Source organism: Pseudophryne corroboree, assembly GCF_028390025.1.
Source record: "Pseudophryne corroboree isolate aPseCor3 chromosome 3 unlocalized genomic scaffold, aPseCor3.hap2 SUPER_3_unloc_18, whole genome shotgun sequence".
Lineage (NCBI taxonomy): Eukaryota > Metazoa > Chordata > Amphibia > Anura > Myobatrachidae > Pseudophryne > Pseudophryne corroboree.
In genome coordinates, this window is record NW_026967506.1 from 810,594 (window position 1) to 954,772 (window position 144,179).

At 49.2% G+C, this 144,179-nt stretch overlaps 1 protein-coding gene across 1 annotated transcript; it reads right to left on the reverse strand.

Moving 5' to 3' along the window:
- Positions 1 to 11,651: 11,651 nt before the first annotated feature.
- On the reverse strand, positions 11,652 to 103,564 carry LOC134983550 (lactase/phlorizin hydrolase-like). Its single transcript, XM_063949198.1, has 13 exons — positions 103,551 to 103,564; positions 98,298 to 98,967; positions 81,288 to 81,933; positions 79,646 to 81,199; positions 66,231 to 66,499; positions 65,320 to 65,610; positions 63,244 to 63,442; positions 62,223 to 62,422; positions 54,707 to 54,816; positions 48,592 to 48,726; positions 45,940 to 46,160; positions 45,557 to 45,793; positions 11,652 to 11,932 (listed from the first exon to the last, which is right to left on the reverse strand). Exons 1-13 carry the CDS (start codon positions 103,562 to 103,564, stop codon positions 11,709 to 11,711), a joined length of 4,770 nt encoding a protein of 1,589 aa, XP_063805268.1. The 3' UTR covers positions 11,652 to 11,708.
- Positions 103,565 to 144,179: the final 40,615 nt, after the last annotated feature.

Consider the following 144,179-nt stretch of genomic DNA (forward strand, 5'->3'; position numbering starts at 1 on the left):
GGTGGAAGTCTTGAGACAGGAGCTGGAACCTGGAAGACAATCATAGAAGAGAGACAAACAGGAACTAGGTTTGACAACCAAAGCACTGACGTCTTCCTTGCTCAGGTACAGCTTACTTATACCTGCAGCAAGGAAGGGGTTGGCTAGGCAATTATGCAAATCAAACAACACAGACAGCAGATTGGTGGAAATGATCAGATGACAGAATCCAAGATGGCTGCGCCCATGCAGACACTTGGAGGGAAGTTTGGTTTGTAATCCATGTGGTCTGGGAAACAGTAATGGCGGTGCCGGCCACCGGAGACAGGAGACGCCAGGCTGATAGATGCACATTTAACCACGCGGGCACAGCGGAGGCCGCGGCTGATGAAAAGACCACTCTGCATGTGGAAACTCAGGAACAGCGGAATCCGGTCCTGGAACGCTGAGCCCGCCTTAGGAGGCATCTGAAGGGTAAGTAATGGCGACCAGATACCCGGATCGTGACAGCACCCCCCCCTTTAGGAGTGGCCCCAGGACACTTCTTAGGCTTTAAAGGAAACTTTGCGTGGAAATTTCGGACCAAGGCAGGAGCATGGACGTCAGAGGCATTGGTCCAAGAGCGTTCTTCAGGACCATAGCCCTTCCAGTCAATGAGATACTGAAGTTGACCGTAACGGTGACGTGAGTCCAGGATCTTGGCCACTTCATACTCAACGCCTCGTTGAGTTTGGACTTTCGGAGTTGGTGGAAGTGAGGAATGAAACCGATTCAAGATTAGCGGTTTCAACAGGGAAACATGGAATGTCCTGGGTATTTTTAAGAAGGGAGGTAACTGGAGTCTGTAAGCAACAGGATTGATGACTTGATCAATTTTAAAAGGACCGATGTAGCGAGGTGCAAACTTCATACTGGGAACTCTTAACCTCAAGTTCTTCGTGGATAACCATACCCGATCACCCACCTTGAGAGCAGGAACTGCTCGACGCTTCTTATCCGCAAACTTCTTGTACCTGAACGATGCTTTGAGCAGAGCTGATCGTACGCTCTTCCAGATATTGGCAAACTGATGCAAGGTGATATCCACTGCGGGAACAGAAGTTGCTGGAAGCGGTTGGAACTCAGGGACTTTAGGGTGGAATCCAAAGTTGGTGAAGAATGGTGTTGAGGAAGATGAAGAATGATACTGGTTGTTATGACAGAACTCGGCCCAGGGAAGTAATTGAACCCAGTCATCTTGAGAGGAGGACACATAGATGCGGAGGAAGGCCTCCAAGTCCTGATTCACCCTCTCAGTTTGACCATTGGTCTGAGGATGGTAAGCCGTGGAAAACTTTAACTTGACTTGGAGGACTTGACATAAACTTCGCCAGAATTTGGCTGTGAATTGAACTCCTCGATCTGAGATAATTTCTTCTGGAAGACCGTGGAGTCGGAAGATCTCTTGTATGAATACTTGAGCCAACTTGGAAGCTGACGGAAGACCGGTGAGAGGAATGAAGTGTGCCATCTTGGTGAACCGGTCAACTACCACCCAGATGGTATTGAACTTGTTGCACATGGGCAAATCTGTAATAAAATCCATCGACAAATGGGTCCATGGTCGACGGGGAACAGATAGTGGAACCAGTTGCCCCGCAGGCGACTGGCGGGATACTTTATGTTGAGCACACTTTGGGCAAGATGCAATAAACTCCAAAACGTCCTTTTTCAGAGTTGGCCACCAATAGGACCTAGAGATAAACTCCAGGGTTTTTTGGATACCTGTATGTCCGGCAAAACGGGAAGCATGGGCCCAATGCATGAGCTTCTTCCTTAGTGTCGGCTTCACAAAACTTTTCCCTGATGGGGGCGTAGAGTCCATCCCTACCGTGGAGAATGCCAACGGATTTATAATAGGATGCTTGTCTGAAGACTCTGACTCATTTTCTTGCTCCCATGAGCGGGAAAGGGCATCGGCCTTGCGATTCTGAGAGCCCGGACAGAACTGGAGTTTAAAGTCGAACCTGGAAAAGAAAAGTGCCCATCTGGCCTGACGAGGGTTGAGACATTGTGCGCCTTTTAGATATAGAAGGTTCTTGTGGTCTGTAAGGATGGTGATTGAATGAGAAGCTCCCTCCAACAGATATCTCCACTCCTCTAGAGCGAGCTTGATGGCTAGCAACTCCTGGTCGCCAATGGCATAGTTGCGCTCCGCTGGGGAGAACTTCCGTGAGAAGAAACTGCAAGGATGTAAATGACCATCTTTAGCCCTCTGAGATAACACCGCTCCTACTCCAACGGAGGAGGCATCCACCTCTAAGATGAAAGGAGAGTCGATGTCAGGCTGTTTCAGGACAGGTGCAGAGATGAACCTCTGTTTTAAAAGATGAAAAGCTTGCATGGCTTCTTCAGACCACTTGGACGGGTTAGCACCCTTCTTGGTGAAAGCAGTAATAGGCGCCACAATGGTGGAAAAGTCTCGTATAAACTTTCGGTAATAATTGGCGAACCCTAAGAACCTCTGGACCCCTTTGAGGGTTAAGGGTACCGGCCAATTCTGGATTGCTTGTAGTTTCTCAGGATCCATCTCTAGTCCGGAACCGGACACAATGTACCCTAGAAACGGAATGGACTTGACTTCAAAGACGCATTTCTCTAATTTGCAGTAGAGATGATTGACACGGAGACGGGACAGAACCTCCTTTACCCAGAAACGATGTTCCTCTAAATCGTTGGCAAAAATGAGGATATCATCTAGATAGACCACGACATGACGGTATAGAATGTCTCTGAAGATCTCATTGACGAAATGCTGGAAGACAGCTGGAGCATTGCTCAATCCGAAGGGCATGACGAGGTACTCATAATGTCCGTCACGGGTGTTAAATGCGGTCTTCCACTCGTCACCCTCACGGATCCGGATGAGATTGTATGCACCTCTCAGGTCCAGCTTTGTAAAGATGGTAGCTCCGCTAACTCTGTCAAAGAGCTCAGTAATCAGGGGTAAAGGATAGCGGTTCTTGATGGTAATGTCGTTCAAACCTCTGTAGTCGATGCACGGCCGCAGACCACCATCTTTCTTCTTTACAAAAAAGAAGCCTGCGCCGGCTGGAGAAGAAGAAGGTCGAATGAACCCCTTTGCTAGGTTCTCTTTAATGTATTCCTCCATAGAATGTGTCTCGGGGAGAGACAACGGATAAGTTCGGCCTCGAGGTGGAACCTTCCCTGGAACGAGATCAATCGGGCAGTCCCATTCTCTATGAGGAGGAAGGATATCAGCAGAAGCTTTACTGAACACATCCGTGAAATCTTGATATGGAGGAGGTGGAACATCAGACGACCTGGGGGAGGAAGAACAGACAGGCAACACTTTAAACAAACATGTCTTAGTACAGGAGGAACCCCATGCCAGGATTTGCGTAGTCGTCCAATCAATTGTAGGATTGTGAAGACGGAGCCATGGAAGGCCCAGGACCACAGGATGTGTGGCTCTTGGAATCACTAAAAATGAAATAAGTTCGGAATGAAGAACTCCCACTCTCAGACGAACTGGTAGAGTCCTTAGAGAAATAACTGTATCAAAAATTTTACTGCCATCCACAGCAGTTAAGGAAAAGGACGAAGGAAGTCTCTCGGTGGGTAGGGACCACCGTTTAACATAGGCTTCAGTAATAAAGTTCCCAGCTGCTCCGGAATCCAGGAGGGCAATGACGTTCTGATAACGTTGAGCAACTTGAAGCGAGACTGGGAGGTTACAATCTTGAGGAGATGGAGAGGAGATCATTACTCCTAGCCGGCCCTCTCCTTGGCGAGCTAGGATTTGGAGTTTCCCGGACGTTTGGGACAGGCATTAATGGTGTGAGACGGAGCTGCACAATACAGACAGAGAAACTCGGAGAGACGTCTTCGGCGCTCAGCAGGAGTTAAACGGGAACGGCCAATTTGCATGGGTTCATCTGTAGTTGGTGACAGTTGGCGAGGAGGAGGAGTAGAAGATTTTGGAGCAGATGATCTTCCACGCTCAGTTGCTCTCTCTCTGAAACGTAAGTCCACTTTCGTACAAAGTGAGATTAGCTCATCTAACTTGGAGGGTAAGTCTCTGGTAGCTAACTCATCTTTAATACGCTCGGATAAACCATGCCAGAATGCAGCATACAGGGCCTCGTCGTTCCATGCCAGTTCGGATGCCAGGATCTGGAACTGTATAAGATATTGTCCTACAGTACGTGATTCCTGGCGTAAACGGAGAATCTCAGACGAAGCTGAAGTTACCCGGCCTGGCTCGTCGAAGATGCGCCTGAATGTTGACACAAATGCAGTGTAAGAAGATAGCAGGGTGTCGGACCTCTCCCATAACGGTGATGCCCAATCAAGGGCTGAGCCACTGAGAAGAGAAATAATGTAGGCAATTTTTGTACGGTCACTGGGAAAATTGCCAGGTTGTAGCTCAAACTGAATCTCACACTGGTTGAGAAATCCCCTGCAGAATCTTGGAGATCCGTCAAATTTTGCTGGCGTTGGAAGATGAAGACGTGGAGCAGAAATGGGTAAGGTGGGTGGGGTTATAGCTGGAGTCACTGTGGTTGACGCACCAGACGCGCCTGATCCACGGAGAGTTGTCTGAATCCCATCCAGCCGAGTAGAGAGATCCTGGAGACAGCGGATGATGTGGCCCTGTGCAGCCTCCTGATGTTCTAGTCGGGCTGCCAGTTCTTGCATCGGCCTGGCCGCTTGATCCTGGTCTCCGGCTGGATTCATTAGGTCAGTGCTTACTGTCACAACTGAGGGCCTGAGCTGACGGGAGGCAGCCTCAGTTGTAGGGGCTGAGATGTACCGGAACCTGGGAGGTTGTATCAGACCCCTGGACATGTAAGTAACATGAATAATAACTGCCCGAAGGCGTGACCACGACAACTTAGATAAAAGTCAATGATGTTTATTATGACAACTCCGCATCACAGCAGCAATAAAAGAAAACGTAAAAGTCAGCAAAGAATAAATACAGTTCCTGAGTACTACAGCATGGCAGGAGCCACAGGGCACTGGTAGTGTGAGATAGTTCTTATGATCTTCTAGATGGAAAGTCCTTACCAGGCCCGGCTGTAGCAATGGAGATAACCCAGGATTGTACCAGCTGGTGTTCCAGGAAGAGCTGGGTTGCTGAAGGTAAAACAGCTGCTGTGGATACTGGCTGGAACCAGACTGTTGTTAGCACGGAGTGGATACTGGCTGGAACCAGTTAAATAATAAATGAACTTTGGGAGCGATGAAATGTGAACTGAAATGTAGAACTTGAGAGCGGAGAAATAATAATTCCGGTGGAGAGTGGTAAAGTGTAGAAAGGACACCGGCCCTTTAAGGGAAGCTGTACTCTGCTGGAAGCTGAGGCTGGAAGCAGGTAGTGTTGTAGCTGGAAACAGATGAATCCACAATGGATTGGAGAGTCAGGCTACACCGCAGGTGGAATGCTGGTGCGGGTCTCTATGGTGGAAGTCTTGAGACAGGAGCTGGAACCTGGAAGACAATCATAGAAGAGAGACAAACAGGAACTAGGTTTGACAACCAAAGCACTGACGTCTTCCTTGCTCAGGTACAGCTTACTTATACCTGCAGCAAGGAAGGGGTTGGCTAGGCAATTATGCAAATCAAACAACACAGACAGCAGATTGGTGGAAATGATCAGATGACAGAATCCAAGATGGCTGCGCCCATGCAGACACTTGGAGGGAAGTTTGGTTTGTAATCCATGTGGTCTGGGAAACAGTAATGGCGGCGCCGGCCACCGGAGACAGGAGACGCCAGGCTGATAGATGCACATTTAACCACGCGGGCACAGCGGAGGCCGCGGCTGATGAAAAGACCACTCTGCATGTGGAAACTCAGGAACAGCGGAATCCGGTCCTGGAACGCTGAGCCCGCCTTAGGAGGCATCTGAAGGGTAAGTAATGGCGACCAGATACCCGGATCGTGACACTATTAAATGGGCTTTCGAGGAGTGGAGGCATTGGCTTGAAGGAGCCACTCATACCATTTCAGTTTTGACTGATCACAAAAATCTTCAATACATTGAATCAGCTAAACGGCTGAATGCCCGGCAAGCTCGTTGGGCTTTATTTTTTACTCGTTTCAAATTCATTATCACCTTCAGGCCAGGTTCCAAGAATACCAAGGCAGATGCCCTGTCACGCAGTTTTCTTCCAGTTCAAGACAACAGTCCTGTTACTCCCATACTTCCATCTTCAGTCATTCGGGCAGGCCTCACACAAGACTTATTTACCCAGTTAAAGCAGCTTCAACATCAAGCTCCTGGAAATACTCCTGCTGGTCGTCTTTTTGTCCCCGAGTTTTTGAGAGAAACAGTTTTGACGGAGTTTCACGATAGCAAAGTTGCCGGGCATCCGGGGATCGCTAAAACCTTTGAATTAGTCTCCCGCTCGGTATGGTGGCCTGGTCTTTCCAAAGACATTAAGGAGTTTGTTTTTTCTTGTCAGGTCTGTGCACAGCATAAGGTTCCCCGTTCCTTGCCTATCGGTCAACTTATGCCCTTGAATGTCCCTCTTAGGCCATGGTCTCATATTTCCATGGATTTTGTGGTGGACCTCCCTCTGTCAGCCGGATGCCGAGTCATATGGGTGGTGGTGGACCGTTTTAGCAAAATGGCCCATTTCATTGCTCTTCCCCGATTGCCATCTGCCCAAGGATTGGCAGTCTTGTTCCTCCGCCATGTTTTCAGACTCCATGGGTTACCCACTGATATTGTTTCTGATCGGGGTCCACAATTCATTGCACAATTTTAGAAGTCTTTTTGTGCCTCATTAAAGATGAAATTATCTTTAACGTCTGGCTACCATCCCCAATCCAACGGGCAGACTGAGCGAGTTAATCAATCATTAAAACAATATTTGCGTTTGTACTCGGCCAAACTCCAAAATGACTGGTCTGAGTTTCTTCCTTTAGCAGAGTTTGCTTACAACAATGCCTGTCATTCCTCCACCAATGTATCTCCATTTTTTACAGTTTTTGGTTTTCACCCCAGAGCTAATTCCTTTTTTCAACATTCCTCTGTCTCCTCGCTGACCTTGACCTCTCATCTCAAACTCATTTGGAGAAAAGTGCACCTTGCTCTCAGAAAAGCGGCATTTCGGGAGAAAAAATTTTCTGACAGGCTCCGGCGGCCGTGCACTTTTAAAGTTGGAGATAGGGTATGGTTGTCGACTCGCAACATTAAACTTCGACAAACCTCAGCCAGATTGGGTCCTAAATTTATTGGACCATTTCTTATTATCAAAAAAGTCAACCCAGTTGCTTTCCGGTTACGTTTACCAAAAACTTTACGGATTGGGAATACCTTCCATTGCTCCTTGTTTAAACCATATGTTTCGTCCAGTAGATTTCCTCGCAAGATCCCTCAGGGGAAATCACCAATAGATGTACAGGGTCAGCAGGAGTTCTTGGTGGAGAAGGTTCTCGATTCCAAGTTGTCCCGGGGTCGGATTTATTTTTTGGTACATTGGAGAGGTTATGGTCCAGAAGAAAGGTCTTGGGTCCTGGATGAGGATCTCCATGCTCCAAGGCTTAAAAAGGCATTTTTTAAAGAATTTCCTCAGAAACCTGGCTTTAGGGGTTCCTTGACCCCTCCTCAAGGGGGGGGGTACTGTTAGGCGCCGAGGGTCCGCCCGTCAGTGCGGCCCGGCGCCTAGCAACTAGGGACGCCGCAGGCACACAGCCGCCGGCTCCCTAGCAACGCTAGACGCCGGGCGCACGGAGCCGCTCAGACCATAGCAACGGGGACGCCACTGTCGGACCGCGTTCCCCGTTGCTAGGTCTAGATAATGAGTTCATTTGTATCCTGGCCGTGCAGCATGCAGCTGCACGGCATGATGTTTATTACCTTGTCTTGATCCTGATTGGAGGGTTCCCAAATAAAGGCACTCTCAGGACTTCTCACAGACGCCGGTGATAGCTTCCTGTTTGCTGAGTCTGTTACAGAGAGTTTCCAGTCCTGCTCAATCCGGTTGTTCCTGTCCTCAGTGATCCTGTACTCGGAATTTGTCATCTATTCCTGGAGTCCGACCGAGCACCTTTAACATCCTGTGGTGTTCGTGAGTCGCGGCGTAGCCGTGTGTTGCGGCCTGTCCGCTTACTATTTATTATTTAGTTTCTTTGTGTTCCGGAGTTTTGCGGAGGATTCCGCTCCCACAGATCCACTCTGGTATCCAGCGGTGTTGGATAGGAGTAACGGATCAGTGGATCTTTGGTTGTCCTTTTCCCTGGCGGTTTGTCCGCACATACTTTTGGTTCAGTTAGATAGCTTGTAACTCCTGGCCTGGTTGCTTAGTCAGAGGGCCCCTTGTTATCACCCTGTCTCGGATTTCCCTTTGTCTCCCATTAAGACCTGAGGGGGCATCGGGGTTGGGCAGACATAATCCGCCCTTCGAACGCGGCTGCCATGGGCTCAAGCAACCATAGTCTCGCAGGGGATTTCTGACAACACGGGCGAGACAACGGAGTTAGGGCGCCAGGGGTTACTAGGCCTTCTTGCTCCCGTTACCAGCATTCCCTTCCAGTACTCTGACCTCTGTCATAAGATCTCCTCTGGTCAGACGTACTGGTATCATAACACTCCCTCTCTCTCATGCACACTCCCTCTCTCTCATGCACGCACGCTCTCTCTCATGCTTGCTCCCCCTCTCTCTCATGCACACTCCCTCTCTCTCATGCACACTCTCCCTGTCTCTCATGCACACTCTCCCTCTCTCTCATGCACACTCCCTCTCTCTCATGCACACTCTCCCTCTCTCTCATGCACGCACCCTCTCTCTCATGCACACTCCCTCTCTCTCATGCACGCTCCCTCTCTCTCATGCACGCACCCTCTCTCTCATGCACGCTCCCCCTCTCTCTCATGCACACTCCTTCTCTCTCATGCACGCACCCTCTCTCTCATGCACGCTCCCCCTCTCTCTCATGCTTGCTCCCCCTCTCTCTCATGCACACTCCCTCTCTCTCATGCACACTCTCCCTCTCTCTCATGCACGCACCCTCTCTCTCATGCACACTCCCTCTCTCTCATGCACACTCCCTCTCTCTCATGCACACTCCCTCTCTCTCATGCACACTCCCTCTCTCTCATGCACACTCTCCCTCTCTCTCATGCACACTCCCTCTCTCTATCATGCATGCTCCCTCTCTCATGCACACTCCCCCTCACTGTCATGCATGCTCCCTCTCTCTCATGCACACTCCTTCTCTCTCATGCACGCACCCTCTCTCTCATGCACGCTCCCCCTCTCTCTCATGCTTGCTCCCCCTCTCTCTCATGCACACTCCCTCTCTCTCATGCACACTCTCCCTCTCTCTCATGCACACTCCCTCTCTCTATCATGCATGCTCCCTCTCTCATGCACACTCCCCCTCACTGTCATGCATGCTCCCTCTCTCTCATGCACACTCCTTCTCTCTCATGCACGCACCCTCTCTCTCATGCACGCACCCTCTCTCTCATGCACGCTCCCCCTCTCTCTCATGCTTGCTCCCCCTCTCTCTCATGCACACTCCTTCTCTCTCATGCACACTCTCCCTCTCTCTCATGCACGCTCCCCCTCTCTCTCATGCACACTCCCTCTCTCTCATGCACACCCTCCCTCTCTCTCATGCACGCTCGCTCTCTCTCGTGCAAGCACTCTCTCTCTCATGCACACTCTCCCTCTCTCTCGTGCAAGCACCCTCTCTCTCATGCACACTCCCTCTCTCTCATGCACACTCCTTCTCTCTCATGCACGCACCCTCTCTCTCATGCACGCTCACCCTCTCTCTCATGCACGCTCCCCCTCTCTCTCATGCTTGCTCCCCCTCTCTCTCATGCACACTCCTTCTCTCTCATGCACACTCTCCCTCTCTCTCATGCACGCTCCCCCTCTCTCTCATGCACGCTCCCTCTCTCTCATGCACGCTCCCCCTCTCTCTCATGCACACTCCCTCTCTCTCATGCACACTCTCCCTCTCTCTCATGCATGCTCCCTCTCTCTCATGCACGCTCCCCCTCTCTCTCATGCACACTCCCTCTCTCTCATGCACGTTCCCCCTCTCTCTCATGCACACTCCCTCTCTCTCATGCACACTCTCCCTCTCTCTCATGCACGCACCCTCTCTCTCATGCACACTCCTTCTCTCTCATGCACACTTTCCCTCTCTCTCATGCACACTCCCTCTCTCTTATGCACGCTCCCCCTCTCTCTCATGCACACTCCCTCTCTCTCATGCACACTCTCCCTCTCTCTCATGCATGCTCCCTCTCTCTCATGCACGCTCCCCCTCTCTCTCATGCACGCACCCTCTCTCTCATGCACACTCTCCCTCTCTCTCATGCATGCTCCCTTTCTCTCATGCACGCTCCCCCTCTCTCTCATGCACGCACCCTCTCTCTCATGCACGCTCCCCCTCTCTCTCATGCACACTCCCTCTCTCTCGTGCACACTCTCCCTCTCTCTCATGCACGCACCCTCTCTCTCATGCACGCTCCCCCTCTCTCTCATGCACACTCCCTCTCTCTCATGCACACTCTCCCTCTCTCTCATGCACGCACCCTCTCTCTCATGCACGCTCCCCCTCTCTCTCATGCACACTCCCTCTCTCTCATGCACACTCCCCCTCTCTCTCATGCACGCTCCCCCTCTCTCTCATGCACACTCCCTCTCTCTCATGCACACTCTCCCTCTCTCTCATGCACGCACCCTCTCTCTCATGCACACTCCCTCTCTTTCATGCACACTCCCCCTCTCTCTCATGCACGCTCCCCCTCTCTCTCATGCACACTCCCTCTCTCTCATGCACACTCCCCCTCTCTCTCATGCACGCACCCTCTCTCTCATGCACACTCCCTCTCTCTCATGCACACTCCCCCTCTCTCTCATGCACGCTCCCCCTCTCTCTCATGCACCCTCTCTCTCATGCACGCTCCCCCTCTCTCTCATGCATGCACCCTCTCTCTCATGCACGCTCCCCCTCTCTCTCATGCATGCACCCTCTCTCTCATGCACGCTCCCCCTCTCTCTCATGCACGCACCCTCTCTCTCATGCACACCCTCTCTCTCTCATGCTTGCTCCCCCTCTCTCTCATGCACACTCCTTCTCTCTCATGCACACTCTCCCTCTCTCTCATGCACGCTCCCCCTCTCTCTCATGCACGCTCCCTCTCTCTCATGCACGCTCCCCCTCTCTCTCATGCACACTCCCTCTCTCTCATGCACACTCTCCCTCTCTCTCATGCATGCTCCCTCTCTCTCATGCACGCTCCCCCTCTCTCTCATGCACACTCCCTCTCTCTCATGCACGCTCCCCCTCTCTCTCATGCACACTCCCTCTCTCTCATGCACACTCTCCCTCTCTCTCATGCACGCACCCTCTCTCTCATGCACACTCCTTCTCTCTCATGCACACTCCCCCTCTCTCTCATGCACGCTCCCTCCCTCTCATGCACGCTCCCTCTCTCTCATGCACACTCCCTCTCTCCCATCTCTCACGATTAGTCCCCCAGTGTAACCAGTACAGAAACAGTGTGGGAGCTCACTGACAGCAAGCACGCTCACAGCTGTGTGTGGTATATAGAGTATACAAGAGAAGGGAATGTGCACAGTACAGCCGGTACTATATACTGGGGGAAATGCCATGTTATAGACAGACTTCAGGCGTACAAGTTACAGGTATTATTTTATTATAGGCAATGATACAGTCACACACGGCAACAGCTAAAACAATTGGGATATCTTCAATTTCTTGCGCAATTTACTGTACATAACGGAAAACAAGATGATGCCCAAAACAGCCGCAAGTAAGAGCGCAAATTCCACATATAGCGCAATGGCTGCATCGGCTGTAGAGACGTCCAGTCCCAGGAAGAGAACGGTGTCAGATCTCAGATCCTCTGAGGGTTCCGTGTGGCCGCTGCTGGTCTTGGTAGTGGTGGTTGTACCTGTAGTAAAGGACATTTCTCTGTTAGTGACTCTTCCAACACTTACATGGGACATGACGGAGGATGACACGAGTCAGAGGGACACTAACCACAAAATACACTGTGATACATAAAAGCTGTAATGAAAATGTGACAGTATTCCCACCGTTCCCTGCACCTTACACCAAACATTGGAAAGAAATACAGATGAGGTATTTATACAGTGTCTACAAATGGACCATTGTACCTCATACTCTGCATAGGGAAAACCATCTGCCAAAGACGAAGGACAAGTCCCACGTCTGCGTCTGTCTGCAGTCACCGGTCTGTGTACAGATGCCACTACAAGGCCCATCCCTGGTATACATCTGTGCGTCCACACATCAGCATCCGTAGAGGATGCAATACAGCCCGACGTTTCTTTAAATGCCACCATGGGTCACACAAGCTCTATGGCAGGTGTCACCATAATAATCCCAAATGACGAACCAACTCCATGCGTCCACTAACTACTCCCTGTCACCGCCCATAATATAGACCATCTCCATGCGTGGACTAACCACATCCTTCTCACCGCCTAGGAACGCCCATAATAAAGACCATCTCCATGAGTACAGCATCGTGGCATATGTATGACTGATACTAAATGAGAGTGGAGTACGGATGACTGGGAGTAGAGCAGAGTGGAATATGGATGACTGGGAGTAGAGAAGAGTGGAGTAAGGATGACTGGGAGTAGAGCAGAGTGGAGTATGGATGACTGGGGGTAGAGCAGAGTGGAGTATGGATGACTGGGAGTAGAGCAGAGTGGGGTATGGATGACTGGGAGTAGAGCAGAGTGGGGTCTGGATGACTGGGAGTAGAGCAGAGTGAAGTATGGATGACTGGGAGTAGAACAAAGGGGAGTATGGATGACTGGGAGTAGAGAAGAGTGGAGTATGGATGACTGGGAGTAGAGCAGAGTGGAGTATGGATGACTGGGGGTAGAGCAGAGTGGAGTATGGATGACTGGGAGTAGAGCAGAGTGGGGTATGGATGACTGGGAGTAGAGCAGAGTGGAGTATGGATGACTGGGAGTAGAGCAGAGTGGAGTATGGATGACTGGGAGTAGAGAAGAGTGGAGTATGGATGACTGGGAGTAGAGCAGAGTGGAGTATGGATGACTGGGAGTAGAGAAGAGTGGAGTATGGATGACTGGGAGTAGAGAAGAGTGGAGTATGGATGACTGGGAGTAGAGCAGAGTGGAGTATGGATGACTGGGAGTAGAGAAGAGTGGAGTATGGATGACTGGGAGTAGAGCAGAGTGGAGTATGGATGACTGGGGGTAGAGCAGAGTGGAGTATGGATGACTGGGAGTAGAGCAGAGTGGGGTATGGATGACTGGGAGTAGAGCAGAGTGGAGTATGGATGACTGGGAGTAGAGCAGAGTGGAGTATGGATGACTGGGAGTAGAGCAGAGTGGGGTATGGATGACTGGGAGTAGAGCAGAGTGGAGTATGGATGCCTGGGAGTAGAGCAGAGTGGGGTATGGATGACTGGGAGTTGAGCAGAGTGGAGTATGGAAGACTGGGAGTAGAGCAGAGTGGAGTATGGATGACTGGGAGTAGAGCAGAGTGGGGTATGGATGACTGGGAGTAGAGCAGAGTGGAGTATGGATGGCCGGGAGTAGAGCAGAGTGGAGTTTGGATGACTAGGAGTAGAGCAGAGTGGAGTATGGATGACTGGGAGTAGAGCAGAGTGGAGTATGGATGACTGGGAGTAGAGCAGAGTGGAGTATGGATGACTGGGAGTAGAGCACAGTGGAGTATGGATGACTGGGAGTAGAGCAGATTGGAGTATGGTTTACTGGGAGTAGAGCAGAGTGGAGTATGGATGACTGGGAGTAGAGCACAGTGGAGTATGGATGACTGGGAGTAGAGCAGATTGGAGTATGGATTACTGGTGTAGAGCAGAGTGGAGTATGAATGACTGGGAGTAGAGCAGATTGGAGTATGGATTACTGGTGTAGAGCAGAGTGGAGTATGGATGACTGGGAGTAGAGCAGAGTGGAGTATGAATGGCCGGGAGTAGAGCAGAGTGGAGTATGGATGACTAGGAGTAGAGCAGAGTGGAGTATGGATGACTGGGAGTAGAGCAGAGTGGAGTATGGATGACTGGGAGTAGAGCAGAGTGGAGTATGGATGACTGGGAGTAGAGCACAGTGGAGTATGGATGACTGGGAGTAGAGCAGATTGGAGTATGGTTTACTGGGAGTAGAGCAGAGTGGAGTATGGATGACTGGGAGTAGAGCACAGTGGAGTATGGATGACTGGGAGTAGAGCAGATTGGAGTATGGATTACTGGTGTAGAGCAGAGTGGAGTATGAATGACTGGGAGTAGAGCAGATTGGAGTATGGATTACTGGTGTAGAGCAGAGTGGAGTATGGATGACTGGGAGTAGAGCAGAGTGGAGTATGAATGACTGGGAGTAGAGCAGAGTGGAGTATGGATGACTGGGAGTAGAGCAGAGTGGGGTATGGATGACTGGGAGTAGAGCACAGTGGAGTATGGATGACTGGGAGTAGAGCAGATTGGAGTATGGATTACTGGGAGTAGAGCAGAGTGGAGTATGGATGAATGGGAGTAGAGCAGAGTGGAGTATGGATGACTGGGAGTAGAGCAGAGTGGAGTATGGATGACTGGGAGTAGAGCAGAGTGGAGTATGGATTACTGGGAGTAGAGCAGAGTGGGGTATGGATGACTGGGAGTAGAGCAGAGTGGAGTATGGATGACTGGGAGTAGAGCAGAGTGTAGTATGGATGACCGGGAGTAGAGCAGAGTGTAGTATGGATGACTGTGAGTAGAGCAGAGTGGAGTATGGATGACTGGGAGTAGAGCAGAGTGGAGTATTAATGACTGGGAGTAGAGCAGAGTGGAGTATGAATGACTGGGAGTAGAGCAGAGTGGGGTATGGATGACTGGGAGTAGAGAAGAGTGGAGTATGAATGACTGGGAGTAGAGCAGAGTGGAGTATGGATAACCAGGAGTAGAGCAGAGTGGAGTATGGATGACTGGGAGTAGAGCAGAGTGGGGTATGGATGACTGGGAGTAGAGCAGAGTGGAGTATGGATGACTGGGAGTAGAGCAGAGTGTAGTATGGATGAATGGGAGTAGAGCAGAGTGGAGTATGGATGACTGGGAGTAGAGCAGAGTGGAGTATGGATGACTGGGAGTAGAGCAGAGTGGAGTATGGATTACTGGGAGTAGAGCAGAGTGGGGTATGGATGACTGGGAGTAGAGCAGAGTGGAGTATGGATGACTGGGAGTAGAGCAGAGTGTAGTATGGATGACCGGGAGTAGAGCAGAGTGTAGTATGGATGACTGTGAGTAGAGCAGAGTGGAGTATGGATGACTGGGAGTAGAGAAGAGTGGAGTATGGATGACTGGGAGTAGAGCAGAGTGGAGTATGAATGACTGGGAGTAGAGCAGAGTGGGGTATGGATGACTGGGAGTAGAGAACAGTGGAGTATGAATGACTGGGAGTAGAGCAGAGTGGAGTATGGATTACTGGGAGTAGAGCAGAGTGGGGTATGGATGACTGGGAGTAGAGCAGAGTGGAGTATGGATGACTGGGAGTAGAGCAGAGTGTAGTATGGATGACCGGGAGTAGAGCAGAGTGTAGTATGGATGACTGTGAGTAGAGCAGAGTGGAGTATGGATGACTGGGAGTAGAGCAGAGTGGAGTATGAATGACTGGGAGTGGAGCAGAGTGGAGTATGGATGACTGTGAGTAGAGCAGAGTGGAGTATGGATGACTGGGAGTAGAGAAGAGTGGAGTATGAATGACTGGGAGTAGAGCAGAGTGGAGTATGGATAACCAGGAGTAGAGCAGAGTGGAGTATGGATGACTGGGAGTAGAGAAGAGTGGAGTATGGATGACTGGGAGTAGAGCAGAGTGGAGTATGGATGACTGTGAGTAGAGCAGAGTGGGGTATGGATGACTGGGAGTAGAGCAGAGTGGGGTATGGATGACTAGGAGTAGAGCAGAGTGGAGTATGGATGACTGGGAGTAGAGCAGAGTGGAGTATGGATGACTGGGAGTAGTGCAGAGTGGAGTATGGATGACTGGGAGTAGAGCAGAGTGGAGTATGGATGATGGAGTAGAGCAGAGTGGAGTATGGATGACTGGGAGTAGAGCAGAGTGGAGTATGGATGACTGGGAGTAGAGCAGAGTGGGGTATGGATGACTGGGAGTAGAGCAGAGTGGGGTATGGATGACTGGGAGTTGAGCAGAGTGTAGTATGGATGACTGGGAGAAGAGCAGAGTGGAGTATGGATGACTGGGAGTAGAGCAGAGTGGAGTATGGATGACTGGGAGTAGAGCAGAGTGGAGTATGGATGACTGGGAGTAGAGCAGAGTGGAGTATGGATGACTGGGAGTAGAGCAGAGTGGGGTATAGATGACTGTGAGTAGAGCAGAGTGGAGTATGGATGACTGTGAGTAGAGCAGAGTGGAGTATGGATGCCTGGGAGTAGAGAAGAGTGGAGTATGGATGACTGGGAGTAGAGCAGAGTGGAGTATGAATGACTGGGAGTAGAGCAGAGTGGAGTATGGATGACTGTGAGTAGAGCAGAGTGGAGTATGGATGACTGGGAGTAGAGAAGAGTGGAGTATGGATGACTGGGAGTAGAGCAGAGTGGAGTATGGATGACTGGGAGTAGAGCAGAGTGGAGTATGGATGACTGGGAGTAGAGCAGAGTGGAGAATGGATGACTGGGAGTAGAGCAGACTGGAGTATGGATGACTGGGAGTAGAGCAGAGTGGGGTATGGATGACTGGGAGTAGAGCAGACTGGAGTATGGATGACTGGGAGTAGAGCAGAGTGGGGTATGGATGACTGGGAGTAGAGCAGAGTGGGGTATGGATGACTGGGAGTTGAGCAGAGTGGAGTATGGATGACTGGGAGTAGAACAGAGTGGAGTATGGATGACTGGGAGTAGAGCAGAGTGGAGTATGGATGACTGGGAGTAGCGCAGAGTGGAGTATGGATGACTGGGAGTAGAGCAGAGTGGAGTATGGATGACTGGGAGTAGAGCAGAGTGGAGTATGTAAGACTGGGAGTAGAGGAGAGTGGAGTATGGATGACTGGGAGTAGAACAGAGTGGGGTATAGATGAATGGGAGTAGAGCAGAGTGGAGTATGGATGACTGGGAGTAGAGCAGAGTGGAGTATGGATGATTGGGAGTAGAGCAGAGTGGAGTATGAATGACTGGGAGTAGAGCAGAGTGGGGTATGGATGACTGGGAGTAGCGCAGAGTGGAGTATGGATGACTGGGAGTAGAGCAGAGTGGAGTATGACTGACTGGGAGTAGAGCAGAGTGGAGTATGGATTACTGGGAGTAGAGCAGAGTGGAGTATGGATGACTGGGAGTAGAGCAGAGTGGAGTAAGGATGACTGGGAGTTGAGCAGAGTGGAGTATGGATGACTGGGAGTAGAGCAGAGTGGAGTATGGATTACTGGGAGTAGAGCAGAGTGGGGTATGGATGACCGGGAGTAGAGCAGAGTGGAGTATGGATGACTGTGAGTAGAGCAGAGTGGAGTATGGATGACTGGGAGTAGAGCAGAGTGGAGTATGGATGACTGGGAGTAGAGCAGAGTGGGGTATGGATGACCGGGAGTAGAGCAGAGTGGAGTATGGATGACTGGGAGTAGAGCAGAGTGGGGTATGGATGACTGGGAGTAGTGCAGAGTAGAGTATGAATGACTGGGAGTAGAGCAGAGTGGAGTATGGATGCCTGGGAGTAGAGCAGAGTGGAGTATGGATGCCTGGGAGTAGAGCAGAGTGGAGTATGGATGACTGGGAGTAGAGCAGAGTGGAGTATGGATGACTGTGAGTAGAGTAGAGAGGGGTATGGATGACTGGGAGTAGAGAAGAGTGGAGTATGGATGACTGGGAGTAGAGCAGAGTGGAGTATGGATGACTGGGAGTAGAGCAGAGTGGAGTATGGATGACTGGGAGTAGAGCAGAGTGGAGTATGGATGCCTGGGAGTAGAGCAGAGTGGAGTATGGATGACTGGGAGTAGAGCAGAGTGGAGTATGGATGACTGGGAGTAGAGCAGAGTGGAGTATGTAAGACTGGGAGTAGAGGAGAGTGGAGTATGGATGACTGGGAGTAGAACAGAGTGGGGTATAGATGAATGGGAGTAGAGCAGAGTGGAGTATGGATGACTGGGAGTAGAGCAGAGTGGGGTATGGATGACTGGGAGTAGAGTAGAGTGGGGTAAGGATGACTGGGAGTTGAGCAGAGTGGAGTATGGATGACTGGGAGTAGAGCAGAGTGGAGTATGGATTACTGGGAGTAGAGCAGAGTGGGGTATGGATGACCGGGAGTAGAGCAGAGTGGAGTATGGATGACTGGGAGTAGAGCAGAGTGGAGTATGGATGACTGGGAGTAGAGCAGAGTGGAGTATGGATGACTGGGAGTAGAGCAGAGTGGGGTATGGATGACCGGGAGTAGAGCAGAGTGGAGTATGGATGACTGGGAGTAGAGCAGAGTGGGGTATGAATGACTGGGAGTAGAGCAGAGTGGAGTATGGATGCCTGGGAGTAGAGCAGAGTGGAGTATGGTTGCCTGGGAGTAGAGCAGAGTGGAGTATGGTTGCCTGGGAGTAGAGCAGAGTGGAGTATGGATGCCTGGGAGTAGAGCAGAGTGGAGTATGGATGCCTGGGAGTAGAGCAGAGTGGAGTATGGATGACTGGGAGTAGAGCAGAGTGGAGTATGGATGACTGTGAGTAGAGTAGAGAGGGGTATGGATGACTGGGAGTAGAGAAGAGTGGAGTATGGATGACTGGGAGTAGAGCAGAGTGGAGTATGGATGACTGGGAGTAGAGCAGAGTGGAGTATGGATGACTGGGAGTAGAGCAGAGTGGAGTATGGATGCCTGGGAGTAGAGCAGAGTGGAGTATGGATGACTGGGAGTAGAGCAGAGTGGAGTATGGATGACTGGGAGTAGAGCAGAGTGGAGTATGTAAGACTGGGAGTAGAGGAGAGTGGAGTATGGATGACTGGGAGTAGAACAGAGTGGGGTATAGATGAATGGGAGTAGAGCAGAGTGGAGTATGGATGACTGGGAGTAGAGCAGAGTGGGGTATGGATGACTGGGAGTAGAGTAGAGTGGGGTAAGGATGACTGGGAGTTGAGCAGAGTGGAGTATGGATGACTGGGAGTAGAGCAGAGTGGAGTATGGATTACTGGGAGTAGAGCAGAGTGGGGTATGGATGACCGGGAGTAGAGCAGAGTGGAGTATGGATGACTGGGAGTAGAGCAGAGTGGAGTATGGATGACTGGGAGTAGAGCAGAGTGGAGTATGGATGACTGGGAGTAGAGCAGAGTGGGGTATGGATGACCGGGAGTAGAGCAGAGTGGAGTATGGATGACTGGGAGTAGAGCAGAGTGGGGTATGAATGACTGGGAGTAGAGCAGAGTGGAGTATGGATGCCTGGGAGTAGAGCAGAGTGGAGTATGGTTGCCTGGGAGTAGAGCAGAGTCGAGTATGGTTGCCTGGGAGTAGAGCAGAGTGGAGTATGGATGACTGGGAGTAGAGAAGAGTGGAGTATGGATGACTGGGAGTAGAGCAGAGTGGAGTATGGATGACTGGGAGTAGAGAAGAGTGGAGTATGGATGACTGGGAGTAGAGCAGAGTGGGGTATGGATGACTGGGAGTAGAGAAGAGTGGAGTATGGATGACTGGGAGTAGAGCAGAGTGGAGTATGGATGACTGGGAGTAGAGCAGAGTGGAGTATGGATGACTGGGAGTAGAGCAGAGTGGAGTATGGATGCCTGGGAGTAGAGCAGAGTGGAGTATGGATGACTGGGAGTAGAGCAGAGTGGAGTATGGATGACTGGGAGTAGAGCAGAGTGGAGTATGTAAGACTGGGAGTAGAGGAGAGTGGAGTATGGATGACTGGGAGTAGAACAGAGTGGGGTATAGATGAATGGGAGTAGAGCAGAGTGGAGTATGGATGACTGGGAGTAGAGCAGAGTGGGGTATGGATGACTGGGAGTAGAGTAGAGTGGAGTATGAATGACTGGGAGTAGAGCAGAGTGGAGTATGGATGACTGGGGGTAGATCAGAGTGGAGTAAGGATGACTGGGAGTAGAGCAGAGTGGAGTATGGATGACTGGGAGTAGAGCAGAGTGGAGTACGGATGACTGGGAGTAGAGCAGAGTGGAGTATGGATGACTGGGAGTAGAGCAGCGTGGAGTATGGATGACTGGGAGTAGAGTAGAGTAGAGTGGAGTATGGATGCCTGGGAGTAGAGCAGAGTGGGTATGGATGCCTGGGAGTAGAGCAGAGTGGGGTATGGATGACTGGGAGTAGTGGAGAGTGGAGTATGAATGACTGGGAGTAGAACAGAGTGGGGTATGGATGACTGGGAGTAGTGGAGAGTGGAGTATGAATGACTGGGAGTAGAGCAGAATGGGGTATGGATGGCTGGGAGTAGAGCAGAGTGGAGTATGGATGACTGGGAGTAGAGGAGAGTGGGGTATGGATGACTGGGAGTAGAACAGAGTGGAGTATGGATGACTGGGAGTAGAGCAGAGTGGGGTATGGATGACTGGGAGTAGAGCAGAGTGGGGTATGGATGACTGGGAGTAGAGCAGAGTGGAGTATGGATGACTAGGAGTAGAATACAGTGGAGTATGGATGACTGGGAGTAGAGCAGAGTGGAGTATGGATGACTGGGAGTAGAGCAGAGTGGAGTATGTAAGACTGGGAGTAGAGGAGAGTGGAGTATGGATGACTGGGAGTAGAACAGAGTGGGGTATAGATGAATGGGAGTAGAGCAGAGTGGAGTATGGATGACTGGGAGTAGAGCAGAGTGGGGTATGGATGACTGGGAGTAGAGTAGAGTGGAGTAAGGATGACTGGGAGTTGAGCAGAGTGGAGTATGGATGACTGGGAGTAGAGCAGAGTGGAGTATGGATTACTGGGAGTAGAGCAGAGTGGGGTATGGATGACCGGGAGTAGAGCAGAGTGGAGTATGGATGACTGGGAGTAGAGCAGAGTGGAGTATGGATGACTGGGAGTAGAGCAGAGTGGAGTATGGATGACTGGGAGTAGAGCAGAGTGGGGTATGGATGACCGGGAGTAGAGCAGAGTGGAGTATGGATGACTGGGAGTAGAGCAGAGTGGGGTATGGATGACTGGGAGTAGTGCAGAGTAGAGTATGAATGACTGGGAGTAGAGCAGAGTGGAGTATGGATGCCTGGGAGTAGAGCAGAGTGGAGTATGGATGCCTGGGAGTAGAGCAGAGTGGAGTATGGATGACTGGGAGTAGAGAAGAGTGGAGTATGGATGACTGGGAGTAGAGCAGAGTGGGGTATGGATGACTGGGAGTAGAGAAGAGTGGAGTATGGATGACTGGGAGTAGAGCAGAGTGGAGTATGGATGACTGGGAGTAGAGCAGAGTGGAGTATGGATGACTGGGAGTAGAGCAGAGTGGAGTATGGATGACTGGGAGTAGAGCAGAGTGGAGTATGGATGACTGGGAGTAGAGCAGAGTGGAGTATGTAAGACTGGGAGTAGAGGAGAGTGGAGTATGGATGACTGGGAGTAGAGCAGAGTGGAGTATGGATGCCTGGGAGTAGAGCAGAGTGGAGTATGGATGCCTGGGAGTAGAGCAGAGTGGAGTATGGATGACTGGGAGTAGAGAAGAGTGGAGTATGGATGACTGGGAGTAGAGTAGAGTGGAGTATGAATGACTGGGAGTAGAGCAGAGTGGAGTATGGATGACTGAAGGTAGATCAGAGTGAGTAAGGATGACTGGGAGTAGAGCAGAGTGGAGTATGGATGACTGGGAGTAGAGCAGAGTGGAGTACGGATGACTGGGAGTAGAGCAGAGTGGAGTATGGATGACTGGGAGTAGAGCAGCGAGGAGTATGGATGACTGGGAGTAGAGTAGAGTGGAGTATGGATGCCTGGGAGTAGAGCAGAGTGGGGTATGGATGCCTGGGAGTAGAGCAGAGTGGGGTATGGATGACTGGGAGTAGTGGAGAGTGGGGTATGAATGACTGGGAGTAGAGCAGAGTGGGGTATGGATGACTGGGAGTAGAGCAGAGTGGAGTATGGATGACTGGGAGTAGAGCAGAGTGGAGTATGAATGACTGGGAGTAGAGCAGAGTGGAGTATGGATGACTGGGAGTAGAGCAGAGTGGAGTATGGATGACTGGGAGTAGAGCAGAGTGGAGTAAGGATGACTGGGAGTTGAGCAGAGTGGAGTATGGATGACTGGGAGTAGAGCAGAGTGGAGTATGGATGACTGGGAGTAGAGCAGAGTGGAGTATGGATGACTGGGAGTAGAGCAGAGTGGGGTATGGATGACCGGGAGTAGAGCAGAGTGGAGTATGGATGACTGTGAGTAGAGCAGAGTGGAGTATGGATGACTGGGAGTAGAGCAGAGTGGAGTATGGATGACTGGGAGTAGAGCAGAGTGGGGTATGGATGACCGGGAGTAGAGCAGAGTGGAGTATGGATGACTGGGAGTAGAGCAGAGTGGGGTATGGATGACTGGGAGTAGTGCAGAGTAGAGTATGAATGACTGGGAGTAGAGCAGAGTGGAGTATGGATGCCTGGGAGTAGAGCAGAGTAGAGTATGAATGACTGGGAGTAGAGCAGAGTGGAGTATGGATGCCTGGGAGTAGAGCAGAGTGGAGTATGGATGCCTGGGAGTAGAGCAGAGTGGAGTATGGATGACTGTGAGTAGAGTAGAGTGGGGTATGGATGACTGGGAGTAGAGCAGAGTGGAGTATGGATGACTGGGAGTAGAGCAGAGTGGAGTATGGATGCCTGGGAGTAGAGCAGAGTGGAGTATGGATGACTGGGAGTAGAGCAGAGTGGAGTAAGGATGACTGGGAGTTGAGCAGAGTGGAGTATGGATGACTGGGAGTAGAGCAGAGTGGAGTATGGATGACTGGGAGTAGAGCAGAGTGGAGTATGGATGACTGGGAGTAGAGCAGAGTGGAGTATGGATGACCGGGAGTAGAGCAGAGTGAAGTATGGATGACTGTGAGTAGAGCAGAGTGGAGTATGGATGACTGGGAGTAGAGCAGAGTAGAGTATGGATGACTGGGAGTAGAGCAGAGTGGGGTATGGATGACCGGGAGTAGAGCAGAGTGGAGTATGGATGACTGGGAGTAGAGCAGAGTGGGGTATGGATGACTGGGAGTAGTGCAGAGTAGAGTATGAATGACTGGGAGTAGAGCAGAGTGGAGTATGGATGCCTGGGAGTAGAGCAGAGTGGAGTATGGATGCCTGGGAGTAGAGCAGAGTGGAGTATGGATGACTGGGAGTAGAGCAGAGTGGAGTATGGATGACTGTGAGTAGAGTAGAGTGGGGTATGGATGACTGGGAGTAGAGAAGAGTGGAGTATGGATGACTGGGAGTAGAGCAGAGTGGAGTATGGATGACTGGGAGTAGAGCAGAGTGGAGTATGGATGACTGGGAGTAGAGCAGAGTGGAGTATGGATGCCTGGGAGTAGAGCAGAGTGTAGTATGGATGACTGGGAGTAGAGCAGAGTGGAGTATGGATGACTGGGAGTAGAGCAGAGTGGAGTATGTAAGACTGGGAGTAGAGGAGAGTGGAGTATGGATGACTGGGAGTAGAACAGAGTGGGGTATAGATGAATGGGAGTAGAGCAGAGTGGAGTATGGATGACTGGGAGTAGAGCAGAGTGGGGTATGGATGACTGGGAGTAGAGTAGAGTGGAGTAAGGATGACTGGGAGTTGAGCAGAGTGGAGTATGGATGACTGGGAGTAGAGCAGAGTGGAGTATGGATTACTGGGAGTAGAGCAGAGTGGGGTATGGATGACCGGGAGTAGAGCAGAGTGGAGTATGGATGACTGGGAGTAGAGCAGAGTGGAGTATGGATGACTGGGAGTAGAGCAGAGTGGAGTATGGATGACTGGGAGTAGAGCAGAGTGGGGTATGGATGACCGGGAGTAGAGCAGAGTGGAGTATGGATGACTGGGAGTAGAGCAGAGTGGGGTATGGATGACTGGGAGTAGAGCAGAGTGGGGTATGGATGACTGGGAGTAGAGCAGAGTGGGGTATGGATGACTGGGAGTAGAGCAGAGTGGAGTATGGATGACTAGGAGTAGAATACAGTGGAGTATGGATGACTGGGAGTAGAGCAGAGTGGAGTATGGATGACTGGGAGTAGAGCAGAGTGGAGTATGTAAGACTGGGAGTAGAGGAGAGTGGAGTATGGATGACTGGGAGTAGAACAGAGTGGGGTATAGATGAATGGGAGTAGAGCAGAGTGGAGTATGGATGACTGGGAGTAGAGCAGAGTGGGGTATGGATGACTGGGAGTAGAGTAGAGTGGAGTAAGGATGACTGGGAGTTGAGCAGAGTGGAGTATGGATGACTGGGAGTAGAGCAGAGTGGAGTATGGATTACTGGGAGTAGAGCAGAGTGGGGTATGGATGACCGGGAGTAGAGCAGAGTGGAGTATGGATGACTGGGAGTAGAGCAGAGTGGAGTATGGATGACTGGGGGTAGAGCAGAGTGGAGTATGGATGACTGGGAGTAGAGCAGAGTGGGGTATGGATGACCGGGAGTAGAGCAGAGTGGAGTATGGATGACTGGGAGTAGAGCAGAGTGGGGTATGGATGACTGGGAGTAGTGCAGAGTAGAGTATGAATGGCTGGGAGTAGAGCAGAGTGGAGTATGGATGCCTGGGAGTAGAGCAGAGTGGAGTATGGATGCCTGGGAGTAGAGCAGAGTGGAGTATGGATGACAGGGAGTAGAGAAGAGTGGAGTATGGATGACTGGGAGTAGAGCAGAGTGGGGTATGGATGACTGGGAGTAGAGAAGAGTGGAGTATGGATGACTGGGAGTAGAGCAGAGTGGAGTATGGATGACTGGGAGTAGAGCAGAGTGGAGTATGGATGACTGGGAGTAGAGCAGAGTGGAGTATGGATGCCTGGGAGTAGAGCAGAGTGGAGTATGGATGACTGCGAGTAGAGCAGAGTGGAGTATGGATGACTGGGAGTAGAGCAGAGTGGAGTATGTAAGACTGGGAGTAGAGGAGAGTGGAGTATGGATGATTGGGAGTAGAACAGAGTGGGGTATAGATGAATGGGAGTAGAGCAGAGTGGAGTATGGATGACTGGGAGTAGAGCAGAGTGGGGTATGGATGACTGGGAGTAGAGTAGAGTGGAGTATGAATGACTGGGAGTAGAGCAGAGTGGAGTATGGATGACTGGGGGTAGATCAGAGTGGAGTAAGGATGACTGGGAGTAGAGCAGAGTGGAGTATGGATGACTGGGAGTAGAGCAGAGTGGAGTACGGATGACTGGGAGTAGAGCAGAGTGGAGTATGGATGACTGGGAGTAGAGCAGCGTGGAGTATGGATGACTGGGAGTAGAGTAGAGTGGAGTATGGATGCCTGGGAGTAGAGCAGAGTGGGGTATGGATGCCTGGGAGTAGAGCAGAGTGGGGTATGGATGACTGGGAGTAGTGGAGAGTGGAGTATGAATGACTGGGAGTAGAACAGAGTGGGGTATGGATGACTGGGAGTAGTGGAGAGTGGAGTATGAATGACTGGGAGTAGAGCAGAATGTGGTATGGATGGCTGGGAGTAGAGCAGAGTGGAGTATGGATGACTGGGAGTAGAGGAGAGTGGGGTATGGATGACTGGGAGTAGAACAGAGTGGAGTATGGATGACTGGGAGTAGAGCAGAGTGGGGTATGGATGACTGGGAGTAGAGCAGAGTGGGGTATGGATGACTGGGAGTAGAGCAGAGTGGGGTATGGATGACTGGGAGTAGAGCAGAGTGGAGTATGGATGACTAGGAGTAGAATACAGTGGAGTATGGATGACTGGGAGTAGAGCAGAGTGGAGTATGGATGACTGGGAGTAGAGCAGAGTGGAGTATGTAAGACTGGGAGTAGAGGAGAGTGGAGTATGGATGACTGGGAGTAGAACAGAGTGGGGTATAGATGAATGGGAGTAGAGCAGAGTGGAGTATGGATGACTGGGAGTAGAGCAGAGTGGGGTATGGATGACTGGGAGTAGAGTAGAGTGGAGTAAGGATGACTGGGAGTTGAGCAGAGTGGAGTATGGATGACTGGGAGTAGAGCAGAGTGGAGTATGGATTACTGGGAGTAGAGCAGAGTGGGGTATGGATGACCGGGAGTAGAGCAGAGTGGAGTATGGATGACTGGGAGTAGAGCAGAGTGGAGTATGGATGACTGGGAGTAGAGCAGAGTGGAGTATGGATGACTGGGAGTAGAGCAGAGTGGGGTATGGATGACCGGGAGTAGAGCAGAGTGGAGTATGGATGACTGGGAGTAGAGCAGAGTGGGGTATGGATGACTGGGAGTAGTGCAGAGTAGAGTATGAATGACTGGGAGTAGAGCAGAGTGGAGTATGGATGCCTGGGAGTAGAGCAGAGTGGAGTATGGATGCCTTGGAGTAGAGCAGAGTGGAGTATGGATGACTGGGAGTAGAGAAGAGTGGAGTATGGATGACTGGGAGTAGAGCAGAGTGGGGTATGGATGACTGGGAGTAGAGAAGAGTGGAGTATGGATGACTGGGAGTAGAGCAGAGTGGAGTATGGATGACTGGGAGTAGAGCAGAGTGGAGTATGGATGACTGGGAGTAGAGCAGAGTGGAGTATGGATGCCTGGGAGTAGAGCAGAGTGGAGTATGGATGACTGGGAGTAGAGCAGAGTGGAGTATGGATGACTGGGAGTAGAGCAGAGTGGAGTATGTAAGACTGGGAGTAGAGGAGAGTGGAGTATGGATGACTGGGAGTAGAACAGAGTGGGGTATAGATGAATGGGAGTAGAGCAGAGTGGAGTATGGATGACTGGGAGTAGAGCAGAGTGGGGTATGGATGACTGGGAGTAGAGTAGAGTGGAGTATGAATGACTGGGAGTAGAGCAGAGTGGAGTATGGATGACTGGGGGTAGATCAGAGTGGAGTAAGGATGACTGGGAGTAGAGCAGAGTGGAGTATGGATGACTGGGAGTAGAGCAGAGAGGAGTACGGATGACTGGGAGTAGAGCAGAGTGGAGTATGGATGACTGGGAGTAGAGCAGCGTGGAGTATGGATGACTGGGAGTAGAGTAGAGTGGAGTATGGATGCCTGGGAGTAGAGCAGAGTGGGGTATGGATGCCTGGGAGTAGAGCAGAGTGGGGTATGGATGACTGGGAGTAGTGGAGAGTGGAGTATGAATGACTGGGAGTAGAACAGAGTGGGGTATGGATGACTGGGAGTAGTGGAGAGTGGAGTATGAATGACTGGGAGTAGAGCAGAATGGGGTATGGATGGCTGGGAGTAGAGCAGAGTGGAGTATGGATGACTGAGAGTAGAGCAGAGTGGAGTATGGATGACTTGGAGTAGAGAAGAGTGGAGTATGGATGACTGGGAGTAGAGCAGAGTGGAGTATGGATGACTGGGAGTAGAGCAGAGTGGAGTATGGATGACTTGGAGTAGAGAAGAGTGGAGTATGGATGACTGCGAGTAGAGGAGAGTGGGGTATGGATGACTGGGAGTAGAACAGAGTGGAGTATGGATGACTGGGAGTAGAGCAGAGAGGGGTATGGATGACTGGGAGTAGAGCAGAGTGGGGTATGGATGACTGGGAGTAGAGCAGAGTGGAGTATGGATGACTAGGAGTAGAATACAGTGGAGTATGGATGACTGGGAGTAGAGCAGAGTGGAGTATGGATGACTGGGAGTAGAGCAGAGTGGAGTACGGATGACTGGGATTAGAGCAGAGTGGGGTATGGATGACTGGGAGTAGAGCAGAGTGGAGTATGAATGACTGGGAGTAGAGCAGAGTGGAGTATGAATGACTGGGAGTAGAGCAGAGTGGAGTATGAATGACTGGGAGTAGAGCAGAGTGGAGTATGAATGACTGGGAGTAGAGCAGAGTGGAGTATGAATGACTGGGAGTAGAGCAGAGTGGAGTATGGATAACTGGGAGTAGAGCAGAGTGGAGTATGAATGACTGGGAGTAGAGCAGAGTGGAGTATGGATGACTGGGAGTAGAGCAGAGTGGAGTATGGATGACTGGGAGTAGAGCAGAGTGGGGTATGGATGACTGGGAGTAGAGCAGAGTGGGGTATGGATGACTGTGAGTAGAGTAGAGCAGAGTGGAGTATGGATGACTGGGAGTAGAGCAGAGTGGAGTATGGATGACTGGGAGTAGAGCAGAGTGGAGTATGGATTACTGGGAGTTGAGCAGAGTGGAGTATGGATGACTGTGAGTAGAGCAGAGTGGAGTATGGATGACTGTGAGTAGAGCAGAGTGGAGTATGAATGACTGGGAGTAGAGCAGAGTGGAGTATGGATGACTGGGAGTTGAGCAGAGTGGAGTATGGATGACTGGGGGTAGATGAGAGTGGAGTATGGATGACTGGGAGTAGAGAAGAGTGGGGTATAGATGAATGGTAGTTGAGCAGAGTGGAGTATAGATGACTGGGAGTAGAGCAGAGTGGAGTATGGATGACTGGGAGTAGAGCAGAGTGGAGTATGGATGCCTGGGAGTTGAGCAGAGTGGAGTATAGATGACTGTGAGTAGAGCAGAGTGGAGTATGGATGCCTGGGAGTTGAGCAGAGTGGAGTATAGATGACTGGGAGTAGAGCAGAGTGGAGTATGGATGACTGGGAGTAGAACAGAGTGGAGTATGGATGACTGGGAGTAGAGCAGAGTGGAGTATGTATGACTGGGAGTAGAGGAGAGTGGAGTATGGATGACTGGGAGTTGAGCAGAGTGGAGTATGGATGACTGGGTGTAGAGCAGAGTGGAGTATGGATGACTGGGAGTAGAGCAGAGTGGAGTATGAATGACTGGGAGTAGAGAAGAGTGGGGTATGGATGACTGTGAGTAGAGTAGAGAAGAGTGGAGTATGGATGACTGGGAGTAGAGCAGAGTGGGGTATGGATGACTGGGAGTAGAGCAGAGTGGAGTATGGATGACTGGGAGTAGAGCAGAGTGGAGTATGAATGACTGGGAGTAGAGCAGAGTGGAGTATGAATGACTGGGAGTAGAGCAGAGTGGAGTATGGATGACTGGGAGTAGAGCAGAGTGGGGTATGGATGATCGGGAGTAGAGCAGAGTGGGGTATGGATGACTGGGGGTAGAGTAGATTGGAGTATGGATGACTGGGAGTAGAGCAGAGTGGGGTATGGATGACTGGGAGTAGAGCAGAGTGGAGTACGGATGACTGGGAGTAGAGCAGAGTGGGGTATGGATGACTGGGAGTAGAGCAGAGTGGGGTATGGATGACTGTGAGTAGAGTAGAGCAGAGTGGAGTTTGGATGACTGGGAGTAGAGCAGAGTGGAGTATGGATGACTGGGAGTAGAGGAGAGTGGAGTATGGATGACTGGGAGTTGAGCAGAGTGGAGTATGGATGACTGGGAGTAGAGGAGAGTGGAGTATGGATAACTGGGAGTTGAGCAGAGTGGAGTATGGATGACTGGGGGTAGAGCAGGGTGGAGTATGAATGACTGGGAGTAGAGCAGAGTGGGGTATGGATGACTGGGAGTAAAGCAGAGTGGAGTACGGATGACTGGGAGTAGAGCAGAGTGGGGTATGGATGACTGGGAGTAGAGCAGAGTGGGGTATGGATGACTGGGAGTAGAGCAGAGTGGAGTATGGATGACTTTGAGTAGAGCAGAGTGGAGTATGAATGACTGGGAGTAGAGCAGAGTGGAGTATGGATGACTGGGAGTTGAGCAGAGTGGAGTATGGATGACTGGGGGTAGGTGAGAGTGGAGTATGGATGACTGGGAGTAGAGAAGAGTGGGGTATAGATGAATGGGAGTTGAGCAGAGTGGAGTATAGATGACTGGGAGTAGAGCAGAGTGGAGTATGGATGACTGGGAGTAGAGCAGAGTGGAGTATGGATGCCTGGGAGTTGAGCAGAGTGGAGTATAGATGACTGTGAGTAGAGCAGAGTGGGGTATGGATGCCTGGGAGTTGAGCAGAGTGGAGTATAGATGACTGGGAGTAGAGCAGAGTGGAGTATGGATGACTGGGAGTAGAACAGAGTGGAGTATGGATGACTGGGAGTAGAGCAGAGTGGAGTATGGATGACTGGGAGTAGAGGAGAGTGGAGTATGGATGACTGGGAGTTGAGCAGAGTGGAGTATGGATGACTGGGTGTAGAGCAGAGTGGAGTATGGATGACTGGGAGTAGAGCAGAGTGGAGTATGAATGACTGGGAGTAGAGAAGAGTGGGGTATGGATGACTGTGAGTAGAGTAGAGCAGAGTGGAGTATGGATGACTGGGAGTAGAGCAGAGTGGGGTATGGATGACTGGGAGTAGAGCAGAGTGGAGTATGAATGACTGGGAGTAGAGCAGAGTGGAGTATGAATGACTGGGAGTAGAGCAGAGTGGAGTATGAATGACTGGGAGTAGAGCAGAGTGGAGTATGGATGACTGGGAGTAGAGCAGAGTGGGGTATGGATGATCGGGAGTAGAGCAGAGTGGAGTATGGATGACTGGGGGTAGAGTAGAGTGGAGTATGGATGACTGGGAGTAGAGCAGAGTGGGGTATGGATGACTGGGAGTAGAGCAGAGTGGAGTACGGATGACTGGGAGTAGAGCAGAGTGGGGTATGGATGACTGGGAGTAGAGCAGAGTGGGGTATGGATGACTGTGAGTAGAGTAGAGCAGAGTGGAGTATGGATGACTGGGAGTAGAGCAGAGTGGAGTATGGATGACTGGGAGTAGAGGAGAGTGGAGTATGGATGACTGGGAGTTGAGCAGAGTGGAGTATGGATGACTGGGAGTAGAGGATAGTGGAGTATGGATGACTGGGAGTTGAGCAGAGTGAAGTATGGATGACTGGGGGTAGAGCAGAGTGGAGTATGGATGACTGGGAGTAGAGCAGAGTGGGGTATGGATGACTGGGAGTAGAGCAGAGTGGAGTACGGATGACTGGGAGTAGAGCAGAGTGGGGTATGGATGACTGGGAGTAGAGCAGAGTGGGGTATGGATGACTGTGAGTAGAGTAGAGCAGAGTGGAGTATGGATGACTGGGAGTAGAGCAGAGTGGAGTATGGATGACTGGGAGTAGAGCAGAGTGGAGTATGGATGCCTGGGAGTTGAGCAGAGTGGAGTATAGATGACTGGGAGTAGAGCAGAGTGGAGTATGGATGACTGGGAGTAGAGCAGAGTGGGGTATGGATGACTGGGAGTAGAGCAGAGTGGAGTATGGATGACTGGGAGTAGAGCAGAGTGGAGTATGGATGACTGGGAGTATAGCAGAGTGGAGTATGAATGACTGGGAGTAGAGCAGAGTGGAGTATGGATGACTGGGAGTAGAGCAGAGTGGAGTATGAATGACTGGGAGTAGAGCAGAGTGGAGTATGGATGACTGGGAGTAGAGCAGAGTGGGGTATGGATGACTGGGAGTAGAGCAGAGTGGGGTATGGATGACTGGGAGTAGAGCAGAGTGGGGTATGGATGACTGGGAGTAGAGCAGAGTGGAGTATGGATTACTGGGAGTAGAGCAGAGTGGAGTATGGATGCCTGGGAGTTGAGCAGAGTGGAGTATGGATGACTGTGAGTAGAGCAGAGTGGAGTATGGATGACTGGGAGTAGAGCAGAGTGGAGTATGGATGACTGGGAGTAGAGCAGAGTGGAGTATGGATGACTGTGAGTAGAGTAGAGCAGAGTGGAGTATGGATGCCTGGGAGTTGAGCAGAGTGGAGTATAGATGACTGGGAGTAGAGCAGAGTGGAGTATGGATGACTGGGAGTAGAGCAGAGTGGGGTATGGATGACTGGGAGTAGAACAGAGTGGAGTATGGATGACTCGGAGTAGAGCAGAGTGGGGTATGGATGACTGTGAGTAGAGTAGAGCAGAATGGAGTATGGATGCCTGGGAGTTGAGCAGAGTGGAGTATAGATGACTGGGAGTAGAGCAGAGTGGAGTATGGATGACTGGGAGTAGAGCAGAGTGGGGTATGGATGACTGGGAGTAGAACAGAGTGGAGTATGGATGACTGGGAGTAGAGCAGAGTGGGGTATGGATGACTGTGAGTAGAGTAGAGCAGAGTGGAGTATTGATGCCTGGGAGTTGAGCAGAGTGGAGTATAGATGACTGGGAGTAGAGCAGAGTGGAGTATGGATGACTGGGAGTAGAGTAGAGTGGAGTATGGATGACTGGGAGTAGAGCAGAGTGGAGTATGGATGACTGGGAGTAGAGCAGAGTGGAGTATGGATTACTGGGAGTAGAGCAGAGTGGAGTATGGATGACTGGGAGTAGAGCAGAGTGGAGTATGGATGACTGGGAGTAGAGCAGAGTGGGGTATGGATGACTGGGAGTAGAGCAGAGTGGAGTATGGATGACTGGGAGTAGAGCAGAGTGGGGTATGGATGACTGGGAGTAGAGCAGAGTGGAGTATGGATGACTGGGAGTAGAGCAGAGTGGGGTATGGATGGCCGGGAGTACAGCAGAGTGGGGTATGGATGACTGGGAGTAGAGCAGAGTGGGGTATGGATGACTGGGAGTAGAGCAGAGTGGGGTATGGATGACTGTGAGTAGAGTAGAGCAGAGTGGAGTATGGATGCCTGGGAGTTGAGCAGAGTGGAGTATAGATGACTGGGAGTAGAGCAGAGTGGAGTATGGATGACCGGGAGTAGAGCCGAGTGGAGTATGGATGACTGGGAGTAGAGCAGAGTGGAGTATGGATGCCTGGGAGTTGAGCAGAGTGGAGTATGGATGACTGGGAGTAGAGCAGAGTGGAGTATGGATGACTGGGAGTAGAGCAGAGTGGAGTATGGATGACTGGGAGTAGAGCAGAGTGGGGTATGGATGACTGGGAGTAGAGCAGAGTGGAGTATGGATGACTGGGAGTAGAGCAGAGTGGGGTATGGATGACTGGGAGTAGAGCAGAGTGGGGTATGAATGACTGGGAGTAGAGCAGAGTGGAGTAGGGATGACTGGGAGTAGAGCAGAGTGGAGTATGAATGACTGGGAGTAGAGCAGAGTGGAGTATGGATGACTGGGAGTAGAGCAGAGTGGGGTATGGATGACTGGGAGTAGAGCAGAGTGGGGTATGGATGACTGGGAGTAGAGCAGAGTGGGGTATGGATGACTGGGAGTAGAGCAGAGTGGAGTATGGATTACTGGGAGTAGAGCAGAGTGGAGTATGGATTACTGGGAGTAGAGCAGAGTGGAGTATGGATGCCTGGGAGTTGAGCAGAGTGGAGTATGGATGACTGTGAGTAGAGCAGAGTGGAGTATGGATGACTGGGAGTAGAGCAGAGTGGAGTATGGATGACTGGGAGTAGAGCAGAGTGGAGTATGGATGACTGTGAGTAGAGTAGAGCAGAGTGGAGTATGGATGCCTGGGAGTTGAGCAGAGTGGAGTATAGATGACTGGGAGTAGAGCAGAGTGGAGTATGGATGACTGGGAGTAGAGCAGAGTGGGGTATGGATGACTGGGAGTAGAACAGAGTGGAGTATGGATGACTGGGAGTAGAGCAGAGTGGGGTATGGATGACTGTGAGTAGAGTAGAGCAGAGTGGAGTATGGATGCCTGGGAGTTGAGCAGAGTGGAGTATAGATGACTGGGAGTAGAGCAGAGTGGAGTATGGATGACTGGGAGTAGAGCAGAGTGGAGTATGAATGACTGGGAGTAGAGCAGAGTGAAGTATGGATGACTGGGAGTAGAGCAGAGTGGGGTATGGATGACTGGGAGTAGAGCAGAGTGGGGTATGGATGACTGGGAGTAGAGCAGAGTGGGGTATGGATGACTGGGAGTAGAGCAGAGTGGAGTATGGATTACTGGGAGTAGAGCAGAGTGGAGTATGGATGCCTGGGAGTTGAGCAGAGTGGAGTATGGATGACTGTGAGTAGTGCAGAGTGGAGTATGGATGACTGGGAGTAGAGCAGAGTGGAGTATGGATGACTGGGAGTAGAGCAGAGTGGAGTATGGATGACTGTGAGTAGAGTAGAGCAGAGTGGAGTATGGATGCCTGGGAGTTGAGCAGAGTGGAGTATAGATGACTGGGAGTAGAGCAGAGTGGAGTATGGATGACTGGGAGTAGAGCAGAGTGGGGTATGGATGACTGGGAGTAGAACAGAGTGGAGTATGGATGACTGGGAGTAGAGCAGAGTGGGGTATGGATGACTGTGAGTAGAGTAGAGCAGAGTGGAGTATGGATGCCTGGGAGTTGAGCAGAGTGGAGTATAGATGACTGGGAGTAGAGCAGAGTGGAGTATGGATGACTGGGAGTAGAGCAGAGTGGGGTATGGATGACTGGGAGTAGAACAGAGTGGAGTATGGATGACTGGGAGTAGAGCAGAGTGGGGTATGGATGACTGTGAGTAGAGTAGAGCAGAGTGGAGCATGGATGCCTGGGAGTTGAGCAGAGTGGAGTATAGATGACTGGGAGTAGAGCAGAGTGGAGTATGGATGACTGGGAGTAGAGTAGAGTGGAGTATGGATGACTGGGAGTAGAGCAGAGTGGAGTATGGATGACTGGGAGTAGAGCAGAGTGGAGTATGGATTACTGGGAGTAGAGCAGAGTTGAGTATGGATGACTGGGAGTAGAGCAGAGTGGAGTATGGATGACTGGGAGTAGAGCAGAGTGGGGTATGGATGACTGGGAGTAGAGCAGAGTGGAGTATGGATGACTGGGAGTAGAGCAGAGTGGGGTATGGATGACTGGGAGTAGAGCAGAGTGGAGTATGGATGACTGGGAGTAGAGCAGAGTGGGGTATGGATGGCCGGGAGTACAGCAGAGTGGGGTATGGATGACTGGGAGTAGAGCAGAGTGGGGTATGGATGACTGGGAGTAGAGCAGAGTGGGGTATGGATGACTGTGAGTAGAGTAGAGCAGAGTGGAGTATGGATGCCTGGGAGTTGAGCAGAGTGGAGTATAGATGACTGGGAGTAGAGCAGAGTGGAGTATGGATGACCGGGAGTAGAGCAGAGTGGAGTATGGATGACTGGGAGTAGAGCAGAGTGGAGTATGGATGCCTGGGAGTTGAGCAGAGTGGAGTATGGATGACTGGGAGTAGAGCAGAGTGGAGTATGGATGACTGGGAGTAGAGCAGAGTGGAGTATGGATGACTGGGAGTAGAGCAGAGTGGGGTATGGATGACTGGGAGTAGAGCAGAGTGGAGTATGGATGACTGGGAGTAGAGCAGAGTGGAGTATGGATGACTGTGAGTAGAGCAGAGTGGGGTATGGATGACTGGGAGTAGAACAGAGTGGAGTATGGATGACTGGGAGTAGAGCAGAGTGGGGTATGGATGACTGGGAGTAGAGCAGAGTGGAGTATGGATGACTGGGAGTAGAGCAGAGTGGGGTATGGATGACTGGGAGTAGAGCAGAGTGGGGTATGGATGACTGTGAGTAGAGTAGAGCAGAGTGGAGTATGGATGACTGGGAGTAGAGCAGAGTGGAGTATACATGACTGGGAGTAGAGCAGAGTGGAGTATGGATGACTGGGAGTAGAGCAGAGTGGAGTATGAATGACTGGGAGTAGAGCAGAGTGGAGTATGGATTACTGGGAGTAGAGCAGAGTGGAGTATGGATGCCTGGGAGTTGAGCAGAGTGGAGTATGGATGACTGTGAGTAGAGTAGAGTGGAGTATGGATGACTGGGAGTAGAGCAGAGTGGAGTATGGATGACTGGGAGTAGAGCAGAGTGGAGTATGGATGACTGTGAGTAGAGTAGAGCAGAGTGGAGTATGGATGCCTGTGAGTTGAGCAGAGTGGAGTATAGATGACTGGGAGTAGAGCAGAGTGGAGTATGGATGACTGGGAGTAGAGCAGAGTGGGGTATGGATGACTGGGAGTAGAACAGAGTGGAGTATGGATGACTGGGAGTAGAGCAGAGTGGGGTATGGATGACTGTGAGTAGAGTAGAGCAGAGTGGAGTATGGATGCCTGGGAGTTGAGCAGAGTGGAGTATAGATGACTGGGAGTAGAGCAGAGTGGAGTATGGATGACTGGGAGTAGAGCAGAGTGGAGTATGAATGACTGGGAGTAGAGCAGAGTGAAGTATGGATGACTGGGAGTAGAGCAGAGTGGGGTATGGATGACTGGGAATAGAGCAGAGTGGGGTATGGATGACTGGGAGTAGAGCAGAGTGGGGTATGGATGACTGGGAGTAGAGCAGAGTGGAGTATGGATTACTGGGAGTAGAGCAGAGTGGAGTATGGATGCCTGGGAGTTGAGCAGAGTGGAGTATGGATGACTGTGAGTAGTGCAGAGTGGAGTATGGATGACTGGGAGTAGAGCAGAGTGGAGTATGGATGACTGGGAGTAGAGCAGAGTGGAGTATGGATGACTGTGAGTAGAGTAGAGCAGAGTGGAGTATGGATGCCTGGGAGTTGAGCAGAGTGGAGTATAGATGACTGGGAGTAGAGCAGAGTGGAGTATGGATGACTGGGAGTAGAGCAGAGTGGGGTATGGATGACTGGGAGTAGAACAGAGTGGAGTATGGATGACTGGGAGTAGAGCAGAGTGGGGTATGGATGACTGTGAGTAGAGTAGAGCAGAGTGGAGTATGGATGCCTGGGAGTTGAGCAGAGTGGAGTATAGATGACTGGGAGTAGAGCAGAGTGGAGTATGGATGACTGGGAGTAGAGCAGAGTGGGGTATGGATGACTGGGAGTAGAACAGAGTGGAGTATGGATGACTGGGAGTAGAGCAGAGTGGGGTATGGATGACTGTGAGTAGAGTAGAGCAGAGTGGAGCATGGATGCCTGGGAGTTGAGCAGAGTGGAGTATAGATGACTGGGAGTAGAGCAGAGTGGAGTATGGATGACTGGGAGTAGAGTAGAGTGGAGTATGGATGACTGGGAGTAGAGCAGAGTGGAGTATGGATGACTGGGAGTAGAGCAGAGTGGAGTATGGATTACTGGGAGTAGAGCAGAGTTGAGTATGGATGACTGGGAGTAGAGCAGAGTGGAGTATGGATGACTGGGAGTAGAGCAGAGTGGGGTATGGATGACTGGGAGTAGAGCAGAGTGGAGTATGGATGACTGGGAGTAGAGCAGAGTGGGGTATGGATGACTGGGAGTAGAGCAGAGTGGAGTATGGATGACTGGGAGTAGAGCAGAGTGGGGTATGGATGGCCGGGAGTACAGCAGAGTGGGGTATGGATGACTGGGAGTAGAGCAGAGTGGGGTATGGATGACTGGGAGTAGAGCAGAGTGGGGTATGGATGACTGTGAGTAGAGTAGAGCAGAGTGGAGTATGGATGCCTGGGAGTTGAGCAGAGTGGAGTATAGATGACTGGGAGTAGAGCAGAGTGGAGTATGGATGACCGGGAGTAGAGCAGAGTGGAGTATGGATGACTGGGAGTAGAGCAGAGTGGAGTATGGATGCCTGGGAGTTGAGCAGAGTGGAGTATGGATGACTGGGAGTAGAGCAGAGTGGAGTATGGATGACTGGGAGTAGAGCAGAGTGGAGTATGGATGACTGGGAGTAGAGCAGAGTGGGGTATGGATGACTGGGAGTAGAGCAGAGTGGAGTATGGATGACTGGGAGTAGAGCAGAGTGGAGTATGGATGACTGTGAGTAGAGCAGAGTGGGGTATGGATGACTGGGAGTAGAACAGAGTGGAGTATGGATGACTGGGAGTAGAGCAGAGTGGGGTATGGATGACTGGGAGTAGAGCAGAGTGGAGTATGGATGACTGGGAGTAGAGCAGAGTGGGGTATGGATGACTGGGAGTAGAGCAGAGTGGGGTATGGATGACTGTGAGTAGAGTAGAGCAGAGTGGAGTATGGATGACTGGGAGTAGAGCAGAGTGGAGTATACATGACTGGGAGTAGAGCAGAGTGGAGTATGGATGACTGGGAGTAGAGCAGAGTGGAGTATGAATGACTGGGAGTAGAGCAGAGTGGAGTATGGATTACTGGGAGTAGAGCAGAGTGGAGTATGGATGCCTGGGAGTTGAGCAGAGTGGAGTATGGATGACTGTGAGTAGAGTAGAGTGGAGTATGGATGACTGGGAGTAGAGCAGAGTGGAGTATGGATGACTGGGAGTAGAGCAGAGTGGAGTATGGATGACTGTGAGTAGAGTAGAGCAGAGTGGAGTATGGATGCCTGTGAGTTGAGCAGAGTGGAGTATAGATGACTGGGAGTAGAGCAGAGTGGAGTATGGATGACTGGGAGTAGAGCAGAGTGGGGTATGGATGACTGGGAGTAGAACAGAGTGGAGTATGGATGACTGGGAGTAGAGCAGAGTGGGGTATGGATGACTGTGAGTAGAGTAGAGCAGAATGGAGTATGGATGCCTGGGAGTTGAGCAGAGTGGAGTATAGATGACTGGGAGTAGAGCAGAGTGGAGTATGGATGACTGGGAGTAGAGCAGAGTGGGGTATGGATGACTGGGAGTAGAACAGAGTGGAGTATGGATGACTGGGAGTAGAGCAGAGTGGGGTATGGATGACTGTGAGTAGAGTAGAGCAGAGTGGAGTATTGATGCCTGGGAGTTGAGCAGAGTGGAGTATAGATGACTGGGAGTAGAGCAGAGTGGAGTATGGATGACTGGGAGTAGAGTAGAGTGGAGTATGGATGACTGAGAGTAGAGCAGAGTGGAGTATGGATGACTGGGAGTAGAGCAGAGTGGAGTATGGATTACTGGGAGTAGAGCAGAGTGGAGTATGGATGACTGGGAGTAGAGCAGAGTGGAGTATGGATGACTGGGAGTAGAGCAGAGTGGGGTATGGATGACTGGGAGTAGAGCAGAGTGGAGTATGGATGACTGGGAGTAGAGCAGAGTGGGGTATGGATGACTGGGAGTAGAGCAGAGTGGAGTATGGATGACTGGGAGTAGAGCAGAGTGGGGTATGGATGGCCGGGAGTACAGCAGAGTGGGGTATGGATGACTGGGAGTAGAGCAGAGTGGGGTATGGATGACTGGGAGTAGAGCAGAGTGGGGTATGGATGACTGTGAGTAGAGTAGAGCAGAGTGGAGTATGGATGCCTGGGAGTTGAGCAGAGTGGAGTATAGATGACTGGGAGTAGAGCAGAGTGGAGTATGGATGACCGGGAGTAGAGCAGAGTGGAGTATGGATGACTGGGAGTAGAGCAGAGTGGAGTATGGATGCCTGGGAGTTGAGCAGAGTGGAGTATGGATGACTGGGAGTAGAGCAGAGTGGAGTATGGATGACTGGGAGTAGAGCAGAGTGGAGTATGGATGACTGGGAGTAGAGCAGAGTGGGGTATGGATGACTGGGAGTAGAGCAGAGTGGAGTATGGATGACTGGGAGTAGAGCAGAGTGGGGTATGGATGACTGGGAGTAGAGCAGAGTGGGGTATGAATGACTGGGAGTAGAGCAGAGTGGAGTATGGATGACTGGGAGTAGAGCAGAGTGGAGTATGAATGACTGGGAGTAGAGCAGAGTGGAGTATGGATGACTGGGAGTAGAGCAGAGTGGGGTATGGATGACTGGGAGTAGAGCAGAGTGGGGTATGGATGACTGGGAGTAGAGCAGAGTGGGGTATGGATGACTGGGAGTAGAGCAGAGTGGAGTATGGATTACTGGGAGTAGAGCAGAGTGGAGTATGGATGCCTGGGAGTTGAGCAGAGTGGAGTATGGATGACTGTGAGTAGAGCAGAGTGGAGTATGGATGACTGGGAGTAGAGCAGAGTGGAGTATGGATGACTGGGAGTAGAGCAGAGTGGAGTATGGATGACTGTGAGTAGAGTAGAGCAGAGTGGAGTATGGATGCCTGGGAGTTGAGCAGAGTGGAGTATAGATGACTGGGAGTAGAGCAGTGTGGAGAATGGATGACTGGGAGTAGAGCAGAGTGGGGTATGGATGACTGGGAGTAGAACAGAGTGGAGTATGGATGACTGGGAGTAGAGCAGAGTGGGGTATGGATGACTGTGAGTAGAGTAGAGCAGAGTGGAGTATGGATGCCTGGGAGTTGAGCAGAGTGGAGTATAGATGACTGGGAGTAGAGCAGAGTGGAGTATGGATGACTGGGAGTAGAGCAGAGTGGAGTATGAATGACTGGGAGTAGAGCAGAGTGAAGTATGGATGACTGGGAGTAGAGCAGAGTGGGGTATGGATGACTGGGAGTAGAGCAGAGTGGGGTATGGATGACTGGGAGTAGAGCAGAGTGGGGTATGGATGACTGGGAGTAGAGCAGAGTGGAGTATGGATTACTGGGAGTAGAGCAGAGTGGAGTATGGATGCCTGGGAGTTGAGCAGAGTGGAGTATGGATGACTGTGAGTAGAGCAGAGTGGAGTATGAATGACTGGGAGTAGAGCAGAGTGGAGTATGGATGACTGGGAGTAGAGCAGAGTGGAGTATGGATGACTGTGAGTAGAGTAGAGCAGAGTGGAGTATGGATGCCTGGGAGTTGAGCAGAGTGGAGTATAGATGACTGGGAGTAGAGCAGAGTGGAGTATGGATGACTGGGAGTAGAGCAGAGTGGGGTATGGATGACTGGGAGTAGAACAGAGTGGAGTATGGATGACTGGGAGTAGAGCAGAGTGGGGTATGGATGACTGTGAGTAGAGTAGAGCAGAGTGGAGTATGGATGCCTGGGAGTTGAGCAGAGTGGAGTATAGATGACTGGGAGTAGAGCAGAGTGGAGTATGGATGACTGGGAGTAGAGCAGAGTGGGGTATGGATGACTGGGAGTAGAACAGAGTGGAGTATGGATGACTGGGAGTAGAGCAGAGTGGGGTATGGATGACTGTGAGTAGAGTAGAGCAGAGTGGAGTATGGATGCCTGGGAGTTGAGCAGAGTGGAGTATAGATGACTGGGAGTAGAGCAGAGTGGAGTATGGATGACTGGGAGTAGAGTAGAGTGGAGTATGGATGACTGGGAGTAGAGCAGAGTGGAGTATGGATGACTGGGAGTAGAGCAGAGTGGAGTATGGATTACTGGGAGTAGAGCAGAGTGGGGTATGGATGACTGGGAGTAGAACAGAGTGGAGTATGGATGACTGGGAGTAGAGCAGAGTGGGGTATGGATGACTGGGAGTAGAACAGAGTGGAGTATGGATGACTGGGAGTAGAGCAGAGTGGGGTATGGATGACTGTGAGTAGAGTAGAGCAGAGTGGAGTATTGATGCCTGGGAGTTGAGCAGAGTGGAGTATAGATGACTGGGAGTAGAGCAGAGTGGAGTATGGATGACTGGGAGTAGAGTAGAGTGGAGTATGGATGACTGAGAGTAGAGCAGAGTGGAGTATGGATGACTGGGAGTAGAGCAGAGTGGAGTATGGATTACTGGGAGTAGAGCAGAGTGGAGTATGGATGACTGGGAGTAGAGCAGAGTGGAGTATGGATGACTGGGAGTAGAGCAGAGTGGGGTATGGATGACTGGGAGTAGAGCAGAGTGGAGTATGGATGACTGGGAGTAGAGCAGAGTGGGGTATGGATGACTGGGAGTAGAGCAGAGTGGAGTATGGATGACTGGGAGTAGAGCAGAGTGGGGTATGGATGGCCGGGAGTACAGCAGAGTGGGGTATGGATGACTGGGAGTAGAGCAGAGTGGGGTATGGATGACTGGGAGTAGAGCAGAGTGGGATATGGATGACTGTGAGTAGAGTAGAGCAGAGTGGAGTATGGATGCCTGGGAGTTGAGCAGAGTGGAGTATAGATGACTTAGAGTAGAGCAGAGTGGAGTATGGATGACCGGGAGTAGAGCAGAGTGGAGTATGGATGACTGGGAGTAGAGCAGAGTGGAGTATGGATGCCTGGGAGTTGAGCAGAGTGGAGTATGGATGACTGGGAGTAGAGCAGAGTGGAGTATGGATGACTGGGAGTAGAGCAGAGTGGAGTATGGATGACTGGGAGTAGAGCAGAGTGGGGTATGGATGACTGGGAGTAGAGCAGAGTGGAGTATGGATGACTGGGAGTAGAGCAGAGTGGGGTATGGATGACTGGGAGTAGAGCAGAGTGGGGTATGAATGACTGGGAGTAGAGCAGAGTGGAGTATGGATGACTGGGAGTAGAGCAGAGTGGAGTATGAATGACTGGGAGTAGAGCAGAGTGGAGTATGGATGACTGGGAGTAGAGCAGAGTGGGGTATGGATGACTGGGAGTAGAGCAGAGTGGGGTATGGATGACTGGGAGTAGAGCAGAGTGGGGTATGGATGACTGGGAGTAGAGCAGAGTGGAGTATGGATTACTGGGAGTAGAGCAGAGTGGAGTATGGATGCCTGGGAGTTGAGCAGAGTGGAGTATGGATGACTGTGAGTAGAGCAGAGTGGAGTATGGATGACTGGGAGTAGAGCAGAGTGGAGTATGGATGACTGGGAGTAGAGCAGAGTGGAGTATGGATGACTGTGAGTAGAGTAGAGCAGAGTGGAGTATGGATGCCTGGGAGTTGAGCAGAGTGGAGTATAGATGACTGGGAGTAGAGCAGTGTGGAGAATGGATGACTGGGAGTAGAGCAGAGTGGGGTATGGATGACTGGGAGTAGAACAGAGTGGAGTATGGATGACTGGGAGTAGAGCAGAGTGGGGTATGGATGACTGTGAGTAGAGTAGAGCAGAGTGGAGTATGGATGCCTGGGAGTTGAGCAGAGTGGAGTATGGATGACTGGGAGTAGAGCAGAGTGGAGTATGGATGACTGGGAGTAGAGCAGAGTGGAGTATGAATGACTGGGAGTAGAGCAGAGTGAAGTATGGATGACTGGGAGTAGAGCAGAGTGGGGTATGGATGACTGGGAGTAGAGCAGAGTGGGGTATGGATGACTGGGAGTAGAGCAGAGTGGGGTATGGATGACTGGGAGTAGAGCAGAGTGGAGTATGGATTACTGGGAGTAGAGCAGAGTGGAGTATGGATGCCTGGGAGTTGAGCAGAGTGGAGTATGGATGACTGTGAGTAGAGCAGAGTGGAGTATGGATGACTGGGAGTAGAGCAGAGTGGAGTATGGATGACTGGGAGTAGAGCAGAGTGGAGTATGGATGACTGTGAGTAGAGTAGAGCAGAGTGGAGTATGGATGCCTGGGAGTTGAGCAGAGTGGAGTATAGATGACTGGGAGTAGAGCAGAGTGGAGTATGGATGACTGGGAGTAGAGCAGAGTGGGGTATGGATGACTGGGAGTAGAACAGAGTGGAGTATGGATGACTGGGAGTAGAGCAGAGTGGGGTATGGATGACTGTGAGTAGAGTAGAGCAGAGTGGAGTATGGATGCCTGGGAGTTGAGCAGAGTGGAGTATAGATGACTGGGAGTAGAGCAGAGTGGAGTATGGATGACTGGGAGTAGAGCAGAGTGGGGTATGGATGACTGGGAGTAGAACAGAGTGGAGTATGGATGACTGGGAGTAGAGCAGAGTGGGGTATGGATGACTGTGAGTAGAGTAGAGCAGAGTGGAGTATGGATGCCTGGGAGTTGAGCAGAGTGGAGTATAGATGACTGGGAGTAGAGCAGAGTGGTGTATGGATGACTGGGAGTAGAGTAGAGTGGAGTATGGATGACTGGGAGTAGAGCAGAGTGGAGTATGGATGACTGGGAGTAGAGCAGAGTGGAGTATGGATTACTGGGAGTAGAGCAGAGTTGAGTATGGATGACTGGGAGTAGAGCAGAGTGGAGTATGGATGACTGGGAGTAGAGCAGAGTGGGGTATGGATGACTGGGAGTAGAGCAGAGTGGAGTATGGATGACTGGGAGTAGAGCAGAGTGGGGTATGGATGACTGGGAGTAGAGCAGAGTGGAGTATGGATGACTGGGAGTAGAGCAGAGTGGGGTATGGATGGCCGGGAGTACAGCAGAGTGGGGTATGGATGACTGGGAGTAGAGCAGAGTGGGGTATGGATGACTGGGAGTAGAGCAGAGTGGGGTATGGATGACTGTGAGTAGAGTAGAGCAGAGTGGAGTATGGATGCCTGGGAGTTGAGCAGAGTGGAGTATAGATGACTGGGAGTAGAGCAGAGTGGAGTATGGATGACCGGGAGTAGAGCAGAGTGGAGTATGGATGACTGGGAGTAGAGCAGAGTGGAGTATGGATGCCTGGGAGTTGAGCAGAGTGGAGTATGGATGACTGGGAGTAGAGCAGAGTGGAGTATGGATGACTGGGAGTAGAGCAGAGTGGAGTATGGATGACTGGGAGTAGAGCAGAGTGGGGTATGGATGACTGGGAGTAGAGCAGAGTGGAGTATGGATGACTGGGAGTAGAGCAGAGTGGAGTATGGATGACTGTGAGTAGAGCAGAGTGGGGTATGGATGACTGGGAGTAGAACAGAGTGGAGTATGGATGACTGGGAGTAGAGCAGAGTGGGGTATGGATGACTGGGAGTAGAGCAGAGTGGAGTATGGATGACTGGGAGTAGAGCAGAGTGGGGTATGGATGACTGGGAGTAGAGCAGAGTGGGGTATGGATGACTGTGAGTAGAGTAGAGCAGAGTGGAGTATGGATGACTGGGAGTAGAGCAGAGTGGAGTATACATGACTGGGAGTAGAGCAGAGTGGAGTATGGATGACTGGGAGTAGAGCAGAGTGGAGTATGAATGACTGGGAGTAGAGCAGAGTGGGGTATGGATGACTGGGAGTAGCGCAGAGTGGAGTATGGATGCCTGGGAGTTGAGCAGAGTGGAGTATAGATGACTGGGAGTAGAGCAGAGTGGAGTATGGATGACTGGGAGTAGAGCAGAGTGGAGTATGGATGACTGGGAGTAGAGCAGAGTGGGGTATGGATGACTGGGAGTAGAGCAGAGTGGAGTATGGATGACTGGGAGTAGAGCAGAGTGGGGTATGGATGACTGGGAGTAGAGCAGAGTGGGGTATGGATGACTGTGAGTAGAGTAGAGCAGAGTGGAGTATGGATGACTGGGAGTAGAGCAGAGTGGAGTATACATGACTGGGAGTAGAGCAGAGTGGAGTATGGATGACTGGGAGTAGAGCAGAGTGGAGTATGGATGACTGGGAGTAGAGCAGAGTGGAGTATGGATGACTGGGAGTAGAGCAGAGTGGAGTATGGATGACTGGGAGTAGAGCAGAGTGGAGTATGGATGACTGGGAGTAGAGCAGAGTGGGCGATGGATGACCAGGTGTAGAGCAGAGGTGAGTATGGATAATAAGGTGGAGTAACTCAGGATATGTGCTTTGGGTAGATCTGGGTGGGTAGGTACCATGGGATACAAGAGAATGAAGGTAGATTTCTCTCTTTATTGTTCTTTTGGTATGAATGGAAGTTGGGCCAAAGTAGCTAAAGTACAGAAGGAGAAGTATGGACTGTCAATGTCTACTGCAATACAGTGTGATGATTGGTTAGATCTTGGTTGTATCTGTTCTGACATTGGAGCCTTGCAGAATGAGGCACCTAGAGTCCATGTTACCCCTCCCAGCACTGGAGATGGCCGCTGAAGTGGCAATGGACAGTTATAGGCTGAAGCCCAGCAGAGACGGCCACAGAACAACGTACTGTATGTAAATTGGTGATAAAAGCTAGTCAGGAATTACACATTGTTTCCCATAGATATCACCATGTGTAGATCACACCTGATAAGCTCATGCAGAGGCCTCCCATGAGAGAAAGCTACAACACCTGCATGGAGTGTGACATTTCATTCATCCCATAAAAATATACCCAGTAATTGTTTATTTCTTCCAAAATTTACAGTATTGAAAAATTGGGATCTTCCTGTAAAAAAGGAGTCATGGATGTCTCGTCACAGATTCCCACATCTGACTCACCTTCCGGCTCCAGATCCAGGCAGGGGTGAGACACATTATGCGGGTCTGGGAATCCATTGCATTGGACAACAGTCCTGTAGTATTTGGCAGAATCTTTAGGGGTACGAGGCAGAGCTGGGTCAGTGAAATTCACATAGTACAATCCGAACCTTTCCGTGTACCCTTCGGCCCACTCAAAGTTATCCATCAGAGACCATGCCGAGTACCCCCGGAGGTCCACACCATCATACCTGATAGCTGTGTAGTACAAAAATAGAGTACGGTTATTTGGAAAACCACTTCTTTTGTTTGGCCGAAAATTCTAATTTTAGATAAAGAAGACATTGTGTTTTACGCAAGGAATAAAGAGATATCAGCTTTGAGCAAATATTAAATTCCCTTACCTTTTAGGGCCTTGTTGATATAATGTTTGTAGTAATGTTCTCTCCATATGTCGTTCAAGTTTGTCCCCCGTTCAGATATACCGTTCTCCGTTATGTAAATAGGGGGGTTGTTAAATTCTTCCTTTATCCAGTTTAATAATCTCCGAAGGCCAAACGGTGTTATTCTTAACCAAGAGCTACCAGATCCGAGCCAGGATCGGTCACTCATGACATAAACCCCTCTGGAATGATGTACAGGACACAAGTTATGTTTATTGGAGAATATGTACATTTAAGGCTTTATTTAACATTTGATGCATTTAGGGTGCGTCAGATGCACCAATATCTATAGCTACGCACAACCATACACAAGCTGCTGTAGTGTTCGGGAAGTCACAATATAATGCAATGATGTGTCCTATATATCAGAGAGAATAGTGCGCTGACAGTGTTATTAATAAATGGAAAATCATATTTTCCTTATATGTATAACAATGCATCGAACATATGTCCATGACTTGACATAATACAACCTAATGTGTGAGGAACAACTTGCTGGAGAAGTCACTACACAAGCAGTAATATGAAAGAGATAAATAGGGATGCTAATGACATGATTGTCATCATTCTCACCCATCATTCATCATCCATCATGCATAAACAATCATTTCTCATGCATCATCTCCATCTATCATTTCTCATCCATCATTCATCATCATCTATCATGCATACATCATCTTTCATTAGTCTTCATCCATCATTTCTCATTCATTATTTATCATCCATCATTCATCATGTATCAATCATCCTTCATTACACATCATTCATCATCTCCATCCATCATTCATTTATCTTTCATCATGCATAGATCATTAATTATTCATCATTTATTGTTTATCATTCATCATCATCATCATCATCACTCATCAGCCACCATTTCTCATCCATCATTTATCATTCTCATCCATCATTCTTCATGCATACCCCATAATTTCTCATTCATCATCTCCATCTATCATTTCTCATCTATAATTCTCATCCATCATTCATCATCCATCATTCTCATCCATCATGCATAAACCATCATTTCTCATTCATCATCTCCATCTATCTTTTTTCATCCATAATTCTCATCCATCATTCTCATCCATCATGCATCATGCATAGATCATTTAACATTCATCATCATCATCATCATCAACAATCGTCAGCCACCATTTCTCATCCATCATGCTCATCCATCATTCATCATGCATAAACCACCATTTCTCATTCATCATTCATCATGCATACACCATAATTTCTCATTCATCATCTCCATCAACTATTTTTCATCCATCATTCATCACCATCTATCATACTTATATCATCTTTCATCATGCTTATTCATCTTTCATCATCTATCATTTCTAATTCAATATCTCAGTCCATCATTGTTTATCATTCATCATTAGTCATCATCATCATTCATTGTCATCATCCAACATTTCTCATTCATTATCTCTCATTCATCCATCCATCATGTATCAATCATCATTCATCATCATCTCATTGCACATTCATCATCTCCATCCATCATTTGTTTATCTTCCAACATTCATCATGCATAGATCATTAGTTATTCATCATTTACAGTTCATCATCATCATTTTCAGGTGTCATCCACCATTGCTCATCCATCACTCTTCATTCATCATCCATCATCCCTTCGGCAACTTCATTATCCTCATCCAAGATTCATCATCCATTGTCAGCCATCAATCAATTATTATTAAAATAATCCACCATTCATAAGCCATCATTCACCAGTGTCATTAAACTCTTCCATTTTCCATCATTGATCATCTTCATGATCCTCATCCAACATTTATCATCATCATTATCCTCATCCCTCATCCATCGCACATCACCAATTGTTCATCATCCATCATATATCTTTATATCTTTATACCAGGCCACCAGAAACTCCTAAATAGTTATCTTTATGACACTTGTCCATGTTTCGTTCTAATGTCTTTCTATCATCTTTGCGCTGCACAGTAATCCCCTGGTCTTGTGCTGTTTATTTATTGCTGTGTTGTTCCCTGTGTTGTACCCTGTTTTTAGCTGGTTCCATTTCTCTGTTGTGTGCCCTGAAGGATGTGACCCAGCAGGAGAAACACAGGGCAGACTGAGAAGTACGTCTGACCAGGAGACTCATTACTTTCATTTATATTGATTCTTATGGGAACTCAGTTTTCATTTACTGTTATTTTGTGTTTTCAGGAACCAATTAGGGTGTAAGGATAAATAAACACGTCATAAATGAAAGTAAAGTGTAGCTGGAGACTCTACTTAGGCTTTGCCTACATTTGCCCTCAGCTAGCCTACATACCTAACTGACCAAGTCATGTTCTCCAGGAGACATGGCTGACATCACAGGGCACCTTCCCAAATGTTGCTATGGGGGCCCGGAATGGTACCGTTCCACCACTTGGTACATGCAGTTGAGCTCATTTTTACAACCCAACTAACCTCATATTATAGTGCATTATCCATACCCTCCACTGGCTAGGTAACCAGATGCACAATGATAATCAGAAACCAGCCAGATGGTCACTGTATGGTCTTCTAAGTGGGTTCTTCTGCACACTGGGTATCTTGTCTTGTATGTGTCTCTATGGTAAGCCTTACCTGTCTCCTTCATAGCCTATGATGTCTACGGGGTGGTCAGCGTATCCAACTAATACAGAGGTATAGTGATTGAGGCCAAAGAAGTCATATGTCCCTTTAATCCTCAGCTTCTCACTTTCTGTGAACTCTGGGAGTCTGCGGAGAGAGAAGGAATTATTGTTTGTGTTATCTGTGTGACGGCATTACAATTTTCATGTGTGATATGTTACACAATGACACAATGAATAGGAAGTGATATCTTATCATTGATCTCTATGAAGAACAGCCAGTGGTGCAAGTAGAAAAAATGTCTTATGGGTACTGTGCGCGCGCGCCAAAGGCGCGCGCGCAAAAAAATGGGTGTGGCCAAATGCCACATGGGGCGTGGCCAATGAAAATGGGGGCGTGATACACATATGGGGGAGGGGCAGATACACGTATGACCCCAATAGTGCCAGATACACGTTGCCCCACAGTGCCAGATATACATTGCCCCACAGTGCCAGATACACATTGACTAACAGTGCCAGATACACATTGCCCCACAGTGCCAGATACAAAAATGCCCCCAGAGTGCCAGATATACATTGCCCCACAGTGCCAGATACACATTGCCCCACAGTGCCAGATACACATTGCCCCACAGTGCCAGATACACAAATGCCCCCACTGTGTCAGAAATACATTGCCCCCCGTGCCAGATACAGAAATGCCCCTACAGTGCCAGATATGCCCCCAGTGCCAGATATCCCCCAGTGCCAGGTATACATGCCCCCTGTGCCAGATATCCCCCAGTGCCAGGTATATATGCCCCCCAGTGCCAGATATCCCCCAGTGCCATATAGAAATGCCCCCCCAGTGCCAGATATCCCCCAGTGCCATATAGAAATGCCCCCCCCCCCGTGCCAGATATCCCCCAGTGCAAGGTATATATGCCCCCCAGTGCCAGATATCCCCCAGTGCCAGATAGAAATGCATCCCCAGTGCCAGATATCCCCCAGTGCCAGGTATATATGCCCCACTGTGCCAGATATGCCCCCAGTGCCAGGTATACATGCCCCCCTGTGCCAGATATGCCCCCAGTGTCAGGTATACATGCCTCCCTGTGCCAGATATCCCCCAGTGCCAGGTATACATGCCTCCCTGTGCCAGATATCTCCCAGTGCCAGGTATATATACCCCCCCTGTGCCAGATATGCCCCCAGTGCCAGGTATACATGCCTCCCTGTGCCAGATAGCCCCCAGTGCCAGGTATACATGCCCCCCAGTGCCAGATATCCCCCAGTGCCAGATAGAAATGCCCCCCCAGTGCCAGATATCCCCCAGTGCCAGGTATATATGCCCCACTGTGCCAGATATGCCCCCAGTGCCAGGTATACATGCCCCCCCAGTGCCAGATATCCCCCAGTGCCAGGTATACATGCCCCCCTGTGCCAGATATCCCCCAGTGGCAGGTATACATGCCTCCCTGTGCCAGATATCCCCCAGTGCCAGGTATACATGCCCCCCTGTGCCAGATATCCCCCAGTGCCAGATAGAAATGCCCCCCCCAGTGCCAGATATCCCCCAGTGCCAGGTATATATGCCCCCCTGTGCCAGATATCCCCCAGTGCCATATAGAAATGCCCCCCCCAGTGCCAGATATCCCCCAGTGCCAGGTATATATGCCCACCAGTGCCAGATATCCCCCAGTGCCAGGTATACATGCCCCCCAGTGCCAGATATCCCCCAGTGCCAGGTATATATGCCCCACTGTGCCAGATATCCCCCAGTGCCAGGTATACATGCCCCCCTGTGCCAGATATCCCCCAGTGCCAGGTATATATGCCAACCAGTGCCAGATATCCCCCAGTGCCATATAGAAATGCCCCCCCCAGTGCCAGATATCCCCCAGTGCCATATAGAAATGCCCCCCCCAGTGCCAGATATCCCCCAGTGCCATATAGAAATGCCCCCCCCAGTGCCAGATATCCCCCAGTGCCAGATAGAAATGCCCCCCCCAGTGCCAGATATCCCCCAGTGCCATATAGAAATGCCCCCCCAGTGCCAGATATCCCCCAGTGCCATATAGAAATGCCCCCCCCAGTGCCAGATATCCCCCAGTGCCATATAGAAATGCCCCCCCCAGTGCCAGATATCCCCCAGTGCCAGATAGAAATGCCCCCCCCAGTGCCAGATATCCCCCAGTGCCAGATAGAAATGCCCCCCCCAGTGCCAGATATCCCCCAGTGCCATATAGAAATGCCCCCCCAGTGCCAGATATCCCCCAGTAAGGTATAACATCCCCCCCTCCCCTGCTCACCGCTGCCGCTGGCGTCCAGTGTGAGGGAAGGAGAGCGCAGCCTGTGCCTCTCCTTCCCCTCAGTCTCCGGCGGGTGTCTCACAGTTTAATTGAGCGCCGATCCGTCAGCCAATCAGAGCTCGCAGCGCGAGCTCTGATTGGCTCACGGATCGGCGCTCAATTAAACTGTGAGACACCCGCCGGAGACTGAGGGGAAGGAGAGGCACAGGCTGCGCTCTCCTTCCCTCACATCAGCGGCGGTGCGAGGAGCGGCGGCCCGTCGGTGTGGGTACGGCGTACCCACGGCTAAATTCTTACGGGTACGCCGTACCCACCCGTACCCGCCCACTTGCACCACTGAGAACAGCATTTGTCTAAATAGTCCAGCTAATCTCCACTAAATCACCAGGAGCACTTGTGCCTACTGTGGATCAAATCTTCATAGGGATCAATGATCACTATTCAAAGTGCCATGTATGCTAGGTTCATCAGGTAATGAGCGCAGAACAGACAACCTCAATTCCAATCTGTGATTTGTATTGCTCTTCTCATTTGAGATTTCATGGCCTTGGATAATGTCGCTGCTTTAAAAAAAAATGTTTTAAACACTATATAAATAATATTTTTTAATAAGATTAACCAGTCCGGCCCAGCATTCTGGTTCCAGTCCGGCCCAGCATTCAGGTTCCAGTCAGGCCCAGCATTCAGGTTCCAGTCAGGCCCAGCATTCAGGTTCCAGTCTGGCCCAGCATTCAGGTTCCAGTCAGGCCCAGCATTCAGGTTCCAGTCCAGTCCAGCATTCAGGTTCCAGTCCGGCTCAGCATTCAGGATCCAGTCTGGCCCAGCAGTCAGGTTCCAGTCCGGCCCAGCATTCAGGTTCCAGTCCGGCTCAGCATTCTGGTTCCAGTCCGGCTCATCATTCTGGATCCAGTCCGGCTCAGCATTCAGGTTCCAGTCCGGCTCAGCATTCTGGTTCCAGTCCGGCTCAACATTCAGGTTCCAGTCCGGCACAGCATTCTGGTTCAGGTCCGGCCCAGCATTCAGGTTCTGGTCCAGCCCAGCATTCAGGTTCCAGTCCGGCTCAGCATTCTGATTTCAGCCTGGCCCAGCATTCAGGTTCAAGCCTGGCCCATCATTCAGGTTCAAGTCCGGCTCAGCATTATGGTTCCAGTCTGGCTCAGAATTCTGGTTCCAGTCTGGCTCAGCATTCAGGGTCCAGTCCGGGCCAGCATTCAGGTTTCAGTCCGGCTCAGTATTTAGGTTCCAGTCTGGCTCAGCATTCTGGTTCCAGCCTGTCCCATCATTCAAGTTCCAGTCCAGCCAAGCATTCAGGTTCCAGTCCGGCCCATCATTCAGGTTCAAGTCCGGCTTAGAATTCTGGTTCCAGTCTGGCTCAGCATTCAGGTTCCAGTCCGGCCCAGCATTCAGGGTCCAGTCTGGCCCAGCATTTAGGTTCCAGTCCGGCTCAGCATTCTGGTTCCAGCCTGGCCCAGCATTCAAGTTCCAGTCAGGCCCAGCATTCAGATTCCAGTCCGGCCCATCATTCAGGATCAAGTCCGGCTCAGCATTCAGATTCCAGTCTGGCCCAGCATTCAGGTTCCAGTCCGGTTCAGCATTCAGGTTCCAGTCCGGCCCAGCATTAATGTTCCAGTCCGGCTCAGCATTCAGGTTCCAGTCCGGTTCAGCATTCAGGTTCCAGTCTGGTTCAGCATTCAGGTTCCAGTCTGGTCCCCAGCATTGTCGATCCCAATCCAGCATTTCTGCATAGTGGTCCTAGATCATCTTATCAGATCTCAGTTGTAAAACTGATATTTTCGCAAATGGACAAATATGGCGGGGTGCGCCTGCATACCCTGCAGGGGTCTATCACTAAGTGGCAATTTTAATTGAATTACGATCGCATCACTGGGTGGTGATTAAAATTCTGGGCAGCTTTGCACTATGCTGGGCGGCCTTGCACTATGCTGGGCAGACTTGCACTATGCTGAGCGGCCTTGCACTATGCTGGGCAGACTTGCACTAGGCTGGGTGGGCTTGCACTATGCTGGGCAGCCTTGCAACATAGTGATTAAAATGCTGGGCTGCTTTGCACTATGCTGGGCGGCCTTGCACTATGCTAGGTGGTTTTGCAGTATGATGGGCAGCCTTGCACTATGCTGGGTGGTCTTGCACTATGCTGGGCAGACTTGCACTATGCTGGGCGGCCTTGCACTATGCTGGCTGGTTTTGCAGTATGCTGGGTAGCCTTGCACTATGCTGGGTGGCTTTGCACTATGCTGGGTAGCCTTGCACTATACTTGCACTATGCTGGGTGGCCTTGCATTATGCTGGGTAGCCTTGCACTATACTTGCACTATGCTGGGTGGCCTTGCATTATGCTGGGTGGCCTTGCACTATGCTGGGTGGTCTTGCACTATACTGGGTGGCCTTGCACTAGGTTGGGTGGCCATGCACTAGGCGGGGTAGTCTGTCACTATGCTGGGTGGCCTTGCACTATACTGGGTGATTTTGGAATATGCTGGGCGGCCTTGCACTATGCTGGCCGGTCTTGCACTATGCTGGGTGGTCTGTCACTATGCTGGGTGGCCTTGCACTATGCTGGGCAGTCTGTCACTATGCTGGGCGGTCTTGCACTATGTTGGGTGGCGTTGCTCTTTGCTGGGTTGTCACCTCCCCTCTCCTACAAGCCCCTCACTGGTTCCCCTTCCCTTTCAGAATCCAATTCATACTTCTCACACTCACTTACAAAGCCCTCACCCACTCCTCTCCCATCTACATCTCTGACCTTATCTCCCTTTACTCTCCCACCCGTCCTCTTCGCTCTGCTAATGCACGCCGACTCTCCTGCCCACTGATTGAGTCCTTTCCTGCTTCTAAAATGTATGCCCTGGTTCTCCCTACCTCTGGAATTCTCTACCTCTTCCCCTCAGACTTTCCACCTCTCTACAAAACTTCAAACGGGCTCTCAAGACCCACTTCTTCACCAAACACAGCCAAATCTCATCCTAACCCTCTGCCCCACGCTCTCTATGTACCCCATCTGTGTCACCCCTGTCTGTGTGTCTCTCCCCTTCAGAATGTAAGCTCTCACGAGCAGGGCCCTCTTCCCTCATGTGCTTTTCTCTCTCTTACTTAGACTATCTACTACTCCACACTCCTACAATGGCACCTAGCTCTCGGTTTCTGCCACCCGGACGCTTATCTGTGCCCTGTTCCCTGATGCAGCGATGTGTATATACCATGTACTTGTCCTACACTGTCTTGTACTGTAAGTCGCTGTTTTCTTTATTTGCTCATGTGTCTATGTACTGTGTTAGGCGCTGCAGAACCCTTGTGGTGCCATATAAATAAAGAATAATAATAGACAACTATACAGTAAAAGGATTAAATGCCAACTCAATTGTATTGATGGTTTTGTATTTGAAGGGTCAACATCTACCCAATTCTATAACATCTGGGTCCAACCATCCCAGTGCACTGCGGTCTTTCTTACATGGCACTGCGGTCACCAGCTCGCCCCACTGTTCCTGTCCCATAGTGATGACACTGGGAGGATAATAAACCCACGCCCCTTTTCAGGTCCTTGGAAGACCTCACTCTCCCCTTCCTTAGCTTTGCCCATAACAGCCCTGGTGAGATTGTCTTCTCGCTTCCACTCCACGTGGACTGTGCTGTGATCCTGAACTAGGTGCCACCACAAGGATGAGCTTTGTGGATGTGTGTCATTGATGACGTTATGTCTTTGTGTATCGCATACATGTGTTACTGTTATGTGACTGCACTTTGTGTTGGCGGCTACTGGACAAGTCTCGGTGGTGCTGGGATGGTGCGTGTTGGCGCTACCCAGGTGCTCACCGACTTTTAGGCAGCCCCACCGCCAGGCTCCTCTCCAGCACTCGGCTCTTCATGATCTCAGGGTAGTCCCCAGTCTTGAAAATAGGGTATCCAAACCATCCGGCGAAGAACTAGGAAACATGAGGAAGAAATACATAACAGTGAGAGCTTTTATTAATAGGAAACGTCTTATGCACTAATATAATATACTGTATGGGTTATACATTATTATTACCTCTTATTTATAGGGCGCCACATGTGTTTGTCAGCGCCGAACATACGGCAGACATTAGAACAATACAGGGTGCACAGAACGTAACATTACAGCAACAGAAATACTAAATCAGAGCACAGGTAACAATCAGCAGCACAGTCCTCAGTACACACGGGCGGTCTGGCACAATGGCCGAGGTGTCAGGAAGCAAAGGAGTAATCAGCAAGCCGGCGGGCAGCCACTGGAAGAGATAGACAGTAACGAGCGAGAGGAGATGCGGGTATAGACATTTGCTACATAGGAGAAAGCTGTAATTGTAGCGTGAGAGAAGAGGTCTGTGAGAACAGGAGGGAATCTAGGGGGCGAGGGGAAGACAGACAGGTGACCTGAGGTGCAAGCAAGGTGGCCTACTGGTAGGAAGTAAGCGAGGCAGAGATGGCCAAGACATGAGGATGGGAGAGCGTCCTCAAGACTGGGATATTGATGAATAGGTGGGTTTTCAGTGCCCGTTTGAAGCTTTACAAGGTCGGGAGAGTCTAATGGAGCGTGGGAGTGCGTTCCACTGAAGGGGGGCAGCACGGGCATAATCTTGAACACGAGCATGGGAAGCAGAGACCAGGGAAGAGGAAAGGCGATGGTCATAGGCCAACTGTAGGAGGCAGGAGGGAGTATGAAGGAGAGGAGGTTGGAGATGTAGGGAGCAGTGGAATTAGAGATGGCCTTGTATGTGAGGGTGAGGAGTTTGAGGAGGATTCTGTAGGGGAATGGGAGCCAGTGCAGGTATTGGGGAAGGGGAGTGGTAGATGTGGAGCGGCGGGAGAGGAAGATAAGCCTAGCTGCGGAGTTGAGGACAGATTGGAGGGGAGCGAGGTGGGAGCAAGTGAGGCCAGTGAGGAGAACGTTGCAATAGGAGAGCAGTAAGATGACCAGTGAGTGGATGATAAGTTTAGTTGCACTCTGGGAGAGATATGGCCTGATGCGAGCAATGCTGCGTAGCTGGAAACGACAGGATTGTGCCAGAGCTTGGATGTGCGAAGTGAAAAAAAGAGAAGAGTCTAAAGTGACGCCCAAACAGCAGAATGGGGGAACAGGGAAGATAATGGTCTTGTCAACAGTGACAGAGATCTTGGAGGGGGAAGGGTGACTCTGGATGGGTGAATATGATGAGATTGGTTTTGTCCATGTTGAGCTTCAGAGAGCGCTCAGACATCCAGGAGGAGATGGTGGAGAGGCAGCTGGAGAGAGGACCGATGGTGAGAGGTCAGGAGGGGAGAGGTATAGTTTCGTATCATCGGCATAGATGTGGTATTGAATGCTGAAGGAGCTTATGAGCGCACCCAGGGAAGAGGTGTACAGGGAGAAGAGAAGGGGGCCAAGGCTAGAGCCCTGGAGGACACTGACGGGGAGGATGTGTTTCAGATATTGTGGCATAATTATTGTTCATGTTCTGCAACAGTAAGACATAAGGAAAGGGAGAAGATCCTGTAGGACATGGATAATGGAAGACAAGAAGAAAATAACACAGTTTAGTACATGCATTAGCTTGTATTTGTGCATGTGAGATGTGTTCTGGTTTCTTCTTCCTCCTCATGTGTCCTCACCTACATTGTTCCTTCTGGTCCTGGCTGATGATCTTCCAATTCCTGAAACCAGTAAAGTCCTCATACTACACGTATTGTACCATGACAACACATTTACCATTATGGGACCATTTAAGTTTACCTTGTCCTGCTCTCCCACAGCAACCCCCATAGTGGTCCAGTTTCCTGCTGTGGACTTCCTGCTCTCCCACAGCAACCCCCATAGTGGTCCAGTTTCCTGCTGTGGACTTCCTGCTCTCTGTCAACAACCCCCATAGTTGTCCAGTTTCCTGTTATGGACTTCCTGCTCTCTCACTGCAACCCCCATAGTTGTTAAGTTTCCTGTTATGGACTTCCTGCTCTCTCACTGCAACCCACATAGTTGTCTGGTTTCCTGTTATGGACTTCCTGCTCTCTGTCAACAACCCCCATAGTTGTCCAGTTTCCTGTTATGGACTTCCTGCTCTCTCACTGCAACCCCCATAGTTGTCCAGTTTCCTGTTATGGACTTCCTGCTCTCTCACTGCAACCCCCATAGTTGTCTGGTTTCCTGTTATGGACTTCCTGCTCTCTCACTGCAACCTCCATAGTTGTCTGGTTTCCTGTTATAGACTTCCTGCTCTCTCACTGCAACCCCCATAGTTGTCCAGTTTCCTGTTAGGGACTTCCTGCTCTCTTACTGCAACCCCCATAGTTGTCCAGTTTCCTGTTATGGACTTCCTGCTCTCTCACTGCAACCCCCATAGTTGTCTGGTTTCCTGTTATGGACTTCCTGCTCTCTCACTGCAACCTCCATAGTTGTCTGGTTTCCTGTTATGGACTTCCTGCTCTCTCACTGCAACCCCCATAGTTGTCCAGTTTCCTGTTAGGGACTTCCTGCTCTCTCACTGCAACCCCCATAGTTGTCCAGTTTCCTGTTATGGACTTCCTGCTCTCTCACTGCAACCCCCATAGTTGTCTGGTTTCCTGTTATGGACTTCCTGCTCTCTCACTGCAACCCCCATAGTTGTCTGGTTTCCTGTTATGGACTTCCTGCTCTCTAACAGCAACCCCCATAGTTGTCCAGTTTCCTGTTATGGACTTCCTGCTCTCTAACAGCAACCCGCATAGTTGTCCAGTTTCCTGTTATGGACTCCCTGCTCTCTCACTGCAACCCCCATAGTTGTCCAGTTTCCTGTTATGGACTTCCTGCTCTCTCACTGCAACCCCCATAGTTGTCCAGTTTCCTGTTATGGCCTTCCTGCTCTCTCACTGCAACCCCCATAGTTGTCCAGTTTACTGTTATGGACTTCCTGCTCTATAACAGCAACCCCCATAGTTGTCCAGTTTCCTGTTATGGACTTCCTGCTCTCTCACTGCAACCCCCATAGTTGTCCAGTTTCCTGTTGTGGACTTCCTGCTCTCTAACAGCAACCCCCATAGACGTCCAGTTTCCTGTTATGGACTTCCTGCTCTCTGACATCAAGCCCCATAGTTGTCCAGTTTCCTGTGGTGGACTTCCTGCTCTCTAACAGCAACCCCTATAGTTGTCTGGTTTCCTGTTATGGACTTCCTGCTCTCTGACAACAACCCCCATAGTTGTCCAGTTTCCTGTGGTGGACTTCCTGCTCTCTAACAGCAACCCCCATAGTTGTCCAGTTTCCTGTTGTGGACTTCCTGCTCTCTAACAGCAACCCCCACAGTTGTCTGGTTTCCTGTTATGGACTTCCTGCTCTCTAACAGCAACCCCCATAGACATCCAGTTTCCTGTTATGGACTTCCTGCTCTCTGACAACAACCCCCATAGTTGTCCAGTTTCCTGTTATGGACTTCCTGCTCTCTCACTGCAACCCCCATAGTTGTCCAGTTTCCTGTTATGGACTTCCTGCTCTCTCACTGCAACCCCCATAGTTGTCCAGTTTCCTGTTATGGACTTCCTGCTCTCTCACTGCAACCCCCATAGTTGTCCAGTTTACTGTTATGGACTTCCTGCTCTCTAACAGCAACCCCCATAGTTGTCCAGTTTCCTGTTATGGACTTCCTGCTCTCTCACTGCAACCCCCATAGACGTCCAGTTTCCTGTTGTGGACTTCCTGCTCTCTCACTGCAACCCCCATAGTTGTCCAGTTTCCTGTTATGGACTTCCTGCTCTCTCACTGCAACCCCCATAGTTGTCTGGTTTCCTGTTATGGACTTCCTGCTCTCTCACTGCAACCCCCATAGTTGTCCAGTTTCCTGTTATGGACTTCCTGCTCTCTCACTGCAACCCCCATAGTTGTCTGGTTTCCTGTTATGGACTTCCTGCTCTCTCACTGCAATCCCCATAGTTGTCTGGTTTCCTGTTATGGACTTCCTGCTCTCTCACAGCAACCCCAATTGTTGTCTGGTTTCCTATTATGGACTTCCTGCTCTCTAACAGCAACCCCCATAGTTGTCCAGTTTCCTGTTATGGACTTCCTGCTCTCTAACAGCAACCCGCATAGTTTTCCAGTTTCCTGTTATGGACTCCCTGCTCTCTCACTGCAACCCCCATAGTTGTCCAGTTTCCTGTTATGGACTTCCTGCTCTCTCACTGCAACCCCTATAGTTGTCCAGTTTCCTGTTATGGACTTCCTGCTCTCTCACTGCAACCCCCATAGTTGTCCAGTTTACTGTTATGGACTTCCTGCTCTCTAACAGCAACCCCCATAGTTGTCCAGTTTCCTGTTATGGACTTCCTGCTCTCTCACTGCAACCCCCATAGTTGTCCAGTTTCCTGTTGTGGACTTCCTGCTCTCTAACAGCAACCCCCATAGACGTCCAGTTTCCTGTTATGGACTTCCTGCTCTCTGACAACAAGCCCCATAGTTGTCCAGTTTCCTGTGGTGGACTTCCTGCTCTCTAACAGCAACCCCTATAGTTGTCTGGTTTCCTGTTATGGACTTCCTGCTCTCTGACAACAACCCCCATAGTTGTCCAGTTTCCTGTGGTGGACTTCCTGCTCTCTAACAGCAACCCCCATAGTTGTCCAGTTTCCTGTTGTGGACTTCCTGCTCTCTAACAGCAACCCCCACAGTTGTCTGGTTTCCTGTTATGGACTTCCTGCTCTCTAACAGCAACCCCCATAGACATCCAGTTTCCTGTTATGGACTTCCTGCTCTCTGACAACAACCCCCATAGTTGTCTGGTTTCCTGTTATGGACTTCCTGCTCTCTAACAACAACCCCCATAGTTGTCCAGTTTCCTGTTATTGACTTCCTGCTCTCTAAAAGCAACCCCCATAGACGTCCAGTTTCCTGTTGTGGACTTCCTGCTCTCTAACAGCAACCCCCATAGTTGTCTGGTTTCCTGTTATGGACTTCCTGCTCTCTAACAGCAACCCCCATAGACGTCCAGTTTCCTGTTATGGACTTTCTGCTCTCTAACAGCAACCCCTATAGACGTCCAGTTTCCTGTTATGGACTTCCTGCTCTCTGACAACAAGCCCCATAGTTGTCCAGTTTCCTGTGGTGGACTTCCTGCTCTCTAACAGCAACCCCTATAGTTGTCTGGTTTCCTGTTATGGACTTCCTGCTCTCTGACAACAACCCCCATAGTTGTCCAGTTTCCTGTGGTGGACTTCCTGCTCTCTAACAGCAACCCCCATAGTTGTCCAGTTTCCTGTTGTGGACTTCCTGCTCTCTAACAGCAACCCCCATAGTTGTCCAGTTTCCTGTTATGGACTTCCTGCTCTCTCACTGCAACCCCCATAGTTGTCTGGTTTCCTGTTATGGACTTCCTGCTCTCTCACTGCAACCCCCATAGTTGTCCAGTTTCCTGTTATGGACTTCCTGCTCTCTCACTGCAACCCCCATAGTTGTCCAGTTTCCTGTTATGGACTTCCTGCTCTCTCACTGCAACCCCCATAGTTGTCCAGTTTCCTGTTATGGACTTCCTGCTCTCTCACTGCAACCCCCATAGTTGTCCAGTTTCCTATTATGGACTTCCTGCTCTCTAACAGCAACCCCCATAGACAGCCAGTTTCCTGTTATGGACTTCCTGCTCTCTGACAACAAGCCCCATAGTTGTCCAGTTTCCTGTGGTGGACTTCCTGCTCTCTAACAGCAACCCCTATAGTTGTCCAGTTTCCTGTTATGGACTTCCTGCTATCTAACAGCAACCCCCATAGTTGTCCAGTTTCCTGTTGTGGACTTCCTGCTCTCTAACAGCAACCCCCATAGTTGTCCTGTTATGGACTTCCCGCTCTCTCACAGCAACCCCCATAGTTGTCCAGTTTCCTGTTGTGGACTTCCTGCTCTCTAACAGCAACCCCCACAGTTGTCTGGTTTCCTGTTATGGACTTCCTACTCTCTAACAGCAACCCCCATAGACGTCCAGTTTCCTGTTATGGACTTCCTGCTCTCTGACAACAACCCCCATAGTTGTCTGGTTTCCTGTTATGGACTTCCTGCTCTCTAACAACAACCCCCACAGTTGTCCGGTTTTCTGTTATGGACTTCCTGCTCTCTAACAGCAACCCCCATAGTTGTCCAGTTTCCTGTTATTGACTTCCTGCTCTCTAAAAGCAACCCCCATAGACATCCAGTTTCCTGTTATGGACTTCCTGCTCTCTGACAACAACCCCAATAGTTGTCTGGTTTCCTGTTATGGACTTCCTGCTCTCTAACAACAACCCCCATAGTTGTCCGGTTTCCTGTTATGGACTTCCTGCTCTCTAACAGCAACCCCCATAGTTGTCCAGTTTCCTGTTATTGACTTCCTGCTCTCTAAAAGCAACCCCCATAGACGTCCAGTTTCCTGTTATGGACTTCCTGCTCTCTAACAGCAACCCCCATAGTTGTCTGGTTTCCTGTTATGGACTTCCTGCTCTCTAACAACAACCCCCACAGTTGTCCGGTTTCCTGTTATGGACTTCCTGCTCTCTAACAGCAACCCCCATAGTTGTCCAGTTTCCTGTTATTGACTTCCTGCTCTCTAAAAGCAACCCCCATAGACGTCCAGTTTCCTGTTATGGACTTCCTGCTCTCTAACAGCAACCCCCATAGTTGTCTGGTTTCCTGTTATGGACTTCCTGCTCTCTAACAGCAACCCCCATAGACGTCCAGTTTCCTGCTATGGAGTTCCTGCTCTCTAACAGCAACCCCCATAGACGTCAAGTTTCCTGTAATGGACTTCCTGCTCTCTGACAACAACCCCCATAGTGGTCCAGTTTCCTGTGGTGGACTTCCTGCTCTCTAACAGCAACCCCCATAGTTGTCTGGTTTCCTGTTATGGACTTCCTGCTCTCTAACAGCAACCCCCATAGTTGTCCAGTTTCCTGTTGTGGACTTCCTGCTCTCTAACAGCAACCCCCATAGTTGTCTGGTTTCCTGTTATGGACTTCCTACTCTCTAACAGCAACCCCCATAGTTGTCTGGTTCCCTGTTATGGACTTCCTGCTCTCTAACAGCAACCCCCATAGTTGTCTGGTTTCCTGTTATGGACTTCCTACTCTCTAACAGCAACCCCCATAGTTGTCTGGTTTCCTGTTATGGACTTCCTGCTCTCTAACAGCAACCCCCATAGTTGTCCAGTTTCCTGTTATGGACTTCCTGCTCTCTCACAGCAACCCCCATAGTTGACCAGTTTCTTGTCATGTATGTCCTACTCTCTAACAGCAACCACCATAGTTGTCCAGTTTCCTGTTATGGACTTCCTGCTCTCTCACAGCAACCCCCATAGTTGTCCAGTTTCTTGTCATGTATGCCCTGCTCTCTGACATAGTCTTCACACAGATATTACATACCATCATATATCTCAACGCTGCATCTACATCCTCTTGTTTGTACGGATTGACGGGTAGACCCCAGTCAGAGTTGAGCGTGATGGAGATGAGTCCTCTCTGTGTAGCCCGGTATTTATCATTGTATAGGTGCCATACTTCAGCGTGAGCCTTAATCATGTTATGTCCAACCACGTAAACCCCTTCACCAGGTGAGAAGGATCCTGGTAGGAACAGAAGATAATAAAAGCAATAACTTTAGGTCTGCCGATGAAAGGGGGCCAGGGCAGCACTGCTCAGGGGTAAAGGATGAAGCTCAGTCTACTCTGGCTCTTGTTTTGGTTGGGTGGGTGGGTGGATGAGGCAAAGACCCAATACATGGTGACATCTCCCAAGGTTAATGCATTGTCCAAATAATGGCCTACTCATAAGACACCAATATTATGAACTGGTATGGGCAGAACAGGATGGGGGCATTCTGCCATGTGTTTGCAAACACATGCCAAGCTGAAAATACACCAGGAAAAGCTGGTCAGAGGTAGCTGAAAGTACAGGACGTTGATGGTCACTGACACTGATTTGTGGCCCTCACATTGCTGGGGGCAGAATACGCTTGTGTGTGATTTATGTATGCAAGATGTGGTCTTTCTGCCTTATTCATGTGGTTCTAGCAGTTCCAATTATTGTGAATACAAACTATGCTTGTAGCATGTAAGCAGTTTAAGCCATGGAGACAGCTCCAGCATAAGGATCTATGCTGTCTTTGAGTCACGAAGCGGGCACATATACAGCAGTTGCACAGTGGAAGGCAGTGTAACTTACACCCACTCATTATCATGCATCAGCCCCTCTTCTTCGCAAGTCTCTCAGACTGGGCTGCCCAACACAGCAGTTTGTGGAGTGTCCTCTAAATGTGTCATCTGGACAAATCTGGCATCGGTTAGATAGGCTGAGTGACCTGCCACCATCTGACCTGAGCCTGTTATAGAAGCTTCACAGTAATAGCAGCTGTCATAGGAAAATAATCTGGAGATATAATACTTGCCTGGTGCAAATGCGCCTACTCCATACCCAAGATAGGCAATGATGAATGGCTCATTGAGCGTGATCCAGAACTTTACTTTGTCTCCCAATCTCTCGAAGAGCACATCAGCATAGTCCTTAAACCATTCCACAATGGTCTCATTCTCCCAACCACCGAAGTTCTCTAAGGCTTGTGGTAGATCCCAGTGATAAAGAGTCACCTGTACAGCAGTTAAATATCTATATATTAATAGCGGAAGGACGACTTTTAGGAGTGACATACTTCTATGAGGCTGCTGTGTGAGCAGGGCACATCATATACCAAATCAAAGTTCTTGGTCCATAGATGTGCAGAATTCTATTGGCATTGTAACTGGTTGCTTCGTTTTGGAGTTATGTGGCAAAATGTCCGCCTTCCATTTACAGTGCTTCACCATTGTGCTCTGGAAAATGTGACAGTTGGTGACCTCTCCCTGTGCACCTGCTGGGTGACCTGGAACTTGTAACCTGCTGGGTGGTCTGGAAACTGTGACAGTTATTTGCAGCCACCCACTAAGCAGGGATTTTGTCACCTACGGGCGTCAAAAGGGGTAAACTGTTCCGCCCAGCAACTTTTGCCCGGCTGAAACCAGGCACATCAACTAGTATAATTTATTACAAAATGACTGATTACTAATGTTCTACTCTTCCATGGACAGCAAGGATGGCGTAGTGGTTAGCATTATTGCCTCACAGCACTGAGGTCTTATGTTCGATTGCCACCAAGGTCTTAATTGTGTGAAGTTTGTATGTTCTCCCTTTATTATGGTTGGATACTCGGCAAGAGAATGCATCCCTGTCATTGTGCAAGCCTTGGCACCTTTGCCATACTGTTGCCTGACATTGTATGTATCCATAAACCTTAAGTAACGCCGCGTCCAGACGATAGATCGACAGTGTCTAGGTCAATAGGTCGACACCATACGGTCAACATGCATTAGGGTCGGCAAGTACAAAAAGTTGACGGATGAAAAGTCAACAGTGCTTAAGGTGGACAGGTTGCAAAAGGTCTATGTGACAATGATCGACGCACAAATGGTAGACACATTTTTATTTTTTTTAAATGTTTTCCCAATATTTGCTAGATTTACTGTCCACGTGGACTACGACAGGGAATAGCAACCTGCCCGAAGTGTAGCAAGCGTATACGTTTCTACTGATGGTGGTGACATATTATGGAACATATAAGATTTGGCAAAAAAAAAAATTAAAAAAATTGCGTCGACCATTGTCATGTCAACCTTTTGTACCTGTCAACCTCAATCACTGTCGACCTAAACACTGTAGATCGTGTTCATGCTTAGATATTCTATCTCACCAGAACCTACTCCATGATAAAACATTCTACCTCACCAGAACCTCTGTCCCTGCTCAAACATTCTACCGCCTGCAAACATTAGCCCCTTACCAAATATACTTCTGGTTAACCTGGGCTTTAGATATAATGGTAACCCCATCTTTTCACTATGGGTAGAGCCAACAGGTCAAGTCTCCAGGCAGGACTTGCTAGGACGCTACCTAAGGCCATAACTGATAACTGAGGTAAGGAAAATGACAGAATGGATAAATGGTTTGGAGGTAGATATAGGAGTAGCATATACCTGGGTGAGCATGTGTATGGAGACATGTTACAGATAGGCCCTCGGCAGCTGAATTCAGGTTGGTAACAACTTCCTTCAATGCTCAAACATAGCCCCATACAGTGAGCCTCAGGGATCTGCCATAAACAGGTAATATGTAACTTACTTAGCTAGTGACATCACAGGTTCTGTCATCACTCTACATTGTGCTCTGGTCATTAATAATGGTCTAAACAGCTGACCTGGAAAAAGTGCGTTGGGCGTTATTGCATTGCCCAGCAGATACTGACTTCGCCCTTTAGGATGGATTTCTAATCACATAAAACTTAAAAGTCTTTTTGGTTCCTAGAATATACAATTAAGGTAAACTGTGGGTGGGGGAGAATGGATAAGCTGCAATCCTGTTGGATGTTCCTGTCCCTCATCCAATACTTTCCTACTCCCCACTGACAAGGTGACCAAGGTCATTTCCTCGTTACCTGTGGTGTAATACCAGCAGCCAGAAGACCATCAATCAGACGAATGTAGTAATTGAGGCCGGGTTCATTCACGTAGTTTCGGGTCCCATCTGGGAGAACACGAGACCAGGAGATGGAGAACCGGTAGCTTGAAACCTTGAGACTCTTGATCATCTCTATATCTTCCTCAACACGGTAGTAGCTGTTACATGCCACATCTCCATTGCTGTCATCATTGATTTTGGATGGTGTATGTGTGAACTGATCCCAGATGCTGAGTCCTTTCCCGTCTGCCCTCCAAGCGCCCTCAATCTTGAAGGGAGAAAGAACATGGAGTTAGGCCTGAACATTCTTCTATGTAATGCGCTTCTTCTAGTTTTAGAGAAAGACCTTAATGTCCAGGGAATTTTATACATGTCCATCCACTTGCGGTTATTGCTGGAGGTAATGATTTCTTTCTCAATGGCTGGTCTAGCACTCAGGAAAGTGGCAATAGAATTCTTATGTAACTTACTACACAATCTATTATCTTGTTCTGTATGAGCAATGTTATTACCAATGGTCAGGTCCATCCATGAGTCTATATCAGAGGTTCTCAAACATGGTTCTTCAGGCACCCAACGGTCCTGGTTTTAGGTGTATCCATGCCTTAGCACAGATGGTTAATACTAATTGACTGAGGTGCTAATTAAGTCACCTGTGGCCAAGCATGTATATAGTTAAGACCTTGACCATTAGCCTTGAGGAGCGTGTTTGAGAACCTCTGGTCTATATGGTAGCTCTGCATTATAATGGATGGTTCTGTTGGCATCATTTCCTTACAGCTGCCTCTAGTACAGCACCAAGTACACCTTATAGCACCTTTGTCTATCTCTAGTACAGCACCATGTACACCTTATAGCTTGGTTCCACCTCTCCACCAATGGTCTCACCTGATACGCAGATGAGGCCACGCTCCATACAAAGTCATCAGGGAATTCACCGTATAGAAACTCCTCTTCCTCCTGTAGCGTGATCCCATTGTTGCGTATAACTTCCGCGTAATAGATCGCTGTCCGCTTCGCAGTCCTAGGACGGTTGGGATCATTGAAATCCACATGGTGCAACCCAAACCTGAATCGGTGACCTTGGTCCCATTCAAACGTGTCCATGAGGGCCCAGACGTTGTAGCCTCTTAGATTTACCCCATCTAGACTGTAAGCTTTGGTAGAGAGAATGGGAAACATATTATACTATCTAATGGTGGACCATGTACTCACGTCATCTGCTGGCATACAGAGGGTGATGTACGGCCTCCAGCCAATCTACTTACTCCAGCCGAAACTAAACTGTCCCCCTCACCAACCACTAGACTAACACAACGTCTAAGGCCTAGTGTCTGGGAACATTGGTGATGTACCCCTGTGCACCAGGTAGATCGGTGGTGAGGTCACAGGTGAGCTTTACATTTATATAATGACAGCTACTGTGTCGGTAGTTCTGATTGGACAGCTGCAGCAACCGTTCTCTGTTCTCCACACAGATGGGCCCTCATTCCGAGTTGTTCGCTCGCAAGCTGCTTTTAGCAGCTTTGCACACGCTAAGCCGCCGCCTACTGGGAGTGAATCTTAGCATATCAAAATTGCGAACGAAAGATTCTCGGAATTGCGAATACACACCTCATAGCAGTTTCTGAGTAGCTCCAGACTTACTCGACATCTGCGATCAGTTCAGTCAGTTTCGTTCCTGGTTTGACGTCACAAACACACCCAGCGTTCGCCCAGACACTCCTCCGTTTCTCCAGCCACTCCCGCGTTTTTCCCAGAAACGGTAGCGTTTTTTCACACACACCCATACAACGGCCTGTTTCCGCCCAGAAACACCCACTTCCTGTCAATCACATTACGATCACCAGAACGAAGAAAAAACCTCGTAATGCCGTGAGTAAAATACCTAACTGCATAGCAAATTTACTTGGCGCAGTCGCACTGCGGACATTGCGCATGCGCATTAGCGACTAATCGCTCCGTTGCGAGAGAAAAATACAGAGCAAACAACTCGGAATGAGGGCCATGGTCTGTATTTCTAATGGGAGCTTCTTTTTACCTCTGAATAACAGAGCACCATGGGGTGAGAATCTTACTGATGGCGGAGGATGGTGATTCCTGATATTGGAGCCCTGACACTTTTGTAGAAGGAGAGGGGTGTTTAGCATAATGTCACCTCTGGTTGGGGGCATTGGTTCTAAGTAACATCTATCTCTAGCTTTAGGTTCTGTGACTGTGAGTGCAGATGTGAGTGGTAATATGTGCGTCTGTGAGTGCAGATGTGAGTGGTAATATGTGCGTCTGTGAGTGCAGATGTGAGTGGTAATATGTGCTGCTGTCAGTGCTGCTGTGAGTGGTAATATGTGCTGCTGTGAGTGCAGCTTTGAGTGGTGCTATGTGCAGCTGTGAGTGTTGCTATGTGCTGCTGTGAGTGCAGCTGTGAGTGGTGCTATGTGCTTCTGTGAGTGGTAATATGTGCTGCTGTCAGTGCTTCTGTGAGTGGTGCTATGTGCTGCTGTCAGTGCTGCTGTGAGTGGTGCTATGTGCTTCTGTGAGTGGTGCTATGTGCTGCTGTCAGTGCTGCTGTGAGTGGTGCTATGTGCTGCTGTCAGTGCTTCTGTGAGTGGTGCTATGTGCTGCTGTCAGTGCTGCTGTGAGTGGTGCTATGTGCTGCTGTCAGTGCTGCTGTGAGTGGTGCTATGTGCAGCTGTGAGTGGTGCTGTGAGTAGTGCTATGTGCTTCTGTGAGTGGTAATATGTGCTGCTGTCAGTGCTTCTGTGAGTGGTGCTATGTGCTTCTGTGAGTGGTGCTATGTGCTGATGTCAGTGCTGCTGTGAGTGGTGCTATGTGCTGCTGTGAGTGGTGCTATGTGCTTCTGTGAGTGGTGCTATGTGCTGATGTCAGTGCTGCTGTGAGTGGTGCTATGTGCTGCTGTCAGTGCTGCTGTGAGTGGTGCTATGTGCTGCTGTCAGTGCTGCTGTGAGTGGTGCTATGTGCTGCTGTCAGTGCTTCTGTGAGTGGTGCTATGTGCTGCTGTCAGTGCTGCTGTGAGTGGTGCTATGTGCTGCTGTCAGTGCTGCTGTGAGTGGTGCTATGTGCTGCTGTCAGTGCTGCTGTGAGTGGTGCTATGTGCTGCTGTGAGTGGTGCTATGTGCTTCTGTGAGTGGTGCTATGTGCTGCTGTCAGTGCTGCTGTGAGTGGTGCTATGTGCTGCTGTCAGTGCTGCTGTGAGTGGTGCTATGTGCTGCTGTCAGTGCTTCTGTGAGTGGTGCTATGTGCTTCTGTCAGTGCTTCTGTGAGTGGTGCTATGTGCTGCTGTCAGTGCTTCTGTGAGTGGTGCTATGTGCTGCTGTCAGTGCTGCTGTGAGTGGTGCTATGTGCTGCTGTCAGTGCTTCTGTGAGTGGTGCTATGTGCTGCTGTCAGTGCTTCTGTGAGTGGTGCTATGTGCTTCTGTCAGTGCTTCTGTGAGTGGTGCTATGTGCTGCTGTCAGTGCTTCTGTGAGTGGTGCTATGTGCTGCTGTCAGTGCAGCTGTGAGTGTTGCCATGTGCATCTGTGAGTGCAGCTTTGAGTGGTGCTATGTGCAGCTGTGAGTGGTGCTATGTGCTACTGTGAGTGCAGCTGTGAGTGGTAATATGTGCTGCTGTCAGTGCTTCTGTGAGTGGTGCTATGAGCTGATGTCAGTGCTGCTGTGAGTGGTGCTATGTGCTGCTGTCAGTGCTGCTGTGAGTGGTGCTATGTGCAGCTGTGAGTGGTGCTATGTGCTGCTGTCAGTGCTGCTGTGAGTGGTGCTATGTGCTGCTGTCAGTGCTTCTGTGAGTGGTGCTATGTGCTGCTGTCAGTGCTGCTGTGAGTGGTGCTATGTGCTGCTGTGAGTGGTGCTATGGGCTGCTGTGAGTGCAGCTGTGAGTGGTGCCATGTGCTGCTGTGAGTGGTGCTATGTGCTGCTGTGAGTGGTGCTATGTGCTGCTGTGAGTGCAGCTGTGAGTGGTGCCATGTGCTGCTGTGAGTGGTGCTATGTGCTTCTGTGAGTGGTGCTATGTGCTGCTGTCAGTGCTGCTGTGAGTGGTGCTATGTGCTGCTGTGAGTGGTGCTATGGGCTGCTGTGAGTGCAGCTGTGAGTGGTGCCATGTGCTGCTGTGAGTGGTGCTATGTGCTGCTGTGAGTGGTGCTATGTGCTGCTGTGAGTGGTGCTATGGGCTGCTGTGAGTGCAGCTGTGAGTGGTGCCATGTGCTGCTGTGAGTGGTGCTATGTGCTTCTGTGAGTGGTGCTATGTGCTGCTGTCAGTGCTGCTGTGAGTGGTGCTATGTGCTGCTGTCAGTGCTGCTGTGAGTGGTGCTATGTGCCGCTGTGAGTGGTGCTATGGGCTGCTGTCAGTGCTGCTGTGAGTGGTGCTATGGGCTGCTGTGAGTGGTGCCATGTGCTGCTGTGAGTGGTGCTATGTGCTTCTGTGAGTGGTGCTATGTGCTGCTGTCAGTGCTGCTGTGAGTGGTGCTATGTGCTGCTGTCAGTGCTGCTGTGAGTGGTGCTATGTGCTGCTGTGAGTGGTGCTATGTGCTGCTGTGAGTGGTGCTATGGGCTGCTGTGAGTGCAGCTGTGAGTGGTGTCATGTGCTGCTGTGAGTGGTGCTATGTGCTGCTGTGAGTGGTGCTATGTGCTGCTGTGAGTGGTGATATGTGCTGCTGTGAGTGGTGCTATGGGCTGCTGTGAGTGCAGCTGTGAGTGGTGCCATGTGCTGCTGTGAGTGGTGCTATGTGCTTCTGTGAGTGGTAATATGTGCTGCTGTCAGTGCTGCTGTGAGTGGTGCTATGTGCTGCTGTCAGTGCTGCTGTGAGTGGTGCTATGTGCTGCTGTCAGTGCTTCTGTGAGTGGTGCTATGTGCTGCTGTCAGTGCTGCTGTGAGTGGTGCTATGTGCTGCTGTCAGTGCTGCTGTGAGTGGTGCTATGTGCTGCTGTGAGTGCAGCTGTGAGTGGTGCCATGTGCTGCTGTAAGTGGTGCTATGTGCTTCTGTGAGTGGTGCTATGTGCTGCTGTCAGTGCTTCTGTGAGTGGTGCTATGTGCTGCTGTCAGTGCTGCTGTGAGTGGTGCTATGTGCTTCTGTGAGTGGTGCTATGTGCTGCTGTCAGTGCTGCTGTGAGTGGTGCTATGTGCTGCTGTCAGTGCTGCTGTGAGTGGTGCCATGTGCTGCTGTCAGTGGTGCTATGTGCTTCTGTGAGTGGTGCTTTGTGCTGCTGTGAGTGGTGCTATGTGCTGCTGTCAGTGCTGCTGTGAGTGGTGCTATGTGCTGCTGTCAGTGCTTCTGTGAGTGGTGCTATGTGCTTCTGTCAGTGCTTCTGTGAGTGGTGCTATGTGCTGCTGTCAGTGCTTCTGTAAGTGGTGCTATGTGCTGCTGTCAGTGCTGCTGTGAGTGGTGCTATGTGCTGCTGTCAGTGCTTCTGTGAGTGGTGCTATGTGCTGCTGTCAGTGCAGCTGTGAGTGTTGCTATGTGCGTCTGTGAGTGCAGCTTTGAGTGGTGCTATGTGCAGCTGTGAGTGGTGCTATGTGCTTCTGTGAGTGCAGCTGTGAGTGGTGCTATGTGCTGCTGTCAGTGCTTCTGTGAGTGGTGCTATGTGCTGCTGTCAGTGCTGCTGAGAGTGGTGCTATGTGCAGCTGTGAGTGGTGCTATGTGCTGCTGTCAGTGCTGCTGTGAGTGGTGCTATGTGCTGATGTCAGTGCTGCTGTGAGTGGTGCTATGTGCTGCTGTCAGTGCTTCTGTCAGTGGTGCTATGTGCTGATGTCAGTGCTGCTGTGAGTGGTGCTATGTGCTGCTGTCAGTGCTGCTGTGAGTGGTGCCATGTGCTGCTGTGAGTGGTGCTATGTGCTTCTGTGAGTGGTGCTATGTGCTGCTGTCAGTGCTGCTGTGAGTGGTGCTATGTGCTGCTGTGAGTGGTGCTATGGGCTGCTGTGAGTGCAGCTGTGAGTGGTGCCATGTGCTGCTGTGAGTGGTGCTATGTGCTGCTGTGAGTGGTGCTATGTGCTGCTGTGAGTGGTGCTATGGGCTGCTGTGAGTGCAGCTGTGAGTGGTGCCATGTGCTGCTGTGAGTGGTGCTATGTGCTTCTGTGAGTGGTGCTATGTGCTGCTGTCAGTGCTGCTGTGAGTGGTGCTATGTGCTGCTGTGAGTGGTGCTATGTGCTGCTGTGAGTGGTGCTATGGGCTGCTGTCAGTGCTGCTGTGAGTGGTGCTATGGGCTGCTGTGAGTGGTGCCATGTGCTGCTGGGAGTGGTGCTATGTGCTTCTGTGAGTGGTGCTATGTGCTGCTGTCAGTGCTGCTGTGAGTGGTGCTATGTGCTGCTGTGAGTGGTGCTATGTGCTGCTGTGAGTGGTGCTATGGGCTGCTGTGAGTGCAGCTGTGAGTGGTGTCATGTGCTGCTGTGAGTGGTGCTATGTGCTGCTGTGAGTGGTGCTATGTGCTGCTGTGAGTGGTGCTATGTGCTGCTGTGAGTGGTGCTATGGGCTGCTGTGAGTGCAGCTGTGAGTGGTGCCATGTGCTGCTGTGAGTGGTGCTATGTGCTTCTGTGAGTGGTAATATGTGCTGCTGTCAGTGCTGCTGTGAGTGGTGCTATGTGCTGCTGTCAGTGCTGCTGTGAGTGGTGCTATGTGCTGCTGTCAGTGCTTTTGTAAGTGGTGCTATGTGCTGCTGTCAGTGCTGCTGTGAGTGGTGCTATGTGCTGCTGTCAGTGCTGCTGTGAGTGGTGCTATGTGCTGCTGTGAGTGCAGCTGTGAGTGGTGCCATGTGCTGCTGTAAGTGGTGCTATGTGCTTCTGTGAGTGGTGCTATGTGCTGCTGTCAGTGCTTCTGTGAGTGGTGCTATGTGCTGCTGTCAGTGCTGCTGTGAGTGGTGCTATGTGCTTCTGTGAGTGGTGCTATGTGCTGATGTCAGTGCTGCTGTGAGTGGTGCTATGTGCTGCTGTCAGTGCATCTGTGAGTGGTGCTATGTGCTGCTGTCAGTGCTGCTGTGAGTGGTGCAATGTGCTGCTGTCAGTGCTTCTGTGAGTGGTGCTATGTGCTGCTGTCAGTGCTGCTGTGAGTGGTGCTATGTGCTGCTGTCAGTGCTGCTGTGAGTGGTGCTATGTGCTGCTGTCAGTGGTGCTATGTGCTTCTGTGAGTGGTGCTTTGTGCTGCTGTGAGTGGTGCTATGTGCTGCTGTCAGTGCTGCTGTGAGTGGTGCTATGTGCTGCTGTCAGTGCTTCTGTGAGTGGTGCTATGTGCTTCTGTCAGTGCTTCTGTGAGTGGTGCTATGTGCTGCTGTCAGTGCTTCTGTGAGTGGTGCTATGTGCTGCTGTCAGTGCTGCTGTGAGTGGTGCTATGTGCTGCTGTCAGTGCTTCTGTGAGTGGTGCTATGTGCTGCTGTCAGTGCAGCTGTGAGTGTTGCTATGTGCGTCTGTGAGTGCAGCTTTGAGTGGTGCTATGTGCAGCTGTGAGTGGTGCTATGTGCTTCTGTGAGTGCAGCTGTGAGTGGTGCTATGTGCTGCTGTCAGTGCTTCTGTGAGTGGTGCTATGTGCTGCTGTCAGTGCTGCTGTGAGTGGTGCTATGTGCAGCTGTGAGTGGTGCTATGTGCTGCTGTCAGTGCTGCTGTGAGTGGTGCTATGTGCTGATGTCAGTGCTGCTGTGAGTGGTGCTATGTGCTGCTGTCAGTGCTTCTGTGAGTGGTGCTATGTGCTGATGTCAGTGCTGCTGTGAGTGGTGCTATGTGCTGCTGTCAGTGCTGCTGTGAGTGGTGCCATGTGCTGCTGTGAGTGCTGCTGTGAGTGGTGCTATGTGCTTCTGTGAGTGGTGCTATGTGCTGCTGTGAGTGGTGCTATGTGCTGCTGTGAGTGGTGCTATGGGCTGCTGTGAGTGCAGCTGTGAGTGGTGCCATGTGCTGCTGTGAGTGGTGCTATGTGCTGCTGTGAGTGGTGCTATGTGCTGCTGTGAGTGGTGCTATGGGCTGCTGTGAGTGCAGCTGTGAGTGGTGCCATGTGCTGCTGTGAGTGGTGCTATGTGCTTCTGTGAGTGGTGCTATGTGCTGCTGTCAGTGCTGCTGTGAGTGGTGCTATGTGCTGCTGTGAGTGGTGCTATGTGCTGCTGTGAGTGGTGCTATGGGCTGCTGTCAGTGCTGCTGTGAGTGGTGCTATGGGCTGCTGTGAGTGGTGCCATGTGCTGCTGGGAGTGGTGCTATGTGCTTCTGTGAGTGGTGCTATGTGCTGCTGTCAGTGCTGCTGTGAGTGGTGCTATGTGCTGCTGTCAGTGCTGCTGTGAGTGGTGCTATGTGCTGCTGTGAGTGGTGCTATGGGCTGCTGTGAGTGCAGCTGTGAGTGGTGCCATGTGCTGCTGTGAGTGGTGCTATGTGCTGCTGTGAGTGGTGCTATGTGCTGCTGTGAGTGGTGCTATGGGCTGCTGTGAGTGCAGCTGTGAGTGGTGCCATGTGCTGCTGTGAGTGGTGCTATGTGCTTCTGTGAGTGGTAATATGTGCTGCTGTCAGTGCTGCTGTGAGTGGTGCTATGTGCTGCTGTCAGTGCTGCTGTGAGTGGTGCTATGTGCTGCTGTCAGTGCTGCTGTGAGTGGTGCTATGTGCTGCTGTGAGTGCAGCTGTGAGTGGTGCCATGTGCTGCTGTGAGTGGTGCTATGTGCTTCTGTGAGTTGTGCTATGTGCTGCTGTCAGTGCTGCTGTGAGTGGTGCTATGTGCTGATATCAGTGCTGCTGTGAGTGGTGCTATGTGCTGCTGTCAGTGCTGCTGTGAGTGGTGCTATGTGCTGCTGTGAGTGGTGCTATGTGCTGCTGTCAGTGCTGCTGTGAGTGGTGCTATGTGCTGCTGTCAGTGCTGCTGTGAGTGGTGCCATGTGCTGCTGTGAGTGGTGCTATGTGCTTCTGTCAGTGCTTCTGTGAGTGGTGCTATGTGCTGCTGTCAGTGCTGCTGTGAGTGGTGCCATGTGCTTCTGTCAGTGCTTCTGTGAGTGGTGCTATGTGTTGCTGTGAGTGGTGCTATGTGCTTCTGTGAGTGGTGCTATGTGCTGCTGTGAGTGGTGCTATGGGCTGCTGTGAGTGCAGCTATGAGTGGTGCCATGTGCTGCTGTGAGTGGTGCTATGTGCTTCTGTGAGTGGTGCTATGTGCTGCTGTCAGTGCTGCTGTGAGTGGTGCTATGTGCTGCTGTCAGTGCTGCTGTGAGTGGTGCTATGTGCTGCTGTGAGTGGTGCTATGTGCTTCTGTGAGTGGTGCTATGTGCTGCTGTAAGTGCTGCTGTGAGTGATGCTATGTGCTGCTGTCAGTGCTGCTGTGAGTGGTGCTATGTGCTGCTGTGAGTGGTGCTATGGGCTGCTGTGAGTGCAGCTGTGAGTGGTGCCATGTGCTGCTGTGAGTGGTGCTATGTGCTGCTGTGAGTGGTGCTATGTGCTGCTGTGAGTGGTGCTATGGGCTGCTGTGAGTGGTGCTATGTGCTGCTGTGAGTGGTGCTATGGGCTGCTGTGAGTGGTGCTATGTGCTTCTGTGAGTGGTGCTATGTGCTGCTGTCAGTGCTTCTGTGAGTGGTGCTATGTGCTGCTGTCAGTGCTGCTGTGAGTGGTGCTATGTGCTGCTGTCAGTGCTTCTGTGAGTGGTGCTATGTGCTGATGTCAGTGCTGCTGTGAGTGGTGCTATGTGCTGCTGTCAGTGCTGCTGTGAGTGGTGCTATGTTCTGCTGTCAGTGCTGCTGTGAGTGGTGCTATGTGCTGCTGTCAGTGCTGCTGTGAGTGGTGCTATGTGCTTCTGTCAGTGCTTCTGTGAGTGGTGCTATGTGCTGCTGTCAGTGCTGCTGTGAGTGGTGCCATGTGCTTCTGTCAGTGCTTCTGTGAGTGGTGCTATGTGTTGCTGTGAGTGGTGCTATGTGCTGCTGTGAGTGGTGCTATGGGCTGCTGTGAGTGCAGCTGTGAGTGGTGCCATGTGCTGCTGTGAGTGGTGCTATGTGCTTCTGTGAGTGGTGCTATGTGCTGCTGTCAGTGCTGCTGTGAGTTGTGCTATGTGCTGCTGTCAGTGCTGCTGTGAGTGGTGCTATGGGCTGCTGTGAGTGGTGCTATGTGATTCTGTGAGTGGTGCTATGTGCTGCTGTAAGTGCTGCTGTGAGTGATGCTATGTGCTGCTGTCAGTGCTGCTGTGAGTGGTGCTATGTGCTGCTGTGAGTGGTGCTATGGGCTGCTGTGAGTGCAGCTGTGAGTGGTGCCATGTGCTGCTGTGAGTGGTGCTATGTGCTGCTGTGAGTGGTGCTATGTGCTGCTGTGAGTGGTGCTATGGTCTGCTGTGAGTGGTGCTATGTGCTGCTGTGAGTGGTGCTATGTGCTTCTGTGAGTGGTGCTATGTGCTGCTGTCAGTGCTTCTGTGAGTGGTGCTATGTGCTGCTGTCAGTGCTGCTGTGAGTGGTGCTATGTGCTGCTGTCAGTGCTTCTGTGAGTGGTGCTATGTGCTGATGTCAGTGCTGCTGTGAGTGGTGCTATGTGCTGCTGTCAGTGCTGCTGTGAGTGGTGCTATGTGCTGCTGTCAGTGCTGCTGTGAGTGGTGCCATGTGCTGCTGTGAGTGGTGCTATGTGCTTCTGTGAGTGGTGCTATGTGCTGCTGTCAGTGCTTCTGTGAGTGGTGCTATGTGCTGCTGTCAGTGCTGCTGTGAGTGGTGCTATGTGCTGCTGTCAGTGCTTCTGTGAGTGGTGCTATGTGCTGATGTCAGTGCTGCTGTGAGTGGTGCTATGTGCTGCTGTCAGTGCTGCTGTCAGTGGTGCTATGTGCTGCTGTCAGTGCTGCTGTGAGTGGTGCCATGTGCTTCTGTCAGTGCTTCTGTGAGTGGTGCTATGTGCTGCTGTCAGTGCTTCTGTGAGTGGTGCTATGTGCTGCTGTCAGTGCTGCTGTGAGTGGTGCTATGTGCTGCTGTGAGTGCAGCTGTCAGTGGTGCCATGTGCTGCTGTGAGTGGTGCTATGTGCTGCTGTGAGTGGTGCTGCTGTGAGTGGTGCTATGTGCTGCTGTCAGTGCTGCTGTGAGTGGTGCTATGTGCTTCTGTGAGTGGTGCTATGTGCTACTGTGAGTGGTGCTATGTGCTGCCGTGAGTGGTGCTATGTGCTGCTGTGAGTGGTGCTATGGGCTGCTGTGAGTGCAGCTGTGAGTGGTGCCATGTGCTGCTGTGAGTGGTGCTATGTGCTTCTGTGAGTGGTGCTATGTGCTGCTGTCAGTGCTGCTGTGAGTGGTGCTATGTGCTGCTGTCAGTGCTGCTGTGAGTGGTGCTATGTGCTGCTGTCAGTGCTTCTGTGAGTGGTGCTATGTGCTGCTGTCAGTGCTGCTGTGAGTGGTGCTATGGGCTGCTGTGAGTGGTGCTATGGGCTGCTGTGAGTGCAGCTGTGAGTGGTGCCATGTGCTGCTGTGAGTGGTGCTATGTGTTGCTGTGGGTGCAGCTGTGAGTGGTGCTATGTGCTGCTATCAGTGCTGCTGTGAGTGGTTCTATGTGCTGCTGTCAGTGCTGCTGTGAGTGATGCTATGGGCTGCTGTCAGTGCTGCTGTGAGTGGTGCTATGTGCTGCTGTCAGTGCTGCTGTGAGTGGTGCTATGTGCTGCTGTCAGTGCTGCTGTGAGTGGTGCTATGGGCTGCTGTGAGTGGTGCTATGGGCTGCTGTGAGTGCAGCTGTGAGTGGTGCCATGTGCTGCTGTGAGTGGTGCTATGTGCTGCTATCAGTGCTGCTGTGAGTGGTGCTATGTGCTGCTGTCAGTGCTTCTGTGAGTGGTGCTATGTGCTGCTGTCAGTGCTGCTGTGAGTGGTGCTATGGGCTGCTGTGAGTGGTGCTATGGGCTGCTGTGAGTGCAGCTGTGAGTGGTGCTATGTGTTGCTGTGGGTGCAGCTGTGAGTGGTGCTATGTGCAGCTGTGTATGGTGCTGTGTGCTGCTGTGAGTGGGGCTCTGAGTGTTGCTATGTGTTGCTGAGAGTGCATCGTGAGTGGTGCTATGTGCTGCTGTGAGTGCAGCTGTGAGTGGTACTGTGTGCTGCTGTGAGTGGTGCTATGTGCTTCTGTGAGTGGTGCTATGTGCTGCTGTCAGTGCTGCTGTGAGTGGTGCTATGTGCTGCTGTCAGTGCTGCTGTGAGTGGTGCCATGTGCTTCTGTGAGTGGTGCTATGTGCTGCTGTCAGTGCTTCTGTGAGTGGTGCTATGTGCTGCTGTCAGTGCTGCTGTGAGTGGTGCTATGGGCTGCTGTGAGTGGTGCTATGGGCTGCTGTGAGTGCAGCTGTGAGTGGTGCCATGTGCTGCTGTGAGTGGTGCTATGTGCTGCTGTGAGTGGTGCTATGGGCTGCTGTGAGTGCAGCTGTGAGTGGTGCTATGTGTTGCTGTGGGTGCAGCTGTGAGTGGTGCTATGTGCTGCTGTCAGTGCTGCTGTGAGTGGTGCTATGTGCTGCTGTCAGTGCTGCTGTGAGTGGTGCCATGTGCTTCTGTGAGTGGTGCTATGTGCTGCTGTCAGTGCTTCTGTGAGTGGTGCTATGTGCTGCTGTCAGTGCTGCTGTGAGTGGTGCTATGGGCTGCTGTGAGTGGTGCTATGGGCTGCTGTGAGTGCAGCTGTGAGTGGTGCCATGTGCTGCTGTGAGTGGTGCCATGTGCTGCTGTGAGTGGTGCTATGTGCTGCTGTGAGTGGTGCTATGGGCTGCTGTGAGTGCAGCTGTGAGTGGTGCTATGTGTTGCTGTGGGTGCAGCTGTGAGTGGTGCTATGTGCAGCTGTGTATGGTGCTGTGTGCTGCTGTGAGTGGGGCTCTGAGTGTTGCTATGTGTTGCTGAGAGTGCATCGTGAGTGGTGCTATGTGCTGCTGTGAGTGCAGCTGTGAGTGGTACTGTGTGCTGCTGTGAGTGGTGCTATGTGCTGCTGTGAGTGGTGCTTTGTGCTGCTGTGAGTGGTGCTTTGTGCTGCTGTGAGTGGTGCTTTGTGCTGCTGTGAGTGGTGCCATGTGCTGCTGTGAGTGGTGCTTTGTGCTGCTGTGAATGCAGCTGTGAGTGTTGTTATGTGTCTCTGTGATTGCAGCTGTGAGTGGTGCCATGTGCTGCTGTGAGTGGTGCCATGTGCTGCTGTGAGTGGTGCCATGTGCTGCTGTGAGTGGTGCCATGTGCTGCTGTGAGTGGTGCTATGTGCTGCTGTGAGTGTAGCACAGTCATGAGCCTCTGGTGCCTGATCCCTGTAACAGTATTGGCTGGCGCCCTGCTGCCCCCTGGGTAAGCTGTATAGAAAAAGTTAAAGAAAGAAAGGAATACACTGGCACCAAAAGATGGAGAGGAACCTGAGGTGAAGAAGAAGGTCCCAGTGGGTGAAGAAGAAAGAGATATTGTGGAGCAGGACAAGATATTTAAATGCAATTCATGACATTTCAGCGGGCTCATACACAGGCATAATTACCATAACAATAAGGCTGGAGCTGCTATGGGGCCCACAGCGCCACCTAAAATAATCCCCCTGTGTATTTGTTGGTTTTACCCATGACAGTTATATATTACTGTAAGAGAATATAAGAAGCAATATCATGCTACAAAATCTCTATCCCTTTGTGCGCCGACTAACACATTCAACTTTTTTCTTGCTCTTCATATGTTTAATGAACGTGAGGTATCTCTGAGATGCAAAATACTATCTAAAATCTAGAAACAGAAGGTTGACATGGTAGAGGATAGGAACTACAGGACTACTAGACATATTGGATGTCTACAGGTCATTATCTTTCTACACCGTGCAGGATTTCTTCTACATCAAAGGTTCTCAAACATGGTCCTCAGGACCCCACACGGTTCATGTTTTCCAGGTCACCTGTGGATTTCTAAAATGTGACAGTTGGTGATACACAGTGCAGCTGCTGGGTGACCTGGAAAACTTGACCTGTGTGGGGTCCTGAGGGTCCGGTTGTGGGGTCCTGAGGACCAACTACATTATGTCTAAGAAACAGATGAGCAGTCATCTAGTTAGTGTTACTCATTGAGTGGTGTCAGATGGTTACTCTATGTGCCATACGGATATCCAGGGTCTATTATCTTATACCTGCATGGTGTCACGTTATACACTCTAAGAATGACAAAAGAAGCCTTCCCATGCTGTCTCTTTGGTTGTGCTGTAACATCTCAGCACATGCCGAGAGAGAAAGCGGGTTTCTCTATAGCAAGGCTAGGCTGAGAGCAGCAGACTGTTATATTCATGGTCATTTGCCTGAATTGCACAATCACGTATTTACCTGGAAAGCACAAGGTCACGTGTGTCTCATAGGTCTCTAATCAGCTCTGTAGAGTCGGCCACACATACATAATTAGTCTGGGCTTTTATACTCACCTTTCAAGGCTTCATCAATATACGTCTTGTGATAGAATATTCGTTCAGTGTCATCAAAATTAGTATTTGGGCCCATTGGAACTCCATTCTCAGTGATGTAGACTTCAACATGTCCATATTCTTCTTTCACCCAGTTAAGCAGCCTCCTGAGCCCCCAAGATACTGCCCTTTGGCTTTCAGCAGCTGTACTCGGCCAGTCTCCATGAAACTCTTCTGCAATATCAATATCGGCTTCGAATGATGGCGGACTTAGCCTCATAGGTTTATGCTGAACTATTTTTGTGGTGTAGATGTTGATTGAGAAGACATCAGCTGTTCCCTGGATGTAGGCCTTTTCTTCATCTGTAAAAGATGGAAGCCTGGAAGACTTGAGACCCTGTAGCTCACTTTTATTGTCCACCTGCCGTTTCATGGCCTCTGGATAGTCCCCATTTTTGAAAATCGGGTGTGCAAACCACCCCAGTGTAAACTGCAAGTACCGGTCCGCAGCTTCTATGTCTCTGGGTTCCGTGGGGTCTTTGGGCTCCACCCAGTTTGTGTTTAGACTAACAGAGATGACACCTCCCTGGCTTCCTCGATAAGTCTCATCATATGTATGATAGACCCTGGCATGGACTTTCAGAAGATTGTGAGCAACTCTGTACGGAGCTGAGCCCGGGTCATCCTTCACTCCAGGCGGATACCGACCAATCCCATAACTAGCAGCTACAATAGTATGGGGTTGGTGAAATGTCATCCAAAATTTGACCCTATCGCCAAATGTTATAAAACAAAAGTTTGCATAGTTATGGAATGCATCAAGTACTACTTCCTTTTCCCAACCACCCAAGTCTTGCAGAGCTTGGGGAAGATCAAAGTGGTAAAGGGTGACCATTGGAGAGATGTTGTTTGCCAGTAGGCCATCAATAAGTCTATTGTAATACTCAACACCCTTATCATTGACTGCGCCTTGTCCGGTTGGGAAGATTCTAGACCACGAGATGGAGAATCGGTAGCTGGTCACTCCTAGGCCTCTCAGCATGTACAGGTCAGCATCCAGCTGATGATAACTATCACATGCTATGTCCCCATTGTGGTTTTCATAGATATTGCCTGGGACATGTGAAAATGTGTCCCAAATACTAGGCCCTCTTCCATCTACGTTCCATCCCCCTTCAACCTGATAAGCAGAGGTGGAGACCCCCCACTGGAAATCATCTGAGACTGTGGAATAATGGTACATGTCTCTTTCAAAGTTTGTTTGCCCGGAAAATCTTTCCCATATTACCTTGGCCTTTGAGGGGACATCAGACGCCGGCAGAGGTGGTAACTTCTTTGAATGTGACCTTTTTGCGTTTGTAGCTGTCCTGGTCCATGAGATCCTTGGGAAACCATTATTTTCCACAATGCTGGAAAACAAATAGGCTGATTTTTTGGGAGTCCTTGGTCTGCTCGCATCTTCAAAGTTTATATAATGCAAACCGAATCTCTGGCTATATCCGTCAGGTCCCTCATAGCCGTCCAGAAGGGACCGGACTATATATGAGCTTACAGATATATTGTCACTCCTAACAGCTGCAAGGAGATAAGGGGAGAGGGAACGTCAGAACAATTATTAGCACACAAAACTGATAAGTCTGAATAATTACAAACATGTAGGTACCTTTCAGGGCCTCGTTGATGTAGGCAGTCAGGTACTCCATGCGCGCTATATCATTGAACACCTCTCCGGTGTAGGGCGTTGCCATCCCATTGCCTGTTATGTATATTGGAACATTCTCTTTCACGTACTCCTCCTTTATGAAGTTCAGAAGCCTCCTGAGACCCCATGGGACCACAGAGATCCATGGAGAGGAGGTGAGAGGCCACGAAGGGTCCACGTGTGGGGAAAACCCTCCAATGTCATTATACTCAGCTGCACAGCTGTCACTGAGAGAGGCATTGACCAGCCGGGACGTATAGTGGGAGATGCCTAGGAAGTCCGCTGTGCCCCGGATATAGGACTTCTCTGCCTCTGTGAATGTGGGCAGCTGAGCCACAGTACTGGGACACTGCTCATGTTTCTGCTGCACTTGTGCCTTAAGGACCTCAGGGTAGTCCCCACTGACCAGAATGGGATGGGCAAACCAGCCCAGCATGAAGTGCAGGTACCTCTCTGCCGCACTCACATCCTCTGGATTAGTCGGGGTCTTTGGCTCTGCCCAGTCGGAATTCAGGGAGATTCCCAGCTGACCGTGCTGCAGTGGTCGGTACTGCTCATGGTACACGTGCCAGGCCTTAGCGTGTGCTTTCACTATGTTGTGAGACACCTATGGACAAAACAGATCAGAACATCTCCTTCCTGGGCAACATTGTGATGCAGTTTCCTCACCTACCTCTATGGGGAGGGCACTATGGGGCATTTCACAGCCTATCCTCATTCGCTGAGACAATCTAAGGATGATCCGGTACCCTATGGGGAAGCCCCGCTGGAGAGGGATCTGCTGGCCTCCCATGGTGGGCTGGAGGACCTCTAGATCCTCACCACATATGCCCATCAGTAAAGTAATGGGAGAGCCTACTATTGGATCCACCATCTACCATCCATCCCACCATTTTATTACTACCTGGCCTCGTAGCAGAAACACACAGAAGTGCTCATGTAGAGTTGGGCGTTTTTCCTGCAGAGCATTTGCAGTACAATGGAGAGGACTCCGACTCCCTGCTGTGACTATGGCCACTGAGAAAGCTCTGTATAGCCAGTACAACACATTGCAATTATATACCAGCATATGACCAGCAGCGGCCATTTTACTGTGCTTTCCAAGTTACCCCATTTGCCGCTGACACTGTTCTCTCTGGTTCCCTTCTTCCATCTGGACAGCACTAGCTAAGGGGCCTGCTGGCAACTAAGGGGCCTATCATCTAGTAAGGGACATATCACTAGGTAAGGGGCCTATCATCTACTAAGGGTCATATCACTAGGTAAGGGGCCTATCATCTACTAAGGGACATATCACTAGGTAAGGGGCCTATCATCTACTAAGGGTCATATCACTAGGTAAGGGGCCTATCATCTACTAAGGGTCATATCACTAGGTAAGGGGCCTATCATCTACTAAGGGTCATATCACTAGGTAAGGGGCCTATCATCTACTAAGGGACATATCACTAGGTAAGGGGCCTATCATCTACTAAGGGCGGGATGTATTAACATACATCACCGCCCCTCGCAGGTTACCGCAGCGATGTTGATCGCATATGTACTAACATATGCGATCAACATCGCGATGCGGTGACGGAGGCCCCCCGCGATACCTGTTAGGTGGTCTGCGGGGGGTCTCCGTCACCTCCCCGGGGTCCCCACACTGGCTAGATGCCGGGAAGCAGCAGCAGGCTGCCCCCGGCACCTCCTCCTCCCCCCTGCAGCCGGAAGGACGTCCGGCTGCGTTGCTAGGGGGAGGAGGACACTACCTTCCGGGTCCAGGGCAGCCTGGAGGAAGGTAAGCCAGGGGGAAGGGGGGTCGGCGTCTGCGGCGGGGGTCGACGGTGTCGGCGGGTTGCGGCAGTCGGCGAAAAGAAGCCCATAGGCTTCTATAGGGTTTCGCCATCCAGAGATGGCGAAACCCTGGACGCCGAAAACGCTGCGGTAGGGTCTTAGTAAATATGAAAATGCGGTAAAACCCCCGTTTTCGGGGGTTTTACCGCATTTTTGCTTTAGTACATCCCGCCCTAAGGGTCATATCACTAGATAAGGGGCATGCTGGCAGCTAAGGGGTCAATCAGCAGTTAAGGAACCTATCAGCAGCTAAGGGGCCTATCATCTACTTCAGGACATATCACTAGGTAAGGGGTCTATCAGCAGCTAAAGGACCGATCATCAGCTAAGGGACATGTCAGCAGCTAAGATGCCTATCGGCAGCTAAGGGAGATGTCACTAGGTAAGAAACATGTGCCACCCTAATGTAATGCCAGGTCTATGCTCTGCATTACAGCACCACCCTAACACACACTCATGCACCAACAAAGTTCACATCTGACTAGCCGTGTGTGAATCAACCATCTTATATCTGACTAGCTGACTACCCGTATGTGTACCAACCTATCTTACATCGGACTACCTGTGTGTGTACCAACCACTTTACATCTGACTATCTGACTACCCGCATGTGTACCAACCTATCTTCCATCGGACTACCTTTGTGTGTATCAACCACTTTACATCTGACTACCCGCATGTGTACCAACCTATCTTACATCAGACTACCTGTGTGTGTACCAACCACTTTACATCTGACTATCTGACTACCCGCATGTCTATCTTACATCGGACTACATGTGTGTGTGTACCAACCACTTTACATCTGACTACCCGTGTGTGTACCAACCCAATTCACATCGGACTACCTGTGTGTGTGTACCAACCATCTTATATCTGACTACGTATGTATGTAACAACCCAATTCACATTGGGCTACCCGTGTGTGTGCTAACCATCTTACATCTGACTACCCACGTGTGTACAAACCATTTTATATCTGACTACCCACATGTGTACCAACGCAATTCACATTTGACTACCCATGTGTATAAACACCTTATATATAACTACCCACATGTGTACCAACCCAATTCACATCTGAATACCTGTGTGTGCACAAACCACCTTATATATGACTACCTGCATGTGTACCACCCAAATTCACATCTGACTACCCACATGTGTACACTAACCCACCTTATATATGACAACCTGCATGTGTACCAACCATCTTACATCTGACTACTAACATGTGTGCCAACACAATTCACATCTGACTACCCAAGTGTGCACCAACCATCTTATATCTGACTACCTGCATGTGTACTAGCCATTTTACATTAGATTACCTGTGTTTGTACCAACCACCTTACATCTGACAACCTGCATTTCTACCAACCATCTTACGTCTGACTATCCATGTGTGTACCAACTCAATGCCCATCTGACTACTCACGTGTGTGCCAACCCATCTTACATCTGACTTCCTAACTGTGTACCAACCATCTTATATCTGACTACCCACATGTGTACCAATCATCATATATCTATCTATTTGAAAGCCTTCTCAATTCACAACTATCTGCATTTTTATCAGTCATCTTACATAGACTACCCACACTTGTACCAACCATCTTACATCTGACCACCCGTGTGTAAACCAACCATCTTATATCTGATTACCCACATGTGTACCAACCATCTTATATCTGATTACCCACATGTGTACCAACCATCTTATAGCTATCTACTTGAAAGCCTTCCCAATTCACAACTAACTGTATGTTTATCAAACATATTACATAGACTACCCATGTATGTACCAAACCAATTCACATCTGACTACCCATGTGTGTGCCAACCCATCCTACATCTGACTACATGCAGTGTCTACTATCCATCTTACATCTGACTACCCGCATGTGTACCAACCATCTTACTTCTGACTACCTGTGTATGAACCCACCATCTTACATCTGAGTACCCGTGTGTGTACCAACCATCTTACATCTGACTACCCACGTGTGTACCAACCATCTTACATCTGACTACCCGTGTGTGTACCAACCATCTTACATCTGACTACCTGAGTGTGTACCAACCATCATATATCTGACTACCCATGTGTGTACCAACCATCATATATCTGACTACCCATGTGTGTACCAACCATCAGATATCTACCCGTGTGTGTACCAACCATCTTACATCTGACTACCTGTGTTATACCAACCATCATATATCTGACTACCCATGTGTGTACCAACCATCATATATCTGACTACCCATGTGTGTACCAACCATCATATATCTGACTACCCATGTGTGTACCAACCATCTTACATCTGACTACCCATGTGTGTACCAACCATCTTACATCTGACTACCTGTGTTATACCAACCATCATATATCTGACTACCCGAGTGTACCAAACATTTTACATCTGATCTGACTACTGTGTACCAACCATCATATATCTGACTACCCGTGTGTGTACCAACCATCTTACATCTGACTACCCGTGTGTGTATCAACCATCATATATCTGACTACCCGTGTGTGTACCAACCATCTTACATCTGACTACCCGTGTGTGTATCAACCATCATATATCTGACTACCCGTGTGTGTACCAACCATCATATATCTGACTACCCGTGTGTGTACCAACCATCTTACATCCGACTACCCGTGTGTGCACCAACCATCTTACATCTGACTACCCATGTGTGTACCAACCATCATATATCTGACTACCTGTGTGTGTAGCAACCATGTTACATCTGACTACCCATGTGTGTACCAACCATCATCTATCTGACTACCTGCATGTGTACCAACCATCTTACATCTGACTACCCGTGTGTGTACCAACCATCTTACATCTGACTACCCGTGTGTGTACCAACCATCTTACATCTGACTACCCATGTGTGTACCAACCATCATCTATCTGACTACCCGTGTGTGTACCAACCATCTTACATCTGACTACTAACATGTGTGCCAACACAATTCACATCTGACTACCCAAATGTGCACCAACCATCTTACATCTGACTACCTGCATTTCTACCAACCATCTTACGTCTGACTATCCATGTGTGTACCAACTCAATGCCCATCTGACTACTCACGTGTGTACCAACCATCATATATCTGACTACCCACATGTGTACCAACCATCATATATCTATCTATTTGAAAGCCTTCTCAATTCACAACTATCTGCATTTTTATCAGTCATCTTACATAGACTACCCACACTTGTACCAACCATCTTATATCTGATTACCCACATGTGTACCAACCATCTTATATCTGATTACCCACATGTGTACCAACCATTTTATAGCTATCTACTTGAAAGCCTTCCCAATTCACAATTACCTGTATGTTTATCAAACATATTACATAGACTACCCATGTGTGAACCCACCATCTTACATCTGAGTAGCCGTGTGTGTACCAACCATCTTACATCTGACTACCCGTGTCTGTACCAACCATCTTACATCTGACTACCCGTGTATGCACCAACCATCTTACATCTGACTACCCATATGTATACCAACCATCTTACATCTGACTACCCATGTGTGTACCAACCATCATATATCTGACTACCCATGTGTGTACCAACCATCTTACATCTGACTACCAATGTGTGTACCAACCATCATCTATCTGACTACCCGTGTGTGTACCAACCATCTTACATCCGACTACCCGCGTGTGCACCAACCATCTTACATCTGACTACCCATGTGTGTACCAACCATCTTACATCTGACTACCCGTGTGTGTAGCAACCATCTTACATCTGACACCCACTGTGGGTACCAACCATCATCTATCTGACTACCCGTGTGTGTACCAACCATCTTACATCCGACTACCCGTGTGTGCACCAACCATCTTACATCTGACTACCCATGTGTGTACCAACCATCTTACATCTGACTACCCGTGTGTGTACCAACCATCTTACATCTGACTACCCATGTGTGTACCAACCATCATCTATCTGGCTACCCGTGTGTATACCAACCATCTTACATCTGACTACTAACATGTGTGCCAACACAATTCACATCTGACTACCCAAGTGTGCACCAACCATCTTATATCTGACTACCTGCATGTGTACTAGCCATTTTACATCGGACTACCTGTGTTTATACCAACCATCTTACATCTGACAACCTGCATTTCTACCAACCATCTTACATCTGACTGTCCATGTGTGTACCAACTCAATGCCCATCTGACTACTCACGTGTGTGCCAACCCATCTTACATCTGACTTCCTAACTGTGTACCAACCATCTTATATCTGACTACACACATGTGTACCAACCATCATATATCTATCTATTTGAAAGCCTTCTCAATTCACAACTATCTGCATTTTTATCAGTCATCTTACATATACTACCCACACTTGTACCAACCATCTTACATCTGACCACCCGTGTGTAAACCAACCATCTTATATCTGATTACCCACATGTGTACCAACCATCTTACATCTGACTACCCATATGTGCACCAACCATCTTACATCTGACTACCCATGTGTGTTCCAACCATCTTTCATCTGACTACCCGTGTGTGTACCAACCATCATATATCTGACTACCTGTATATGTACCAACCATCATATATCTGACTACCTGTATATGTACCAACCATCATATATCTGACTACCCATATATGTACCAACCATCATATATCTGACTACCCGTATATGTACCAACCATCATATATCTGACTACCTGTATATGTACCAATCATCATATATCTGACTACCCGTATATGTACCAACCATCATATATCTGACTACCCATATATGTACCAACCATCATATATCTGACTACCCGTATGTGTTCCAACCATCTTACATCTGACTACCCGTGTGTGTACCAACCATCATATATCTGACTACCCGTATATGTACCAACCATCATATATCTGACTACCCATATATGTACCAACCATCATATATCTGACTACCCGTGTGAGCACCAATCATCATATATCTGACTACCCGTATATGTACCAACCATCATATATCTGACTACCCGTGTGTGCACCAACCATCTTACATCTGACTACCCGTGTGTGCACCAACCATCTTACATCTGACTACCCATGTGTGTACCAACCATCATATATCTGACTACCTGTGTGTGTAGCAACCATGTTACATCTGACTACCCATGTGTGTACCAACCATCATCTATCTGACTACCTGCATGTGTACCAACCATCTTATATCTGATTACCCACATGTGTACCAACCATTTTATAGCTATCTACTTGAAAGCCTTCCCAATTCACAATTACCTGTATGTTTATCAAACATATTACATAGACTACCCATGTGTGAACCCACCATCTTACATCTGAGTAGCCGTGTGTGTACCAACTATCTTACATCTGACTACCCGTGTCTGTACCAACCATCTTACATCTGACTACCCGTGTATGCACCAACCATCTTACATCTGACTACCCATATGTATACCAACCATCTTACATCTGACTACCCATGTGTGTACCAACCATCATATATCTGACTACCCGTGTGTGTAGCAACCATCTTACATCTGACTACCCATGTGTGTACCAACCATCATCTATCTGACTACCCGTGTGTGTACCAACCATCTTACATCTGACTACCCGTGTCTGTACCAACCATCTTACATCTGACTACCCATGTGTGCACCAACCATCTTACATCTGACTACCCGCGTGTGCACCAACCATCTTACATCTGACTACCCATGTGTGTACCAACCATCTTACATCTGACTACCCGTGTGTGTACCAACCATCTTACATCTGACTACCCATGTGTGTACCAACCATCTTACATCTGACTACCCATGTGTGTACCAACCATCTTACATCTGACTACCCGTGTGTGTACCAACCATCTTACATCTGACTACCCGTGTCTGTACCAACCATCTTACATCTGACTACCCATGTGTGTACCAACCATCATATATCTGACTACCCGTATGTGTACCAACCATCTTACATCCGACTACCCGTGTGTGCACCAAACATCTTACATCTGACTACCCATGTGTGTACCAACTATCATATATCTGACTACCCGTGTGTGTAGCAACCATCTTACATCTGACACCCACTGTGGGTACCAACCATCATCTATCTGACTACCCGTGTGTGTACCAACCATCTTACATCTGACTACCCGTGTGTGTACCAACCATCTTACATCTGACTACCCGTGTGTATACCAACCATCTTACATCTGACTACCCGTGTGTGTACCAACCATCTTACATCTGACTACCTGTGTGTGTACCAACCATCTTACATCTGACTACCTGTGTGTGTAATAACCATCTTACATCTGACTACCCATGTGTGCACCAACCATCTTACATCTGACTACCCGTGTGTGTACCAACCATCTTACATCTGACTACCCGTGTGTGTACCAACCATCTTACATCTGACTACCCGTGTGTGTACCAACCATCTTACATCTGACTACCTGTGTGTGTACCAACCATCTTACATCTGACTACCCGAGTGTGTACCAACCATCTTACATCTGACTACCTGCATGTGTACCAACCATCTTACATCTGACTACTAACATGTGTGCCAACACAATTCACATCTGACTACCCAAGTGTGCACCAACCATCTTATATCTGACTACCCGTGTGTGTAGCAACCATCTTACATCTGACACCCACTGTGGGTACCAACCATCATCTATCTGACTATCCGCATGTGTACCAACCATCTTACATCTGACTACCCATATGTGCACCAACCATCTTACATCTGACTACCCATGTGTGTTCCAAGCATCTTACATCTGACTACCCGTGTGTGTACCAACCATCATATATCTGACTACCTGTATATGTACCAACCATCATATATCTGACTACCCATATATGTACCAACCATCATATATCTGACTACCCGTATATGTACCAACCATCATATATCTGACTACCTGTATATGTACCAACCATCATATATCTGACTACCTGTATATGTACCAACCATCATATATCTGACTACCCATATATGTACCAACCATCATATATCTGACTACCCGTATATGTACCAACCATCATATATCTGACTACCCATATATGTACCAACCATCATATATCTGACTACCCGTATGTGTTCCAACCATCTTACATCTGACTACCCGTGTGTGTTCCAACCATCTTACATCTGACTACCCGTGTGTGTACCAACCATCATATATCTGACTACCCATGTGTACCAACCTTCATATATCTGACTACCTGTATATGTACCAACCATCATATATCTGACTACCTGTATATGTACCAACCATCATATATCTGACTACCCGTATATGTACCAACCATCATATATCTGACTACCCATATATGTACCAACCATCATATATCTGACTACCCGTATATGTACCAACCATCATATATCTGACTACCCGTATATGTACCAACCATCATATATCTGACTACCCATGTGAGCACCAACCATCATATATCTGACTACCCGTATATGGACCAACCATCATATATCTGACTACCCGTATATGTACCAACCATCATATATCTGACTACCCGTATATGTACCAACCATCATATATCTGACTACCCTTGTGAGCACCAACCATCATATATCTGACTAACCGTATATGTACCAACCATCATATATCTGACTACCCATATATGTACCAACCATCATATATCTGACTACCCGTATATGTACCAACCATCATATATCTGACTACCCGTGTGAGCACCAACCATCATATATCTGACTACCCGTATATGTACCAACCATCATATATCTGACTACCCATATATGTACCAACCATCATATATCTGACTACCCGTATATGTACCAACCATCATATATCTGACTACCCATATATGTACCAACCATCATATATCTGACTACCCATATATGTACCAACCATCATATATCTGACTACCCGTATATGTACCAACCATCATATATCTGACTACCCGTGTGAGCACCAACCATCATATATCTGACTACCTGTATATGTACCAACCATCATATATCTGACTACCTGTATATGTACCAACCATCATATATCTGACTACCCATATATGTACCAACCATCATATATCTGACTACCCGTATATGTACCAACCATCATATATCTGACTACCTGTATATGTACCAATCATCATATATCTGACTACCCGTATATGTACCAACCATCATATATCTGACTACCCATATATGTACCAACCATCATATATCTGACTACCCGTATATGTACCAATCATCATATATCTGACTACCCGTATATGTACCAACCATCATATATCTGACTACCCGTATATGTACCAACCATCATATATCTGACTACCCGTGTGTGCACCAACCATCATATATCTGACTACCCGTATATGTACCAACCATCATATATCTGTTATGAGCCACGGCTGTGGCTCATTCCTGTTTTGCATTTTTGTTAAGTATTTCATGTTTATTAGTTGTCTTGCATGCCAGGATTTCCTGTTGCTCTGTTTTAGTATGCTCTTGTCTGCTGCCGCTGGTTAGTCTGTGTAATTGCAGCTTGTTCCATGTGTTCAGCCTCACCTGGCTGCTGATTGCATTTTGTCAGTTGGAATCATGCAGTGGGCCAGCTGCTCTGGATTGTTTAATTAGGACTCTCTGTTAAAAGCACTCCCAGGACTCCTCACAGACGCCGGTGATAGCTTCCTGTTTGTCTGATTCTGCTGCTGAGAGAGTTCCCAGTCCCGGTCTGTTCGTTTGTTCCTGTTCTCAGTGATCCTGTACTCGGAAGTTACCATCTGTTCCTGGAGTCTGATCGAGCACCTTTAACATCTGGTGGTGTTCGTGAGTCGCGGCGCAGCCGTGTGTTGCGGCTTGTCCGCTATTATTTATTATTTTGTTTATATTGTGTTCTGGAGCTTTGCGGAGGATTCCGCTTCCACAAGATCCACTCTGGTGTCCAGCGGTGCCGGATAGGAGTGTCGGATCAGTGGATCTTTGGTTGTCCTTTTCCCTGGCGGCTAGTCCGCACATACCTTTTGATTTAGTTAAGTTAGCTTGTAACCCCTGGCTTGGTTGCTTAGTCAGAGGGCCCCTTGTTATCACCCTGTCTCGGACTTCCCCTTGTCTCCCATTAAGACCTGCGGGGGCATCGGGGTTGGGCAGACATAATCCGCCCTTCGAACGCGGCTGCCATGGGCTCAAGCAACCATAGTCTCGCAGGGGATTTCTGATAACACGGGCGAGACAACGGAGTTAGGGTGCCAGGGGTTACTAGGCTTTCCAGCTCCCACAACCTGTATTTCATTCCTGTACTCAGATCTCTGCCATAAGATCTTCTCCAGTCTGGAGTACAGGAATCGTAACATTATCACCGGCCATACCACAAAAAAGAAATAAAACTTTTTTTTCTTTTTTGGCCCAGTCCAGTGTCTAGTCTAGAATCCAGTCCTGTCTAGAATTCAGTGTGCAGAATCCAATCCGGTGTTTAGAATCCAGTCCTGTATAGAATTCAGTGTGCAGACTCCAGTCCGGTGTTTAGAATCCAGTCCGGTGTTTAGAATCCAGTCCGGTGTTTAGAATCCAGTCCGGTGTTTAGAATCCAGTCCGGAGTTTAGAATCCAGTCCGGAGTTTAGAATCCAGTCCGGAGTTTAGAATCCAGTCCGGAGTTTAGAATCCAGTCCGGTGTTTAGAATCCAGTCCGGTGTTTTAAAAAAAAAAAAAAAAAAAAAAAAAATACAAAAAAAAAAAGTCTTGATTTGTTTAGCAAAATTTAGTCTTGCCTTGCCTTGCCTTGCCTTGCCTAGCCTTGCCTAGCCTTGTCTTGCCTTGTCTTGTCTTGTCTAGTTTTAAATCCTCCTATGTCTACTATGCAAGCCCTGCAGGCATCTCTCGCAGCCCTGAACTCTGTATTCAGTGCTTTGAGACCAGAGCGACTAGAAGCTTTTCAGCAATCCCTAAAGCAACTGCAAAACCTTCTGACTAAAATCTTGCTTATTTTGCCAGAAGTCGTTGAGAGTACATCTATCTCTAAAGAGACTCTTGTTCACAGTATGGTGACAAGAGAATCCTCTGGTTTAATTGAAGAGAAAAAGTTTAAAAGTTTTCTGCGGCCCAGGCTCTCAGAAGAGGAGCGTCTGCGTCGCAGAAACTTAAACTTATGCCTATATTGTGGGGGTTTAGGCCATTATCTGCAGACCTGTGAGTTGCGCAAGCCAAAGTGTGGTGACGAGTCTTGCCCTCTGTCCAAGTTGAGTCATGATACAAGACCTACTCCTGTCTCTACTGTGGCAGAGGTACTTGTCACACAACCCACACAAAAAAGCTCTCTGTCCTATAATTGGGGTCCTTGGGCAAGGGAGCCCCATTATAGATTCAGGAATCAAAAGAGAATGTTTCTCTCCTCTCTTGAGGTTCCTGTGGAAGCGGAGTTGCAAGTTCCTGGAGTGGTGCCCGTAGCCCAGGGTCCTGGAGTGGTGCCCGTAGCCCAGGGTCCTGGAGTGGTGCCCGTAGCCCAGGGTCCTGGAGTGGTGCCCGTAGCCCAGGGTCCTGGAGTGGTGCCCGTAGCCCAGGGTCCTGGAGTGGTGCCCGTAGCCCAGGGTCCTGGAGTGGTGCCCGTAGCCCAGGGTCCTGGAGTGGTGCCCGTAGCCCAGGGTCCTGGAGTGGTGCCCGTAGCCCAGGGTCCTGGAGTGGTGCCCGTAGCCCAGGGTGCTGGAGCGGTACCCGTAGCCCAGGGTGCTGGAGCGGTACCCGATGCCCAGAGTGCTGGAGCGGTACCCGATGCCCAGAGTGCTGGAGCGGTACCCGATGCCCAGAGTGCTGGAGCGGTACCCGATGCCCAGAGTGCTGGAGCGGTACCCGATGCCCAGAGTGCTGGAGCGGTACCCGATGCCCAGAGTGCTGGAGCGGTACCCGATGCCCAGAGTGCTGGAGCGGTACCCGATGCCCAGAGTGCTGGAGCGGTACCCGATGCCCAGAGTGCTGGAGCGGTACCCGATGCCCAGAGTGCTGGAGCGGTACCCGATGCCCAGAGTGCTGGAGCGGTACCCGATGCCCAGAGTGCTGGAGCGGTACCCGATGCCCAGAGTGCTGGAGCGGTACCCGATACCCAAGCTTATAGAGGGAAATCAAATATTGTAGCTCAGGTTTCCATACCAGAAGGGGTCTCAGAAGCTGTTACCCCAGGTAGGGACTTGAGGAGCGCAACCCCAGAAAGGGTATCTAAAACCATAGTTCTTGAAGGGAACTCGAGAAGCAAAACCCCAGAAGGGATCTTTGAAGTAATATCCCCAAGTGGGGTCTCGAGAGACGCAGCCCCAAAGAAGGGTCTAGAAGTCGCTTCCCCAGGAAAGAACTTAAGAAGCATAGCATTAGTGGAGGATCTGAACGTTATTGCTTCAGCAAAAGTCCCGGAAGTCATAGTCACGGAAGAACTTTCGATAATTATCGACTCAGAGAGGGAGGCCGGTGGCCCGATCCCAGTCAGGGAGGCCAACGGCCCGGTCCCAGTAAAAGAATCCGAGGCCACTGCCCCAGCGGGGTTCCCGGAGGCCACTGCCCCAGCGGGGTTCCCGGAGGCCACTGCCCTAGCGGGGTTCCCGGAGGCCACTGCCCCAGCGGGGTTCCCGGAGGCCACTGCCCCGGGTGGGGTTCAGGAGGCCACTGCCCCGGGTGGGGTTCAGGAAGTCACTGCCCCGGGTGGGGTTCAGAAAGTCACTGCCCCGGGTGGGGTTCAGAAAGTCACTGCCCCGGGTGGGGTTCAGAAAGTCACTGCCCCGGGTGGGGTTCAGGAAGTCACTGCCCCGGGTGGGGTTCAGAAAGTCACTGCCCCGGGTGGGGTTCAGAAAGTCACTGCCCCGGGTGGGGTTCAGAAAGTCACTGCCCCGGGTGGGGTTCAGAAAGTCACTGCCCCGGGTGGGGTTCAGAAAGTCACTGCCCCGGGTGGGGTTCAGAAAGTCACTGCCCCGTGTGGGGTTCAGAAAGTCACTGCCCCGTGTGGGGTTCAGAAAGTCACTGCCCCGGGTGGGGTTCAGAAAGTCTCAGCCCCGGGTGGGGTTCAGAGAGTCTCAGCCTCGAGTAAGGTCAATAGTGACCAGGTCCTAGCAAAGCACTCCAGTCAGTCAGATGAAAAGGAAACAGATCCTGACTCTGATATTTCAACATCCATAACCTTTGATGGGGACTTCGCCCAATTTATGGCGCTTTTCAAACACTATTACACTATTATGTTGTCTAGACCATTTCTGGGCATCACTTCAGAAAACCTTGGGCTCTATCTGATTTATTCTTTTAGAGGAGAGCCTTCTGAGTGGGCAACCAGCCTAATGAAAGCTGAAGATCCCATTCTTCAGGATCCCCAAGCATTCTGTGATGCAATTGTTAAAAGATACGGTTTCAAAGAAATTGGTTCAGGTTCCTCTAAGTCACCCGTCTTGTCTGCTGAGAGTCCACCAAATACTGTAAACTCGGCACAAGAGTCCCAGCCCGTTGCTTTGACTGCAGGATGTGCTTTTCTGACTTCTTCTTCTAATAATAGTACTTTACCAGAAAGTTCAGCTCCCAAGGGTAAGAGACCTGTCTCTGATTTGAACGCAGCCTTGCTGGGTGGTACCATCAGTTCAGACAATGTTTGGGGAATTACCTTGGTCAGACCTAAAGAGCTTTGTAAAAAGAAGAAGAAGAAAAAGAAATAATTTTTGACTCTTGCCTTGATAAAAAAAAAAAGAGAGATTTTTTTTTTTTCTCCTTGTCTTGTGTCCAGTGGCCACCATCAAGGGGAGGGCACTGTTACAAGTTGTTGCTACAGCTTGTTTTTTGTTTTCTGGTCTGTTAGACCAATGTGTCAGGTTTTTTTTTTTGTATCCCTTGTTCTGGATAGTCTGAATTTTGGGGTCTTTTGACCCCTCCTCAAGGGGGGGGTAATGTTATGAGCCACGGCTGTGGCTCATTCCTGTTTTGCATTTTTGTTAGGTATTTCATGTTTATTAGTTGTCTTGCATGCCAGGATTTCCTGTTGCTCTGTTTTAGTATGCTCTTGTCTGCTGCCGCTGGTTAGTCTGTGTAATTGCAGCTTGTTCCATGTGTTCAGCCTCACCTGGCTGCTGATTGCATTTTGTCAGTTGGAATCATGCAGTGGGCCAGCTGCTCTGGATTGTTTAATTAGGACTCTCTGTTAAAAGCACTCCCAGGACTCCTCACAGACGCCGGTGATAGCTTCCTGTTTGTCTGATTCTGCTGCTGAGAGAGTTCCCAGTCCCGGTCTGTTCGTTTGTTCCTGTTCTCAGTGATCCTGTACTCGGAAGTTACCATCTGTTCCTGGAGTCTGATCGAGCACCTTTAACATCTGGTGGTGTTCGTGAGTCGCGGCGCAGCCGTGTGTTGCGGCTTGTCCGCTATTATTTATTATTTTGTTTATATTGTGTTCTGGAGCTTTGCGGAGGATTCCGCTTCCACAAGATCCACTCTGGTGTCCAGCGGTGCCGGATAGGAGTGTCGGATCAGTGGATCTTTGGTTGTCCTTTTCCCTGGCGGCTAGTCCGCACATACCTTTTGATTTAGTTAAGTTAGCTTGTAACCCCTGGCTTGGTTGCTTAGTCAGAGGGCCCCTTGTTATCACCCTGTCTCGGACTTCCCCTTGTCTCCCATTAAGACCTGCGGGGGCATCGGGGTTGGGCAGACATAATCCGCCCTTCGAACGCGGCTGCCATGGGCTCAAGCAACCATAGTCTCGCAGGGGATTTCTGATAACACGGGCGAGACAACGGAGTTAGGGTGCCAGGGGTTACTAGGCTTTCCAGCTCCCACAACCTGTATTTCATTCCTGTACTCAGATCTCTGCCATAAGATCTTCTCCAGTCTGGAGTACAGGAATCGTAACAATATCTGACTACCTGTATATGTACCAACCATCATATATCTGACTACCCATATATGTACCAACCATCATATATCTGACTACCCGTATATGTACCAACCATCATATATCTGACTACCCATATATGTACCAACCATCATATATCTGACTACCCGTATATGTACCAACCATCATATATCTGACTACCCGTATATGTACCAACCATCATATATCTGACTACCCGTGTGAGCACCAACCATCATATATCTGACTACCTGTATATGTACCAACCATCATATATCTGACTACCCATATATGTACCAACCATCATATATCTGACTACCCGTGTGAGCACCAACCATCATATATCTGACTAACCGTATATGTACCAACCATCATATATCTGACTACCCATATATGTACCAACCATCATATATCTGACTACCCGTATATGTACCAACCATCATATATCTGACTACCCGTGTGAGCACCAACCATCATATATCTGACTACCCGTATATGTACCAACCATCATATATCTGACTACCCATATATGTACCAACCATCATATATCTGACTACCCGTGTGAGCACCAACCATCATATATCTGACTACCCGTATATGTGCCAACCAACATATATCTGACTACCTGTGTGAGCACCAATCATCATATATTTGACTACCCGTATATGTACCAATCATCATATATCTGACTACCCGTGTGAGCACCAACCATCATATATTTGACTACCCGTATATGTACCAACCAACATATATCTGACTACCCGTGTGAGCACCAACCATCTTACATCTGCCTTCCCTGTGGCTGTGCAATAAAGTACAAATCAGAATCAGGGCATTCTGGCTGGATGCTGCTGTCGGGATACTGATGTATTCCTCTGAAACAGACTTTTTCTTGAACCATTATTACTTTGTACAATGGTATAATCCTGTAAGTATACCACAATGATACAATCATAGGCATGCACAGACGTTGATAAGGGGGTGCTGCTCCAGACTTTCTATCTTCCACTGCATTATGGTCAACTCTCCCCCTCTCCATCCAGGACATAGACTGCTCACCTGGGTGGCCCAGGTGAGCAGTCTTATGTCACAGAGCAAAGGGTGGAGGATGTAGTCAGTTACCCGGTGGAGGGGTGGGGGGGAGTCCAGAGCGGCAACCCCCGTGTCAACATCTGCGCATGCCTATGGACACAATAGACAAACCTATGCTGCATGTACCTTGAATGAGGCATCTCCTGGATCTTTAATCCCAGGTGCATGTTCCCCGGTGCCGTAACCGGCATAGCTAACGACCCAGGGCTCATGGAACGTTATCCAATGTTTCACCCGATCTCCAAACCTGCTAAAGCAGAAGTCCGCATATTCGGCAAATGCGTCCGTGATGCTCTCGTTCTGCCAACCCCCGATCTCCTGCAAGGCTTGAGGTAAGTCCCAGTGGTACAAAGTCACCATGGGTGTAATATTTTCTTCCATTAGTCTGTTAATTAGGGTGTTGTAGTATCTCACACCGGCCGAGCTGGCTGTGGACCTCTGCCCTGTCGGGAATATCCTGGACCAGGAGATGGAGAAGTGATAGATATTGGACTGCGAAGCCTTCAGGAGATACACGTCATAGTCCATCTTGTGGTAGCTGTCACAGGCCACGTTTGCAGTTGCGTTGTTATCACTGTGTCCTCGCTGCCCATATACGTCCCATATAGATTCTCCTTTTCCCCCCTCAGCCCAGGCTCCTTCTACTCGGAAAGCCGCAGAGGATGAGCCCCACAGGAAGCCCTTGGGGAATACGTCCTGTAAGACGGAATCTCTCTCTGCTGGGGTCTGACCGGCAAATCTTTCCCAAACTGTGGTGTAGGCAGTGCGAGAGGATGAAGCCAGTGGTCTCTCTGAGCTACAGAACAGAAGACAGAAAATCAGCGTGTAACACCGTGCTACAGTACAGGAGACAGCACAGCGTGTAACACCGTGCTACAGTACAGGGGACAGCACAGCGTGTAACACCGTGCTACAGTACAGGGGACAGCACAGCGTGTAACACTGTGCTACAGTACAGGGGACAGCACAGCGTGTAACACCGTGCTACAGTACAGGGGACAGCACAGCGTGTAACACCGTGCTACAGTACAGGAGACAGCACAGCATGTAACACTGTGCTACAGTACAGGGGACAGCACAGCGTGTAACACCGTGCTACAGTACAGGGGACAGCACAGCGTGTAACACCGTGCTACAATACAGGGGACAGCACAGCGTGTAACACCATGCTACAGTACAGGGGACAGCACAGCGTGTAACACCGTGCTACCGTACAGGAGACAGCACAGCGTGTAACACCGTGCTACAGTACAGGGGACAGCACAGCGTGTAACACCGTGCTACAGTACAGGAGACAGCACAGTGTGTAACACCAAGCTACAGTACAGGGGACAGCACAGCGTGTAACACCGTGCTACAGTACAGGGAACAGCACAGCGTGTAACACCGTGCTACAGTACAGGAGACAGCACAGCGTGTAACACCAAGCTACAGTACAGGGGACAGCACAGCGTGTAACACCGTGCTACAGTACAGGGGACAGCACAGCGTGTAACACCGTGCTACAGTACAGGGGACAGGGCAGCGTGTAACACCGTGCTACAGTACAGGGGACAGCTCAGCGTGTAACACCGTGCTACAGTACAGGAGACAGCACAGCGTGTAACACCGTGCTACAGTACAGGAGACAGCACAGCATGTAACACCAAGCTACAGTACAGGAGACAGCACAGCGTGTAACACCGTGCTACAGTACAGGAGACAGCACAGCGTGTAACACCGAGCTACAGTACAGGAGACAGCACAGCGTGTAACACCGAGCTACAGTACAGGAGACAGCACAGCATGTAACACCAAGCTACAGTACAGGGGACAGCACAGCATGTAACACTGTACTACAGTACAGGAGACAGCACAGCGTGTAACACCGTGCTACAGTACAGGAGACAGCACAGCGTGTAACACCGTGCTACAGTACAGGGGACAGCACAGTGTGTAACACCAAGCTACAGTACAGGAGACAGCACAGCGTGTAACACCGAGCTACAGTACAGGGGACAGCACAGCGTGTAACACCGTGCTACAGTACAGGAGACAGCACAGCGTGTAACACCAAGCTACAGTACAGGAGACAGCACAGCGTGTATCACCGAGCTACAGTACAGGAGACAGCACAGCGTGTATCACCAAGCTACAGTACAGGAGACAGCACAGCGTGTAACACCGATCTACAGTACAGGAGACAGCACAGCGTGTAACACCGTGCTACAGTACAGGAGACAGCGCAGCGTGTAACACCAAGCTACAGTACAGGAGACAGCACAGCGTGTATCACCGATCTACAGTACAGGAGACAGCACAGCGTGTAACACCGATCTACAGTACAGGAGACAGCACAGCGTGTAACACCATGCTACAGTACAGGAGACAGCGCAGTGTGTAACACCATGCTACAGTACAGGGGACAGCACAGCGTGTAACACCGTGCTACAGTACAGGGGACAGCGCAGCGTGTAACACCGAGCTACAGTACAGGAGACAGCACAGCGTGTAACACCAAGCTACAGTACAGGGGACAGCACAGCGTGTAACACCAAGCTACAGTACAGGGGACAGCACAGCGTGTAACACCGTGCTACAGTACAGGGGACAGCACAGCGTGTAACACCATGCTACAGTACAGGGGACAGCACAGCGTGTATCACCGAGCTACAGTACAGGAGACAGCACAGCGTGTAACACCGTGCTACAGTACAGGAGACAGCACAGCGTGTAACACCAAGCTACAGTACAGGAGACAGCACAGCATGTAACACTGTACTACAGTACAGGAGACAGCACAGCGTGTAACACCGTGCTACAGTACAGGAGACAGCACAGCGTGTAACACCAAGCTACAGTACAGGAGACAGCACAGCGTGTAACACCGTGCTACAGTACAGGAGACAGCACAGCGTGTAACACCGTGCTACAGTACAGGAGACAGCACAGCGTGTAACACCGTGCTACAGTACAGGAGACAGCACAGCGTGTAACACCGTGCTACAGTACAGGAGACAGCACAGCGTGTAACACCGTGCTACAGTACAGGAGACAGCACAGCGTGTAACACCGTGCTACAGTACAGGAGACAGCACAGCGTGTATCACCGAGCTACAGTACAGGAGACAGCACAGCGTGTAACACCGAGCTACAGTACAGGAGACAGCACAGCGTGTAACACTGTGCTACAGTACAGGAGACAGCACAGCGTGTAACACCGTGCTACAGTACAGGAGACAGCACAGCGTGTAACACCAAGCTACAGTACAGGGGACAGCACAGCGTGTAACACCGAGCTACAGTACAGGGGACAGCACAGCGTGTAACACAGAGCTACAGTACAGGGGACAGCGCAGCGTGTAACACCGTGCTACAGTACAGGGGACAGCGCAGCGTGTAACACCGTGCTACAGTACAGGGGACAGCGCAGCGTGTAACACAGTGCTACAGTACAGGAGACAGCACAGCGTGTAACACCGTGCTACAGTACAGGGGACAGCACAGCGTGTAACACCGTGCTACAGTACAGGGGACAGCGCAGCGTGTAACACCAAGCTACAGTACAGGAGACAGCACAGCATGTAACACCAAGCTACAGTACAGGGGACAGCACAGCGTGTAACACCGTGCTACAGTACAGGAGACAGCACAGCGTGTAACACCGTGCTACAGTACAGGAGACAGCACAGCGTGTAACACCGCGCTACAGTACAGGAGACAGCGCAGCGTGTAACACCGTGCTACAGTACAGGAGACAGCACAGCGTGTAACACCGTGCTACAGTACAGGGGACAGCACAGCGTGTAACACCGTGCTACAGTACAGGAGACAGCACAGCGTGTAACACCGTGCTACAGTACAGGAGACAGCACAGCATGTAACACTGTGCTACAGTACAGGGGACAGCACAGCATGTTACACCGTGCTACAGTACAGGGGACAGCACAGCGTGTAACACCGTGCTACAATACAGGGGACAGCACAGCGTGTAACACCGTGCTACAGTACAGGGGACAGCACAGCGTGTAACACCGTGCTACCGTACAGGAGACAGCACAGCGTGTAACACCGTGCTACAGTACAGGGGACAGCACAGCGTGTAACACCGTGCTACAGTACAGGAGACAGCACAGCGTGTAACACCGTGCTACAGTACAGGAGACAGCACAGCGTGTAACACCGTGCTACAGTACAGGAGACAGCACAGCGTGTATCACCGAGCTACAGTACAGGAGACAGCACAGCGTGTAACACCGTGCTACAGTACAGGAGACAGCACAGCGTGTAACACCGTGCTACAGTACAGGAGACAGCACAGCGTGTAACACCAAGCTACAGTACAGGGGACAGCACAGCGTGTAACACAGAGCTACAGTACAGGGGACAGCACAGCGTGTAACACCGAGCTACAGTACAGGGGACAGCGCAGCGTGTAACACCGTGCTACAGTACAGGGGACAGCGCAGCGTGTAACACCGTGCTACAGTACAGGGGACAGCGCAGCGTGTAACACAGTGCTACAGTACAGGAGACAGCACAGCGTGTAACACCGTGCTACAGTACAGGGGACAGCACAGCGTGTAACACCGTGCTACAGTACAGGGGACAGCGCAGCGTGTAACACCAAGCTACAGTACAGGAGACAGCACAGCATGTAACACCAAGCTACAGTACAGGGGACAGCACAGCGTGTAACACCGTGCTACAGTACAGGAGACAGCACAGCGTGTAACACCGTGCTACAGTACAGGAGACAGCACAGCGTGTAACACCGTGCTACAGTACAGGAGACAGCGCAGCGTGTAACACCGTGCTACAGTACAGGAGACAGCACAGCGTGTAACACCGAGCTACAGTACAGGGGACAGCGCAGCGTGTAACACCGTGCTACAGTACAGGAGACAGCACAGCGTGTAACACCGTGCTACAGTACAGGGAACAGCGCAGCGTGTATCACCGAGCTACAGTACAGGGGACAGCGCAGCGTGTAACACCAAGCTACAGTACAGGAGACAGCGCAGCGTGTAACACCGTGCTACAGTACAGGGGAGAGATAGAAAGGTGAGATTCCTGTGTCACTTCCAGCTCTCTCCACACCTGCGTGCTGAGTCCGGTGTAACTTGTTATCTAATGAGGGTCTATAGAGAGAGACACACACACAGAGTCCACATGAGTCCTGATAGGTGACTGGACTGGAACTGGATTGGTGACTGAATTAGAATCGGTGAGGCAATCGGGCTGGGACAGTCGACCTTAGAAACCAATGTTGCACTGGCAACTCGCTAGTGTACAGGAAAGCTTCTTATAGGGACTGCTGGTCACCCATTGGATGCTACGGTCAGCTGGCCAGGAGCAGCACTCCAATTGGTTAAGAGGCGTCAGGTGACTGAATCCAACATGGCTGTGCCCATGTGTTGACTCTGGAGGGAAGTCTGGCATGGAGATGGACTAGGAGCATGCTGTGGGGACCCCTGGAAACAACAGAGCCCGTGGACCCGCCAGGGACAGCAGAGTGAAGCAGCATTGAGGTAAGTGCACATCTATGGGAGGCATCAGGATCACAGTGCTGTCATGTACCTTGTATTACACACTTACCTTCCCTTCCCACCGGGTGATGCAGGCAAGAAATCAGTGATGTCATATCCCCGGAATGTGGCCATGGTGGCGGTAACCGCTGTCAAGACATAAAGCGGTGGTAAGTGTCATTGTGGCGGATACAGGAGGTATATACTGTTACTAATAGGACCCTAGATGTCTGGATAACTGAGCAAATTAGATTGTAAGCTCTGACGAGCAGGGCCCCTCGTTTTCCTTCCCTCACTTTGACCATCATCTCCTCCCACCTGGAGATTTGGGTGGGTTATACTATTTCTGTGCAGGGTAAATACTGGCTGCCTTATTTTTACACTGCAAATTAGATTTCAGTTTGAACACACCACACCCAAATCTAACTCTCTCTGCACATGTTACATCTGCCTCCCCTGCAGTGCACATGGTTTTGCCCTACTGCTAACAAATTTGCTGCTGGATCAGGTCTGAATTACCCCCTTGGTGTCTTATGAAGCAGGATTCACCTGCGCGGTCACTACGAGCACTGCGCATTAGCGTCCTGCAGCCGCCCAGCGCAGATTCTACGGGGGCCCAGGAGCTGTCTATTCCTCTCATAGCTACCAGCGTGATATTATTACTGCATGATGTGTTCCTCGGGCACCAATTGCCGACAAGCAGCGAGCGCAGATAACCAATATTTCTATAACACAACGTCACTGAGACTCTCTGCTTTGCCCCCTCCCCCCTTCTGTGTGAAAGCATTATGGAGGCGTGCCGCAAGTCTGCGCCCCCTGACCCACGACACGCCCGCGTGCCTCTGTCACGTGCGCGCACACACAAAAATGCCATATAATAGTTTGGGATACGGTCGTTACGTCGACAGTTATTTAGTCGACCACCATTGGTCGTCATGCAGCAGGTGGATATATAATCTATCATGATATAACAGTCTATCCTGATATATAATCTATCCTGATATAACAGTCTATCCTGATATATAATCTATCCTGATATAACAGTCTATCCTGATATATAATCTTTCCTGATATACTAATCTATCCTTATATAATAATCTATCATGATATAACAGTCTATCCTGATATATAATCTATCCTGATATAACAGTCTATCCTTATATAATAATCTATCCTGATATAACAGTCTATCCTGATATATAATCTATCCTGATATAACAGTCTATCCTGATATATAATCTTTCCTGATATACTAATCTATCCTTATATAATAATCTATCATGATATAACAGTCTATCCTGATATATAATCTATCCTGATATATAATCTATCCTGATATAACAGTCTATCCTGATATATAATCTTTCCTGATATAACAGTCTATCCTGATATATAATCTATCCTGATATAACAGTCTATCCTGATATATAATCTTTCCTGATATACTAATCTATCCTTATATAATAATCTATCATGATATAACAGTCTATCCTGATATATAATCTATCCTGATATAACAGTCTATCCTGATATATAATCTATCCTGATATAACAGTCTATCCTGATATATAATCTTTCCTGATATACTAATCTATCCTTATATAATAATCTATCATGATATAACAGTCTATCCTGATATATAATCTATCCTGATATAACAGTCTATCCTTATATAATAATCTATCCTGATATAACAGTCTATCCTGATATACTAATCTATCCTTATATAATAATCTATCCTGATATATAATCTATCCTGATATAATAGTCTATCCTGATATATAATCTATCCTGATATACTAATCTATCCTTATATAATAATCTATCATGATATAACAGTCTATCCTGATATATAATCTATCCTGATATACTAATCTATCCTTATATAATAATCTATCATGATATAACAGTCTATCCTGATATATAATCTATCCTGATATAACAGTCTATCCTGATATATAATCTATCCTGATATAATAGTATATCCTGATATATAATCTATCCAGAAATAACAGTCTATCCTGATATATAATCTATCCTAATATAATAGTCTATCCTGATATATAATCTATACAGATATATAATCTATCCAGATATATAATCAATCTTAATATAATAATCTATCCTGATATACTAATCTATCCTTATATAATAATCTATCCTGATATATAATCGATACTTATATTACAGTCTATCCTGATATATAATCTATCCTGATATAATAGTATATCCTGATATATAATCTATCCAGAAATAACAGTCTATCCTGATATATAATCTATCCTAATATAATAGTCTATCCTGATATATAATCTATACAGATATATAATCTATCCAGATATATAATCAATCTTAATATAATAATCTATCCTGATATACTAATCTATCCTTATATAATAATCTATCCTGATATAACAGTCTATCCTGATATATAATCTATCCTGATATAACAGTCTATCCTGATATATAATCTATCCTGATATACTAATCTATCCTTATATAATAATCTATCCTGATATAACAGTCTATCCTGATATATAATCGATACTTATATTACAGTCTATCCTGATATATAATCTATCCTGATATAATAGTATATCCTGATATATAATCTATCCAGAAATAACAGTCTATCCTGATATATAATCTATCCTAATATAATAGTCTATCCTGATATATAATCTATACAGATATATAATCTATCCAGATATATAATCAATCTTAATATAATAATCTATCCTGATATAATAATGTATTCAAATATAAAATCTCTCCTGGCATAATAATCTATCCTAATATACAATCTATCCTGATATAAAAATCTATCCTGGTATAATAATCTATCCTGGTATAATAACCTATCCTGATATAACAATCTATCATGATATATAATCTATCCTTATATAATAATCTATCCTGACATAATAATCTATCCTGATATATAATCTATCCTAATATAACAGTCTATCCTGATATATAATCTATCCTGATATAAGAGTCTATCCTGATATATAATCTATCCTGGTATAATAACCTATCCTGATATAGTAATCTATCATGATATATAATTTATCCTTATATAATAGTCTATCCTGATATATAATCTATCCAGATATAACAGTCTATCCTGATATATAATCTATCCTGATATAATAGTCTATCCTTATATAATAATCTATCCTGATATACTAATCTATCCTTATATAATAATCTATCCTGATATATAATCTATCCTGATATAATAGTCTATCCTGATATATAATCTATCCTGATATATAATCTTTCCTAGTATAATAATCTTTCCTAATATAAAATCACACTTGCAAAGCGAAAATACACTCCCACGTGGGCTAGCGAGCAATCAACTCGGAATGAGGGCCATTAAAGCCTACGGCACGGTCTCACCTGCAGTTAGGTTATACGCCAGCAGGTGTCTCCTGTCCTCGGAGAGCACATTGCAGTCAGTCAGTGAGAGGCTGAATATCAGGGTCTCCAGACTCTTCTCCAGGCTCTACATAACCCAACACAGATCATATTCAGTACCTTACACACTCATCAGACAAAGCAGCAGAGAAAGGAGACAGATGTAACATGTGCAGAGAGGTGTGGGAGGGGCGTGTCCTAGCTCACAGTGCAAGAAAAAAGCAGTCCAGCATGTGTGGGCTACATGCAGAAGCAGCCAGTAACTGAGCACCTGGGTAACACCATGCTGCACTCACTGCAGGGGGCACATGTAACATGTGCAGAGAGTTAGGTGTGGGAGGGGTGTTTTCAAGCTCAGAGCTACATTGCAGTGTGAGAATAAAGATGCCAGCATGTGTGGGCTACATGCAGAAGCAGCCAGTAACTGAGCACCTGGGTAACACCATGCTGCACTGCAGGGGGCAGATGTAACATGTGCAGAGATCCAGTATTTACCCTGCATGCAGTAACAATAATGTATGTGCCCCCCTGTATTGCAGTATGAGTGCAGTATATGCAGTATAGGCCATGTAACATTAGATCTGGGTATATAGGAGCTGCGTCCATGTCATGTGTAACACAGTCATAGGTCCTACCTGACTTCTCCACATCTGCGGCTGCTGGGCACTCTGGCAGTTGTAGTCCATGTTCAGTGCCAGGAAATCTACCGATTCCTGCAATATAAATAATATACAGTATAATGTATTGTGTAACATGTGCAGAGAGAGTTAGAACTGGGTGGGGTGTGGCAGACATGACATGTGCAGTGCAGGTGGAGCAGATGTAATATGTGCAGAGCTGCGTGTAGAGTAAGGTATGAGCTGTGGGTTTAGTGTATAATGTGCACAAGTCACTTTACCAGGAAACGTCCGCGTAGTAATAAACAGGTGTCCACGAGGGCCGGCTCCAGGGCCAGAGACATCTTCCCACCTGATAAAACAAGAATATGAGATGTGGGTGGAGTTACGGCGGTCAGTCCCGGGAGCGGCGGGATCCTGAGATTCCTGGATTAATTTGCGCATGCGCTTTCTAATCATTTACGCTGGGTGGGTGCGGCTGAAGGGATGTCAGAGGTCACGCTGCGCAGCCCCACGCCCTCCTGCCCACTTAAGGACCGCCGTTCCCAGCTGAGCGGCCGTGTGGCGTCGCCAGCGTCAATCCCAGGAGTCCCCCGCACTGAGATCCAGTCATGGAGCACGTGTATTATTATCGGCAGTGCGAGGAGTGTGCGCCGTGTATGACGGCGGGGAGCACGGGCTATGGATTGATCGCTACCCCCCACCCACATACTTGTAGCTCAAATAGTCATAAGCTGCTCACATGTAGCTGCCTGGGCGTTGAAAAAGTGAATTACGAGAGAGAGACCAATGTTGATGTATTTACGGAATTTGCGTTTCCGGTGCGGGCTTATTTAATAACCAGCGTTGGCATGGCGGCAGACGGTGAAAGAGTAGTTTTCCAGGAGCGCCATTTTCTCTTATGTTTAATACTGGCTGCGCAGCCTGCAGAGGGTAGAGTGGGCAGCCATCATTGGCGTTTATATAATGGGTGCAATAGTGCGGCGCACACAGGCCCCTGTGTCCTGGGGGGGGGGGGGCACACTGCACCCATTGCATCCATATTAATACTTACCTTTCCGGAGTCCAGCGCCTGGCAGCTGTTATGGTGCTGGAAATGGCAGCCAAAATGGCTGCCGCGCATGCACGGTAGCCAAATTGGTCTCCGGACTGTTGAGGGGGTGGAGTCTGTCAAGTGGGAGGGATTACTGCTCAGAAGGCCAGCATACATGAAGGTGTGTAAAGTGCGAGCCATAGACGCTCTGCTATTTTTAAGGGGTGTGGCTTAATGGGGAAGGGGCGTGGCCACAAACAATAACAATTCATATTACGTTGTACAGTGCTCTCCTGTATTCAAATTATGCCGCAGCGTAGCGCCACTTACCCGTATTACACCACGGAGAGCCCCATTTACACATTACACCAGGGAGAGCCCCATTTACACATTACACCAGGGAGAGCCCCTGTCACACCTTACACCAGGGAGAGTCCCTTGTTACACATTACAGGGGGTGGAGCTTCACATTTAAATATTACGGCAGGTGAAGTCCCCCTTTACACATTACACCAGGAAGAGCCCCATTTACACTTTACACCAGGGAGAGCCCCATTTACACATTACACCAGGGAGAGTCCCATTTACACATTACACCAGGGAGAGTCCCCTGTTACACATTACACCAGGGAGAGCCCCATTTACACATTACACCAGGGAGAGCCCCATTTACACATTACACCAGGGAGAGTCCCCTGTTACACATTACACCAGGGAGAGCCCCATTTACACATTACACCAGGGAGAGTCCCATTTACACATTACACCACGGAGAGCCCCATTTACACATTACACCAGGGAGAGCCCCATTTACACATTACACCAGGGAGAGCCCCATTTACACATTACACCAGGGAGAGCCCCATTTACACAATACACCAGGGAGAGTCCCATTTACACATTACACCAGGGAGAGACCCCCGTTACACATTACAGGGGGTGGAGCTTCACGTTTAAATATTACGGCAGGTGAAGTCCCCCTTTACAAATTGCGCCAGGTAGAGTCCCAAAGCTGTAACAAGACACATCTGCGGACTGAGGAGGCCGGCGCAGCGGAGCGGGGACGGCGCCTCTCCTCACCGGTCATGTACGCAGTCAGAGTCACCGCGCTGGTGGGCTGCTGTGTTGCCAGCGGTCTTGTACCCACAGTGTACATGCGCGGTGTGCAGGGCACCGCTGGCCCACATGTAGTTTCGGCTCTGACGCCTCCGTCCCTTCCATGCTGACGGGCTGAGGCTTATCATACCTAGGTCGGCTGAAGTCCCTGGGTCGGCTGAAGTCACGCAGATTCAGCCGTAAAGCGTGTCCCTGCGGACGTTGAATATCCCGCCAAATGGTGAATTCACCTGTCAATCACACATGGATTTTTCGCACCATCTTGTTGCTGGCCGGCGATGCCCGTTGTTGTCTGACGCGCGTGCGCATTGTGGTGCGTACACATTGCGCAGTTACTGCCTGATGGTTCTCCGGTTATGCGGCGGTTGGGATGACTTATGCGTCAGGAGAGCGTCAGCCGTCCATCGCTGCTCCCTCTAGACGCTCTCCTTTACTGTAAATCATTACCCACCGCCGATGTGAGCTGTTGGGTACACTCCGCTTCAAGGTGCATGATGGGAGAGGGGGAGGAGACCAGTGATCACATGGTGGGCGGGGCACTCCGACGGCGGAACTTCTTTTCAGTATAAAAAAAACAAACAGTACCCGCAATGGGTCGGTGGTTGGTGGCAGCCACGGGGAGGGCCCCTGAGAGTGGAGGGCCCGGGGTGACATACACCCTGACTACCCAAAGCCCCCCCCCCACCTGGCTCTGCTGCAGCAACACATAATAAGCCCTTCATAAATACCAGGGCAGTAAGGGGGTGGAGTCACAATGACGCCTACTTTAAGCCACGCCCCCGCTCTGTAGTGCCGTGATCGCCGGCATTACACTGCAGGGGGCGTGGCTATGATGACGCAATTCTGCAAGAATCGCGTCATCGACTGCCCAGACTGCTCACTTTACACACTAAGTGGGCGGACGGGCAGGGGGGACCCCTCAAATTGGGAGACTTGCCTGCTCTTCCGGGGGGCCGGGAGGGTCACCCGATTTTCGGGAGCCTCCCGCCCATTCCGGGAGAGTAGGCAAGTCTGTATATACAGTATATCAGTGGCGTGCGGTGAGGTCAGTGGCTGGTGAGGCATGCTGCTAAAGCCGCTGCTATGGCCGCCACCAGAGGTGGATTTTGACCTCATGGGGACCTAAGAAAGACACCGATTTGGGGCCACCCTTCCTCATACAATCCATAGCGCTATATCCTGTCATCACCAACCCTGGCTATGCCTGCTGTGTGTGTGCCCCCTTCCCTCACACATCCATAAGGCAGCAGCTCCTGCCTTGCTCCTTAAGCCAGGGGAGAGTGGTGGCAAAGCCTCCAGCATAATGGTCCCAAATCATCTATCGCTCCCCAGTATAGCGACCACAGGCCATCCCACCTCTCCTGCAATCTGCATAATGGAGACACCCTTTACATTTATTTCCCAAAACATCATCACCACTGACCCTTCCCAGAGTAACAATACCACCCACCCGTGTTGCAGAACCACCCATATACATCAAATTCTCCATAGCCAAGGCAGTGCCACCGCTTTCAGTATGATATCCCGGATGTCGCGATCCTGGCTGTCAGGAGACCGATGCTGGGATCCCGACAGCCAGAATACCAGCGGCAAGCACAGCATGTCCGCTCGCAGGCTCACTGCGCTTGCCACGCTTCCGGCCGCGTGGCGACCTTCAGTGTGGATATTTTCCGTCACACAGTGTATGAATTTTGGAGAAGGGGACACCAGGGATAAATGGTGTTGAGGTATGGTATATATATATGCGATTGAATATTGTAACTCATACTCACTAACCAAAAATTGTGTATTTGTACATTTCATCTATATAAGCACAGTTGAAACCTGTCTCCAATAGACGACTTCTTTTGGATCAGAAACAAACGAGCATAGGCCCTCCTTCCGAGTTGATCGCTCACTAGCAGTTTTTAGCATTAGTCGCCGCCCACGGGGGAGGGTATTGTAGCTTAGCAGAAGTGCGAACGCCTGTGCAGCCGCGCTCTACAAAAACATGTTGTGCAGTTTCTGAGTAGCTCTGGACTTGCTCATCCGCTGCGATCACTTCAGTCTTTTTGGTGCCGGATATTGACGTCAGACATCCGCCCTGCAAACGCCCGGACACGCCTGCGTTTTCCCTACCACTCCCAGAAAACGGTCAGTTGCCACCCATAAACGCCCTCTTCCTGTCAATCTCCTTGCGATCGGCTGTGCAAATGGATTCTTCCTTAAATCCATTACCCAGCAACGATCCGCATTGTACCCGTACAACGCGCCTGCGCATTGCGGTGCTTACGCCTGTCCAGTTGTGACCTGATCGCAGCGCAGCAAAAATCGTTGCTCCCTTACATAACATGACATTCATAAGGTATAACAGTGATTATCAGTTCTAGGTATCTCGCCTTCACCCCAATTAATAGTGTTTATCCCAAAGAGAGCGGGGTCTTCTGTATACCGAATGTCAGGATCCCGGCGCACAGTATGCCGGCGCCGGAATCCCAACACCCGGCATACCGACAACTATTTTCCCTCGTGGGGGCCCACGACCCCCCTGGAGGGAGAATAAAATAGTGTGGCGAGTGCGCGCTGTCGGTATGCCGGCGGTCGAGCCTGCCAGCGCCGGTATGCTGGTCGCCAGGAGCCCGAGCGCCGGCATACCGTGCTACACCCCAAAGAGAGGCTAGAAATAGAGGTTATCAACTTTTACAGGAAAATATATACTGTACACATTTTTTGTAATTCTATTTTAAAAATGAATTTAATAAAAGTAAATTTTTAATAAATACATTTTTGAACAAACGAGCCCCCAGAAAATAATTTTACTTCTTTTTCTTCTGCCCAGCTGCACATCACCTTTAGCGTGTTCCAGATCAGGGCATGGATCCGACAGGAACCCAGGGTGACTGTTAGGAGGAGGGGCACCAATAAAATCAGCCGGGTGTTTGATTAAATATCTGGGGGGATAATAGCCTGCTCCCACTCCCCAGCGCATTTTAACTGGGCTCAGGTGTATCCGGGTCACTTCTTCCAGTCCCACTTCCTCCGTTCTCACACCACCGCCAGTGCCCGCTACTGCACTGCCGGCCCCACCAGCGGCAAATGCCGGCTAAAGTTGCCGCCAGCAATCGCCCCCGACACTAATGTTCCAAATCTGATGCCGCCACAAATATCCGGGAAGCAGCGGCAGCCAGGGTCTGGGCAGCGGCAGTGAGTGCAGCTACCCCCGGCACCGAGTCAGTCGGTTAGACTCGGTAGCAGTGAAAGTGGGCTGGACCAACAGGGAGATCGCTGCATCTGGCGCCCAATCATATTTGCCTCAGTGACAGGGGGCATGCTTTCATATGGGTTAAAAGCACGCCCCCTGTCACTGAGGCACTCATTCTAGTGCCGCATACAGTGCACTTTCTAAAGGGCTTTTACGGCCCTTTTATTGGCCCCTCCCCTTGCTTCCGGACCCTTATCATGGGCCGCGGGAGGCACTGCTGTCAGTGCCTCTTAAACACATTTTGACCTGTTTTATGATTTAAAAATGATTACATTAATATAAAGCATATACTTATGACACAGATTATGTGTCATAAGTATCTTCTTTATATTATTGTAATCATTAATGACAGGGGAGGCACTGCCTCCCCTGACTGCACGTCCCTGCAGTATATGTATATATACACTATATATATCCTAATAGAAAGACCTTCCATGATTCAACCAATACGAAGGAATTCAGAATAAGACAATTTATCACCACCAGACACTCCCCCGTTTCTCCAGACACTCCCGCGTTTCTCCAGCCACTCCCCCGTTTCTCCAGGCACTCCCGCGTTTTTCCCAGAAACGGTAGCGTTTTTTCGCACACGCCCATAAAACGGTCAGTTTCCGCCCAGAAACACCCACTTCCTGTCAATCACACTCCGATCACCAGAACGAAGAAAAACCCTCATAATGCCGTGAGTAAAATACCTAACTGCATAGCAAATTTACTTGGCGCAGTCGCACTGCGGACATTGCACATGCGCAGTAAGCATAAAATCGCAATATAACGAAATTGGTGGTGGTGTCTGTGTCAGTAAATGTATCTGTGGTGTGCGTGTCAGTAAATGTATCTGTGGTGTCTGTGTCAGTAAATGTATCTGTGGTGTCTGTGTCAGTAAATGTATCTGTGGTGTGTCTGTCAGTAAATGTATCTGTGGTGTGTGTCAGTAAATGTATCTGTGGTGTCTGTGTCAGTAAATGTATCTGTGGTGTCTGTGTCAGTAAATGTATCTGTGGTGTGTCTGTCAGTAAATGTATCTGTGGTGTCTGTGTCAGTAAATGTATCTGTGGTGTCTGTGTCAGTAAATGTATCTGTGGTGTCTGTGTCAGTAAATGTATCTGTGGTGTGTGTCAGTAAATGTATCTGTGGTGTCTGTGTCAGTAAATGTATCTGTGGTGTGTCTGTCAGTAAATGTATCTGTGGTGTGTGTCAGTAAATGTATATGTGGTGTCTGTGTCAGTAAATGTATCTGTGGTGTGTGTGTGTCAGTAAATGTATCTGTGGTGTGTGTGTCAGTAAATGTATCTGTGGTGTCTGTGTCAGTAAATGTATCTGTGGTGTCTGTGTCAGTAAATGTATCTGTGGTGTGTGTCAGTAAATGTATCTGTGGTGTCTGTGTCAGTAAATGTATCTGTGGTGTGTGTGTGTGTCAGTAAATGTATCTGTGGTGTGTGTGTGTGTGTGTGTCAGTAAATGTATCTGTGGTGTGTGTGTGTCAGTAAATGTATCTGTGGTGTCTGTGTCAGTAAATGTATCTGTGGTGTCTGTGTCAGTAAATGTATCTGTGGTGTGTGTGTCAGTAAATGTATCTGTGGTGTGTGTGTCAGTAAATGTATCTGTGGTGTGTGTGTGTGTGTGTGTGTGTGTGTCAGTAAATGTATATGCAGTGTCTGTGTCAGTAAATGTATATGCGGTGTCTGTGTCAGTAAATGTATCTGTGGTGTGTGTGTGTGTCAGTAAATGTATCTGTGGTGTCTGTGTCAGTAAATGTATCTGTGGTGTCTGTGTCAGTAAATGTATCTGTGGTGTGTGTGTGTGTGTCAGTAAATGTATCTGTGGTGTCTGTGTCAGTAAATGTATCTGTGGTGTGTGTGTGTCAGTAAATGTATCTGTGGTGTGTGTGTCAGTAAATGTATCTGTGGTGTGTGTGTGTCAGTAAATGTATCTGTGGTGTCTGTGTCAGTAAATGTATCTGTAGTGTCTGTGTCAGTAAATGTATCTGTGGTGTGTGTGTCAGTAAATGTATCTGTGGTGTGTGTGTCAGTAAATGTATCTGTGGTGTGTGTGTGTCAGTAAATGTATATGCAGTGTCTGTGTCAGTAAATGTATATGTGGTGTCTGTGTCAGTAAATGTATCTGTGGTGTGTGTGTCAGTAAGAAGCATCAATCTTTAAGTGTGTGTGTGTGTAGTAAGGGGGGATCCCCAGGATTACCATTTCCCCGTGTGACCACCCCCCTCTCCCCACCCCGCACTGATCCCCTCAATCCCGGACGTTTTTGGACCTAAATCCCATGATCCAACCAATTCTAATCTCAGGATTGGCCTCCCTATCTTTTAGTAAGGGGACCAATCACAGTGCCCCTGCCACCCAGCACATGGCAGTATGACCTCTGCCCCAGGACCAAGCCACAGTGCCTGCTGAATCCATTAGGGGAGAACCATAGCAATGGGAGGAACTACTGGATCTTCACCATCTCTGGGTTACACATTGGCCATCGGAGCCATCTCACCAATAGTTCCCATGATCTAGGGTGACCATATTATCCCTCTTACCTGGGACGCTCATGAGTTACACAGGTTCTGGGGCTGGCTGACTTCAAGCCTACATTTCAGCTGGTTTTAATCAGCCCCAGAACCTGTTTAATCCATGAGCGTCCCAGGTAAAGAGGGTAATATGGCCACTCTACATGGAACATAATTTCACTCCCATCCCTACTGTGAGGGTGTGATAGTGTGGCCAGTCATGATGATGGGCCTAAATGTGTCTGGAGGCCTGGGGCTGTAGCCCCATCTGCTGCAATGGTCATATGTCCTCACAATGGCTACAAGGAACCATACATGGAATCAGTCATACATAGAATCAGGGACATGTGGAGAAGGTGCAGACCCATTCTAAATCTCCCCAGAGATAATAGAGGGGTCATCTGTAAGGTGACAGTCTCACCTCCTGTATGGCACATCGTATAAGGTTATATTGTACAGTAATAACACGCACAGTGGCACAGTCTCACCTCCTGTATGGCACATCGTATAAGGGTATATTGCACAGTAATAACACGCACAGTGGCACAGTCTCACCTCCTGTAGAGTATGTCTCGTGGTATAAAGCATAGACCTTCTCATGCACATCTAGCAGAGCCTGCAGGGACTGTGGATCTGCCCCACCATCTGTATGAACGCTGAAGGAAATCCAGGTATGGACCAGGTCTCCAAATGAACGGAAGGCAAAGTCAGCGTATTTCACAAAGGAGTCAGCTGGGTCCTCTCCAGACCTGGTCCTGATTGTAGAAAGTCCCTGGAGGCCTCTTCCTTCTAGGACCAGGATGGACTTAATGTTGGCTGTGGCCAAGGTCTGGAGAAGGGTCCTATAGCAGAACACTTGTCTCTCATCCCAGTCCATAATGGACAGAAAGTTCCAGTCTAGTTGTACCTTGTAGTGGGTGACCCCATACTTCTGTAGAACCGGTATCAGGTTTTCCATGTCACGTAGAACCTCCTCGTGACACCCAGACACGTCCTCTGGCCTCACCTCATTAGTAGGACCCATTGCATTGCTCTGTAAAGGCCCAGCAATCACCATAAAGCCATTATCTGTGGCCCAGGAGACCCCATGGCTCAGGGGTGAGAGAAGACCCAGGAGCAGCACTCTCCAGGCTGGCCCCATTGTCCGCAGATCCCACACACACTGACTGGATGTGTACTTATACCTCAGAGGGGCCATAAACTGGCGTTATCTCCCACACAGATAAGGGACCTGCTGGAAAGTATTTACTGTCACATACGTCATGGTCACACTGGGATATCTGACTGCTGGGCCTGTTTTCTACAGGAGCTGGGTCCATCTGTCTCATCAGTCTACATACATACAGGTGTGTGTGTGTGTGTGTGTGTGTGTGTGTGTGTGTGTGTGTGTGTGTATATATATATATACTATGTTTAACACACAACGCCGTGGGATGTAAGAAGATCATATAAAGCAATTGATATTAAGTTGTTGGTTGAGACCAACTGGATATACTGTATTTCTAGATACATCTTGCTTTCCTGTTCTTCCTTTTGTAGAAGAAGTTTGGCCTCCTCCTCTTCTTTTAAGCTGGAAGACAATCAATCTTTTTGTATCTAACAGTACCATGTTTATGGTCTCCTGGCCACTGGTTGGTCCATGGGTTTCCCTTCCAATGCTAAGTGGATGGCAATGCGGAAGGTAGTAGTACGCGGCTCGGCCATACAAACAGCGGACGGATTTAAAAAAGCTTACAGGTCTAAATTTGTTGAGGTGATAAGTCTCTATAATTTTTTTTTTTTTACAGGCACGAGAAAGGGTTAACACTTTTTCTCTCCGAGAAGTTCAAAGGAACTTGGCTCGGCTGAATCAGCGCTTCTACGTTTTTGCCAACAAGGCTGGTCGCCTTCTCGCCAGGAAACTGAGAGGCCGACGTGCGAAAGCACGAGTACATCATGTGTATAACTTCACAGGCACTGACGTTTCGGACCCATATGATATTGCAAACGTCTTTGCGGCCTTTTACTCTCAGCTGTATAATTTGCGTATAGATTCCGATACCCTCCCCAGCCGTTGGCCTCTGATGTTGATGCATTTCTGGGTGGCTTGGACATGCCAGCCCTTGATCCAACTACGTGCCGAGCACTTTGCGCTCCCTGGTCTCTTTCTGAGGTGGTTTGTGGATATTGATGCTATGCCTGTGACTATAAAAAGAACCTCTACTAGTTTGGTCTCTGGACGCCGAGAAGGCGTTCGATAGATTGCATTGGGGATATCTGAGGTCTGTACTGACGCGTTTTGGCCTGTGTGGTCGGATATTAGACTCTATCCTGAACGGCTGCTTGTCCTCGCAGTTTGACATCTCTAATGGCACTAGGTAGGGTTGCCCCCTGTCCCCCATTATTTTAGCTTTGGCCATTGAGCCGCTGGCTGAAAAAAAAAGATCTACTGACGGTGTTAGAGGACCTGAGATAGGGGGCTTATCCCACAAAATAAATCTATTTCCGGACGATATCCTATTATGTCTGCTGCATCCCACAACTTCTCTTCCGCTGCTCCATCAAGTGCTATGGGAATACTCCAATATCTCATAAACTAAAAACGGCCAAGACTGAGGCTCTCCCCAAACAAATCCCAGGAGAGAAGGTTACGATACTTAAGGATAAGTACAGATACGCATGGCAACATAGATCTATTAAATATCTCGGGGTCCACTTGTCCGGAGATAGTGACTTATATGACTGTAACTATAAGGGGTTGCTTTCTAACTTCGAGAAGTTGATTAAGGACTGGTTGAACCATGATATATCTTGGTTGGGCCGTATTGCGGCTGCCAAGATGATTTTACTTCCCAAACTTATGTATTTATTCCGGGCCATACCTAGACCCCTCCCTAAACCACTTAGCAATAATTCAATGGGATATTTTCCCGATACAGTTGGAAAAGGCACCAAACCGCGTGTAGCAACACGGATCCTCATAATGCCTAAACACGCTGGTGGAGTGGCCTACGCTGACCTGGATGGTTATCATGCAGCGTGCATACTTAGCCAGATACGGGACTGGTTTACTCCTCTGGCTCCAAAGCCTTGGGTACTGATAGAACGTTCCTTTGTGTCACCGATGGTGCTTACTGATTTGCTTTGGCTCCCTCCCCGCACTGCCCCCCCCCCCCCACACACACACACACTTGGCCCAGGAGCTGCGATTAAAACATCCCCTGTCAGTATGTGTTAGGGTCTCCTGCCCTGTGCTGCCACGTCGTCATGGCAACCGGGAGACAAGTGCTAGTGGAGTAACCTGAGCGCAGCTGATACTCCGGTTCGGGTCTTTTGCTGTGCAGTGGTTATAGGCTCTGTGCACGGCAGGGGATCCGGTGCTGGTTTTTGTGCTCACAGTCTGTGAGGTCTGAGTGGGGCGTGGACAGCACCTGCTTTATAAGGCCTCTTTTCAGGGTAAGCAGATGCTGCTGAATCTCTGTTGGTTAGTCAGTTCATGAAAGTTAGCCAGTACTGTGTAGCTTTGTATTTGTTTGTTGCTTACTGCAAATAGGCCTGGGGATTTGGTATTACACTCTGCCAATCCAGACCTAGCAGTAAGACTGGAGTCAGTCGTTTAGCTTGCTGGGGTTCTGTTACTACTCTGTGAACTTAGCAAGTTTGCGGCTGTATTCTAAGACTTGCCTGTCTAATCCTGTCTCACTGTGCTAGGTGTCAGGGGTCAGTTTAGTGGCAGTAAGCTAAAACCTGTGCACTGCAAGTGAGAAATAGGATTGTGGAGACTCTCCTTGTGTCTATCATTCCATCTCTGACCAAGGAGTTTACTGCCACACCCGTTGGTAACCCTTTAGGGTTTTGCTGTTGCCCTTAGCAACAGCATTTCAGGTTCTCTACGTATTAAAACACAACATCTTGCTTTTTACATCTGAGCAGTTCTAATACAAGGGAGATACCCAGTTCCTTAGCCTCTGGGCTTCTCTGTTCACTTTGTGTGTATTTTGTTACCCTATCACCTTCTGTGTACGTTATGTCATATTCCCCAGTTTGTCTGTGAGTCCATTTGTTTTGCATAACAGTTCAAACACCAGTACATTCCTGCAGACACTGGAGTGCATAACAGTTCTGACACCAGTACTTTCCTGCAGGCACTGGTGTGCATAACATATTCAGCAGCCTAATACTCCTGTTGAAATTTTGTGGGAATATGGAGCATACCCCTCAAAATACGTTGCAACAGGTGGTCGATCAGGTGCAGGTCCTGACTCGACAATTTAATGATTTGTCCATTAAAATGCACACCTCCCAGGCTGCTGGCGGATCTCCCGCAGCAGCAGCACCTGCAGGGGTTAAGGAGCCGAAAGTAAATCTCCCGAATCGTTTTTCTGGAGATCGCTCGCAGTTCTTTTGTTTCAAGGAGAGCTGCAAGCTATACTTCCGGCTTAGGCCTCAGTCTTCTGGGTCGGAGATTCAGCGGGTGGGCATAGTGATTTCCTTGCTACAAGGAGACCCACAGGTCTGGGCATATGGGTTGCAGCCTGACTGTCCGTCGCTTAAAAGTGTTGATGCTTTTTTTACGGCACTGGGCATGTTGTATGATGACCCTGACAAGACGGCCTCAGCCGAGGCTCAGATTTCGATCCTTAAGCAAGGGCGAAGGCCAGTTGAGGTTTACTGTACGGAGTTTCGGAGGTTGGCCCATGATACCCAGTGGAATGACCCAGCCCTGAGACACCAGTACCGAAGAGGTCTTTCTAACCAGATAAAGGACCAACTGGTACAATATCCCTTGCCTGATAGCTTGGATCAGCTCATGCAGTTATCCATCCGGGTGGATAGACGGCTGAGAGAGCGTAGGCTTGAAAGGGAGACTGAGATTTCCTTCCTTCCCAAGGGAACCTCAGACTCTGAGGAATTTTCTGAGGAGCCTATGCAGATTGGGGCTACCCGCCTCTCCTCGCGTGAGAAGACGCGGAGGAGACAGCTGGGGTTGTGTTTGTACTGTGGGAATAAAGGTCATGTGGTAGTATCATGCCCAGAAAAGCCGGAAAACTTCAGGGCCTGAGGGTGATGGGAAATATCCTGTCAGGCCAGAAGTCAGAATTTCCCAAGAAGACTTTTATCGTTCCGGTGACCTTGAAGATCCTCGGTCAAACTGTCAAGACTGAGGCCTTTGTGGACAGTGGGGCCGACGGGGTTTTTATGGACCGCCAATTCGCCCTGAAACACTCTGTTCCCTTAGTACCCTTGGCATCGGAAATTGAGATTTGTGGGTTAAACGGGGAACCATTATCCCAAGGTAAAATTACCTCTTGCACTAGCCAGATTTCTTTGTTTATTGGAGCCACACACTCTGAAAAATTGTCCTTTTATGTGACTGTCTGTACTTTTGCCCCATTGGTGTTGGGGTTACCCTGGTTAAGGGCCCACAATCCTCAATTTGACTGGGTCTCTGGGGAGATTCTTAGTTGGGGTACTGATTGTTTCAGGAGTTGCTTGAGCCTTCCAGTCAGGCTCTCGCAGCTAAGTTTGCCAGGATTGCCAGGGTGTTATGCAGATTTTGCGGACGTGTTCTCCAAAAAAGTTGCAGAGGTACTACCTCCCCATCGCCCCTATGACTGTGCCATTGATTTGTTGCCAAATGCTAAGCTTCCCAAGAGCAGGTTGTACTCCCTGTCACGTCCTGAGACTCAGGCTATGGCAGAGTACATTCAGGAGAACTTGGCTAAGGGATTTATCAGACCTTCACAGTCTCCAGTTGGGTCGGGGTTCTTCTTCGTGGGTAAAAAGGACGGTTCGTTGCGACCCTGCATCGACTTCAGGGAATTGAACCGTATCACGATTAAAAACTCATACCCACTGCCTCTCATTTCGGTCTTGTTTGACCAGCTTCGTACTGCCACCATTTTTTCTAAGATTGACCTACGCGGTGCGTACAATCTAATCCGAATAAGAGAGGGGGATGAATGGAAGACTGCCTTTAATACCCACTCAGGGCATTATGAATATTTGGTGATGCCTTTTGGGCTCTGTAATGCCCCGGCAGTCTTCCAGGATTTCATGAATGATGTGCTCAGGGAATATTTGGATAGATTCTTAGTTGTATACTTAGATGACATCCTAATCTTCTCCCATTCCCTGGAGGAACATCGGAAGCATGTACGCTTAGTCCTCCAGAAACTCAGAGACCACCGGCTTGGGGCGAAGCTGGAGAAGTGCGAATTTGAAGTTCAGCAAATCGCATTTCTAGGATATATTATCTCCCCAGAAGGTTTCCAAATGGAGGGTTCCAAGGTACAGGCAGTCCTGGATTGGGTGCAGCCCACTAGTTTGAAGGCGCTTCAGCGTTTCCTGGGCTTTGCGAATTTTTATAGACGATTTATCGCTGGATTTTCGTCTATAGTGGCGCCCTTGGTGGCACTCACTAAGAAAGGGGCGGATGTTGCTCACTGGTCTTGTGAGGCTAAAGCGGCTTTTGCCCGTCTCAAAAGGGCATTTGTTTCGGCCAAGGTGCTGCGACACCCAGATCCAGAGCGTCCTTTTGTGGTGGAGGTGGATGCCTCTGAGATGGGTATTGGGGCAGTGCTTTCTCAGATGGGAGTGTCTGATAATCGCCTTCATCCCTGTGCTTACTTTTCCCGTAAATTTTCGCCTGCCGAGATGAATTATGACGTGGGTAACCGGGAATTGTTGGCTATTAAGGATGCACTGGAGGAGTGGAGACACTGGCTTGAGGGGGCTAAGTTTGTGGTCTCAATTCTCACTGACCATAAGAATCTGGCATATTTAGAGTCAGCGAAGCGTCTCAATGCCAGGCAGGCACGATGGGCTTTGTTTTTTGCTCGCTTTAATTTTTTGATAACATATCGCCCTGGGTCAAAAAACATCAAGGCTGATGCGCTCTCGCGGAGTTTTGCTCCAATCCAGGAGACCACCGAGGAGCCGTTGCCCATTGTTTCCCCATCATGTATTAAAGTGGGCATTACCCAGGACCTCTTATCATTAGTCCTTAGAGCACAGGAGCAGGCTCCTCCAGACCTTCCGGTAGGTCTTTTGTTTGTGCCTCCTAGGTTAAGACAGCGAGTGTTCCTGGAATTCCATGCCAAGAAGTCGGCAGGTCACCCGGGTATTGCCAGAACTCGGGAGTTGCTATCTAGGGCGGTGTGGTGGCCCTCGGTGGCTAAGGATGTGGATCAGTGGGTTCGGGCATGTGACATCTGTGCCCGAAATAAGACTCCTAGAGGGGTTCCTGTTGGCCCATTACATCCACTCTCTATCCCATCTAAGCCATGGACCCACATTTCAATGGATTTTGTGGTGGACTTGCCCAAATCCTCGGGGATGACAGCCATCTGGGTTGTCGTTGACAGGTTTTCGAAGATGGCGCACTTCGTTCCACTGGTTGGGCTACCATCAGCCAGACGCCTGTCTGAATTATTTATGCTGCATGTTGTGCGTCTCCACGGGTTGCCACTTGATGTGGTCTCTGACCGCGGATCCCAGTTTGTGGCCAAATTCTGGAGGGCATTTTGTTCCGATCTCCAGATTTCTGTCAGCTTGTCGTCAGGCTACCATCCGCAGTCTAATGGGCAGACTGAAAGGGTGAACCAGTCCTTGGAGCAGTTCCTCAGGTGTTATGTCTCCAAGTGTCAGACTGACTGGGTTGCTCATCTGTCCATGGCGGAGTTTGCCTATAACAACGCGGCTCACTCTGCTACAGGGATCTCTCCCTTCCTTTGTGTGTATGGGCATCATCCTAAGGCCAATTCTTTTGACCCCCTGGACTCCACGCCTGGTGGTTCCTCTGTGGTTTCGGTCCTTAGAGGTATTTGGCGGAAAGTGAAGAAAGCCCTTGTGTCTGTGTCATTAGTGACCAAAAGGGTTTTTGATAAGCGGAAAAGACCCTGCAGCTTCAAATTAGGAGACTTTGTCTGGTTGTCTACCAAGAATTTGAAGTTGAGACAGCCATCTCATAAGTTAGGGCCCCGGTTCATCGGCCCTTATAAGATCACCAGGGTTATCAATCCGGTGGCATTTCAGTTAGATCTGCCCCGTTCTTTGGGTATCAATAAAACATTTCATTGTTCCCTTTTAAAACGGGCGATTAGTAATCCTTCTTCCAGTGGAAGACCTTCCCCTCTTCTGATACGTGGCCAGAGGGAGTTTGTTGTTGAAAGGATTCTTGACTCCAAGGTGGTTCGGGGTCAGCTGTCATTTTTGGTGCACTGGAAGGGGTATGGCCCGGAGGAGCGGTCGTGGGTGCGCAGTTGTGATCTTCATGCCCCCAGACTGATACGCTCTTTCTTCTCGCAGTTCCCCGATAAACCCGGTGGTAGGGGTTCTTTGACCCCTCGTCAGAGGGGGGGTACTGTTAGGGTCTCCTGCCCTGTGCTGCCACGTCGTCATGGCAACCGGGAGACAAGTGCTAGTGGAGTAACCTGAGCGCAGCTGATACTCCGGTTCGGGTCTTTTGCTGTGCAGTGGTTATAGGCTCTGTGCACGGCAGGGGATCCGGTGCTGGTTTTTGTGCTCACAGTCTGTGAGGTCTGAGTGGGGCGTGGACAGCACCTGCTTTATAAGGCCTCTTTTCAGGGTAAGCAGATGCTGCTGAATCTTTGTTGGTTAGTCAGTTCATGAAAGTTAGCCAGTACTGTGTAGCTTTGTATTTGTTTGTTGCTTACTGCAAATAGGCCTGGGGATTTGGTATTACACTCTGCCAATCCAGACCTAGCAGTAAGACTGGAGTCAGTCGTTTAGCTTGCTGGGGTTCTGTTACTACTCTGTGAACCTAGCAAGTTTGCGGCTGTATTCTAAGACTTGCCTGTCTAATCCTGTCTCACTGTGCTAGGTGTCAGGGGTCAGTTTAGTGGCAGTAAGCTAAAACCTGTGCACTGCAAGTGAGAAATAGGATTGTGGAGACTCTCCTTGTGTCTATCATTCCATCTCTGACCAAGGAGTTTACTGCCACACCCGTTGGTAACCCTTTAGGGTTTTGCTGTTGCCCTTAGCAACAGCATTTCAGGTTCTCTACGTATTAAAACACAACATCTTGCTTTTTACATCTGAGCAGTTCTAATACAAGGGAGATACCCAGTTCCTTAGCCTCTGGGCTTCTCTGTTCACTTTGTGTGTATTTTGTTACCCTATCACCTTCTGTGTACGTTATGTCATATTCCCCAGTTTGTCTGTGAGTCCATTTGTTTTGCATAACAGTTCAAACACCAGTACATTCCTGCAGACACTGGAGTGCATAACAGTTCTGACACCAGTACTTTCCTGCAGGCACTGGTGTGCATAACAGTATGGCATAGAACTATTTCTATACATGATGAGTTACGTTTACCCGCTCCAGACTTAACGCTTTTGACAACAGCGCAGCTTATCCCGAACTTAAGGCTTGATTCGTGGAAGCTAGCAGGTCTAGTGACGTTGAGGGATGTTTTTCCAGAGGGACAGATGGCATCTTTCTCCCAATTGCAATCATGGGCCCTCATTCCGAGTCGTTCGCTCGGTAAATTTTTTCGCATCGCAGTGAATTTCCGCTTAGTGCGCATGCGCAATGTCCGCACTGCGACTGCGCCAAGTAATTTTACAATGAAGATAGTATTTTTACTCACGGCTTTTTCTTCGCTCCGGCGATCGTAGTGTGATTGACAGGAAATGGGTGTTACTGGGCGGAAACACGGCATTTTATGGGTGTGTGCGGAAAAACGCTACCGTTTCCGGAAAAAACGCAGGAGTGGCTGGAGAAATGGAGGAGTGTCTGGGCGAACGCTGGGTGTGTTTATGACGTCAAACCAGGAACGACAAGCACTGAACTGATCGCAGATGCCGAGTAAGTGTGGAGCTACTCAGAAACTGCTAAGAGGTTTGTAATCGCAATATTGAGAATCTTTCGGTCGCAATTTTAAGAAGCTAAGATTCACTCCCAGTAGGCGGCGGCTTAGCGTGAGCAACTCTGCTAAAATCGCCTTGCGAGCGATCAACTCGGAATGAGGGCCATGGTTCCATATCTCCAAACAAGATTTCCATAAATAACTTCAGTTGCGTCTCTCTAGAACTCCACGGCGCGCGCCACCAAAAAGTGTGTGTGGCTTCATTAAAATGGGCGTGGCTTCGCGTAAAGGGGCGTGTCATTGCAGGAAAAGACTACCTTATACCCCAGTTTTGCAACCTGCACGCCCAGACGTTGGCCACCACAGGAAAGAAAAATAATCCTGATTCATGCCCCTTACATTATTTGTAATTTTTCCTCCTTATAGTAATGCCCAGTATACATTATGCCACATACTGCAATGGCCCTTAGACATTATGCCGCACACAATAATGCACATGACACAATATGCACACACTGTAATGCCCCAGACACATTATGCCACACACCGTAATGCCTGTGACACATTATGACAGGAATCGCAATGCCCGTTATACATTATGCTACACACTGCACTGCCCCTGATACATTATAGCACATACAATGCCTGTGACACATTATGACACACACTGCAATGTCCGTGATACATTATACCACAATGCCCGTGATATAGTATACCATACAGCGTAATGCCTGTGACACATATCGCAATGCCCGTTATACCCTATGCCACACACCGCAATGCCCGTTATATATTATGCCACACTGCAATGACCCTGAGACATTATACCACATACCACAATGCCCGTGATATAGTATACCATACACCGTAATGCCTGAAACATTATGACACACACCGCAATGTCCGTGATATAGTATACAACACACCGTAATGCCTGACACATTATGACACACACCGCAATGTCCGTGATATAGTATACAACACACCGTAATGCCTGTGACACATTATGACACATACAATGCCTGTGACACAGTATGACACACACCGCAATGTCCGTGATACATTATGCCACACACTGCAATGACCCTGAGACATTATACCACATATCACAATGCCCGCGATATAGTATACCATACACCGTAATACCTGTGACACATTATGACACACACCGCAATGTCCGTGATACATTATGCCACACACTGCAATGATCCTCAGACATTATGCCACATATCACAATGCCCGCGATATAGTATACCATACACCATAATGCCCGACACATTAAGACACACACCGCAATGTCCGTGATACATTATGCCACACACCATAATGCCCATTACACATTAAGTCCTACAGTAAGGCTTCTAATTACTTTTACATTACCTGCTCGTTGCCAGGGGTTTCATGCACTGGGTGTCATGCTCGTTGCTTGGGGGTAGTGCTTGTTGCTAGGGTCATGCTCCCAGTGCCACATATGCCCCCAGTGCCAGGCATATGCCCCCTCAGTGCAGGGACGTGCAGTCAGGGGAGTCAGGGGAGGCAGTGCCTCCCCTGTGATTAATTATTAAAATCATACAAAGAAGATACTTATGACACATATTCTGTGTCATAAGTATCTTCTTTATTTAATTCTAATAATTTGATGCATTTAAATGGATAATGGGAACCGGGCAGAGTGGGGGGCGGGGCCAAACACTGGGCTGTAAAAGCCCATTGAAATAAAGCTGGAAAGCGGCACTGAAACAAGTGCCTCGCTGACAGGGACACCACCCCCATGTTAGCGAGGCACCTGTGATTGGGCAGCGGATCCAGTGCTGGATCCGCTGTCCAATCACCAACACGACGCTGGAGGGGGAAGAGGCGGCGGGACCCGGCGGCTGTGACTGGCGTTGGAGCGACGGGCCTGAAGCAGGAGTGAGGGGTGAGTTCTATGTTTGTGTTGTGTTGTCCCCATAGTGCTCACCTCTCCTCCTGGCTCTCCGCCACCAGCCGCTGCCGCCTCCTTCCTGCGGCACTGTGACTTGTGTTGCCAGGCGCATCCAGTTGCTAAGCAACGGGCCGGGAGCTGTCTGTGAGTGAGAGTGAGCCCGGGCCCTCTCTCTCTCTCTCTCTCTCTCTCTCTCTCTCTCTTTCTCTCTCTCTCTCTCTCTTGTTCCAGGTGCCTGGTTCCTATTGGATTCTACTAGACAAGTGGCCGTGACCGGCGTGGGATGTAGGTAAGTATGTATGAGTGTGTAAGTGTGTTTTAATAAATTTTTACTGTCACGGTGTGCGAGTTGTGTTTTTATTTGGGTTTTTTTGTTGTTGTAGAACTACAGGTACCAGTGGGCCCGTTATTTCCCCGCATGCTGGTACTTTAGGTTCTCCAAGTACCAGCAAGCGGATGAGGCTTGCTGGGCCTTGTAGTTCCACAACAAAAAACAATATTCTTTTTTTACACACTTATGGCTATCAGCCCGGCACCCACCGCCCAGGGGTGCTGGGGACAGCCTCGGGCTTCACCCCTGGCCCTTGGGTGCCTGCAGGGGGGGTGACCCCTTGATTTAAGGGGTCCCCACTCCTCCAGGGAACCCCGGCCAGGGGTGACTAGTTGGGGGGTAATGCCACGGCCGCAGGGACCTACGTAAATGTGTCCCCCGGCTGTGGCATTATGTCCCTGGCTAGTGGAGCCTGGTGCTGGTTTCAAAAACACGGGGGACCCCTACATCTTTTGTCCCCCGTATTTTTGGAACCAGGACCGGACTAAGAGCCCGATGCTGGTTGTCTAAATACGGGGAACTCCTGTCCAATTTTTCCCCAGTATTTAAACAACCAGGACCGGCTCAAAGAGCCCGAGGCTGGTTATACTTACGAGGGGGACCTCACGCATTTTTTTTTTAACCCATTCAGACCCTTCTCCATTAAGTTAATGGAAGCCCTGGACAACAAAATTGCATTCATGTCCTCCTCCCACTCCCTTCCCAAACACTCATTATTATTTTTTTCTATAAAAATGTACAATATATCACAAGTATGATGAGCAGGCATGCAGCGGGCATTGGTGGCATCGGACTGAGATACAAATTAGTGGCGGAGGGCTGGGTCAGTTGATGGTGGGCGAGTTTGTAAGCCATTGGCGGTGGCACAGGGCATCGACTCAGGGACAGTAGTGGGCATTTACACGGCGGTGGTAGGGGTCATCGGCAGATTCGGTGGACATTATGGCTGTAGTGCCTCATCAGCCACTGACCTCACCGCACGCCACTGCCTCAGTGCCTGCTTCCCCCAGTGTCAGATATTCCCCCCCAGTGCCAGGTATATGCCCCCAGTGCCAGATATTCCCCCCCAGTGCCAGGTATATGCCCCCAGTGCCAGATATTCCCCCCCAGTGCCAGGTATATGCCCCCAGTGCCAGATATTCCCCCACAGTGCCAGGTATATGCCCCCAGTGCCAGATATTCCCCCACAGTGCCAGGTATATGCCCCAAGTGCCAAATCTGCCCCCCCAGTGCCAGGTATATGCCCCCAGTGCCAGATATCCCCCCCCCCAGTGCCAGGTATATGCCCCCAGTGCCAGATATTCCCCCACAGTGCCAGGTATATGCCCCCAGTGCCAGATATTCCCCCCCAGTGCCAGGTATATGCCCCCAGTGCCAGATATTCCCCCACAGTGCCAGGTATATGCCCCCAGTGCCAGATATTCCCCCACAGTGCCAGGTATATGCCCCCAGTGCCAAATCTGCCCCCCCAGTGCCAGGTATATGCCCCCAGTGCCAGATATCCCCCCCCCCCAGTGCCAGGTATATGCCCCCAGTGCCAGATATTCCCCCACAGTGCCAGGTATATGCCCCCAGTGCCAGATATTCCCCCACAGTGCCAGGTATATGCCCCCAGTGCCAAATCTGCCCCCCCAGTGCCAGGTATATGCCCCCAGTGCCAGATATTCCCCCACAGTGCCAGGTATATGCCCCCAGTGCCAGGTATATGCCCCCAGTGCCAGGTATATGCCCCCAATGCCAGATATTCCCCCACAGTGCCAGGTATATGCCCCCAGTGCCAGATATTCCCCCACAGTGCCAGGTATATGCCCCCAGTGCCAGATATTCCTCCACAGTGCCAGGTATATGCCCCCAGTGCCAAATCTGCCCCCCCAGTGCCAGGTATATGCCCCCAGTGCCAGATATCCCCCCCCCCAGTGCCAGGTATATGCCCCCAGTGCCAGATATTCCCCCACAGTGCCAGGTATATGCCCCCAGTGCCAGATATTCCCCCACAGTGCCAGGTATATGCCCCCAGTGCCAAATCTGCCCCCCCCAGTGCCAGGTATATGCCCCCAGTGCCAGATATCCCCCCCCAGTGCCAGGTATATGCCCCCAGTGCCAGATATTCCCCCACAGTGCCAGGTATATGCCCCCAGTGCCAGATATTCCCCCACAGTGCCAGGTATATGCCCCCAGTGCCAGATATTCCCCCACAGTGCCAGGTATATGCCCCCAGTGCCAAATCTGCCCCCCCAGTGCCAGGTATATGCCCCCAGTGCCAGATATCCCCCCCCCCCCAGTGCCAGGTATATGCCCCCAGTGCCAGATATTCCCCCACAGTGCCAGGTATATGCCCCCAGTGCCAGATATTCCCCCACAGTGCCAGGTATATGCCCCCAGTGCCAAATCTGCCCCCACAGTGCCAGGTATATGCCCCCAGTGCCACATATTCCCCCACAGTGCCAGGTATATGCCCCCAGTGCCAGGTATATGCCCCCAGTGCCAGATATTCCCCCACAGTGCCAGGTATATGCCCCCAGTGCCAGGTATATGCCCCCAGTGCCAGGTATATGCCCCCAATGCCAGATATTCCCCCACAGTGCCAGGTATATGCCCCCAGTGCCAGATATTCCCCCACAGTGCCAGGTATATGCCCCCAGTGCCAGATATTCCCCCACAGTGCCAGGTATATGCCCCCAGTGCCAAATCTGCCCCCCCAGTGCCAGGTATATGCCCCCAGTGCCAGATATCCCCCCCCCAGTGCCAGGTATATGCCCCCAGTGCCAGATATTCCCCCACAGTGCCAGGTATATGCCCCCGGTGCCAGATATTCCCCCACAGTGCCAGGTATATGCCCCCAGTGCCAGATATTCCCCCACAGTGCCAGGTATATGCCCCCAGTGCCAAATCTGCCCCCCCAGTGCCAGGTATATGCCCCCAGTGCCAGATATCCCCCCCCCCCCAGTGCCAGGTATATGCCCCCAGTGCCAGATATTCCCCCACAGTGCCAGGTATATGCCCCCAGTGCCAGATATTCCCCCACAGTGCCAGGTATATGCCCCCAGTGCCAGATATTCCCCCACAGTGCCAGGTATATGCCCCCAGTGCCAGATATTCCCCCACAGTGCCAGGTATATGCCCCCAGTGCCAGGTATATGCCCCCAGTGCCAGATATTCCCCCACAGTGCCAGGTATATGCCCCTAGTGCCAGATATTCCCCCACAGTGCCAGGTATATGCCCCCAGTGCCACATATACCCCCCCCCAGTGCCAGGTATATGCCCCCAGTGCCAGATATTCCCCCCCAGTGCCAGGTATATGCCCCCAGTGCCACATATACCCCCCCAGTGCCAGGTATATGCCCCCAGTGCCAGATATCCCCCCCCCCAGTGCCAGGTATATGCCCCCAGTGCCAGATATTCCCCCACAGTGCCAGGTATATGCCCCCAGTGCCAGATATTCCCCCACAGTGCCAGGTATATGCCCCCAGTGCCAGATCTTCCCCCACAGTGCCAGGTATATGCCCCCAGTGCCAGATCTGCCCCCCACAGTGCCAGGTATATGCCCCCAGTGCCACATATACCCCCCCAGTGCCAGGTATATGCCCCCAGTGCCACATATACCCCCCCAGTGCCAGGTATATGCCCCCAGTGCCAGGTATATGCCCCCAGTGCCAGATATTCCCCCACAGTGCCAGGTATATGCCCCCAGTGCCAGATATTCCCCCACAGTGCCAGGTATATGCCCCCAGTGCCACATATACCCCCCCAGTGCCAGGTATATGCCCCCAGTGCCAGATATCCCCCCCCCCCAGTGCCAGGTATATGCCCCCAGTGCCAGATATTACCCCACAGTGCCAGGTATATGCCCCCAGTGCCAGATATTCCCCCACAGTGCCAGGTATATGCCCCCAGTGCCAGATCTTCCCCCACAGTGCCAGGTATATGCCCCCAGTGCCAGATATTCCCCCACAGTGCCAGGTATATGCCCCCAGTGCCAAATCTGCCCCCCCAGTGCCAGGTATATGCCCCCAGTGCCAGATATTCCCCCACAGTGCCAGGTATATGCCCCCAGTGCCAGGTATATGCCCCCAGTGCCAGATCTGCCCCCCACAGTGCCAGGTATATGCCCCCAGTGCCACATATACCCCCCAGTGCCAGGTATATGCCCCCAGTGCCACATATACCCCCCCAGTGCCAGGTATATGCCCCCAGTGCCAGATATTCCCCCACAGTGCCAGGTATATGCCCCCACAGTGCCTGCTCCCCCGCCCCCCCCCCCTTTGTGTTGGAGGGACACGGAGCGCATCGCGCGTCTCTCCTGTGTCCCTCCTGGATCTCCCCCGGCCGGTGTAATAAAGGAAGTGCCGGTTTGTGAGCCAAACAGCACTTCATTAGAGTGGCCGGGGGAGAGTCAGGGAGGGACACAGGAGAGACGCGCTATGCGCTCCGTGTCCCTCCTTACAGCAGGGAGGGAGACCGCAGATTGACATGTGGACGCTCGTCCGCATGTCAATCTGTGCAAAGTCAGTGGCGCCCCCGCAGCCCCTCGCCCCCAAGCCACAGTGAGGACTGCGGGGGCAGTAGTTACGCCACTGGGTTCTCTAGAACTCCACGGGAAGACAAACGGGATCCTATCTCATTTAAGTGTTTTAAGATGTCCAAATGTTTGAGCCATTCAGAGATGTTCTACAAGCTGTGCCAGAGGGCGTATTTTACACCCCATTGGCAACATAGCGTATGGCAGAGGTTCCCAAACACGGTCCAGGTTTTAAGAATATAGGAAAAGAAATACCCGAAGGTATTACTACCCCCAGGCGCTTGATGCGAGGTTCAGCACGGCAGCTGTGTATATATACAGGGGTTGGTCAGACCCTAACAATGTAAACAGAGACGATATTAGCGCTTAATGGTCACAAATACACGGATGTGTCCCAATGAAATCACAATTTATTAAAGGAATATAGATTTAGGCTTTTTTTTAATAATTAGATGCAATGCACATTAGTGGTTAATATAATACCACATAAAAACACTGAGTAAAAGTAGATAGTGTAACTCCCAGTGTGGTATCATCTATATGTACAACTACGACGCGTTCATTATATATTCAATACAAAATGTATTATTTTAAAAAAAAAAATGTCCAAGTGGACTTTCCTTTGGGAAGGATCACGTTTGTTGGTCGGAATTTAATCCACGTCTCAAAATGGCTTCCTCCTCTGTCGTGAAGATCCGTATATTACTTTGTCTTTTTGTTTTTAAATTCGCTTTTGTTTTTCCTTTTTGGCGTTGGCGGCCTCGTCTACTAAGTGTTCTTTTGTGGTATCTCTCTTTTTGCCCTCATTTTTACCCCCCCAAGTGATTAACAGGCAGAGGCGGTCGCTGGGCGTGAGGGGGGTGTTCCGGCGGCATTTGGCCGCCGTTTAGGGGGCGCGGTCCGGGCATCGCAGGCGCGCATACATCTACGATCGGGTCTGAATTAGGCCCTATGTTACCAGGAAAGGGTCACACATGTTGGCGACACGCGTGTGGGGAAGGTGCCCTTCAGGTGGCTGTACGTTATGGCTGATTAACAAATATTAACTTTTACAGCCCTGTAGGATTGTGCGGCCTCCATTATACAACGCCGCGCCTTACACAACACTTACACGGGAGCGAGGTACAAGGTGTAGATCCGCCCGGTGATATAAGTGTGATATAACTGAGGGGTTATAATACAACAGCTTCATACGGCAGGAGAGAGGCAGAGGCACCGGTGCTGGCTCGTTCCGCCCTACACCGACATCTGCTCCTCACCGCGCAGGGCCCTGCCACCCCCCTGCGAGGCCTGGACGCTGGCAGCGGTCTGCGCCAATCCCACCTGTAATTCCCGGCCACGGGTTAATGTATCGCCCCTGTCCCTGTGCACCAGACACACGAGCCGCCTCTATAAGTGACGCACTGAGCCCAGGACTATTTATCTATGTAGCTGTGAGTACGGCCAGGTCGCTGAGTGGTCAGTATGGCAGACCCCTGTGCGTCTGTACAATTACAGGGGCATTTCAGCGCATTTAAAAAAATCAAGCAATAACCCAAATGACCCGAGCTGACACTAGCGCCAGGCAGCTGCATAGGACGCCATGAGGGGTTGTGCCTCTCTCCGGCAGTGTGTGCCTCACACCTCTGTACTCGCTCCGCCTTCTCTCTGTCTCGAAGGGACGCCAACGTTTCTACCCAAAGTTCTCTTCCCCCCTTTTTAGTTGTAGCAACGGCTTTATTCTTCCACCCTCCCTCCTGCCCACTTTCGGTCTATCCCCTCCTCTCTGTCTGATGCTCCGCCCCCTGCGCCATTCCCCTCGCTGCTTTGTCACCACCCTCCTTCCACACCCTAAGTTACCCCCATAACTATATAGTACTTTTCCAGTTCCCCATAGCAGGATTAAGGGCCGCATCATGGGCCTGAAGGTGAAAAACGATCAAGGATCTGCTCCGTAATTACTGACTTGTGCATCATTAACTCTGGGAGAAGTCTAGAGAGAGATGCTGATAGGGGCAATTGAAGCTGGATAGGCCAATAGGGGTGAAGCTGGGCTCTTTGGGCGGTATTCAGTTGTTTACTCCCCCCCCCCCCCCCTTCCACACCTGTTCTGTGTTTTACTGACGGGTGTGGCGTCACCCTAGCCCTTCACGCAGCTAAACCTGATTGCTACGGGCGCCATATGCACGATAACGGGGATCACTGTAGAAAGGAGATTGGGCGTGATATATCATTTGAATACCGCCCTTTGCGTCATTAGGATTTGCCCTCTTTCGGTATAGCGCAGCAAATAATGCATCTAAGGGTGTGGGTGCGAGGGGGGGGGACGGAGATTATGCATTCTTCATGGAATCACATCTTCTCCATGGACCACCAATTACTGATATTCTCCCCCTCTGGCCAATTTCACTAGGGTGTGGACAGGGCCGGTTTGAGCCCTCTCTGCGCGCCGGGCAGGAAATGGGGGTGTGGCTTAATACAGGGGGTGTGGTCAGTTACACTCCCTGTAATGCTGAGCGATGCGTGATGACGTCACAGCAAAAGGTCCTCTCCACGAAGGGAAACTAGACGCGTAGCATCTAGTTCCTGTCACAGGGGGACACAGCCGGGGGACACGGCGGGCAGCCCCGGGCAAGATCCGCTACTGGGTGTGGGTCAGATGTGGGAGGGGCAACCAGGTTTCTAAGAGACAGACTCCCCGAAATTTGGGAGTCTACCTGAGGATCTGAGCTGGAAGTCCGCTGCCCCGGCCTGGGAATACATTGCCGCCGGCCCGTCGTGGCCCATGCTCGCCGCTTGGTGTTAGAGATGGTGCGGAGGCTGTCAGGAGGGGCACCCGCCGGGCACTCGCTGCTGTGTAATACGCAGTCGCCAGCCACGCGGAGCAGGACACGCAGAGAACGTAGGTCATGTGGACGAGGACATCCCAGCGATATACTGTAGGCCCGACACTCACTCATTTACTCCAGATAAAGACCACGCCACGTAGATATAGAAGAGCGTGGACAGTACATTTCCATCTACGGCACTAGGGGTGCGAGCCTCACAAGACTGGCATGATGTCACGCAGCTCTACAGTCAGTGCCCTGCGCGAGTGTGTGACATCATGCCGGACTCCAACAAAAGGGAGAGGAGGTCGCACCAATCGCTTATTTTTTAGAATCGGCCCCCTTGAGCACCATCTATTTTATTTAAATACCTGCTCTTTATTGGGGGGCGCTACCATAGGCAACATGAGATGATATATGTACAAAAAAGAAACAGGATTGCCTAATATTGGTGCACACTACTAATATCACACTACTGTCAATAAAATATAACTTTTCATTCTTATTCTTATTATTAAAAAACCTTTGCGAAATATCAAATAAAATATAGAAGTGAAAAACAGAGAAAATGTTTAAAATAAATGACTTCCTGCACACGGGTGTCCGCAGGGTTATAAGTTCTATGCGTCTCTACGACACCCAACTGTCTGTATATTGGCCCTCATTCCGAGTTGTTCGCTCGCAAGGCGAATGTAGCAGAGTTACACACGCTAAGCCGCCGCCTACTGGGAGTGAATCTTAGCTTCTTAAAAGTGCGACCGATGTATGCGCAATATTGCGATTACTAACTACTTAGCAGTTTCAGAGTAGCTCCAGACTTACTCTGCCTGTGCGATCATTTCAGTGCTTGTCGTTCCTGGTTGACGTCACAAACACACCCAGCGTTCGCCCAGGCACTCCCACCGTTTCCCCGGCCACTCCTGCGTTTTTTCCGGAAACGGTAGCGTTTTCAGCCACACGCCCATAAAACGCCGTGTTTCCGCCCAGTAACACCCATTTCCTGTCAATCACATTACGTTCGCCGGAGCGATGAAAAAGCCGTGAGTAAAAATACTTTCTTCATAGTAAAGTTACTTGGCGCAGTCGCAGTGCGAACATTGCGCATGCGTACTAAGCGGATTTTCTCTGCGATGCGATGAAAAACACAGAGCGAACAACTCGGAATGAGGGCCATAGAGATTATAATTATCAGTGACTATTCTCTAATTCTCAGTAAATGTTCGTATCTTATTCCTTATTGTCCTATATACATATATATAGCGTGCATATCACTAGTATGTTGGGTGTATTTTGTATGTTATAACATGTTGTCCCTACATAGGGAAATCACTATAGGGGTCCCTGGTGGATCGGTCTTATTCGTCATACATCCGCAAATCTAAATGGTCACATGAATTTCTTATTGAGTATCCCTCCTGGTAGAGTATATATAGTGTGTATACCTTACCTGAATCTTATTTCTATCTCGGTGTTGTCACTATATCTTTGGCATTAATCTCCATCCACACAAGTAGCTGCTATTAAAGATCGTTACAGAGTGTCTGTGTCCTTTCTATGGCAACACAGTAATAGGCCCTACACACTGGCCGATATTCTGAAAGATATGAGCGATCTCGTCCATATTTGCCTGCACTTCAATGCAGCCGGGTGACGGGGGGAGTGAAGAAACTTCACTCCCCCCGTCACTGCCCCCCCCGCCGCCGGGTCGCTCGTCGGCCGTATCGGCCGTCGGGCACCTCGGCGGCGCGTCGTTTAATGTATAGGGCCCTTTATGCTGTCTGATTATGACTCAGCCGCTGCTACAGACGTTTCAATATTGTATCTACTTTGTGTGGACTCATTTCTCTCAGCACCGGCTGTTCTAGTGATGTCTGTTCTATTGGGATTCAGGATGTGATCTATTGTTTCTAGATATAGATTTCTAATAAAATATTCCACCTGGGTAATTAACATGACACGCTGATATTACAGACCATAATAAATAGTACTGAGTCTAACAATGAAAACTGTCAGCATGTCACTGCTGTATATAGGGCTACCTACATCTACACCCTCTGTCTATGGGCGGGATGTACTAAAGCAACAATGCGGTAAAAAAACCCCGAAAACGGGGGTTTTACTGCATTTTCATATTTACTAAGACCCTACCGCAGCGTTTTCGGCGTCCAGGGTTTCGCCATCTTTGGATGGCGAAACCCTATAGAAGCCTATGGGCTTCTTTTCGCCGACCGCCGCAACCCGCCGACACCGTCAACCCCCGCCGCAGACGCATCATCCTTTCTTTAAAACTGCGCTCCGTTTTCCCGATATAGGACTTCCCACATGGGCAGATGATTTGGTAAAAATCGGGAAAACAGAACGCAGCTTCAAAGAATACGGGGGGGGGGGGGGGGGTAACAGAGGTGTAAAACTGCTGCACATGGAATCCCGATGGATCCATGGGATGGGCACACTCGCTCCTCGGGGTCTTAATCATTTCCTGTAATAGCGGGTACAACGTTGCTTTGTATTAATGCATTAGATTAGGGAGTCTGTATTTATGTAAGTGAAAAGAAGGGTTACTCCCTATAGTTAATGCTGTGAGTACACAATACCATAAGTCTGATGTCAGGACCTATACCACGTAGTCACCTGTTTCATCCATCAGGCAGCATTGATAAGATACATCCTAATGTATAACATAGATGCGATCAGCAGCCACTATATTACTGGATTACTCGTATGTCGCGGTATATATAGGGGGATTTGTGGCCTCGAGTTGGTAATTGATCCTTAATTTCTGCATAGGTTACATTTTATTACCTCAAATGGTGTTTTAGCTCTGTATATTATCATGTTATCACATTATACCGTTGGAATGTATATGTCTTTCAATTACAGTTAGGGTACATGTATGTATGTATGTATGTATGTATGAGGTATGTATGAGATATGTATGTATGTATGTATGAGGTATGTATGTATGTATGTATGTATGTGGTATGTATGTATGTATGAGATATGTATGTATGTATGAGGTATGTATGATGTATGAGGTATGTATGTATGTATGTATGTGGTATGTATGTATGTATGTGGTATGTATGTATGAGGTATGTATGAGGTATGTATGTATGTATGTATGTATGTATGTATGAGGTATGTATGTAAGTATGTATGTATGTATGTATGAGGTATGTATGATGTATGAGGTATGTATGTATGTATGTATGTATGTATGAGGTATGTATGTATGTATGAGGTATGTATGATGTATGAGGTATGTATGTATGTATGTATGTATGAGGTATGTATGTATGTATGTATGTATGTATGTGGTATGTATGTATGTATGTATGTATGTATGTGGTACGTACGTATGTGGTATGTGGTATGTATGTATGTATGTATGTATGAGGTATGTATGTATGTATGTATGTGGTATGTATGTATGTATGTATGTATGAGGTATGTATGATGTATGAGGTATGTAAGTATGTACGTATGTATGTATGTATGTATGTATGAGGTATGTATGATGTATGAGTTATGTATGTATGTATGTGGTATGTATGTATGTATGTATGTGGTATGTATGTATGAGGTATGTATGATGTATGAGGTATGTATGTATGTATGTATGTATGTATGTGGTATGTATGTATGTATGTATGAGGTATGTATGATGTATGTACGTACGTACGTATGTATGTATGAGGTATGTATGTATGTATGTATGAGGTATGTATGATGTATGAGGTATGTATGTATGTATGTGGTAGGTATGTATGTATGTATGTGGTATGTATGTATGAGGTATGTATGATGTATGAGGTATGTATGTATGTATGTATGTATGTGGTATGTATGATGTATGTAAGTACGTACGTACGTACGTATGTATGAGGTCTGTATGTATGTATGTATGAGGTATGTATGATGTATGAGGTATGTATGTATGTATGTATGTATGTGGTATGTATGTATGTGGTATGTATGTATGTATGTATGAGGTATGTATGATGTATGAGGTATGTATGTATGTATGTGGTATGTATGTATGTATGAGGTATGTATGAGGTATGTATGTATGTATGTGGTATGTAGGTATGTATGATGTATGAGGTATGTATGTATGTATGTATGTATGTGGTAGGTATGTATGTATGTATGTATGAGGTATGTATGATGTATGAGGTATGTATGTATGTATGTGGTATGTATGTATGTATGTATGTATGTATGAGGTATGTATGATGTATGAGGTATGTATGTAAGTATGTATGTATGTATGTATGAGATATGTATGTAAGTATGTATGAGATATGTATGTAAGTATGTATGTATGTATGAGGTATGTATGTATGTTGTATGAGATATGTATGTATGAGGTATGTACATACGTATGAGGAGGAGGCCGGCCCACTGATGAGGTAAGTGCGGTGACTGACATTGGTGTACGGTGTGGGCACAGTGGGCAGCATGCAGGTATACCTGGTATAAGTGGGGCACACAGTGATGGCAGTGTAACAATGTAAGTGGTGTAGGATGGCTTGGAGGTAAGTAGCGCGGGCAGCATGCGGGTATACCTGGTAGAGGTAAGTAGTAAGGTATGTGGTACAGGCTGGATTTAGTAGTAATTACTATTGCACTCTGGAATACATGAGTGAAAGCGTCTTAGTAAATCTCCCCCCTGTGTGTGCAGCACTGTCTCCTCTGGGGGGGTATGTTCTGGGGAAGGGGTGTCGGTGCTACCGGTGTCCATCTTTAGGAGTGTGAGCTGAACCCCCAGCACCTGTTATATCACACACATATACCGTCTCCATGCTGATATGTGCGGGGTAAAGGTTACTCCTATAGGCATCATTACCTCATTACAGAGCGATGTGCAGCTGATCCCTGACCCACACAGACATACAGAACACACATGTATGTATGTATGTATGAGGTATGTATGTATGAGATATGTATGTATGTATGTATGTATGAGGTATGTATGTATGTATGTATGTGGTATGTATGTATGTATGAGATATGTATGTATGTATGAGGTATGTATGATGTATGAGGTATGTATGTATGTATGTATGTGGTATGTATGTATGTATGTATGTATGTGGTATGTATGTATGAGGTATGTATGAGGTATGTATGAGGTATGTATGTATGAGGTATGTATGTAAGTATGTATGTATGTATGTATGTATGTATGTATGAGGTATGTATGATGTATGAGGTATGTATGTATGTATGAGGTATGTATGTATGAGGTATGTATGATGTATGAGGTATGTATGTATGTATGTATGTATGTATGAGGTATGTATGTATGTATGTGGTATGTATGTATGTATGTATGTGGTACGTACGTATGTGGTATGTGGTATGTATGTATGTATGTATGTATGTATGTATGTGGTATGTATGTATGTATGTATGTATGTGGTATGTATGTATGTATGTATGTATGAGGTATGTATGATGTATGAGGTATGTAAGTATGTACGTATGTATGTATGAGGTATGTATGATGTATGAGGTATGTATGTATGTATGTGGTATGTATGTATGTATGTATGTGGTATGTATGTATGAGGTATGTATGATGTATGAGGTATGTATGTATGTATGTATGTATGTGGTATGTATGTATGTATGTATGTATGAGGTATGTATGATGTATGTAAGTACGTACGTACGTACGTACGTACGTACGTACGTACGTATGTATGAGGTATGTATGTATGTATGAGGTATGTATGATGTATGAGGTATGTATGTATGTATGTGGTAGGTATGTATGTATGTATGTATGTGGTATGTATGTATGAGGTATGTATGATGTATGAGGTATGTATGTATGTATGTGGTATGTATGAGGTAGGTATGATGTATGTAAGTACGTACGTACGTACGTACGTACGTACGTACGTACGTACGTATGTATGAGGTATGTATGTATGTATGTATGAGGTATGTATGATGTATGAGGTATGTATGTATGTATGTGGTATGTATGTATGTATGTATGTATGTATGTATGTATGTATGTGGTATGTATGTATGTATGTATGTATGAGGTATGTATGATGTATGAGGTATGTATGTATGTATGTGGTATGTATGTATGTATGTATGAGGTATGTATGATGTATGAGGTATGTATGTAAGTATGTATGTATGTATGTATGTATGAGATATGTATGTAAGTATGTATGTATGTATGAGGTATGTATGTATGTTGTATGAGATATGTATGTATGAGGTATGTACATACGTATGAGGAGGAGGCCGGCCCACTGATGAGGTAAGTGCGGTGACTGACATTGGTGTACGGTGTGGGCACAGTGGGCAGCATGCAGGTATACCTGGTATAAGTGGGGCACACAGTGATGGCAGTGTAACAATGTAAGTGGTGTAGGATGGCTTGGAGGTAAGTAGCGCGGGCAGCATGCGGGTATACCTGGTAGAAGGTAAGTAGTAAGGTATGTGGTACAGGCTGGAGTTAGTAGTAATTACTATTGCACTCTGGAATACATGAGTGAAAGCGTCTTAGTAAATCTCCCCCCTGTGTGTGCAGCACTGTCTCCTCTGGGGGGGTATGTTCTGGGGAAGGGGTGTCGGTGCTGCCGGTGTCCATCTTTAGGAGTGTGAGCTGAACCCCCAGCACCTGTTATATCACACACATATACCGTCTCCATGCTGATATGTGCGGGGTAAAGGTTACTCCTATAGGCATCATTACCTCATTACAGAGCGATGTACAGCTGATCCCTGACCCACACAGACATACAGAACACACATGTATGTATGTATGTATGAGGTATGTATGTATGAGATATGTATGTATGTATGTATGTATGTATGAGGTATGTATGTATGTGGTATGTATGTATGTATGAGATATGTATGTATGTATGAGGTATGTATGATGTATGAGGTATGTATGTATGTATGTATGTATGTGGTATGTATGTATGAGGTATGTATGAGGTATGTATGTATGTATGTATGTATGTATGAGGTATGTATGATGTATGAGGTATGTATGTATGTATGTGGTATGTATGAGGTAGGTATGATGTATGTAAGTACGTACGTACGTACGTACGTACGTACGTACGTATGTATGAGGTATGTATGTATGTATGTATGAGGTATGTATGATGTATGAGGTATGTATGTATGTATGTGGTATGTATGTATGTATGTATGTATGTATGTATGTGGTATGTATGTATGTATGTATGTATGAGGTATGTATGATGTATGAGGTATGTATGTATGTATGTGGTATGTATGTATGTATGTATGTATGAGGTATGTATGTATGTATGTATGTATGAGGTATGTATGATGTATGAGGTATGTATGTAAGTATGTATGTATGTATGTATGAGATATGTATGTAAGTATGTATGTATGTATGAGGTATGTATGTATGTTGTATGAGATATGTATGTATGAGGTATGTACATACGTATGAGGAGGAGGCCGGCCCACTGATGAGGTAAGTGCGGTGACTGACATTGGTGTACGGTGTGGGCACAGTGGGCAGCATGCAGGTATACCTGGTATAAGTGGGGCACACAGTGATGGCAGTGTAACAATGTAAGTGGTGTAGGATGGCTTGGAGGTAAGTAGCGCGGGCAGCATGCGGGTATACCTGGTAGAAGGTAAGTAGTAAGGTATGTGGTACAGGCTGGAGTTAGTAGTAATTACTATTGCACTCTGGAATACATGAGTAAAAGCGTCTTAGTAAATCTCCCCCCTGTGTGTGCAGCACTGTCTCCTCTGGGGGGGTATGTTCTGGGGAAGGGGTGTCGGTGCTGCCGGTGTCCATCTTTAGGAGTGTGAGCTGAACCCCCAGCACCTGTTATATCACACACATATACCGTCTCCATGCTGATATGTGCGGGGTAAAGGTTACTCCTATAGGCATCATTACCTCATTACAGAGCGATGTACAGCTGATCCCTGACCCACACAGACATACAGAACACCCTATCTGCACAGATACGCCCGGACACCCCACCTGCAGCAGGCAGCCAGCCGTATCTGGGACACGGATAAGACACTGTGATATCTGCCCCTGCTACGTGGAACACAGGATACAGAGGGAAAACTGCTGCACGTCTATCAGTGTTCTAGAAATAACTCTTTATTCATGGACAAAATCATGCTGCACTGCAGGTGGGGCAGATGTAACATGTGCAGTGCAGGTGGGGCAGATGTAACATGTGCAGTGCAGGAGGGGTAGATGTAACATGTGCAGAGAAAATTAGATGTTGGGCTGCACTGCAGGTGGGGCAGCTGTAACATGTGCAGTGCAGCTGGGGCAGATGTAACATGTGCAGTGCAGGAGGGGTAGATGTAACATGTGCAGAGAAAATTAGATGTTGGGCTGCACTGCAGGTGGGGAAGATGTAAAATGTGCAGAAAGAGTTAGATGTTGGGCTGCACTGCAGATGGGGCAGATGTAACATGTGCAGTGCTGGTAGGACAGATGTTACATGTGCAGTGCAGGTGGGGCAGATGTAACATGTGCAGAGAACGTTAAATGTTGGGCTGCACTGCAGGTGGGGCAGATGTAACATGTGCAGTGCAGGTGTGACAGATGTAACATGTGCAGAGAAAGTTAGATGTTGGGCTGAACTGCAGGTGGGGCAGATGTAACATGTGCAGTGCAGGTGGGGCAGATGTAACAAGTGCAGTGCAGTAGGGGTAGATGTAACATGTGCAGAGAAAATTAGATGTTGGGCTGCACTGCAGGTGGGGCAGCTGTAACATGTGCAGTGCAGGTGGGGCAGATGTAACATGTGCAGAGAACATTATATGTTGGGCTGCTCTGCAGGTGGGATAGATGTAAAATGTGCAGAAAGAGTTAGATGTTGGACTGAACTGCAGGTGGGGCAGATACTGCAGGTGGGGCAGATGTAACATGTGCCGTGCCGGTGGGGCAGATGTAACATGTGCAGTGCAGGTGGGGCAGATGTAACATGTGCAGAGAATGTTAGATGTTGGGCTGCACTGCAGGTGGGGCAGATGTAACATTTGCAGTGCAGGTGGAGCAGATGTAACATGTGCAGTGCAGGTGGGGCAGATGTAACACCTGGGCAGTGCAGGTGGAGCAGATGTAACATGTGCAGTGCAGGTGGGGCAGATGTAACATGTGCAGAGAACGTT

Bases quoted from the DNA above. Each gene is read 5' to 3' on its own strand.
- LOC134983550 (XM_063949198.1), bottom strand. The intron at 63,443-65,319 runs GTAACGAGGAAA...ACTGCTGTACAG, and splicing joins CTGCTGGTATTACACCACAG to GTGACTCTTTATCACTGGGA. The intron at 54,817-62,222 runs GTATGTAATATC...CATGTTTCCTAG, and splicing joins CAGCGTTGAGATATATGATG to TTCTTCGCCGGATGGTTTGG.